Here is a 144,179-nt window from a genome sequence, read left to right on the forward strand (position 1 = left end):
TTATTGAAACGATTCTTTTTTTTTACGTCACAGGTTTGTATTTGTAACTAATATAGAGCTGGAGTTATCGGTATCCTCTATGAGTTACTAGGTTGGACCGCAAAGAGATAAAACGATTCCTTTCGGTGAAAAGCCACGTTGGCGCCCCGCTGCGGTGAGAACAAGGCCTCAGTTGCACGTAGAAACTTGTTGCTATTAGAAATCATGTCATGCGCAACTTAGAACATTTGATGGAAGGAAGGGAATGATTCTCAAATTTCAGGATAATTTAGACGCATATATGCTGTTTAGTTCATCGTTTGGTTTCCTCCATACAAAACGACAACAATCGCAACCATATATGTTGAATTTGGACTCATCTGCGAAAATAACATCTTTCCAGTAAGACATTGTTGTTTTTTATGCTGTTTGGAAAAATCAAATTGGATCGGGAATTTAAGGGCATTCATGTTCTTCCTCGGCACACTGAAAACCTTTTTTGGGTCAGTTTGGTTTGCATCGATGTAATGGATCATGATCATGTATACTTGATCATCCTGAACGAAAATATGAAGCAAAGTGTTAAAAAATGGTATTCAATCGAGGATTCAGGTTTCACCAAAACAATGACTCAAAGCACAAGGCACATAAAGTTTGCACATGGTTACACTGCTATTGCTCAAAAGTTATTGATACTCCTCCTCAATCTCCCGACATCATCCCAGCAAAAAACTATGAGAGAAATGTAGGTAGAAAAGTTAGAAACCATCAGTTAAAAAAAATAAAAACTGCTTGATGCATTAATGAATGAATTTCCCGTCCGAATACAGCAAAGAAACTCATCGATAACGGCTAAAGACAGTTGCAATGAACAAGGGTTACCATACCAAAGATGGAATTCTGAAATTGATCGATTCCTTCGAAATCGAATTGAAATTTTAACCACCGTACGAATATAAGTTTGAGTCAATTTTACATACATTTGCACACACATTTGCCATTTTTAGAGAAATAAAAACCAATATTCTGAAAATAGATAGCAAACCTTTTAACTCTCATATGACACTATGACTTTGTCTAAATAGAATGTTTCGAAAGCTTACTTTCGACTTCCAAAAGAAGGGAAAAGAGGTCTGCGTGGTGGGGTACGAACACGAGATTGTGGGCCTGATTCTCGAATACATTTCACGGTGGAAACGAAATAAACGGCACGCCATTGAACTACGTTTTACGAGTTAGTGAAGCGTCGAAGATAATAATGAGTTTTCAGGCAGAATGATTACTTGTCAAATAAAAAATCATTAATGAAAATAAACTTCTTCGTATCAAATTGGTATTCAATATGAGTGGAAAACTTTTTTTTCTTCATGTGATATAATAATCTCATACAAAAATTTTATCTGAAGATAATTTGATATTATACTGAGCCTGTAAAAATAAACGAATTAATAAAAAAAATTTGATATTATAATAATAAGTTTAGTGGGAAACTAATCTCGTATCCAGATGTCGACACCGTACCGTTGTCATCGCGAATACGTTTCATTCCCTTTCCACCGTGAAGTGTATTCGAAAATCAGGCCCTGTATCACTGTATGTTTCAGTGCGTATTCATTCGTATGTATACGCAAGGAGTGAAAATCAATTGAGTGCAGAAAACTTGTTGCACATCAGCACCGCGTTGCATTCTGAAGACTGATTTCAGGTCTGTCCAATTAGTTAGATATTCAACTAGAGGCTAATCACTGTACATGAAAATTCTTCTTTACCGATAACATGTAAACCAAGGCGCGTAGAAGTATATCCTAAGGTGGGCCAACTTGATAAAACCACTCTTCAGCCATCTTGGAAGTCTACTGTGTTTTGTTTGTAAACAAAACACAATGCGCTAGTGTCGAAGCTCGTTCCTGATCAGTCTGTCTCTTTCACGCTTCAAGCAAATAATTCCCCTTCTGCTTTCTTCCGTACTGTTTTCATATGCCGCTCCCCTAACCAACTTAGTGACGAAACAGACTCACCTAGTACCATAGACCCATCTTGATGTAAACATCCGTCGAAAAAATTGCCACATCGCGGACGGCCATTGAAATGTTGTTGAAGTGGCTATGATTATAGCTCACGTCACACAACGCGTAGCTCACGGAACTATGACACTTCTCCCGTTCTGGTGTTTTGTTTAGCATCCAAAGAATACGTTACATTGAGATCGCGACAATCTCCTTTTATGTATGAAATTAAACTTATTTTTTTCATGACATTCGTACATGAAACATTAAATCAAATAAGTATACCAAACCTAAATCGTATAACACAAATGATAGACATATTACATCATTTGAGAGGATCTTGAATTGTAGCAACATTCATGGAAACCACCCACCCCACTCGCCACCTTGCACCGATTACAGCATCAGGCGTTTAGCCCACCGTTGTCGTGTCAGTGTTTTCTGTGAGTACGGTTCACTTTACCCGTTCGTCTTGTTCATGGAGCCGAAACCGTGAATATACATTCTGTACTTCTTGTCAACACAAAAAAGTCAAGCAAAAGACAACAATATTGACTAGCCCTAGTGATTTATAGAGAAGCCAGTTAGTTCATAAGCGATAAACCATGGGAAGTGAGTATCCAGCGCTGGCATTTTTCCTCGCAAATTATAATTTAAATCCAGCAAACCATTTCACGGTGGCAAACTCCTATCCACGTAGACAGTAAAAAGCTCCGCGTTGGAACTTTCCCTTCTCCGCAAAAGGTGTTTGCTGCCGATTAAGATTGTGAATTTTTGACTCTATTTACTGCGATTAGTGTGATCCTAATACTTTAATAATATTGATTCTAAAATGGTTAATTACATTAAACATCCACCTCAGTATCGCATCTAATGTTTGTCACAATTTTGTTTCGTTTCAGTAAAATTCTTGGAAATTATCAAACCTTTCTGCAGTATTCTGCCCGAAATCGCGAAACCGGAGCGGAAGATCCAGTTCCGGGAGAAGGTACTATGGACCGCAATTACGCTCTTTATTTTCCTCGTCTGCTGCCAGATCCCACTGTTCGGTATCATGAGCTCGGACTCTGCTGACCCTTTCTACTGGATCCGTGTCATTCTTGCGTCCAATCGAGGCACCTTGATGGAGCTGGGCATCTCACCGATTGTCACCTCCGGATTAATTATGCAACTGCTGGCAGGTGCAAAGATCATCGAGGTCGGTGACACTCCTAAGGATCGCGCTTTGTTCAACGGAGCGCAGAAACTGTTCGGTATGGTGATAACCATCGGGCAAGCGATTGTTTACGTCATGACTGGAATGTACGGAGACCCAGCGGAGATCGGAGCCGGAGTGTGTATGTTGATCATCATTCAACTCTTCGTGGCCGGATTGATTGTGCTACTGTTGGATGAGCTGCTCCAGAAGGGGTACGGATTGGGCTCTGGAATCTCGCTCTTCATTGCGACGAATATTTGCGAAACCATTGTTTGGAAAGCTTTCTCTCCTGCCACCGTCAACACTGGACGAGGAACTGAATTTGAGGGTGCCGTCATCGCTCTATTCCATCTGCTTGCTACCCGTCAGGATAAAGTGCGAGGTCTTCGGGAAGCTTTCTACCGCCAGAATCTGCCGAATTTGATGAATCTCCTGGCAACCGTGCTGGTATTTGCAGTGGTGATATACTTCCAAGGCTTCCGTGTCGATTTACCGATCAAATCTGCCCGCTATCGCGGCCAATACAGTAGCTACCCAATTAAACTGTTCTACACGTCCAACATCCCGATCATCCTGCAGTCCGCGCTGGTCTCCAACTTGTATGTCATCTCGCAAATGCTCGCCGTCAAGTTCCACGGTAATTTCCTGATCAACATGCTCGGCGTTTGGGCCGATGTTGGAGGTGGTGGCCCCGCTCGCTCCTACCCCATCGGAGGACTCTGCTACTATCTTTCCCCACCGGAATCGCTCGGACATATTGTTTCCGACCCTGTCCACGCCGTTCTGTACATTGTGTTCATGTTGGGCTCGTGCGCCTTTTTCTCGAAAACCTGGATCGACGTTTCCGGCAGCTCGGCAAAGGATGTCGCCAAGCAGCTTAAGGAGCAGCAGATGGTGATGCGAGGTCACCGCGAGAATTCCATGATCCACGAGCTGAACCGATACATCCCGACGGCCGCTGCCTTCGGAGGGCTCTGCATTGGAGCGCTGTCCGTGATAGCCGATTTCATGGGCGCCATTGGCTCCGGAACTGGTATCCTGCTGGCGGTCACCATCATCTATCAGTACTTTGAGATTTTCGTTAAGGAGCAGAGCGAAATGGGCGGAATGGGAACGTTACTGTTTTAATTTATTAGCTTTCTGTTTTGGAGTTTAGTTTACTGCTTAAGTTGAGCGCATTTCGTGAAGTGAGTGAGAGCAACGGTGCGGTAGCTAGAATCACTACAATTTACGGTAAACGGGGAGGTCATCATTTCAAGACGTCTACGGAGGTAAATTGTAACTGATTTGAAGGAAGTTCAAAAAAGATCTTTCGTCAGAATGAAATCGGGCGAAAAATGGCAGTTAAATAAGTAATGAATGTGAGAAGACTTTTCAATATGGAATTTGGAATAAACAATCAGTTTTAGATTTATTTCATTCTCTATAAAATGTATACAAGAAATACAACACGCTATAGTAGCGCGAGTGATGTCAATAAAGATGTATAAAATAAAAGAATTTCGCTATTTGTTATCTGTGATTACCGAATATTCACTGATCAATGTTAATAATAAATCCCTTCTATTAGTAAGATATTCTATGAAATGATAATCACTCCCATCAATTCGGAAACGAATCCAATGGTATTGGAGTACCTGATTGATCAAAATCGACGCCCAAAGAAATACTGAATTGAATTAGCGATTCATTCGTATTCACCCCTAATCTGAATTTCGATAGATTTGAAATATTTCGAACGACTTAATAAAATTCCATTCTATATTCCGTTCAAGTATTTTTTGCATTTCGTTCGATCTGTTTCTCTTCGAACATTAGGGTGAAGGTGGAAGGAAGCCACAAATAGGAGACGAATGAATCGTTGGATTTAAAGTCTCCGTAAACGAAGGAAAAACAGAAGCCACAAATAGCTGCCACAATGGCGCTTATTTCATTCATCTTCCTCCCTCACCCCTCGCCAGAAAGTGTGAAGAAAATGATCGTTTTCGCACACATCTCATCAAGTAATATCAACCAAACTCTAATCGATTACTCACAAGATATTGAATTTTCATCTGTCTCCGCAATAGTGAAAAACGTCGGAAAACTCGAGCTAGTGCTCTGAAAGTTACATTTTAATTTTTTAATTTTCTGCAATGGTTTTGTTTGTATTGGTGGAAGCATCGTTATTTTTTCGACACTAATGCCAGACAACATCATCGAAACAGCTATAAAAACCACTCAATAAAATGATATTCCTGAGTCATAGCGTTTCACGTCATGAAAATCAATAAAATAAAATTGTGTTGATACCAATACAATTATTATTTTTACGTTTAATGGGTCTATAATGTAAGTTTTCGCAACTTAAACACTGGTTGAGAAAATTGTAATGCAGTGCTTGGAACACTGCCATGGATGCCTGTGCTGTCAGTAATAGTAAACGGAAAAGTATTACATTCAATCAAAATGCCTCGGCCAACGAAGACAAGGGACGGATTTAGCGCCAACTCGTCTATGGGATTGGCATGACCCTCTTAGAAGTTAATAAAACTTTCTGGGCGTGAAGACCTTACCTAATTAGGCAACTTGGCATACTAAGTTTTCCGAAAATTTAATTAGAATAAACTAATGTAAAGGGCTGAATATTTTTGGTCATTTTTTGTAATTTGTTGTTACTCGAAAATGCTAAGTCCTACAAAAAAGTGATCCATGGAAGAGTTTGAGGAAAATGATTGAATATTCAGAAAAAAATACTGAAAAAATATTTTTTGAAATCCTACACTGAAAAAATCGATTTCAAAAACTAAATATCAATTTTCTCAAAATGGTCATCTCAGATTTTGTGTTGAAGAGTTTTAGGAAAATAATTGAATTTTCAGAAAAAAAAAAATAAAAAATTTAGTATTTTTTTCTGAAAATTCAATTATTTTCCTAAAACTCTTCCGCAGATAACACGCCTTGAATGCATTCTGGAGCGGCAAGCTCTAGAATATCCGTGACCACAGAGCACGTCGGAAAAAAAACGAAAAATCCCCCCGCCAGAACAAGACAAGACACTGCCTAAGTAGGACTACTAAATTATTGCCAGCGGCACAAAAATTATTCACGTTGACGGCACAATAGCTAAATAATTACTAAATAAATTCATGACAATATATACATAGAGGTTGGTTTAACATAACATGTTTTAGGTATACGGTCAACCAACAACCAACTTATACTGCTGGTTTCACATTTGTTTACCGTTTTTACCGCGTGATATGTACGAATTTGTCCGGCAAAAAAAAAGACTAATTGGTAGTGTTTGCCAAAAAAATCGTCAAATGTGCCATTTTTTTGAGAGTATAGCAGCCGGGTGCTATGATTGATGCTAGGATCGTTAGCAAAATCTCAAGCAGAACTGTCGGTGGGATACCCAATTCATGTGAAACAAAGGGAAATGTCAGTGGGATACTCGATATGTTGGATGCTGTCAGTTCAATACGGGTTCTATAAAGACGTCACCCGGGTGGAACATAGGAATAAAAATACAAACGGTATTCATGATGTCATAGATGATACATTTTTCGCATCATCTCTAACATTGTTTTGGCGTTCGCTTAATAATAAACAAACGGCTTTGTTTTTATAAACATAATGCGACATCACCACTTATTCGCACGTTTTTAAACATCTATAATCATAGAAACAAGCGATAAAAACGCACAATGAATTTCATTTACCAACACTTTCAATCTACGAGGATGGCCTCACCTTTAGTGACGATTAATGAACGAAGTTTCCGCACGCAGCGTTACTCAAAACAAACTGTCGAACGACGCCAATCACAAACTAGTATGCGATCTGCCACAATTTCTGCAACTACTGTATCGAGTAACGCGTTAACAACCAAACTAATCGAATCGCAAACGACTCGGATAAGTTGTTTCTAAAAGATGAACGATCAACTAGTGAATATTAAATTAGTGGAAGAAATACAAAGGCATCCTATGCTGTATAACCCAAGACATCCAGAACACTCGGAAAGAAAGGATGCTTGGAATGTGGTTTCGAAAAAAGTGAATATGCCAGGTAGGGTTTTTAGCAACTCGGTTTCACGTTTTGTTTTTGCCCGTTTCGAGTAGTTACCACTTTCACAATCTGAAAAGTAGGTAGGCGTCGGTTTGTGAGTGAAACTGTGTATTCGCGATGACGGCATTGAACTTCGTATTACGAATTGGGGGAGTGAGCATGACAACATGGGGTTGCAGATGGAATGAACACAGTTTTAAAATAAAAAATTATGAATGCAAATTATTTGTCCTAGATCAAATTAGTACTCTATGTAAATGAAAATTCACTTTTGCCTGCAAGTGGCGAAAAAATGTCACAAAAATTGTGTCTAACGATAATTTTATATTATAATGGTCTAGAAAATTTTGGTGAGAATATCTGAAAATTTATAGATAACAGTTTAAATTAGGGTCAAGACAACGTACTTCAAGTAATTAAATAACGGCATGAAAAAAGTTCATATTAGTTTTAGCAATTTAACCCTTTAGCGGGTAGTGACAACTATATTTCCACCAACGATTTTATTTTTTTCTCTTTTTCAACATTAAATTATCACTTCTAGCCTGGTCACTAATAACTAATTCTGATATCTAACAACATGCCTGATTTTACTGAGCGCGAAAAAATCAACAACTACTCATTTTGGAGTCATTTTCGTGTTTTTTTTTTATTAAATCGTTTATTTTTACAGGCTCAGTTACATAAGTTTATAGTTACTGTATAGTTACAAGAATATATAAACATTTTTCATTAATTCTAATGTTAATGAAGTAGAGAACCGATTACTCGCGGTTTGCTCGAGTTTAGAAGGGTGACATTTTTTTTCAGAAAAGGATGGGATATAAGGATATGTTGACAATGTTCACACTCACATTCGCACTCACATTCATCATACTCAATTCTTAAGCCTATCTTATATCTAATATGTATTTACATTTCACCTTATTATATTCTCGTGAAGGAAAAGGAAAAGGATAATATAAGGATATAAGGACAATCACATACGAAGATCAATAGCTTTTAGGAAGACATATATTTGGGACATGTAATCAAGGTCTAACCGAGCCAACACATCTCTCACCGGCACATTGGGCTGCCTTCCTCTAGCCCGAAGAGAGTTTTCTAAATTCGATCTGGCAAAAAGATACTCCTCGCACGACCAAACAACGTGTTCGATGTCGTGGTAACCTTGGCCACAAGCACAGATATTGCCATCGGCAAGATTAAAACGAAAGAGTAGCGAGTCTAACGAACAGTGATTGGACATGAGTCGAGAGAAGGTGCGAATAAAGTCCCGACTCAAGTCCAGACTTTTAAACCACGGTTTGAGGCTAACCTTAGGGATAATTGAGTGAAACCACCGGCCCAATTCATCTTCGTTCCATCTGCGTTGCCAGTTAGCGATGGTATTTTTACGGACTAGAGAATAAAATTCATTGAAGGCGATTTGACGCTGATAAATATCTCCTTCAATTGCTCCTACCTTTGCCAATGAGTCAGCCCTCTCATTACCCGGAATTGAGCAATGTGAAGGGATCCAGACAAAGGTAATGACATAACAGCGTCTGGTTAAAGCACTCAAAATTTCTCGTATTCTCTCGAGGAAGTACGGCGAGTGCTTTTCCGGCCTCACTGAACGGATAGCTTCGACAGAGCTAAGACTATCTGTTACAATGTAATAGTGTTCAACAGGTCGTGAGGCGACGCTGTCCAGCGCCCAATGTATTGCTTCCAATTCAGCAATATACACTGAGCAAGGATTCTGAAGACTGTGGGAGGTGCTAAAAATTTCGTTGAACACTCCAAATCCTGTTGACTCATTCATAGAGGACCCATTAGTAAAGTACATATTATCACAATTGACACGCCCATACTTTACATTGAAGATCGTAGGAACGATCCCCGCTCGATGATAATCTGGAATTCCATGGATTTTCTCCTTCATGAACAGATCAAAATGTACAGAGGAATTGATGTAGTCAGGAAAACAAACACGGTTGGGAATATACGAAGAAAGATCAACCTGCATGGAGATGAATTCATGATATGAGCTTATGAATCCAGAATGAAAATTTAGCTCGATAAGCTGCTCAAAATTTCCGATCACCAATGGGTTCATAATCTTACACCGGATGAGGAACCGAAGAGATAATGAATTGAAGCGATCTTTTAGTGGGAGTACGCCTGCCAAAACCTCGAGACTCATGGTATGCGTTGAGGGCATACATCCCAACGCAATACGGAGACAAAGATACTGAATTCGCTCGAGTTTAATGAGGTGTGTTTTGGCAGCTGATTGAAAACAGAAACTGCCATACTCCATCACTGAGAGAATAGTTGTTCGATACAACATTATAAGATCTTCGGGATGGGCTCCCCACCAGGTGCCGGTAATTGTACGGAGAAAGTTTATTCTTTGTTGACATTTTTTACTCAGATACCTAATATGGGCCCCCCAAGTACATTTGGAGTCGAACCATACCCCAAGATACTTGAATGACATAGCATGAGTGATCGGTTTACCCAAAAGTTGAAGCTTTGGTTTTGCTGGTCTATGCTTCCTAGAAAAAACCACCATCTCTGTTTTCTCCGTGGAGAATTCGATCCCTAGCCCAATGGCCCAGGTTGAAAAATTGTTCAAAGTATCTTGTAAGGGTTCTTGCAGGTCGGATTCTTTTGATCCTACGACAGACACCACTCCATCATCTGCAAGTTGTCTTAAGCTGCAATTTTGTGTAAGGCAGTTGTCAATGTCGCTTACATAGAAGTTGTACAAAAGGGGGCTTAAACAGGAGCCCTGAGGGACGCCCATATAGGAGACCCGACTCACTGCCGAATCTCCGTGAGAAAAATTCAAATGTTTCTCACAAAGTTATTTATATAACATGTTATTCAATAGAGGCGGAAACCATTTTCGTGTTAACAACTCCCAATTTAGTACAGCAAGGGCAAATTTTCCGAAAAGTCATTTAAAAACAGTCAATTCATTGAAGTTTTCAATACATATGAACTGTTTGGGACTTGCTGAGTCTGATCATGAGTTTTATTCGTTATTTTTCTTGAAACTAATATCAAAAATCCAAATATAAAAGAATCATTTTTACCATCAAGCGTTTTATTCTAGACGGGCAGGTGTCAACTATATTGCCACCAACATTTGACGCTAGCTGGGCAGTGGCAAAAGTTTTTAATTGTTTTGCAAAGTTTTTAATTGTTTTGCGTATTGAAAAAAAAAATGTTTGCGTATTTTGGCATGGAAACATGTTGTTGTATTGTTGTATTGCGTTGATTACATGCCTAATTCTCACGGCCCGTTAAAGGGTTAAGGCTGATGGTGGATTTTTCGTCAAAGAAACAATCCTCGACCCGCACTGTGGTCACGCGCATTCTAGAACTTGGTTCTTAGAATGTAGTCGAGGCGTGTAATTTGGCATAGAAATCTCAACTAAGTATAGTAGAACCTCGATTATCCGCGGTGCGGATTTTCCGCGAAAGTGAGTTCCCTAGTAAATCTTTAAACCTTCCCGAAATTTGTCAGTGAGTGGTAGAGTCTTGCTTTTTTGTCTTGATCATGGCTTTCACATTATCCGATCACTGATGTACACGACTTTACAGATTGATAGTTCAATAATTTTTGTTTGATGAAACATAGTTTTCATGCTCAAATATATATTTTTCGTGTTTGTACCTCAATTTTAGTCTTGTATTGCATTATTCGCGATTTTCATTATACGCGATGGCCTAGCCCGACTATCTCGCGGATAATCAGGGTTCTACTGTACTGATAAAAATGACGCAAGTAATACTACGTCGAGACGGTGAAGTTCCTCTAGGGACGTTATTTAAAGAAGAAAGAAAGAAAAGAAAATGTATATGGTTTTTTGCGAACTTTTTTGGTCTTGAAGAAATCGTTGACATTGCCACGTTCTAATGCGATGTAGAATTCAAGACCAGGCGTTGAAGTCGTTAGTTCTAACATCTATCTCCTCATAGTCAAATTTCATTAGCACAGTTGTCATACAGCTTTCATGCTCATCGATATATTATATTATATATCTGATATATGCGGTTATTCATCACGCGTACCAATTAAGTACTGGTATGGAAAAAATACAAAACGTGCTATGTTGGAGAATAAGTTCGTAGCGCAGCTTTTATTTAAACAAACAAACACAAACAAACCGTTGTAAAATAGAAGAAATGTGAAAACGCTATGAACTTATTCCCCAAACCAATATATGCTATTTGAGAAAAGGAGAAAGAAACACATGATGAAAGAAAAACCCTTTGTGTAATATCAAATAAGATACATGAAAACATGTTACATGTTCTCCTCTTTTCATTTGATTTAGTTTCACAATGTAAGGCGAGGTGGAAGAACCTACGTGTGGTCTTTGCGCGACACATGAAACCTAAAAAGAACGGAAGGCCGAGAAAGGCATATTATCTTCAGGAGGCATTGCAGTTTGCCGTGCCATATATGAAGATACAGACGGGGACAGCAAGCCAAATATCCAAACCACCAGAGCAAGAAGAAGAAGACCACGTGAAATTTGAGGAATATGAATTGGAATTATCTGCATCTTCCCGACAGACAACGCCGTCTCCATCGCCGTCACCACCATCTCCACATTCAGCTCCAACTATAAATGCATCTCAAAAACTGCCTCAGTCCTTAAATATAACTCAAACCAAGCGTGTCTCGCTGAACGACAGGGTAGAAAATACGTTCACGGAATACAGCAGTCAAGGTGCGGAACCCACAAGCAGCTCTTTAGAACCGGCAGACCAGGATCTAAAAGCGGAAGGGTTAAGAATGTTTCTTCTCAGTATGCTACCAGATCTTCTGAAAATGTCCGATGGTCAGGTGCGACAATTTAAGCGCAAAGCTCTGGATGCTATTGATGACATCCTGTCAACACGACCCACGGATCGTTCGCGACAGTCATTCCCTTGCCAATATACAACACGCTCACCAGCGGAGCGTCATCCGGAAGTGATTGATGAGGCACTTTTTGGAGTTTAGCCAGAGAACTGTAGATTCCTAACGGTTTTCTTGGTTTCCTCTATCTAGGCTAATGTTTTGTACAAAAAAGTAGGCTAATTTCTTTTTCGTTCTAATAATAAAAAAAAGTTGATACGAGAATTATTTACTTCTATAATTATGCATATTCGAAACAAGATATATTCACATTGTATCTGTTGTTTGTATGTTGTACTTTTATAAGAAGATGGAGCAAAACTACAGGTAGACTTGTTTCGGTTCCCGGAATAAACCGCACCAGAGTTCAACACCAACAGAAACAACCGCTCAGAAAAAGTAATAGGCTAGTTCCCATCGAAGTATGATCCCCAATACAGCCATCAAATCAATGTGCCTGGGGAAATCTACATTGCAAAAGCATGCAAGTTGGGGAAATATTTGTTCCCACCGAAATGTGTTCCCTAGCACAGCCACCAAAACCAAGGTGTCTTACATTACATGGCGTTTGATCTAATTCATTACTTATAGCGAATTCGTTTTTGTTCAGTTTCAACCCCAGTGCCGCGCTAACTGCTGTCAAAACGTTTTTTTATTCACTCAGTTTCGCACTAGTTCGCCCCGAAAGCTGTTAGTTTCGCACTGAGATGTTTCACGGGTTGGCACTCGTTTTCACCAATACAACTATACTGAACTGCCAAGTTCCGAGTATTGTTTTGGAAAATCTAAAAATAGAGACTATGAAAATGGAAAACCTGCTGCTCTTGCTTTTGTATTATTTGGTGGAATGAACAGGTTTTTAAAATTAAAATTGTGAATGAAAATTAACTTCTCGTTGGTCAATGTCGAAGCAGAAATACTGGCTTTCAGTTAATGTTTTGCTAATATTGTAAATCATGTAGTTTAGATAGTTCAACATTTTACTAAAGATGCATACAACAGCTCAATAATTACTAACTAAATTCATAACGGTAAATACATAAAGTTTGGTTCAACATAACATGTTGAAGGTATATGGTCAACCAACATTGAACCGATGGCTTATATTGCCGGTTTGACATTCGTTTACCATTCATTTTTATCGCGTAATATGTACGAATAATTCGTCCAGCAAAAAATGATTGATAATTGGTAGTATTGACAAAAAAAGTCGTCAAATATATTTTTTTTTCTGAGAGTATAGGGATAAAATACAAGCGGTATTTATGACATCATAGATGCCACATTTTTCGTATCATCTCTAACAGTGTTTTGGCGCTCACATAGTAATGAACAAATGGCTTCGTTTTTATAAACATAATGCCACATCCAATCAACACTTGTTCGCGGGTTTTTGAACACCCAAAATCACAGAAACTGATCTTCTACAAACGATAAAAACGCACAAATAATTTCATTTACCAACACTTTCAATCTACGAAGATGGCATCCACCTTTAGTGACTACTAATGAACGAAGTTTCCCGCACACAGCGTTACTCAAAACAAACTGTCGAACGACGCCAATCACAAACTAGTATGCGATCTGCCACAATCTCAATTGATTCGGTACAGTAACGCGTAGACAACTAAACCAATCTAGTCGCAAACGACTTGGACAAATAGTTTTTAAAAGATGAGCGATCAACTAGTGAATATTAAATTAGTGGAAGAGATAGAAAGGCATCCTGTATTGTATAATCCCAGGCATCCAGCACACTCGAGAAAGGATGCACTTCAAAAGGCGTGGAATTTGGTTTCGAGAAAAGTTAATATGCCAGGTAGGGTTTCGAGCAATTCGGTTTCACGTTTTGTTTTGCACTAGAATTTGGTCCGCGTCGTTACCACTTTCATAATCTACAAGTAGGTAGACGTCATTTTCGAATGCAACTGTGTTTAACCGCATGCCCTGTGATGATCAATAATACGTTCAGAATGTTTGACGTCAAAAATACAACAATTTTTGTTCGTTATTCCTTTACGGAATTCTTTAACACTCCTATACTCGCACATAGGTCTGTGAGACCGATGAATCAATTTTCTCAGAAAATATCAACACTACGACTTTGCGATTCTCTCTAGCTTCGTTATTCGTCGTTCGTCATCGTTTAGCGCAGTGATTTTCAACCAACGGGGAATTGTACAAGGGAATATTGCACATTTGTTCACACATATACACACTTGTGAAAGAATTATAAACAGTAAACTATAAATATGCTGACCAAATAGTTCAGGATTAAAAACGGGACACGTAAGCAAGAAAAACTAAATGTAGCTTTCTGATGAATTTTATGAATACGTGAATGAAACTGGGAATAAAGGGTGTGTTACATCAAATTGCATCACGGAAAAAACGCTGTAGAAATTCGCCCAGTAGACTGATCCTTTTGAAAATTTTAGACAGTAAAATAAAAACTATTAAACAACTTTTGGCATTTTCTTTTTATTCATACTTCGAGCCCAAGCCCGTATGCTCGCACCTTTCTCTTTACCACGTCCATAAGGTTCTGTACAACGTCAGGTTGTAGTTTTTTTGAACAGAAATCCATTTTTCCTTGAAGTCCGCCTCCGATTTGACAACTTTTGGGTTCTTCCGGAGGGCCTGCTTCATAATCGCCCAATATTTCTCTATTGGGCGAAGCTCCGGCGCGTTGGGCGGGTACATTTCATTTGGCACGAAGGTGACCCCGTTGGCTTCGTACCACTCCAACACGTCCTTTGAATAGTGCCACGAAGCGAGATCCGGCCAGAAGATGGTCGGGCCCTCGTGCTACTTCAATAGTGGTAGTAAGCGCTTCTGTAGGCACTCCTTAAGGTAAACCTGCCCGTTTACCGTGCCGGTCATCACGAAGGGGGCGCTCCGCTTTCCGCAAGAGCAGATCGCTTGCCACACCATGTACTTTTTGGCAAACTTGGATAGTTTCTGCTTGCGAATCTCCTCCGGAACGCTGAATTTGTCCTCTGCGGAGAAGAACAACAGGCCCGGCAGCTGACGAAAGTCCGCTTTGACGTAGGTTTCGTCGTCCTTTACCAGGCAATGCGGCTTCGTCAGCATTTCGGTTATCAGCTTCCAGGCTCGCGTCTTCCCCACCATGTTTTGCCTTTCGTCGCGGTTAGGAGCCTCCTGAACCTTGTATGTACGCAGGCCCTCCCGCTGCTTGGTCTGCTGGACGAATGAACTTGACAAATTCAGCTTATTGGCGACATCCCGGACCGAACTTCTCGGATCACGTCTAAACTGCTTAACTACGCGCTTGTGATCTTTTTCACTGACGGAGCATCCATTTTTGCCGTTCTTCACCTTCCTGTCGATGGTTAGGTTCTCGAAGTATCGTTTTAGTACTCTGCTGACCGTGGATTGGACGATTCCCAGCATCTTACCGATGTCCCGATGTGACAACTCCGGATTCTCGAAATGAGTGCACAGGATTAATTCACGACGCTCTTTTTCGTTCGACGACATTTTTCCAAATTTACGAAAAATTGACAGTGAAGCATGGCCAACGTGATCTATACACTCTTATCTGATTATAAGCGAAAGCTGAAGATATAATTCCTAAAAATTAAATTTCTACAGCGTTTTTTCCGTGATGCAATTTGATGTGACACACCCTTTAAAGCTAAACAATCAAACATTCCTAGATTTATCTATTTTGTTCTCTGTAACGAATTCTATTCGCTCATATTCAGATGATGGAGAGACTTTGCGAAGCGGATCAGAATATTTAAATTTTTTATCATACAAATTGTCACATTCCAGATCGAAGTTTTTTTTCACAATTATCTTAGCTATCAGGGATCCAACATTGAGTCGCGACTTTTTCGTTGCCCACATAATGTTCATCGTACAAAAATCCTTTCAACTGGTCCGGTCGCCTCCACTTTCAATCTCTAATTTTCCTGAACGCTGAGATGACTTCGGAAACAGCACTGGCGCAATTATAAACCGATCTCGGATCTTTTGTAGCGATTCATTGGTAAAACATATGACAGATACCCTTTTTAGTCTTTCAATATCTTGCTTCCAGAAAAAATAGCAACCTAAAACCCAAAAAAAATCAGATTCTTTAAAAATTAAAAATGATCTATCGCTTTCGATCATAGTGAAAAAGGCTTAAACTAAAGGACTACCAAATTTGTGCTGAAGCCAATGGACAACCATAGATAAAAATCATTGAAGAAAAAAAGTTAAATTTTTGTAGCACTGTGTCATTGAAATAAAAATGACAAACGGTACTGCCCCGCCAAAAACGGTACGTTTGGTCAGCCTAGCTATAAACTAATCGGTGGATTATGGTTTTTTTTACAGTTACAGTTTCGGGGATATATTTTTTTATAATGAACAATATCGACAAGAAAACAAAAAAAAGAAGTTCTTAGAAATCCTTTTATATCGTCTTTTGATGTCCCATCTAAAAAAGACATTAATTCTTAGTTTACCAAGAATACATAGACAAATAATATTAGAAATATGCAAACTTTATATTCCAGAACCTTTATCATCTGGTAATTATCTAGAAGGTCGTTATACATTCTTTTCTTCGATAAAAGACATGCATGAAATGTAAAAAATATGTTTGTTTCGAGCATTAATTAGGCAATAAAGTTGAATTTCGTTATTTGTGTTGGAGTATAAAAAACAGGAAATGGGTTATATCTGTGGTATAACCGCAAGCTTGACGTAGGACTATCGTTGATTTTGTGATCATTTGTTTGAAATTGAATTTAAATCCATTCCGAATGAATGTATAATGAATATTTGGGGGACTTCGAAAACGAGAGCGTTACGTTGGAACAAATATGGAAAAGTTCATTCGCTCATTTCTCCACCCTTATTATAATTCACTCTTGTATCTGCTTGCAATAATCATGGCGAAAAGAATGCAGCAAGCAATCGTTAGATTGCACGATGAATCATTTTACACTCCCCGACCATCTTCATTCGGGACTGATAGTGAACATAACAAAACAAAGAGTGGAAAACAACATTCAATGAATGAATATCGCACGAAACAAAATAACGAGTGAGTAAAAATTGACTGAATCTGCGTGTATGTATGATTTTATTTTCCCTTGTACTCGTTTCCTTATCAGTGCAACTGAATCCACCTTCCCGCTCACCAATAACTTGCGCTAATATGGTCTTCTGTGTTTTTTTATCCCATTTATTTATTTATTAGGCTCATTAACATTTTATCTCTTACAGAGCCGGGTTTTTATCGTGTACATGTACATATGTTTAGGTTTCTATAAATTGTAAATTACACAGTAGTATTAGTAGCCTTTTAGGCGTTAGGTTTTTCTGTTCCATTATATTATGGTAAATTACACTGTAGTAGCCATTCAGGCGTAAGGGTTTTCTATCTGTTCTTCCATTGTTCAGCAGACCGGACAGCGGAAACAGTTGGTATTGATAATTATTGGGTTATTTATAGAACGGCAGCCCGATGTTTCTTGCAGAGCAGAGCAGTTGTATGGATGAATCGATCTTTGTTCCACTGTGGATCGATCTCCATCGCTGATGATTGTTGCGTGGACGTAGTTATTCTATAACAACACAAAGATGGTCAATTGAGGGCCTGAGTTTGAACTCACGATCGCTTACTAAGCGAACGCGTAACCAAGTGGCTACGAAGACCCCCGTCTTTTGCGTTGGCTTAGATCGTTTCATACTAGAAACAAAAAAATGTCATTGCAATAGTTCGCAGGAAACAACTCGATTTCAACTATCTACCTATATTTTACTGTCGCGATCGAGGCTCAATGATTGCTATTTGAGTGAAAAACGAATGATTTTACAGAGACACTCGCTGGCTCAAGCAAAAGTTTCCAGTTTGATTCTATCAACCATTCCGTTCAGTTGTTTAGGAGCTATTAACGCTCAAAATCTCGGTCTCCGGCGTAACGCTTTCGTTTTCGAAACTTTGATTTTACACACCGGTATAGAAATGAAAGACGTAGTCCTACGTCAAAATACTCTGTTTTGAGGAGGCTGAATAAGATGACTATTAAAACTGAATGCAGACGGAGAAAACATATTTTCTAGAGTTTTTTTTTCTTCAATTACACTTCTTCTTCAAATAAATACCAATGAAGTCTGAAAAATACACAATAGCAATATTACAGAGAAGCTCAACTTTCGGTCTGTGGCACTGTGCACGAGTATACGAGTTATGATTTTGCACGTGAGTACAGGAGTGTTGAATTAGATGTCGTGAACATTTCATCACCAGCAAAGATATTCACCACAAGTAAAGAATTATCTGAAAAGGAAAAGGTTTTTTTTCTGTTTCTTGATGCAGATTCTGTAAAGTACAGATTACAGATTTTTGTCCGAAAGTACAGATAGGTACAAATTTGTAGTGCAAATGTGTTATATTGTCTTTTCTGCTCAGTACACTATTATTTGATATTTCTGTGGAGAAGCACGCCTTGGCATTAACCCTCTTTCGTGTAGTGGCAACTACATTGCCACCAACGTTTTTTTTTCTCTTCTTTAACACTAAACCCACCGATATAAATTGTTTACCTATTCCTACCACAGTAGATCAAATGATCCATCTTTCAAATGTCATATACTTTGCTATTTTAAGCGAAATATACACTATTTAGTACAATTTGGTAAGAATAAGTACCCTTAGAAAAATCCTCGGTCGAAAACTACTAAATACATTTGGTAATGCAAAATTAGTAGAATGTACAAATTTTTTGTACATATTGTCAACAAACCCGCATCCCTACCAGAGATTAGTATATTTTACTCGATAACATTAGTAAGCTATATCCAAGCTTACATATCATATCATATCTGAAAATTGGTGAGAAAAGCGCGTATTAACCATTTTCATTGTTCCCATAAGGCAATACGGAGGTATAATAAGGATATAATTCTGATACGTGCATTTTCGGCGAGAAAATGTAGCCGATATTGGGCTTCCGAATCATGGTTCTGCTTGACATATGTGTTTATTAGTACGGTCGAAAATGACTATAGATTGGTAGTATTTACCAAAAAATTCGTTATATTTACTAATTATTTCTCTCAGTGTATTGAAAAACACAGTGATGTCTTTTTTTAGAAAAGTAGTAAAAGTAAATGACGATGCGATAATTTTGTTTGTAAAGCAGTTTTGTAAAAATTTCAAAAGGAGTCATTTGACCCCGCCGTGGTAGGTTTAGTGTTAACAATAAATTATCACTTCTAGCCTTATGTGGTAGCTAGTTCTGATATTTAGCAACATGCCTGATTTGTTTGAGCACGAAAAAATCAAAAACTATTCAATATGGAGCCATTTTCGTTAACAACTCCCAATTTAGAACAGCCGTAGCAAATTTCCCAAAAAATCATTGAAAAACAGTCAGTTTGGTGCAGTTTTCAATACATATGAACTGTTTAGGATCTGCTGAGTCTGATCATGAGTTACATAAGTTGTTTTTGTTGATACTAACATCAAAGATTCAAATATAAAAAAAAAAAATTACCATCAAGTGTTTACCGCTAGACGGGTAGACCGCAACTATATGGCCACCAACATTTTGCGCTAGCCAGACAGTGGCAACTATATTGCCACCAATTTTTTCAATGTTTTTTTTTATTGTTTTGCGTTTTGAAAAAAAATGTTTTGTGTATTTTAGCATGTAAACAATTTGTTGTATTGCAGTTTGCGTTGATTACATGCCTGGTTCTTACGGCCCGTTAAAGGGTTAAGTACTGGTATGGTTACAGGTTACAGGAGTTACAGGAGGGTTGTGTCCGATACACGACCGCATATGACGTAGGATTACGTTGGGCTATTTGTTGCATATTGATTTTGGATATGTTTTTAAAACTCCATTATTAATCTCTTTGTTATAATTTGATGGCGCTAAGAAGGACCTTTATCATTACAACATGCTTCGCTATGGTAGTGGTGTATTAAAACAACAACACACATGAATGTCATTGAAAGTTGTTGAAACCGGACACGGTTTGCTGAGCAGAGTTGCCATAATAAAATCTATGTTTTAGGTCTCAACAAATCTTTTTATCTGGGTTTTTTCTCAAAAAATATGTATCGAAATCTGTATTAATCCTTCGCGATCATTTGTCTGCTCTCCACCACCACAGCAAATAAGTATACTAATATTATAATTTATGCGACAATGTACCAGTTCACACTTTTTCTAAACGAATTTTAACTCAGTAAGGACCGCACATTTAGGGGCAAGTATAAACAAGTATAGTATAAACAAAATAAACATAAAATACAACAAAAGTTGTCATCCGTGCTTGAAGGAAAAATTAATAGAAAACTGTATTGTATTGGGTGTTCGGGTTCGATTCCCGTTCTGGTCGGGGGAATTTTTCGTCAAAGAAATTTCCTCCGACTTGCACTGTGATCACGCGTATTCTAGAGCTTGCCACTCAGAATGCATTCAAGGCGTGTTATTTGGCATAGAAATCTCAACTAAGTACTAATAAAAATGACGCAAGTAATACTACGTTGAGACGGCGAAGTTCCTCTAGGAACGTTAGTGCCATTGAAGAAGAAGAAGATGTATTGCGGCACAGATATAAAGATAATTGTTTTGTTTGTTCAAACAGATGTTGATGGTATCCACGTAAAAATTAGCATTCATTGTGCTTTAATAGAAAAACGATAAACAGTGTTATTTATTTATTGTAAAGCTAGCCGATGACGCAGACTTTTGCATCTTTTCGTCTTAGATTGAACATGAGAAAGCAGTATTACACGCTGCTTTTTGAATGCCAAAACGACTCTCATTTAAACTGATTCGAATACTATGTAAATAAAATTGGAGAGTTGGGGAACAATATTATTGTAATCAAGTCATAACTAATATTGGATCATTATTTCGAAAAATCTGTAAATCTGTATGAAAACCAAGAAAATCTGTAATCTGTATAAATACAGATTATTCTGTAGATATGGTAACCCTGTTGCTGAGGAGTGTGAAGTGTCTTTTTCAAGGCATGTGGAGATGGAGTTTGGGTTGACTTGTTCCCAAAGGCCCTTCTCAGGGCTGGAGACGGATGAACTAAAAAAGTTTGAAGTCTCTATAATTCAACATAAGGAAAAGAGAAGAACAACACACCTATTCAACATCGTTCGCGCCCGAAAGTATCATAGCAATTTACATTGTCGGCATGATTTCAAATAAGTTCTCAAGGCAACTTATCACTTGTAGGCAACTTTGTCGAAATAACTCTCAGCTCTCTCTTGACATACACTGCCCTTTGTCTACAATAATACTAAAAAACTGAAATCGCGACACACAGCTTACATACTAGCTGCACGGAAAAATTATTCGTCGTTCGCTCGTTTTAGAATAGTGGGTTTCGTGATACCCTGATGTGCCGGAAGAACTACACCTTTTGTGAAGCTGACGTGGGATTGCAATTTATGTTTGAACAGCTATCGGAGCAATCATCACAAATTTCGAAGCAACTAATTGAAGTCCTGACTGAGAGGATTACAGGAAAACGTTTCGTATATGCAGATTTGTTCGCATATATGAATTATCTTTCTGCTCGTGGTCGTGACACAATCTATCAAACGTCACGGACTACAATGATCAAACAGGCATTTTAAATCGTTCGTAACTTAAGGGGGTATTCTAGTGTACTGACACAAATTTCGGACGTTTTTTGAGTTCCGTAAAAATAAAACAAAGAATATTTTCACTATCCATTATATCATTATTTGTTCATCTACTTTTTAACAATAAAGTAAAAATTGAACGGAAAATGAATATTTTAATAACTAGTAAAGTTGAGAGCTGATGAAGTCAGAGGGTTCAAAAAAAGTTGTGCCATGGCGTACACGATTCCAGTCTTACAGGTTATCTGAAACAAAAAAAATCAAACAGATTCAGAATCAGTAACGATGCGAGAGATTCTATCTAGATCATTAGATGACAAAACCAACAAACTAAGTAGTAAAAATTTGCAAAATGTTTTCTTGTGAACTAACCATTATCCATAAAAGCCGTTACTTCAAGAAAATGGTTTTTTTTTATCCCTTTTGTTTATTTTAGGCTCATTAGTATTTTAGCTGTAACAGAGCCGAATTTTAATCGTGTACATGTCACATATTTTATCATGTCTATAATTAGCACATTACACAGTTGCCATTTTTCGGCGTTAGAGTTTTTCTCTTCTATACCTTTGCATATGGTACACATTCACACAGTAGCCATTTAGGCGTAAGAGTTTTCTATTTGTTCTTCCATTATCCAGTTAGACCGGACAGCGGAGACAGTTGATTGATCATTGTTGAGTTATTTATAGAACAGCAGTCCGATGTTTCTTGCAAAGCAGAGCAGTTGTATGGATGAATCGATCTTATTTCGACCGTGGATCGATCTCCATCGCTGATGATTGTTGCGTGGACGTAGTTATTCTGTAACAACACAAAGATGGTCAATGAGGGCCCTGAGTTTTGAACTCACGATCGATCGCTTACTAAGCGAACGCGCAACCAATGTGGTTACGGAGACCCCCAAGAAAATGGTTTATTTCAAAGTATTTTTTACCAGTAATTTACCGGTTATACCGGTAATGATATTTTCTTCACCGAATAACCGGTTATTGAAATTAAGGCACGGTAATGCAATCCCCAGCCCTAATCAATTGACGCAAAAATTTCGTAAATCCATCAGAAAATGCCTGAGAAATAGTTTTAAGTACAAGAGGAAGTTTTGTATCTGCGATCTCGACCAATCAAAACTGGGTATTTCCGTTTGGATAGGGGTCAATTTTTCAATTGTTCGATAGTTAGTTACATGATATATAATATATTGGGCCTGATCACGAACGTCACTTCACGGTGAAAACGAAATGAATTATATGCAAATTGTATGCACTTCATATAGTTTTCACCGTGAAGTGACGTTCGTGATCAGGCCCATTATTTTCTTCGATGCTATAAATTGTTACGGAGTGCCCAAATCGATTGACGCAAAAATGTCATAAATCCACCATGAAATGACTGAGTAACAAGCGAAATTGGACATTTTTCATAATGCGTTCGATTTGTGTTTCCCAATTTGTACCCCCAATATGTTCCCGAAAGACGTAATCCTACGTCAAAAGACACAAAACGTGTTATGTTGAGAAGGGGAGGTTTTTCAATGAACGTATATGCTATTTGAGAAAAGTAGAAAGAAGCACACGACAAAAGAGAAATCAAATATGTTACATGTTCTCCTCTTTTCGATTGATTTGGTTTCACAATGTAAGGAGAGGTGGAAGAACCTACGTGTAGTCTTTGCGCGACACATGAAACCTAAACAGGACGGAAGGCCGAGAAAGGCATATTATCTTCAGGAGGCGTTGCAGTTTGCCGTGCCGTACATGAAGGCATTGGCGGGGACAGCAAGTCAAATATCCACACCACCAGAGCAACAAGAAGAAGAAGACAACGTGAAATTTGAGGAATATGAATTGGAATTATCTGCAACTTCCCGACAGACAACGCCGTCCCCATCGCCGTCACCACCACCGTCACATTCAGCTCCAACTATAAATGTATCTCAAAAACCGCCTCAGTCCTTAAATATAACGCAAACCAAGCTCATCTCGCAAAACGACAGAGTAGAAAAAACGTTCACGGAATACAGCAGTCAAGGTGTGGAGCCCACAAGCAGCTCTTCAGACCCCGTAGATCAGAATCTAAAAGCGGAAGGGTTGAAAATGTTTCTTCTTAGTATGCTACCAGATCTTCTGAAAATGTCCGATGGTCAGGTGCGACGATTCAAGCGCAAAGCTCTGGATGCTGTTGATGACATTCTGTCAACCCGACCCACGGATCGTTCGCAACAGTCATTCCCATCCCAATACACAACACGCTCACCATCGGAGTGTCATACGGAAGTGATTGATGAGACACTTTTTGGAGTTTAGCCACAAAACTGTAGATTCCTGACGACTTTCTTGGTATTCTTCAACTAGGCAAATGTTTTGTACAAAAAAAGTAGGCTAATTTCTTTTTCATTCTAATAAAAAAAAGTTGATTCAAGAATTATTTACTTCTATAATTATGCATATTCGAAACAAGATATATTCACATTGTATCTGTTGTTTGTATGTTATGCTTTTATGAGAAGATGGAGCAAAACTACAGGTAGGTTTGTTTCGTGTCGACGTTTATCACTGTTCTCTATTCTTTAATCGTTTTTTATTCTTCCAAAATTTTGTGAATAATCACATCACCTTGAAAAGTAGTTTCATTTTCGAGAATTGATTTTTTGTTTGTAACGGTTAAACAATAATTTGTTCTCATTTTGGCTCCAATGACGCTTCAACATTCTTCTGCCATTTCCGATACAACTGTAACCAACAGCAAAACAATTAAATCATAAACACCACAAAATATCGAATATTAGTATAACTTTTCTTGGAAAACTATCACGTCTCATTTGCAGAAGCCAAACTCAAAGTACATCAAACTTCGCTTGTGCGAGTTTTCTCCTAAACAAGTCTACAAGTTAAAACCTAATATAATAACGATTTCCTTCCTCCTACTATCCAGCACAATTCAGTTCGAAATGCCACGAGATCACGGGTAAGTTTAATTTTCCTTCCCACCCTTTGTCTGGTGAGAAATTCTACTAGCTGCTAAAAAATAATCTATTTGTTTGTGTGTGTGCCACCCAGTTGATGTTTCACTCTGGCTTTTTTCTCGACGCCTATTTAAGAGATGAGTTCAATCGAGTCACAATGTCGCTTGAAAGTACCGTGAAGCTCCTTCATACCAATGAGTGCAAAATTCCACCCACTTGACGTGAAATACTCTATTTCGCACTAGCTACTTTATTTTTTCTGATAAATTATTTTTGTGTGTACTTGCAAAACTATAATTATTCGACAAATTGGTAACCAAAACTTGCCGCCAAAACACAAAAAAGGAACAATAAAAGAAATAAACGACCTATTATTACTGTAATTCATTCGATTATTGATCTCTACTCATTTAACTTGTTTACAACATAAAACATTGTAAAATCTACTACTCAAAAAAAATCGTATTAAGTCGTACGGAAACCACCTTGAATGACAGCATCAATTCCGGGCAACTATTTAAACCTGAATTCAATGTTTACCAGTGCGATTGTAATCTTTGCAACAGTTCCAAATCTAGCTTCGGTGGAGTGCTTATCGCAATCGCAGCAAAACATGTCAGCTATTTCATAGTGACGCGGAGTGGCTCAGCAATTGAACAGGTGTGTGTTGCGGCATCAATCCGGGGAACGAAAATTTCGATGTGTGCCGTTTATATCCCGCCGAACCGTAGCCGTGATGTTGCAGCCTTTGATCAACATGTTGCTTTAGTTCGTGATATTTGCGACAAGACATCACCTAACGAAGTTGTATTAGTTTGTGGTGATTACAATCAACCAATATCCTGGGTGAGAAATGGCAATGAGTTTGCTTGCTGTAGCACCGTTCAAGGGTCGTTCAAAAAATAAGTTTCAGTGCCTCAGAAATCGCGGAAAAATATGGTTATGACAAAAAACAAGGTGATTTTCGTAATCTACGTTTTATTTTCTATTTTACTACATAATCGCCGTAACGTTCGAGGCATTTCTCAAAGCGTGGCACGAGTTTATCTATTTCTAGCCCAAGGTGCGTAGCGTCCAACTTTTTAAGTACGATGTAACTGCGTCACGAATTTCTTCAGTGTTATCGAATCGTTGACCGCCGAACGCCAGTTTCATCACCGTACTATTGTGAAGTTTTGGACTGATTAAGAACAAAAGGCCAGGTTTATTGACGAAAGGAGTGTTCCTCATCCCTGATAACACTCGTGCCACGCTTTGAAAAATGCCTCGAACGTTACGGCGATTATGTGGTAAAATAGAAAATAAAACGTAGATTACGAAAATCACCTTGTTTTTTGTCCTAACTTTATTTTTCCGCGATAACGTGTAAGCGATATCCAATCATTTAGGCAACGAAATATATAACTGACCTAAGCTTGAACAATCTCTACATGCTGAGAATAATGAGGAATTTTCGTTGAAATTTCTACCCGATATCGAAATTCACGTATTTGAAAGTCCGTTTAAACTCATTTATATCCTTTGTTCCCCGCGAGTTGTAGCATTTTATATAAGAATGGTATTCAGATAGCTCAACGTAAACAAATGCACCCTGGTAAACGAGTAAACTTCCATTACATCAAGTGACAGTGTATTTCTCGTCTTGACGATCATAGTGCACTGACTTGCAACATGCTTTGATTGTCAAAACACTCTGACAAGCTATTCAGCATCAAAGAGTGAAGAATTTGTTGTGTCGGCTCATATCTTGTTGCACGTCGTTTGGTGGTAATGTAGCAATGGTAGTCATAGTAGTCCAAATATACCCAGTGACAGTGACAAATTGCTGCTCTGGGTAGAATACTCGACTTGGTGTTCACCAATATAGCATACGATTCTATTACGATTACCGAATATTCTGCTCCGTTGCTTCGCGTTGATTCTCATCAGCAATTCGCTGAATTGTTTGCATCCGTCTTTGCAGAATCAGCTGCTTCCGATGACGAAGTAGAACGAGCAATCAGAGATGTGCCTGCTGATATAGTGGATTTAGACATGTTCGAAATCACTCAGTCGCTACTCGCAAACTGAAGAAAACCTTCTCGCCTGGACCCGATGGTATTCCCGCCGTTGTGTTTCGCCGGTGTGCTGCCTCTTTAGCATATCCATTGAGTACGATTTTCGATCGCTCATTTGAACAGCGTGAATTTCCCGAAATTTGGAAGCTTCAATTCTGTTTCCCGTGTTCAAAAGTGGAGATAGACGAAATATTCGGAATTACCGTGGAATCACCAGTCTGTCAGCTGCATCGAAATTGTTCGAAATAATAGTTAGCCAAAGCATACTCACTGAAGCGAAATGCTATATTTCCTCTGACCAACATGGGTTCATGCCAGGTCGTTCGAATTCGAAATGTCATTATTGCTAAAGCCAACCGACAATTTAGTTCTAGAACCAAAATAGTCAAAGATTTGAAAGACCATTATTGCCCAAAATCGCTGTACTGTTCATTGATCCATCCTATCCTGGAGAATGCATTTCTAATTTGGATGCCGCACCAACTGAATTGGAGCTTGAGAATGGCGAGGGTTCAAAAACGGTTTATCCATGTCGCCCTAAGAGATTTGCCCTGGCAAGACCGTGCAAACTTATCACCATATCGTGATCGTTGCAAATTTATAAATCTTGACACATTGGCCAGACGTAGGAAGATTCAGCAGGTAACATTCATGGCGAAGCTGCCTCTCAATGAAGTCAACTGCCCCCGACAGCTGTCGCTACTCGATTTGCGAGTTCCTTCTCGAGCTCTACGAAACTTCGCTTTGCTCCAACCAAGATTTCATCGCACGGCAATCCAGTTAGATGAATATAGCAATAATTAATAAGAAAAATTAGAAAATTAATTTATAGTCAATTCAATTCTAGCAAATGGTTATTCTAACTGAGGTGACGAACGAATACAAATCTGCCTCTTCATTCAACTAGACTTCAATCCGCCACTACTACTCCACCGTGACATGTACCTCGTTGCCAGTGTACACAATCTTATTTTAACATCCATATAAAATGAAACGAAAACTTGATTTTTGATGCAAAAAAGTAGTTACATCATTAATGGGCGGCTCCATTATTTGCCCACCGTGAACTCAAACATCGATACACGAGAAAGTGCAATGAATTCAGTGTGGGGGAATCACATCAATATGCCGTGAAGTCCATTTGACGGTGAAGAATGAAATGAGCATGGAGTGTCGTAGAGGAAATAGCAACGAAAACGCCCGATTGACTGTTGATTTATGTTGACCGAGAAACTGCTGGAATAAACAAAAACTCATTTCAAAAATTTTATACGCACAAGCAGTAATTTTTAGAGTATATAAACGTTCAATATTGTCTTAGCTGAGCGGTATACGGGTACATCACGGTAATTTCAATTGTGGCAAGAAAATAATATTGAATCCACACATATAGCAAAAAAACGCCATAGACCGGAGTCAAGAACGAAAGTGTCCTAATATTCAAAAGCACGGAAGGAAATCCCTCTGATCACTTCCAGTCATCGCTGTTTTCCAATTGAGTCAGTATTACTACATAAACACACGTGATACAAGAAAAAAAAACACAAAAATAGTACGGTTCAAATTTCAACGCACAACAAATAAACTCGCTAGTATTGTGATATGATAAAACATAAGTGTCGGACTAATATTTAGTGCCTGTCAGCCAATCTAGACTACTTTAAGAAATAATATCGTCAACAAGAAGTGCTAGATCCGATATGGAAACTTCATAATGTTAAAACCTCGTAGATACCGACAGATGTTAGTGATGATCGTTTGTCTATTCGAACCTATAAATGCATCAATTTAAAACGTTCGCATTTTAGAGAATATTTGCTTCGCAATCTGACATATATTGCTTTTATTTGAATTCGACTTGAAATGTACTCTTATAAAAATATATATAAAAAGCTGTATATTTCCGTCTATTTTGGGACTTATATCCACTATTTGGAAAAAAAAATCTCAGATGTGGTAGGGTCTTCCATTAAATATATGTGAATGTGTGTGTATTTAGCCTAAACCCTTTCTCCGTTGTCAGCTATAAACATCCTAAACGATATCTTTCTATCGACTAAACACGTTCTCGTGCGCGTGCGAGCGCAACATATTCTCTAACCTTCGATTTGTTTGCTTTGAATTACAAATTCAGTCACAGATATAATTTGTTTCTGTTATCGGCTTACTTGCATTCCACATCCTGACAGATGGTATTGAGCTTTTCGTGTAACCCACTGCTGTTCAAATCGCTCGCTGAAGTCACGATGTTAATCGAACTAACCTTTGCGCGTTCGATTGCCGTCACCGTGTTCTCACCGAGCATCTTGAATAGAATGTAGCCAATAATGATGGCGAATCCTGCCACTAACACCCGCACGAATGAATCCTCGTTCAGCTGAATGATGACCCATGCGCCCGCACCCGTGATGCACATCAGCGTCACGATGATAATCGTCTTTGCCCAGTGCTGGATTGTAAAACCTTTCTCCCAGTCGAGACTGATAACCAAGATACTTATTGTTATTCATATCATTGTCCAACAACAACAAAAAGCGCTTACCGATTCGATCGTTCGATCTCATAAGGTGACTCGCACACCTTGCACTTCAGCAGCGTGTCCGAATTGGCACAACTTTCCACCAGCCAGCGTCGAAGACACTCGTGGTGCACAGAGCTAACGTCTCCGGTGCAATTGCAGGGCTGGATCAGTGGCTCTGGCTTCTCGTTGTCGTAGCAGATCCAGCAGTCCTTTTTCACGAGGAACGATTGTCCTTCCTCTGCGGTGGATGTGGAAGCTTCCGGTTCGGACGAACAACCAGCGTCCGCTCCGACCGGATCGATTTGGCGTGTCAGGAGTTTTCGTGGATTCAAAATCCACAACTGTTCGGGAGCCAACGAGTTCCATAGACAGCAAGGGAACCACAGAGCGACTCCAACTTCGGCCAGTCGGAACACGATGTCGTGCCAATTGCGGGAATATACGGGGACTCTAGAGAACGGAAGTACAAAAATTAAAACCCTACTCATTGGACCTTTACTCGAGGACGTACTTTTTCTTCCATAAATCTCCCAATGTTTCTGACGTCAGAAAACCTATGATGACGATAAGCATAATCGCTTGACTTAACAGCCCGAACCGGGACTGATGGAGTTGAGAAGCATTAACATTTTCACTGCTAGGAACGGCCCCGAAATCGTACACGAATCCTCCGCGTACCTGAAATAAAATAAATTGAATAATAACACTGCTTTCATATTAAGGGAAGGGTTTTAAAGTTGCGATTTTCGCGATTTTTTCAACGAGAAAAAAAATTCTACGATTCATCTGATATCACAGTTTTATTAGATATATAGGTATTACTTAACAAACAAAAAAATATTAATTCCAATTGAACTGTCCCTTGGATAGCCGCAACCGGCTTGTTGAACCTTTGCAGCCAAAACCATGTAAACTGGTGGGAGTTCTACAATTTTTTTTCTAGTGAACCGATTTCAACCCCTTTTTACGTAATCATTGATATATTTCCTATCGTACGTAGGATTTTTTTTTTGAAATATTGCTTTTTGTCAAAATGGCGCCAATCTTTGTGAAAAAAATGCGTTTTTGTTAAATCGAGACAAAAATATTCACCAAAATTTCATTTTTCAAAATATCAAAAAAAATATAGGGGGTTGTGTCCCAGACACGACCACATTGTTGACGTAGAACTGTGCTGTTATGTTTCAAGTCACTTGTTAATAATTTCGGACATTATTTTAGAATGCGGCGAAATTTTAGAAATAACTGTTTAGTAGAATGGTTTGGTCGCCCTGAAAATTGTTTTTTTTTATTGTAGAATCAGTTGATGATAATTGATTGATGATTCATTCTTGCCCTCGCAGAACAATACACAAGCTGATCGCATGACGCATTTTGTTTCATGTCAATGCATGTGGCCTTTTACACAATCGACATACACTCGGCTACAGGCGATTAAATACATGTTGCACCAGCCACCAGTTGATAACCCAAATTAATCTCAACCATTGTGACATCGCACAGCAACTGTTGTGGCAGTCAACAACAGAAACAAAATGTGATGTCGCAATTATCGCGGAGCCGTATCGCGTTCCCCCCGGTAACGGCAATTGGGTGACGGATAAAGTGCGAATGGCCGCCATCCAGGTCATGGGCCGATATCCCATTCAGGAGGTAGTCTCGAGATCTCGCGAAGGTTTCGTGATCACAAAGATCAACGGAATTTATATCTGCAGTTGCTACGCACCTCCCAGATGGACGATGGACCAGTTCCACTATATGCTGGATGTCCTCACCGAGGAGCTCGCCGAACGAAAACCAGTCGTTATAGGAGGGGATTTCAATGCTTGGGCAGTAGAGTGGGGAAGCAGATGCACCAACGCGAGAGGGACTAGTTTACTAGAAGCTCTAGCCAAGTTGGATGTTACCCTGTGCAACGAGGGCACCACTAGTACCTTCCGCCGAGAGGGTCGAGAGTCCATCATCGACTTGACTTTCTGCAGTCCGTCGTTAATGACGAAAATGAGGTGTAGGGTATGTGAAGGATACACCCACAGTGATCATCAAGCCAACCGTTATACCATTGGCCAACGAAACTCCGTGGCAGTACGGATAAATAGGACATGCCCGCGCAGGTGGAAGACAAAAACCTTTGACAAGGACCTTTTCATCGAAGCACTACGCGTGGAAAGCGACGTCTTGAACATGAACGCGGATGAACTGACGGAAACGCTAGCAACAGCATGTGATATAACAATGCCAAGAAAAAAGGAATCCAGGTATAAGCGACCTCCAGCTTATTGGTGGAGCGAGGCACTTGGCGTGCTTCGGGCCAACTGCCTTAGCGCCAGAAGACGTTTCCAACGGTCAAGCATAGACCAGAGAAGAGCGGAGAGTGGAATTCAGAGAGGCTAGATCCACTCTTAAACGGGCGATTAAGCGGAGCAAATCTAATTGTTTCAGGGAGTTATGTCGGGACGTGGACGTCAATCCATGGGACAATGCTTACCGAATGGTGATGGCGAAGCTCAGGGGCCCAACGACACCTTCCGAAATGTGTCCCGAAAAATTAAAAATTATCGTGGAAGGGTTATTTCCGCAGCACGACCCAACGACCTGGCCACCCACGCCATATGGAGAGGATGAGGATAGCATCGAACGCAGAGATGTGACGAACGATGAGCTAGTTGCAGCTATCAAACGCCTAAAAACGAAGAAAGCGCCTGGCCCAGATGGAATCCCAAACGTAGCTTTGAAAGCGGCAGTCCTAGCATTCCCTGATATGTTCAGGACAGCCATGCAGAAGTGTCTATACGAATACTACTTTCCGGATCGATGGAAGGTACAACAGCTAGTACTACTGCCCAAGCCAGAAAAGACGCCGGGTGGTCCAGCATCGTATAGACCCATATGCCTGTTGGACACTCTTGGGAAACTTTTGGAGAGAATCATCCTTAATAGGCTGACGGAATGCACGGAGGGAGTTCGTGGACTGTCCGATAATCAATTCGGATTTCGGAAAGGGAGATCCACGGTAGATGCCATTCGCATAGTGGTCGAAAGAGCCAACAGAGCATCCAAACAGAAGCTCAGAGGAAATCGATACTGCGCAGTGATAACGATCGACGTTAAGAACGCGTTCAATAGTGCCAGCTGGGAGGCCTCGCGACTGCGCTCCACACGATGAAAGTCCCAGACTACCTGTGTAGAATACTGAGAAGCTACTTCGAGAACCGTGTGCTGGTGTACGAGACAAACACGGGCCAGGCGCAGATTAAAACTACGGCGGGAGTTCCGCAGGGCTCTATCCTGGGCCCATCGCTCTGGAACAGTATGTACGATGGTGTACTAAAACTGAATCTGCCCAGAGGTGTGGAGATCATTGGCTTCGCGGATGACATCGTTATTCTCGCGACAGGGGAATCTTTGGAACGGGTCGAAATGCTCGCGACCGAGTCGATAGACATGATCGGAAGGTGGATGCAAAGTGTGAAACTGCAGATAGCCCACCACAAGACGGAAATGCTGATTGTCAGCAACCGCAGGGCGGTGCAACGTGCAGAAATCACAATTGGAGAGCACTCGATAACCTCGAAGCGAGACCTAAAATACCTGGGGGTGCAGATCGACGATCGACTGAACTTCAACAGTCACGTCGACTACGCTTGTAAAAAAGCAACGAAGGCAATCAATACACTGACACGAATCATGCCCAACAACTTTGGCCCAAGCAGCAGCAAGAGGCACCTCTTGGCTAGTGTCTCCTCATCGACACTACGTTACGGTGGTCCAGCCTGGATCGCGGCGTTAGAAACTCAGCGGAACACGAAGAGGCTGAATAGTACGTACCGGCTCATGGCGATGCGAGTCGCGAGTGCGTACAGAACCGTGTCAACAGAAGCGGTCTACGTCATAGCCAAGTTGGTCCCCATAGACATCATCTTGGCGGAGGACAGCGGGTGCTATAGGAGGAGGGGAACCAGAGGAATCCGGAAGCTAATGAGGGCGGAGTCGATGGCTAGGTGGCAGCAAGAGTGGAGTGCGGCGCAAAACGGCAGGTGGACGCACAGGCTCATACCGACACTAATGGGCTGGGTGAACAGGAAACACGGAGAGGTAAATTTCCATCTAACACAGTTTTTGTCTGGTCATGGCTGCTTCAGGCAGTATCTGCACCGGTTCGGACACGCAAGATCGCCTCTTTGTCCGGAGTGTGGAAATGTGGAGGAAACACCGGAACACATCGTATTCGAATGTCCCAGATTCACCACAGTGCGCGAGGGACTGCCTACCCTTCATGCTGGGAACATCGTGGAGGAAATGTGTCGTGACGAGGGCACCTGGAACGCAGTAAACAGTGCAATCGTATATATCATGTCCGAGCTACAGCGGAAGTGGAGGACCGACCAGCATGCGGATAACGCCTGACCATAAGAGATGAACAATCGAGACGGCTGTAGTACCGGATAGTATCGTGGCCTGGATGGCCTGGATGGAAGAACACCGCGAACGCTCGAAGGAGCGAGCATCAAGGATGAAACCATGACCAAAATGGTGCATACCCCACGAGAGTAGCTGTGACGGAGTGCGCGTCATGTTGGAGGGCACTACCTAATCGGCGCTCCGCTGGGAGAGAAATCCTGCGAGTGTGACTGTGACGGGGCACGCGTCAAGTTGGAGGGCGCTTCCTAATCGGTGCACGTCTCGACAGGTAACCGGATACTGCCACGGAGAAGAGCAAAAATGCCTGCCTGGCAACGCCTGATCGTGGCCTGGATGGAGAAACACTGCGAACGTTTCGAAGGAGCGAGCATCAAGGACGAAACCATGATCAAAATGGTGCATACCCCACGAGAGTAGCTGTGACGGAGTGCGCGTCATGTTGGAGGGCACTACCTAATCGGCGCTCCGCTGGGAGAGAAATCCTGCGAGTGTGACTGTGACGGGGCGCGCGTCAAGTTGGAGGGCGCTTCCTAATCGGTGCACGTCTCGACAGGTAACCGGATACTGCCACGGAGAAGAGCAAAAATGCCTGCCTGGCAACGCCTGATCGTGGCCTGGATGGAGAAACACTGTGAACGTTTCGAAGGAGCGAGCATCAAGGACGAAACCATGATCAAAATGGTGCATACCCCACGAGAGTAGCTGTGACGGAGTGCGCGTCATGTTGGAGGGCACTACCTAATCGGCGCTCCGCTGGGAGAGAAATCCTGCGAGGGTGACTGTGACGGGGCGCGCGTCAAGTTGGGGGGCGCTTCCTAATCGGTGCACGTCTCGACAGGTAATCGGATACTGCCGTGAATGACTGAAAAATGCCTGCCTGACAACGCCTGATCGTGGCCTGGATGGAAGAACACCGCGAACGCTCGAAGGAGCGAGCATCAAGGATGAAACCATGACCAAAATGGTGCATACCCCACGAGAGTAGCTGTGACGGAGTGCGCGTCATGCTGGAGGGCACTACCTAATCGGCGCTCCGCTGGGAAGAGAAATCCTGCGAGGGTGACTGTGACGGGGCGCGCGTCAAGTTGGAGGGCGCTTCCTAATCGGTGCACGTCTCGACAGGTAACCGGATACTGCCGCGGAGAACAGCAAAAATGCCTGTCTGGCAACGCCTGATCGTGGCCTGGATGGAGAAACACCGCGAAGGATGAAGCCATGATCAAAATGGTGTATACCCCACGAGAGTAGCTGTGACGGAGTGCGCGTCATGTTGGAGGGCACTACCTAATCGGCGCTCCGCTGGGAGAGAAATCCTGCGAGGGTGACTGTGACGGGGCGCGCGTCAAGTTGGGGGGCGCTTCCTAATCGGTGCACGTCTCGACAGGTAATCGGATACTGCCGTGAATGACTGAAAAATGCCTGCCTGACAACGCCTGATCGTGGCCTGGATGGAAGAACACCGCGAACGCTCGAAGGAGCGAGCATCAAGGATGAAACCATGACCAAAATGGTGCATACCCCACGAGAGTAGCTGTGACGGAGTGCGCGTCATGCTGGAGGGCACTACCTAATCGGCGCTCCGCTGGGAGAGAAATCCTGCGAGTGTGACTGTGACGGGGCGCGCGTTAAGTTGGAGGGCGCTTCCTAATCGGTGCACGTCTCGACAGGTAACCGGATACTGCCGCGGAGAACAGCAAAAATGCCTGTCTGGCAACGCCTGATCGTGGCCTGGATGGAGAAACACCGCGAAGGATGAAGCCATGATCAAAATGGTGTATACCCCACGAGAGTAGCTGTGACGGAGTGCGCGTCATGTAGGAGGGCACTACCTAATCGGCACTCCGCTGGGAAGAGAAATCCTGCGAGGGTGATTGTGACGGGGCGCGCGTCAAGTTGGAGGGCGCTTCCTAATCGGTGCACGTCTCGACAGGTGAGAAATCCCGCGAGGGTGACTGTGACGGGTTGCGCGTCAAGTTGGAGGGCAATTCCTAATCGGTACACGTCTCGACGGGTAAATGGATGCCTGCGAAGAGGACATAAGCGCAGTGGAATGAAAAGCAAATAGAGAGAAAAAATGTTGAGAAAAAGGGAAGGACAACGCTAGTCAGCGTTGAAAACTCGAAGAGTGCATGAGCACAGCCGCCCCCTGAAGTAGTCGCCTAGATGTGGTCCCAGGGAGAATAAGGCAACGAGTAGAGGGCTTGGTTTTTGTGGGTGCGATCCCCACTCGACGTCTGGGTTAACCCTTCCCAGATAAGGCTGGTAGAGCGTTCCTCACCTCTATAAAAAAAAAAAAAGGGTTGCAACATGTAACATGTTGCACCAGCACCATTATTCCACATCTCATAACTACATCAATCTTTTTTTGGGACCGGATGGAAACAACAACAATATTGCCATTGTGCGCAAGTATCAAATATCATCTTCTTCTTCTTGAATGGCGTTAACGTTCCCTGTGGAACTTTTGCCGTCTCAACGTATTCATTAACTAGCGTCGTTCATTAATACTTGGTTGAGATTTCTATGCCGAATAACACGCCTTGAATGTACTCTAAAGTGGCAAGCTCTAGAATACGCGTGACCACAGTGCAAGCCGGAAGAATTTTCTTTGACGAAAAATCCCCCAACCAGAACGGGAATCGAACCCGAACACCCGGCATGATAGTGTGGGACGCTAACCACTATCAAATATCATGCTACATGTTATTTAGCACTGTCTCAGCGAAATCGCACTTTAGACATCCTTCGTACAACGTAAACCAACCAAAGTCACACAAGTGTTCAGCAGAGCCATCCATTGGTGACTTGAAGCGACTAACAATATAACCACCTCTCATCATTTTGCGCTATTCACACAAAGAAACACTTCTGTTAATATTACTGGCATCGGAAAAAACAGGAAGTGGGTTATATCTATGGTATAACCGCAAGGGTGACGTAGGACTATCGTTGATTTGGAGATCATTTGTTTGAAGTTGAATCTAAATCCATTCTGAATGAATGAATAAATGAATATTTGGGAGACTTCGAAAACGAGAGCGTTACGTTGGAGGCACAAGGTTTTATGCATCCAATATTGGATACGGAAATATCCTACTGATGGGGAAGAATAATCTTCAGAAGCTATCCTGTTAATTGCGATTGATTGAAAAACCACAAAACCAAATGTATTTGGTCACAGTGTTACATGGATAGAAAACATTCAAATAAACTCTTTCACATGAATGTATTTTTAAATTCCCAGAGGAACTGGCAGATTATTTTCCGGAACTTTCTCGATGCTGAATGGCATCCAAACGGAAAGAATTCCGTGCGTGTATGTGTGTGTAGCGATGTCTTCCCGGGGAACCGTTTGTGGCATCACTCTCCTCCTGATGGATTCCCTTCTGGCCTAGGGTGCACAAACAGGCTCTTGGTGACACCGTTCATCAGCGCTTTCATGATAAACGAAGAGCTTCACCACAACAGCGACAACATGCTCCAATCGCTGTTCAATTAGAACTGAGTGGATTTCCGAGCGGCGCTCGCTTATATACCGATTGGTGATTTCAATAGCCTGTTTTGAAAGCAATTTTAAGACTATTGAAACAAGTTTTTGGATCAAAAAGTAACAAGTATAGAACGCGTAGATATTTTATCTTTCGAATGAAGTGTTTATCATTCCATTTCGTTCAGTTGTTTAGGAGCTATTAACGCTCAAAATCTCGGTCTCCGGCGTAACGCTTTCGTTTTCGAAACTTTGATTTTACACCCCGGTATAGAAATGAAAGACGTAGTCCTACGTCAAAAGTTACATTACTTTCTCGTGCTCGAGATAAGCGCAGCTGTTATCCTTAGTGGAGAAAATTTTGCCACTAGCAAACGGAACCCAACCACATACAAAATTCTAGAACGACATTTACTTTCTTGGTAACTAAATAAACGAAGTAAATTCTATCTGTTAATCTCAATAACCTCGAAAAGAGTTGCATTGCTTCATTATGATCAAGATTAGCGCAAATGCCATCCTTGTTGAAGGCAGTTTTGCGATTGGCACGCGAACCCAAATAACTCACAACATTCCAGCACAACATTTACTATGGTTTAGTGAAAACGAAGCAAACGTTCTCTTTAGTATCTAGTATATAGTACATCTTAGTAGTCCATACTTGGCTCCTGAATTGTTCTTTTTTTTCATTCCAAACCCAACTGTCATCGAATAAAGACGTTCTCCAAACTAAACTTATAAAATTTAGCTTGATATTTCTCAAATAATTATGTGGCGCACAACATTAACGCCTGCTTCGCCATAGCGTCAGTTCGATGCATTGATGCAATGTCAAAGGCACCAACGAAGCCCTTGTGATTACGGAAAAAATCGATGTTGGCTGCTTTAAAAAAAAGAAAAAGTCTGAATATTTACATCAAAAGAGTTCCATTATTAAATATAATAAAATATTCCTCTCCCGCTACCCACCTCTTTGTTTATATTATATATCGCGGCTGCATAATTTGCACCACCTAACAATCGTCCATCACAGCATCTAAATATTATATGATTGTTTGATCGCGACAGGGCCAATGCACACGGGAGCAGATACAAATGGATTTCAGCGTAGCGAAGATGCTATTTGTACATATGGGTTATGAAGCACGCTCGTACGTACACAAAACCATATGTCAATGGCTTGAAGCAACTACATATACGCATACACACACACTTATACCCGTTTTGCACTCTTCTCCTTGGTAGAGATAGTTTTGCTACTGTTATGGGAAACCAAATGACACACCAAATTCCTGAACAATTATTTTCTTGGTGAGCCGATGATCATGTAGTTCAGAACCTGATTGGAATTGCGTCAGTTTGATGTAATGATTGCAATTCCAGAGACATCAGCGAATAAGTAATTTGGTCGCGTCCACAGCTCAATTCGAAACGAAGACATGTGATGACGCAAAACAAGGAAGAACAAGCGATGTTCATTGCTTCGTATCTAGAACGATACTGAAAGTTTGCCTCAACGAGATCCAATATTTATGCTCTAGCCAAATATTCAGCTTCGTTCGACTTCTTCTTCTTTCCTTTGTTCACGGAGACTTTGAGTCATACCCCTTCGTTGATCGCCGATAAGTTGCTCGTTATTGACGGCATTGGTAGAGAAGTTCACGAATGAGCAGAACAATTTATTTTTTTTTGTATTTTTAAAGTTTTCATGGTGTATTACTCCTTGAGATAGAAAAATAATTTTTTGATATCGCTACGTTTTGTTTTAACCCACATGTCTCCCAAACGTGTAATTTTATCATAATGTATTGGGAAAATTTGTTGAAAATTATGAGCAAATACATAAAATTCCTTGAACATGACGGTATAACACGACAAACATATTAAAAGAGCCTATTTATTATAAATATTTTTTTTAATATCTCGAGAATGGCTGCATTTAGAAGGAGATAAATAATGAGTTTTTTTGTTTTATTTTTTTTTTATTTGAGAGGCTTTCAGCCTCCTGGGCTGGTTCGCCTAAACTTTTTTGCTTTAAATAATATCAGATTTCATAATTTGTGTCTATAATTGATTGTTCTCATACAAAAATTCTAAGTTTTGAAAATCCATGAAAATTCGATGCTCCACAAAGTTTGTCAAAGATAGTTTTACCGTCTTAGACTCCAAACCAAACGGAATACAAACTTTCATTCGAATCAAAAATACTCATGTTTTGTCGATTTTATTTGGAATTGCTTTGTGCACTGAGATCAATTTTTGCGCGGTTTTTCACGCGGCTTTTTAAAGCGGTTCTAAGAATTTACAAGGTTTACTTATCTCGAATTTCGGAATTTGCGCGGTTTTTTACGCGAATTTCGGGAATTTTGCGTTTTTTACGCGTATTTCGAAATTTGCGCGATTTTTTTACCCGGCACGTATCAACCACGTGAAAAGTGACTCCAGTATAAACAGATTTAATGTGCTAATTGATGTGACTTTTCGCGAAATAAGTTAATATTGTATCACTGATTAGTACAGGGTTTTCCAATTTTAAATTCCGAAAGTAAATTGAAATAAAACACACTTAGAATTCGAATTTCGATGAAACTTTTGTTTCAAATTAAAGTTTGGTTTATGCCATTATGTGTGAAATACAACATCATTCAAATGTCCACCTAGGGCTCCCTCGCACACACGATGACTTTTCGGCACATATGGGGCGGTATCTCGGTCATAACTTCACGAATGTTGTGTTTCAAATGTTCAAGAGTTTGCGGAGAGTTGGCATAGACACGGTCTTTCGCATAACCCCACAAAAAAAAAAGTCTAGCGGGTTCAAATCGCATGATCTGGACGGCCAATTGGCATCACCAAAACGCGAAATTATGCGTCCCTCAAATTTCGTTCGCAATATGGCCATGTTCGGTCGTGTTGTGTGGCACGTGGCGCCGTCCTGCTGAAACCACATGTCATCCGTATCCATATCTTCAATTTGTGGCAAAAAACAAATCGGTTAACATGCGGCCATAGCGCTCACCATTCACAGTTACCGTCTCGACGTCCTCATTTTCAAAGAAATACGGCCCGATGACTCCACCAGACCATAATGCGTACCAAACAGTGACTTTTGGCGGATGCAATGGCCTCTCAACAATCACGTGTGGATTTTCTGAGCCCCATTTACGGAAATTTTGGGTGTTCACATAGCCACCGAGCTCGAAATGTGCCTCATCGCTGAAGAAAATTTGATGCGAAAATTCAGCATTTTGCTGCTGTTGTTCGTTCACCCAATCGACGTATGCCCGACGCATTCTATGGTCACCACGCTCTAATTGTTGTACCAGTTGGACTTTATATGGATGTAGGTGCAAGTCCAAATGCAAAATTCGCCACAATGATGTGTTTGACAAGCCCAATTGCTGAGCACGCCATGGAATCGAAACATTCGGGTCATCCTCCACACTGGCAGCAACAGCAGCAATATTTTCGGCCGAACGCACATTACGATGATGCACAGGTTTCACAATATCCAGTTTGTTCGAATTTAAGCACTACATTAGAGATTGTGTGCTCTGTAGGCCGTCCATGACGACCAAAATCCGTCCGTAATGCTCGAAAACATTTGTCGGTTTTTCATCATTTTTATAGTATAATTTAACAAAATTAACACGTTGTGCGACGCTAAAACGATCCATATTGTAAAATGGTAGACATTCAACTAACGATATGACGCTTTGGTTGACAGCTATGTCAAACGGTTGTCAGCGCAGGGCTGTATACTATCGGAAGCCCGAAATGGAAAACCCTGTAGTTGAGAAATAAAAGGGGAAACAGATATCATGATTGTAGCATGCAAAAAAAATCCAGTTAATCAATTGTTAGAATATGGGTTGCATTTTGAACTAGTAATTCACTGTTCGTTAGATTTTTACACGGATTTTAAACTTCACGCGGATTTAGGAATTTACGCTGTTTTTGTTTAAGCGGCACGTATCCCTCGTGTACGACTCCAGTGTATTTGTTATTTCTATTTTTTCTTGAAAACTGCGGTTTTTTCACACAACATATCCAAAACTCAGAGAGGTATTTTTTTCGTTTTTGAGTCATGATTTTTCAAAGTTCATAAAGCAGAATACATCAATGGCTTTAATTTGTCGAATAGTTAGGCGTCGTGCACCAATTACGTAACGCGATAAGGGGTGAGGGGGTCTAGGTTGCGTTACTTTCTGTGTATTAGAGATAGGAAATAACGTTACGTAGGGGGGAGGGGGTCCAAAATCCGGATTTTTAGCGTTACGTAATTTGTGCACGACGCCTTATGAAGTTATAATTTTTTGGAAATTCATTTTTGGAAAAAAAATTAAAAACAAATTTTCTCGGACCATCCTAAAATAGAAAATGTCGCATGAACTGATACAGCTTTGCATAAATTTGTCAATTGCAGTGTATCTATTGACGAATTCACGCAAAGTTTTTTTTAATTTAGTTGGAATGAAAATGACTGTTATTTTTGAGCTGCTTTCAAGGAATCAAACGATCAATACGGAAGTCTACTGTCGGCAACTGGACAAACTAAATGTAGTGGTTATCGAAAAACGTCAATCGTAAGAATGACGTTTTGCACCAAGACAACGCCAGAACACATAACCCTTTGGTCACTCGCGAAAAAATATTAATGAAAATTAAAGAATTAATGAAGCCCTCGCCTTGCACCATCAATTTACTCTCTGTTTCGATGTTTGCAGAACTTCTTGGATGGTAGAACTTTCAATGATGATGAAGCTGTGAAATCGCACTTGAGTTAGTTATTTGTCAATAAAGATCAAACGTTCTACGAGCGTGGAATTATGAAGTTACCAGGAAGATGGCAAAAGGTCATCGAACACAATGGAAATTATATAATTGATTAACGTTCATTCTAAGTAAAACATGTAATTTTAATTTGCAATGAAAAAAATCGGCAATTATTCTTCGGACAACTCAATAGATTCTGATTTTTGGAAGAGAAGTGTCAAAAAAAATTTCATCGGAAAAGCTTTCAAATTTATTTTAGTGGGTTGCGGTAGTAAGCATACGAATTTGCTGTACAATTTGTTGTATTTGAATTTCACTTGAGCACTCCTATTAAGCAGTTTCATCATTACCTTCACATCACGGAGTTCCATTCCATTTTTTACGATGCTACGGTCAAGAAGCATCAATATCGCAAATTGCAAATTGCATCGTGAAAGACAGTAAGCTCCAACCTTGGTATCGTTTCGACCAAGTTAATGGAATTATTTGAGACTTTTCGACCACATCAACCGACTGAAGCTCAACTTAAGCTGACTGAAGCATTTGTGATTCATTACTCGGTACATATGCCCTTGGTTAACAAGTTCTTTGTTCTTCGAAACATTCCACGCTACCCTGACCCGCACTTGTCCACTGTTGACACAAGATAACGACCTTGTTCTTCCCCTCAATAATACTCACCTTGAAAAACACCTCCACGCCGTAGATAAGGAAGAAGATGACCACAATCAGGAGTAGCGCTGCGTAGCATCCGTTAAAAAAGTGAGTGCTCTTGCCGGAAAACAGATGCGAGTACGCTATTTCTGCCAGGAATAAGCTGTACGGCAGCAAATTGAACGCGAGAAAACCGAGAAAGCTCTTAGACAGGAACTGAGAGCGCTCCCAGCGGATGTCACGCAGATGAAATATCTGGAAGGAAAGATCAGTAGTTGTTAGGCTTTTTTAAACTAATTTGTTTTCGACGCTATGATGAGTAACTCACAAAGATAAATTGGTTTAAAACAATGAGTAAAAATCTCAGGTGTTATTGCGCTGGTGTCAGGATTCTGAATGTCTCGATTGTTTTCGAATTGTGACAATTGAAGTACTTTATCTCCCCAGCCTGAACTGGATAATAATAAAAAAATAAACAAACGCTTCGCAGATTACTTATTCGTCGCTGTTTCGGCTTAGCGGTTTATTCGTAATAGGGAACAATCGATTGCTTGCAGCTATAGACTATGATAATTTTGTGCGATGCATAGATTTATATATTATCGCCACTGCTTTCACCATGTATGGAACGACCGTAGACATTAATCACCCATTTATCTGAAAGTATTAGTCGTTATCGAACGTGATGTGCGCGATTTTTTTTGTTTATTGTTCAATCACTGCGTTAGCAGCTCCTCCATAGTGTTTACTGCTATGCGCACATGGCGGTGTGGCAGCATGTTTCAATGCGAAAGATAAGTACCGCGTAAACAGTATCGATCGTTGTTTGACGAAGATTCACTCTTCTGTTTATACACATCTCAGGGATGAGTGCAAGTGGCAGCTGAATTATACCTTAAGTGAAACAGAAATAGAATTGGCGCGATAATTCTAGTTTTATATACAGAATCGACAAAAGACAAAAATTTACATAAGAATTTATCAGCCATTACCTGTTTCAATCTTATTGATTCACGTATTCAATTTCGATTAATGACTCCTGTTTTTTTTGTTTCAGTTCAGAAAATAAACAAAATAAAACACGATGGGGTTCGGCTTCCATACGCATATTAGTAGCGGTATCAGTTCATAACAAATTGATATTTTATTCTAATAATGTCAAAAGATATTTCGTGTCAGAGACTAACATCCACAAAGGAATTATATAAACAAAAAATAAATAAAATGAACCAAAAACGTAGGTCAGTGTATCAATTATTCTATTAAATACAATATTATTTGTTTTGATATTTCTCTTTTTCAGGAACCCAACTACCTACTCTGAATATTTATGAATCAATAAAGATAAATAATGGTATCACCAGAGTCTGGTGGCGACTTTCAAATTCGATAGTGTAATCTCTATCAGATTAGAAGACACGAAGCCAGTTTTAAAACGTTAAAATTTGAATGAAATTTTTCACATCATGTTATTGAAATACTTGAAACACCTGACTCTTATTTAACCATTTGTTTGTACTTTTCCGACATTTTTACTTAGACTTTTCATTATAATATAAAGTTTTTTTCAAAAACTATTTGTCTTATGAGATTTTTTCACCGCCTAGAAACAAAGTGTTTTTCATTTAAATAGAATACTAATTTGATACACAGACGTTAATTTTCATTCATAATTTTAATTTTCAAAACGCGTTCATTCTGGAAGTCAATTATTATCTTTTTTTTTTTTTTTTATAAATTCGTTTATTTTTACAGGCTCAGTTACATAAGTTTAAAGGAGCCGAAATCTTAAATATATTTTTAAAACTATATATATGAACAATTTTCTTAAATCTATGGTTAGTAATGTGGGAAACCGATTACTCGTGGTGGACTCGAGATTAAAAGGGTGACATTTTCTCAGGAAAAGGATGGGGTATAAGGAAATTATTACAATGTTGATAATCACACACACTCAATTCTTAAATCTATTCGTACATCAGTTGTGAATTTACATTTCATTCTTCTGTTTATAGCAAGCGGACCAATTACTCACAAAGGAAGATATGGAGGGTATAAGGATATAAGGATAATCACACACGAACATCGATAGATTTAAGGAAAACATATATTTGGGACATGTAATCAAGGTCTAACCGAGCCAACACATCTCTCACCGGTACATTGGGCTGCCTTCCTCTAGCCCGAAGGGAGTTCTCTAAATTCGATCTGGCAACAAGATACACCTCACACGACCAAACAACGTGTTCGATGTCGTGGTAACCTCGGCCACAAACGCAGATATTGCTGCCGGCCAGATTGAAACGAAAGAGTAGCGCGTCTAACGAACAGTGATTGGACATGAGTCGGGAGAAGGTGCGAATAAAGTCCCGACTCAAGTCCAGACTTTTGAACCATGGTTTGAGGCTAACCTTAGGGATAATCGAGTGAAGCCACCGGCCCAATTCATCTTCGTTCCATTTGCGTTGCCAGTTAGCGATGGTATTTTTACGGACTAAAGAGTAAAATTCATTGAAGGCGATTTGACGCTGATAAATATCGCCTTCAATCGCACCTACCTTTGCTAATGAGTCAGCCCTCTCATTACCCGGAATTGAGCAATGAGAAGGGACCCACACAAAGGTAATGACATAACAGCGTCTGGATAAAGCACTCAAAATTTTTCGTATTCTCTCAAGGAAGTACGGCGAGTGCTTTTCCGGCCTCACTGAACGGATAGCTTCGACAGAGCTAAGACTATCCGTTACAATGTAATAGTGTTCAACAGGTCGTGAGGCGACGCTGTCCAGCGCCCAATGAATTGCTGCCAATTCAGCAATATACACTGAGCAAGGATTCTGAAGACTGTGTGAGGTGCTAAAAAATTCGTTGAACACTCCAAATCCTGTGGACTCATTTATAGTGGACCCATCAGTAAAGTACATATTATCACAATGGATACCCCTATATTTTTCATCGAAGATCGTTGGAGCGATCCTCGATCGTTGGTAATCTGAATATCCATGGATATCTTGCTTCATGGACAGATCAAAATGCACAGAGTAATTGATGTAGTCAGGGAAACAAACACGGTTGGGAATATACGAAGAAGAATCAACCTGCATGGAGATGAATTCATGATATGAACTCATGAATCCGGAGTGACAATTTAGCTCGATTAGCCGCTCAAAATTTCCGATCACCAATAGGTTCATGACCTTACACCGGATGAAGAACCGAAGAGATAATAAATTGAAGCGATCTTTTAGTGGGAGTAGGCCTGCCAAAACCTCGAGACTCATGGTATGCGTTGAGGGCATACATCCCAACGCAATACGGAGACAAAGATACTGAATTCGCTCGAGTTTAATTAAGTGTGTTTTGGCAGCTGATTGAAAACAGAAACTGCCATACTCCATCACTGAGAGAATAGTTGTTCTATACAACATTATAAGATCTTCGGGATGGGCTCCCCACCAGGTGCCGGTAATTGTACGGAGAAAATTTATTCTTTGTTGGCATTTTTTACTCAGATACCTAATATGGGCCCCCCAAGTACATTTGGAGTCGAACCAGACCCCAAGATACTTGAATGACATAGCATGAGTGATCGGTTTACCCAAAAGTTGAAGCTTTGGTTTTGCTGGTCTATGCTTCCTAGAAAAAACCACCATCTCTGTTTTCTCCGTGGAGAATTCGATCCCTAGCCCAATGGCCCAGGTTGAAAAATTGTTCAAAGTATCTTGTAAGGGTTCTTGTAGGTCGGATTCTGTTGATCCTACGACAGAGACCACTCCATCATCTGCAAGTTGTCTTAGGCTGCAATTTTGTGTAAGGCAATTGTCGATGTCGCTTACATAGAAGTTGTACAAAAGGGGGCTTAAACATGAGCCCTGGGGGAGGCCCATGTAAGAGACCCGACTTACTGCCGAATCTCCGTGAGAAAAGTTCAAATGCTTCTCACAAAGCAAGTTATATAACATATTATTCAATAGAGGCGGCAGACCCCGAGAGTGTAATTTGTCTGTCAAAACCTCTATTGAAACAGAATCAAAGGCTCCCTTTATGTCCAAGAATACTGAAGCCATTTGTTTTTTTCCGGCGTAAGCCATTTGAATTTCTGAAGAAAGCAACGCAAGACAATCATTCGTCCCCTTGCCCCTGCGGAACCCATATTGTGTATCTGAGAGTAGGCCATTCGTTTCAACCCATCGATCAAGGCGAAACAAGATCATTTTCTCCAACAATTTCCGTATACAAGGCAGCATTGCTATTGGGCGGTACGAATTGAAGTCGGACGCGGGTTTTCCGGGTTTTTGAATAGCTATAACTCGTACTTGTCTCCAATCATCTGGAACAATATTATTCTCCAGAATCCGATTGAATAAATTCAACAAGCGATGTTTCGCCACATCAGGGAGGTTTTTCAGCAAGTTGAACTTAATTCTATCCGATCCCGGAGCAGAATTGTTACATGAAAGCAGAGCAAGAGAGAATTCTACCATCGAAAACTCGGAATCAAGATCGCACCTATCTTGTGGTATATCTCGAACAATTTTTTGCACAGGAGCGGAATCAGGACAAACCTTCCGTGCAAAATTAAAAATCCATCGATGTGAATATTCCTCGCTTTCATTGGATGAAGAGCGATTTCTCATGTTTCGAGCCACTTTCCATAATTTTTTCATTGACGTTTCTCGTGACAAACCTCCCACGAAATTTCGCCAATAAGCACGTTTTTTCCCTTTGATCAAGTTTTTAAATTGATTTTCAAGGTCCAAATACGATTGAAAATTTTCAATGGTTCCACGTTTCCGAAAAGCTTTGAATGCGTTCGATTTATCCTGATAAAGCTTGGAACATTGGCTATCCCACCATGGATTGGGAGGCCTTCGACGAATAGTGGAGCCTGGGATGGGTTTCGTTTGAGCGCGAACCGCGCTGTCATAGATCAAACGAGAAAGGAAGTTATACTCCTCCAATGGAGGTAAACCATCTCTGGAATTGATGGCTAGAGCAATCGCGTCCGCATATTTTTTCCAGTCAATGTGTCTTGTGAGGTCATATGCCATGTTTATAGATTCAGAAGAATTCGACCCAATGGTGATGGAAATTTTGATTGGCAAGTGATCACTACCGTTGGGGTCCTGGATTACATTCCACTTGCAATCTAACGATAGTGAATTCGAGCAAAGCGAGAGGTCAAGAGCACTTGGGTTAGCAGGAGGTTTAGGTACACGTGTTGTTTCCCCAGTGTTCAAAAGTGTCATATTGAAGCTGTTACAAAGATCATATATCAACAGTGAACGATTGTCGTCGTACTGTTCCCCCCAGGCAGTTCCGTGAGAATTGAAGTCTCCCAAGATCAATCGTGGCTCAGGAAGGAGTGAGCACATGTCAACAAGTTGTTTGCGGCTAACCGCAGCTCTCGGAGGCCAATACAAGCTGACAATACAGAGGTCTTTTCCTCTGATGTTTGCATGACAAGCAACAGCTTCAATCCCTCCAATAGGTGGAAGGTCAATTCGAAAAAATGAGTGGCACTTATTGATCCCCAATAGCACCCCTCCGTAGCTGTCATCACGGTCCAAGCGTATAATATTAAAATCGTGGAAAGAGAGATCATCTCGCGAAGAAAGCCAAGTTTCGGACAGAGCAAAAACATCACAATTGAAGTTATGAATTAATAATTTGAATGTATCCAATTTAGGGATAAGACTACGACAATTCCACTGTAAAACAGTGATATCTCCGACCTCTCTATTTGAATTAGACATCAAGAGAGATAATCATTGCAAGGAGGGGCCATGTTTGCATCAATTGTTGCAAAATTGTCTTTAATACTGGAAGCATTGATATGACAATGGTTCTGATGGAGTCGGAAACATTAAAGCATGTGAAGATTTGAGCCACAAGGTCAGTCAACTTTATAAATCCCGATTGGGAAGTTGAACTGGACGGTAAAATAGGGACAGTTGGGGTTTTTGATGTCCCTTCGAGTGCTGGGTCGTTCGAAGGTGAATTATTCCCACGGAAGCCAGGAGGAACCTGATTTTGCTTGTCCGCTGCACTCGATTTTTTAGGCATGCTAACAGAGGGTATAACCGGAGGGGCTTGTCCTTGAACTTTGGGAGTGGTCACATTTTTGCGCCGGGGATTCCCTTGGAAGATGTACGGTGTGCCCTCGTTAGCTGTATCCGCTTCCATTTCGTCAACTGGCAGCGAAGCGAAGACATTGTTTGCGGTTAAAGGTTGTTGCTGTTGGGCCAATGGAGAAGCGCCCTTCAAAATTTCCGCAAAAGTGCGCTTCGAGCGTTCCTTTAAAGAGCGCTTCTGCTTCTCCCAGCGACTCTTGTAAGTTTCACAAGCCGAGAGCACGTGCGGATTTCCTCCGCAATATGGACACTTTTGCTCAATCGCACTGCAGGATTTGTCCACATGTTGCTCTCCGCAAGTGGCACAGCGCTCCTTGTTGGCGCAGTAAGCTGCTGTGTGACCAACTGACTTGCATTTCAGGCAAGTCATGGGCTTTGGCACGAAGAGTCGCAGCGGTAGCCTCAATTTGTCCACCATAACGTAGTCAGGGAGGGCGGAGCCAGCAAAAGTGACTCTAAACGAGTCGGACGGCGTAAATTTCGATTCTTTCCCTTCCTGGGAGACTTTGCCGAGTTGTCGGCATTCTAAGATTTTAACCTTAATCAAAGGCAGCTTTTTAAATCTGCCATCTCCTTCCATAATTGATTTGCACGTCAGACCCGTTTCGGTTATCACCCCCGAGATTTCTACGTCATGGGAAGGCACGTAGACACGATATTCCAGGGTAAACCTCTGGTCGACGACAATACCGTTTGCGTCTTTCCGATCAGCCACGACAACACGCAGTTTGGTCGGTCTAACCTTCGTAATTTCTGTCACGGAGGAGTATCTTGCCAGATCTTTCATGATCTGAATAACATTAAGTGCTTTTCCGTTTGGCTTAGGCCTGAAGAAAACAACCCACGGACCAGTTCCAGGTGCATCTTCAGGATAGACCTTGACACGTGGAGAGAAGACAACAGGAGGAGAAGGAGATGACGAGGATTGAAGGGGATCGGGGACAACAGGATGGGGAGGCGAAATCTGAGCTGGGGTAGGAGCGAGGGGGGTTGGAGAGGAGGTATTTGCAGGTTTTTTAGAGGGGGGCTTGCTAGAGTTAGCAGACTCGTCCCCGGACGAAACATCCTCTGATGTAGGAACGCGTTTAAGTGTCTTCGCTGTTCCTTTATTTGTTTTTTCAACCAGAGGGGAGTCATCATCAGAGATCTCCATATCTGGAGATCCTCCCCCTCCTTCTGCCATTCTGTAATTGGTACTTATAATCTAATATTTTGTTTTAATAATAATAATAATTAAAAAAAAATAAAATAAAAAAAAAATCTTATATCTTATTTATTTCTATTCACCACAATGCACCCAGTGCTGATGAACTGGCAACCGCTGCTTGCTTCTCAATCGGAGCGCTTGAGCGCTCGGCACTATCACACACCACTAAGAAGTGATGCTCTCCTTCACACTGCTTTAAGTGAACAGCGAATCGCGCTGGTATTGTGTGCGTGCAACTGAGCACCGATGTCCGACTTCGACTGCGATGGCGACAAATCGGCGAAAACTGAAAGCCGGCTGACCTTGCCAGGCTTTGATGATTCTGCTTTTCTCACTAATTCCGAGTTCACACTGCGTTTTACGATATCTCGAACAGTTCGAAAACGCGCGAAAAAAGCACACCCGGGCGATAAAAAAAAAATAACAGCCAACGGTAACCGAAAACAATGCTTTAACGGAGACGCTCACAGCACATGACCGGTTACTCGAAGCTTATGCCCAATTATTATCTTTGACGCCCCCTAAACTAGTAAACAAAGATCAATGCCGTCAACGCGAATATAACAGTTGAAAAGACGGGGAACAAATGAAACTGAACTGATGTCAACACGAAGATCGAGAGGCGCTCAGTTCATTTGAGTATTACAGCTCACACACTCTCTGCAATGCGAACTGTTCCGTATCAACTCACATCAAAGAGTCGATTCTTCGGAACAGCTCATGAGCGGATGGCACACCTCTAGTTGTGAGTAATAGTAGTCAATAATTGTTGGGGTGTTCGGGGCAGCATATTAAATAAAAAACCACTCGATGTAGTATGATATTTATGTCACACTCAAAGCTATAATATACATAAATTACCATTGGAACAAATACATTATTTTATATCTCTTACAAATTTGGTTTTTCCTTTTCCTTATATTTTTCCCCCAATCTTCCTGTCTTCTCAGTACAGAGTAACGGTTACGAACTAAAAGTAAAATAAATGTTCTATTTCCCCCTTTTCTTCTATGACAACAGCCTACCTTTAAACTATGCAAATTCTTTTTAAACTAATAGTTCTCACAATGCAATATATTTTTTATTACAACAAATTCAAGACGTTTTTCAAATTTTCAAAATGATTTTCAGTTGCCATTGTCTACTTCGATTACTAACTCATTGCGCATTTAGCGGCCTGTGTTCACTCATTGATCAGGGCCGTAACAATAATGTTTGCACGTTCTTGAAGCTCACATATTTCTTGGATTGATTGAATTGCAAAACTGAGTGGGGCAAACTTGAAATTGAGTTTTTTAAAACCATTGTTTTGACGTAGGACTGTGTCTTCCATTTCTGTACCGGTGTATAAGTTGAAAGTTTCGAAAACGAGAGCGTGACGTTTGGAGTGCAAGGTTTCGCACATTAATACATCTTTGCCGGCTGAACAGAGTGGTATGATAATCACTTCATTCGGAAGACAAAATGTCCAAGAGTTATATGATTGTTAATTATTGACCCGTAAACTTGTTAAAATAGCCTGAAAATTGCTTTGAAAACAGGCTATTGAAATCACACAAATCTATATATAAATTGGTGCCCGCTCGGAAATCCATTCAGTTGTTATTGCGATGTAAGATAAGATAAGGATGGTCACGCTCACACCATGCATTATGATTTTCTCTACGAATTCAATTTCTTTCTGATGGGTGCAGTGGCGTGGCGTGACCGGGTGACATTCGGGCGGGTCTTTTTGATGTCACTCCTGCAATCAAATCTTGTTATAAAGTCATTGTTTTTGTTCTCAAATCAATTTTTTTCAAATCAATTCGCTGTCAGATGCTGTCTTACTTAAACAGCTTCAAAAAAATCGACTACTTGCACGATTTTGACCGCTCTTGCAATTACCAATGAATACGATCGATGTTCCTTTAACAACAAGAAAATCTACCAGTGCATTGAGTCTGGTCACAACATTACTCAGAGATAATCTTTTGATTTGCGAATAACTCGGCGCTAGATATACTCCATGAATTTGCGGCAACCTTTTGCCGCCACACCTGTGTGACTCCACAGATTTCACAGTTCTAAAAATACCCCTCACTGTAGATTCTCATCAAAAGAATGTTGTCCTTATAAATTCGAAGAGTCTACAAACCTGTAAATCATGAATACGGCTTTTCATGCCTTGCTTTCTCAACAAATCCTGAACTCATCCATTTGATCCCGACATGTTTGGAGCGTTGTCGATTATGCAAAACTTTGTAAATTGTAAACTTCATGACACTTCATGAAATCTGCAGCGTAACGCTCCATTTAATGAAGGATGTCGTTACTCAAAATGGAATCCTTTTCCCCATACAAAACGAAAAAACTTAAGAAGGATTCTTACATGAACATATCTATGGTGAAATTCCTTACTAAATAATGAACGAATGAACTTTCAAGTGTAAGACCTCCATAAAATGAACAAAGATGAATCACCAACGGGTGACGTTCATTCTAAATTGTGAAGGTTTTTTTTCGAAACAATGTGGGTGTCACCCCTTTGAGGGTGATGAAATCCCAAGATTGTTGATCGCAAGTCGCTAAAGATCAGATAGTTTAGTCTTCTAACAAATCTTTCGACACTTTACTGAGCTCTGATAAGTGGATCCTTAGACAGGATTGGTGCCGGAACAACTTGCGACAATTACATCAAGCAAACATCTCAAGTGATGCATTCCATGACCAATTCTTGTACATAATTACAGATGATGACGAGACTTGAGTATAAGGGTACGAGAGGCAAAAACGATATTAATCTGACGATTGGCGAGCAAAAAGTGTCTGACTCCAAACGTACATGAGGTAAACACATAAGCTTCTCGAAACAAAATTGTGAATCGAGGATAATTTTCTCCGCTCCACAACAGGGACTTGGTGAGAGGCCCATCCTGAAGTATTGATTGAATTGCATGAAACTACCAACTTGCCTATTATGGAATACGGACATTTTTGCTTTCAAATCACTGCACATATTCTGCATCTTAGGACAATCCAATATCGCAGTTTGGGCATTGCTCTAGGTTGCATGCAGTCAACACATACCAACATTTTAGCTGGCATACTCTCTCTTTCTGTACGCTTATCCGAGTTATCAATTCATTTAACTTTGTGAAATAATAAACACGCGAGGCTGTGATGCTCAAACTAGGCGAATGTTTCGGTATTATGAATTTTTAACATTGGAAAGTTCTACAGCTTTATCTGATTTCCAGGCCATTCCTTCAATATTGTTCAATAAACCTTGGAGTTCAACCTCCTTCTTCAGAGGCGAATGAACTGAACAGTTTGAAGCCTCTTTAAAACAAAGAAGGTCAAAGTCCTCCTTCTCCATACTCCGGTTCCCTGTAGGCAGCCGTATATTGTACTAAGCATTCGGCGTTATAAAACATCCGAGCATCGTCCATGGTTCGTGCCCGTACCGGTCGTGTCAAGGATTTGTGCATAGTACACATCGTACACGAGCCCATAGTGAGCAAGACATCCGTTGACTATACGTCTTTAAATTCGCCAATCACCTCTAGTTAGTCGCCGTCTACCAACTATTACTACCAAAAGGAATTCTCTTACGATCCACAGCTCTGCTTCTTGTTTCAGTCGGATATCAGGTTCGCTACCATCACATGTATTCTTACGATTATGTCCAACTCATCGGCGAAGCAGATAGATTTTAGATTTGTGAGACCGTATGCTCGAGTATATGAGGGTTGATCAAAAGAAAAACATAGGTAATATTAATAAATATTAAATGATAAATTATTCTATAGAATAAAAATTATTATGATTTACTGAACAATTGATAAGTAATGCTTTATTTTCTGTAAAGCTCATCAATCAATATCGTTGATTTTTTTTAACGAAAATTGACATTCATTTTACATACAAAACATTTATTTTCCATAAAAATACAACCAACATGATTATTTTATTCCTTAGGGTGACATAGGATGTATGGAAAAAATTTCATCATCGAATTTCAAAAACCGACCATGTACAATTTGTTTATTGGCCCAAAAAAATTCCTGTGCAAAGTTTCAGCTCAATCGGACATGATTAAGGGTTGCGAAAATCGAAAATCTTCCAAGGCGGGAAGTAAAGGAAAATTGAAAAATTTTTTTTTTTCGATGCCAAATGCATGAAACGTCGAGATCTTGTGTCATCTCGAAAAAAAAATTTTTGGCCGAAAATTAACCTTATGGGACTGAGAAGGCAATGAAGGTAAATTATCGAATTTAAAAGGACCGACCATGTACATTTTGTTTATTGGTCCAAAAAAAATCCTGTGCAAAGTTTCAGCTCAATTGGACATGATTTAGGGGTGCCACAAAGCACTCAACGTTTTGATTTTTTGGCCACTCAATCTCAGTCCCAGTCCCGAAAAGTCGATTTTCGGCCAAAATTTTTTTTTCGAGATAACACCAAATCTTGACGTTTTATGCATTTTCAAGACATTTGGCATCGAAAACAAAATTTCCAATTTCCAAATTTCCTTTACTCTTCCCTTGGAATCTTTTAGAGAATCAAGAAATCAAAAGTTTGAGCGCTGCGAGGTACCCCTAAATCATGTCAGATTGAGTTTAAATTTTGCGCAGGTCATTATTTCTGATTCATCACTGTTGTTCTATTTATGTTTTATTTCTTGAAATAAATCCGCACAACTAATTTACATTACATACCATAGTTTTAAAATAAACACAACAATACTTCATTGAAATTCGCATTCGCAGTCTTCAAAGGCGAAGTTTTCTTCAAAAGTTTAGTTTTTATTGATTTTCGAAACCTATTGCCGGATGTTTCCCGCATTTTCAATTGGTTATTTAACAAATCATGCCTGGTAAAAACATTGTTGAAATTATTCCTAGTGACAATTTTTTGCTTTAGTACATGTTATGGTCGAACAGATGGATGTTTTAATATAAAATAACTAACATTCTGAAATAAAATATTAAAACAAAAACTTTAATTGAGAAATATTTACTCTTACAACTAATATTAGGCTGTCAAAAAAGTCCTGTGGTATTTCCGCGAGGTGTCGTTGTAAGCGCGTAGTTCTAGTTGTATTCATTGTATCGAGTCATACTATAGCTTGTTGGAAAGGTATTATAATATAGTCCTTGACAGTGTTTTGTTTGGTTAAGTCGTTCGTGAGTTATAGTGTCGCAAATATGGAGCAAAATAAAGAGAAAATCCGACATATTTTACAGTACTACTATGACAAAGGCAAAAATACATCTCAAGCTGCCAATAAAATTTGTGCAGTTTATGGACCCGATACAGTTTCCATTTCCACCGCACAACGATGGTTTCAACGTTTTCGTTCTGGTGTAGAGGTCGTCGAAGATGCGCCACGCTCCGGAAGGCCTGTCGTCGAAAATTGAGACAAAATCGCTGAATTAGCCGAGAAAGACCGGCATAGTAGCACCCGTAGCATCGGCCAAGAGCTGGGGATAAGTCATCAAACCGTTATTAACCATTTGAAGAAGCTTGGATTCACAAAGAAGCTTGATGTATGGGTGCCACACACGTTGACGCAAAAAAACATCTTTGACCGTATCGACGCATGTGAATCGCTGCTGAATCGCAACAAAATCGACCCGTTTCTGAAGTGGATGGTGACTGGCGATGAAAAGTTGGTCACTTACGACAACGTGAAGCGCAAACGGTCGTGGTCGAAGCCCGCTGAAGCGGCTCATACGGTGGCCAAGCCCTCATTAACGGCCAGGAAGGTTCTGCTGTGTGTTTGGTGGGATTTTCAAGGAATAATCTATTATGAGCTGCTTCCCTATGGCCAAACGATCAATTCGAACCTGTACTGCCAACAACTGGACCGCTTGAAGGTAGCACTCATGAAGAAGAGGCCATCTTTGATAAACAGAGGCCGCATTGTCTTCCATCAGGACAACGCCAGGCCACACACTTCTATGGTGACGCGCCAGAAGCCCCGGGAGCTCGGATGGGAGGTTCTTTTGCATCCGCCGTATAGTCCGGACCTTGCACCAAGTGACTACCACCTGTTTTTGTCCATGGCGAACGAGCTAGGTAGTCAGAAGTTAGCCACAAAAGAGGCCTGTGAAAATTGGCTATCCGAGTTTTTTTTGCCAATAAGGAAGCCAGCTTCTATAACAGGGGTATTATGAAGTTGGCATCACGTTGGGAACAAGTTATCGAACAAAACGGCGCATATTTGACTTGAAACAGATGATTGTAACTAATTTTATGATCAAATGAAAATTCAAAAAAAAATACCGCAGGACTTTTTTGAAAGCCTAATATGTTTGATTGAGGTTATCATAAACACCTTATAGAATAATCATGGCAAAATGTGGAGAGATATTTAATCCATTGTGTTTGGAGGTCACACTCTCCTAGAACAACTGTGGCGCGTGTCAAGGAATACCTACGCGGGCGACCGGTAGATCGCGGACTACCGTTTGGCCATCCCTGATCTAGTATCACTCTACTTAGAGACAGCAAAGACAATGCCATGAACATTCACTTGAAGCCATTTTAAATTTATATTCGTGCATTTTGGTCCAATTATTTCAATAATAATTAGTAATAAGTAATGAAATCTTAACCAACAAAAACAACATTTTCTATCCAACATTGAATAAATTGTTTGTTTCATACATAAATAACATTGCTCTAATTAATTATTAATAAAAACGTTTCAAGTTGATGATGCCGTTAAGTGGAAAATCGTCAGATACAAAATTATATTTTTAGAGATAAGGCCAAGCACAAATTTCTCATGAATATCTAAACAAAACTTACCTCGGCCCATAAGCAGACGACCAGCGATGCACACGTCATTACCAACGGATAGTACGCTGACATGAGATAGGAGACCCATGCTGGCTGCAGTGTTTCCTGAAAGATGGGAAATAATCATAAGCTATGTTATTTATGGCGACAGTGAAACGAAAAACCCTACCGGCGTAGTGAAGTACGCCCCACGCAGAACCGATGCGATAAAAACAAAAAAATAAAGCAGCTTTTGCGTTGTCAACCGGCAGGCACGTAAAAAGCTCGGTTGTTTCAATCTCTGATATTCGGCAATGATACAGATCATCAGCTGTACAAGGGAAATAAAAGCGACAAGGTAGAACACGGACGAGATACCTGTGGAACAAAAAAAATAGTTATTGTTGAAGTAAGAAGAATTAGTTATTGAACTCACCTGCATGGTAGGGCAAGTTGAATCCCGAGCACTCGTCACCACTGTAACGGATTTCGCACAGACAAGTTCCATTCAAACAATCACCCCGGCCTGAGCATTGCGTCTTATCCTCAGGCAGGGTCTCTCCTATCGAGATAGAGGAGCACCCCATCAGGCGTTCGAATCGTGATACCATAATCTCACATTAGAAGTCTGAAATGAGAACGAAACAGCAACAAAAAAAATTAAATCAGTTTCGCTAACATTGGCACGTCGTTCGGCGATGTAGAAAGTAACAATTTCTGCTAATGAGACACGCGCACGCCAGCTGATGGATGAAATAATAAAACAAGCACTTTCCTTTCGTTTGAGGCAGTTTTCGATTGTTGCTGCCAGCTTGTTGGATTAAAATGAAGGTCGAAACAATAATAAAGCCAATATATGAGCGCGTTCGCGTGAACTCGTGAATTATATTAAATTTCGCACCCCAACCGAAACGTAACACTTACTGAAGTCGAAAATATTGCAATGTTGTTAAATTCAACATTTTTGGCAGGAGCGAACTTACCGGAGAAACATCAAACTGAACGAACGCTCAATATGTAAGACAACGGTAAAAGCAAACTTCTGTACCCCACGTGCTGTTCTCACCTCGAATTCCGTGAACTGATGAGTAACAGGAAGCTATCGAATGTTCATTTCGCCATAAATGTTTACGCCTCATCAATTAAGTATGACCCATGCTTGTATTTCATAAAAATTTAAACGGTATTATTTTCAACCATTGACGGCCTTGTTTAGATTCGCCATTAGGTCACCATTCGATTCTACAGCAAGAATTCGCACGGAGTAACCTCTACCACAATAAAAAGCAAAAGGAGACGTAGTTTCGCGAGTGCAAATCAATTAAATTAAGTGCAAGCTACGTATGAACCACAAAATACGTCACACATACGATTTCCACGTTTGATGCTTCAGAGCGTAAGTTCATTTATCATTCTTCTGATGGCGTATGAAATCTCTGATGATTCAGTAGCTTCCAGCGAGATCAGGTGGCGTAATTATGGGCCAAGAAGCAGAACACATCATTTCATAACCAACACACCTCGGCTGAGAAGAGGGTGGCACAGTTGCCACTGATAATGCACAAGCAAGACATGATAAACACAATAACAACGAATGTTGGGTACGCTTGCACCTGGACGATGCGGTTCGAAACGTAGAAGGAAAAGAAATACTCATCGCGTGCAGCAGTACTCGAGCACTGGAAGTGCAAACTCACAAGACTTCGATTTCGCTTGTTGATGATGATGTTATTGTTGTTACTCGTAAATATGATTGCAAGTTCATTGCCATACAGCTGTGTACGTTCGCGCTGCGTTTTTTATATTTATCATAGAACGCTCGTATGTTTCGAGATGTTATGACGTTGCGTCGTATCGCATCAGACGAATTTAAACGAAGGCAAAAACTGAGTGTTATCATTGTACGTTTCACCAAAACAAGGAGAACGTAAATCTTATCGAATTAGCTTCCCGAGTGATTTAATGTGATTTACAATTGTCAAAAATACCGTTTTGTCTCATGTTCCGAACACATTATTTTTAAATGTAAATTTACTAAACTTGTATGTTAAAAATAATTGAATGTTGATAACCCTGACATTCTCTGGGGTATAGGCTTCATTTTAACATCATTTACAGTTATCGATGCAGCCTATAACGTATAATATCAAGCATTTGCAAAAAGGTGACAGTCAAAACCAATGATAAAATGTTTGCGTTAGCAAATTCGATAAAAAATAAGCATCGGATTTTTTTTATTTTTTGTAGTTATTCAACTATTTTGACTGCTGTTTTCATGTTAAGTGCTAGAAAAGGTAAGAATTTACAATAAATGGATTTGAAAACAGACGTTTTATGCAGAAATCTTCATTAAAATTGGTATTCAGGTAGTGTTCGGAAAATGAATCAAGTTTCTACGCATGATTCAAATTCCGAACACTTCATTTTTAAATGTAAATTTGCCGAACTTTAATGTTATAAATAATTGAATAATCAAAATCTTGACATTCTTTGAGTTATAGACTACATTTTGACATCATTTACAGGTAGCGATACAGCCTATTTATTTATAATATGAAACATTTGCAAAAAGTGACAGTCACAACCAATGATAAAATGTTTGCGTTAGTAAGTTCCGTAAAAAAAACAAGCATCGTGAATTTATCAGTTTTTTACATGTTTTATCTATTTTGTTTGCTGTTTTCAAATCAAGTGCTAGAAAAGATAAGAATCTACGCGATAAAATACCCTATGCAAAATATTAGCTTAATCGGACTTCATTTTCTAGTGTCGCAGACATCAAACTTTTAATTTCGACCAAGGGGGAGTACATGAAATCAAGGTTATAAAGCAAATTCTGATGCCAAATGTCTTTAAATTGCATAAACATCTAAAAAAAAATCAAAAACACTTCATTTTCTAGCGACGCTAGAAAATGAAGTCCAAATGAGCTAATATTTTGGATAGGGTTTTTTATCGCGCAAATCAACAGTCCTATATGAAAAATAAAGATGGCCTTTTTCAATGGCACCCTAAACCATACGTTTTATCTTGTATTCCGAAAAAAACGAAGTCCTAGAGAGTTCATTTTTGATTTTTCGAGATGACAATAGATCTCGACGTTTCATGCAATTTGAAGACATTAGCCATTATTTTTTTTAAACCCCGATTTCATGTACCACATGGGCTGCAAAGTCCCGGGGTTTTCAATGAAAACAATCGGTTTTTGGGGCAAAGCTGTATTTATTCCTCAACATGTGGGATTTTTTTTTGCAGTTTCCGATTTGATAACTTTATTATAATTCGTTGTTAAAAAATCCCTTGAATACATAGATACACATCATTACAATCTTTACATTCATTCATTACATCACTACATTTATGTTGCACAATAGATTTTAACATTCACTACATATTCGTTGTCGTCATTACAATAAAATGGTATATCAGTAAAGTTTCTTGGTTTCCAAATACTAATTCTTTTCTTTTCGGTTTTTTTCACGACATCTTTGTTTTGCAAAATAATGAGTTACTCACGTTTAGTTTCTTGCTCAAATTCCCAAATTTCTGCGGCTAGCCTTCAAAGTTTTTCTACCTATAAAGGCACTTATTTAGAAGGTTTTAATACAACATTGAACTATATTTTTTACCATATTGGAAGGCTAAAACTGGGTCAAATGGTATTTATTATTTTCATTCGATTTACTATCAACTTGTTTTCACTTGCTATAGGAACTGACGAGAGCGATGCTTTGATTTTCTACCTATTAGGCCATATGAATAAAAATAAAATTCAGCTTTACTTTACCTCAATCGTGCAGTCGAGCAGTGAGACTGATTTAATACTACGTTTGGGATGAATAAAAGAAACAACTAAGTGTTTACTTTTCGAAAATGCAGGTTTAGCCGATTTCGTATGCAGCCATTCCATGCCAAACCGATATAGTGGTTCTCAGATTTTCGTGGAAAGTGGAAATTTTGTTCTTTGTCGCAAACCATTAGACCCGTATTTTTTATTTTATTTTTTGTTAGGATGACCGTTTCCGTTTTAGGGTGATCCGAAAAATCAAATTTTTCCACTTTTTTCAAAAAAATGACTTTAAAAAAAACATAACTTTTGAACTACTGAGCCGATTTAATAATCGACATATCAAATTAAAGCCAATTAGCTGATCTTTTTTGAAGAAACACCAGAGTTGCACAAAATTTAAATCTTGGCTTCGTTATTATTGATTGTATATGTTTTTTATAGCTTACATGGTACCAAATATAGCGGAACCAAAGGCGCTATATTTTTTATATTATTTCTTTTTTTTATCCCATTTATTTATTTATCAGGCTCATTAGCATTTTATCTTGAACAGAGACGGGTTTTTTTTATCGTGTACATGTACATATGTTTATGTTTCTATAAATTGTAAATTACACAGTAGAAGTAGTAGCCATTTAGGCGTTAGATTTCCTGTTCCATTACATTATGGTAAATTACACTGTAGTAGCCATTTAGGCGTAAGGGTATTCTATCTGTTCTTCCATTGTTCAGCAGACCGGACAGCGGAGACAGTTGATATTGATCATTGATGGGTTATTTATAGAACAGCAGCCCGATGTTTCTTGCAGAGCAGAGCAGTTGTATGGATGAATCGATCTTTGTTCCACCGTGGATCGATCTCCATAGCTGATGATGGTTGCGTGGACGTAGTTATTCTATAACAACACAAAGATGGTCAATTGAGGGCCCTGAGTTTGAACTCACGATCGATCGCTTAGTAAGCGAACGCGTAACCAAGTGGCTACGAAGACCCCCGTATATTATTTCTTGAAAGTTGAGAATTTTTTACATAACAAATTTCGAAACCAGAGAGGCGTTTATTTTGTTCTTAAGCTATGATTTTTCAAAGTTAACCGTAATTATTTTGTAATTATTCATTGTATTTATTATTTATAGTTTACATGGTTGTGGGATATGAGACCAAGGGCACTATATTTTTTTATATTTTTCCTTGAAGGCTGAGTTTTTTCCACATAACATATCCAAAATTCAGATAGGCGTTTTTTTAGTTTTTAGTTATGATTTTACAAGGTTAACATGTTTTGAGTAGATAGCTTGGGGGAGTATTCTAAAGGGTGTATCACATCAAATTGCATCACGGAAAAAATGCTGTAGAAATTTAATTTTTAGGAATTATATCTTCAGCTTTCGCTTATAATCAGATAAGAGTGTATCGATCACGTTGGCCATGCTTCACGGTCAATTTTTCGTAAATTTGGAAAAATGTCGTCGAACGAAAAAGAGCGTCGTGAATTAATCCTGTGCACTCATTTCGAGAATCCGGAGTTATCACATCGGGACATCGGTAAGATGCTGGGAATCGTCCAATCCACGGTCAGCAGAGTACTAAAACGATACTTCGAGAACTTAACCATCGACCGGAAGGTGAAGAACAGCAAAAATGGATGCTCCGTCAGTGAAAAAGATCACAAGCGCGTAGTTAAGCAGTTTAGACGTGATCCGAGAAGTTCGGTCCGGGATGTCGCCAATAAGCTGAATTTGTCAAGTTCATCCGTCCAGCGGACCAAGCAGCGGGAGGGCCTGCGTACATACAAGGTTCAGAAGGCTCCTAACCGCGACGAAAGGCAAAACATGGTGGGGAAGACGCGAGCCCGGAAGCTGTACACCGAAATGCTGACGAAGCCGCATTGCCTGGTAATGGACGACGAAACCTACGTCAAAGCGGACTTTCGTCAGCTGCCGGGCCTGTTGTTCTTCTCCGCAGAGGACAAATTCAGCGTTCCGAAGGAGATTCGCAAGCAGAAACTATCCAAGTTTGCCAAAAAGTACATGGTGTGACAAGCGATCTGCTCTTGCGGAAAGCGGAGCGCCCCCTTCGTGATGACCGGCACGGTAAACGGGCAGGTTTACCTTAAGGAGTGCCTACAAAAGCGCTTACTACCACTATTGAAGCAGCACGAGGGCCCGACCATCTTCTGGCCGGATCTCGCTTCGTGCCACTATTCAAAGGACGTGTTGGAGTGGTACGAAGCCAACGGGGTCACCTTCGTGCCAAAGGAAATGGAAATGAGCGCCGGAGCTTCGCCCAATAGAGAAATATTGGGCGATTATGAAGCAGGCCCTCCGGAAGAACCCAAAAGTTGTCAAATCGGAGGCGGACTTCAAGAGAAAATGGATTTCTGTTCAAAAAAAACTACAACCTGACGTTGTACAGAACCTTATGGACGGGGTAAAGAGGAAGGTGCGAGCATACGGGCTTGGGCTCGAAGTATGAATAAAAAGAAAATGCCAAAAGTTGTTTAATAGTTTTTATTTTACTGTCTAAAATTTTCAAAAGGATCGGTCTACTGGGCGAATTTCTACAGCGTTTTTTCCGTGATGCAATTTGATGTGACACACCCTTTAGTCTAGAAATTTGAAAAAATGCAAAATTTGTTCTCTTCATATTTCTGTAGTTTAGGCATTCAAGAATATACCCTACAAAGGACTTATCGAAAATCCTATTATTTACCGAGATAGAGCTATTTTGGTGATGCGTTATCTTACCTGATACGGCCATAACAATGAACTTCAAACGCGTTTTTCTCGAAACTAGTTTTTTCAAACTGGCGTACACGATATCTCAAGTTCTACTGAACCGATTCATGTCGAATTTATATGGATACAATCTACAGGCATCTCTCTATCGCATAAACCTCTAAAAAAATAATATTTTTCAAACTTTACTATTTTTTAAAAATCGGGAAACGTAAGAAAAAACGTTTTAAACCGCATTTTGTTTTTCAAACGGCAGCCATATTGTCAAAAAAGATGTTTTTGACTTGTCCGAGGATAGCGACATCTTTACTGATTCAGAATCTGTTCGAATTTTTTGTTTCAGATAATCAGAAGGGCTGGAATTTTGCACGCCATGGCACAACTTTTTTTTTTACCCTCTCACTTCATCAGCTTCAAAAAAATATTCTTTCTTTTATTTTTACGGAGCTCGGAGAAATGTCCGAAATTCGTGTCTCTTCACTAGAATACCCGCTTAATGAGTAGAAAATAGGAATAAGTATAGTTATCGGTAGATATTGAGGACAAAGAAAGACATGTATCAGGTAAAGGTATCTCAGGTAAATGCAAAAAATGTAAAAAATGTGACAAATTGTGATGCAAGATAGTTCGAGTGAGGTTCGCAGGAGTGTGACATCATAGTCTCCTTCGAGGGCAATACACTTGGTATAGCGAGTTTCCAACATTTCGATTCCCTTTCTGTAGTTCGAAACGTCTAAGCCTTCGAAATATGCCTCAGTTTCCGCGATGACTTCCTCATCCGATGTGAATCTCTTTCCCTGGAACCTTGAGGTTTGGTCATATAGTAGTCGCTTAGGGTCAAATCTGGAGAGTATGGTGGAATTGGAATCGTAATTGGTCGAACTTGGCCATCGCTTCTAAGGACGTATGCGACGGTGCTTTGAACTTTTTTCAACGTCTTATGGGGCCGTTTCTTCTTTATTTCGTCGTTCAGTTTGTCCAATAACGCTGCATAATACCCTCCGGATTCTTGTTTTTCTCTTCTGCCATGCGCATTCCAAAAAATGGATGCTGAACCTTCCCAAAACCTTCATTTGGCCGCTTTGGCCTGCTTTCGTGATTTGTCAGCCACACTGCAGACTGACTTTTGGACTCAGGAGTGAGGTAATGGATTCATGTTTCATCCATTGTAGAGATGGGCAAAACAGTTCACTTTGATTAACGGTTCAGTCACAAACCGTTCATCTAAGTGAATCAGTTCTTTTGAACCGTTCTTTCGTTCAGCGGTATTAAGAACAACATAAAATGTTAGCTGAAACTCAACAGCAATAGACAGCTATTCATTGATATCGTTGGATTGGATAGGTTACGTATGAGATTTATATTTTTGAAATTTAGTGGGGAAAGATAAGGTGCTTCTTCTTCAAAAGTCGCAAACTGTATGTGAAAATATGATTATCGGCCAATGTGATAATTTAATGCGAACACAATATATGCAATTTTTCATATTTTCTGTTTGGACAACACACAGGTTCCATGTAAGATCATATTTCATTCAGAGGAAAAAAATCAGCAGCGATTTTTATTAACTATCAATCATACAAACAATCACGATAACACGTACACGTAAACAATGTATTGAAAGCAACGAAAAAACTTTTTTCTCAACTTGCCCTCACTATGAGATTTTATGTTTACCTAATTCATGAATCGCCCCAGATTCCCCCAGTTTTATTCTGATAATCAGGAAGTATATGAATATTACGCGGAATTGAAAGAATACATGAAATTGAAAATATTTAGCTTTGACTTCAAAACTACGAAAATCTAATTTAATTTCTTACCCAAAATTGAGTATACATTAACAAAATAAACCCTGCGTACATGCATTTTGCTCATAAATGACAATATTGTTTTATTTTTCTAACAAGCGTTCTTGTTATATTAATCTATTCCGTCCAGCACAAATCAGTTCAGCTGCACTCGTCCGTTCGCAAACAGTTTGCCCGCAACAAACACTTCGTTCTCAATCAGTTCGTTCGCAAACAGGTCACTCTCAATAAGTTCGCTCTCAAACAGTTCACTCGCAAACCGTTCTTTCGGAATCAGTTCGTGGAGTTAACTACCGTTCTTTGGAAAAGAACGACCGTTCGTTCACTCTTTTCGGCGAACTAAATCTTTCGTACCGTTTGTGAACGGTTTGCCCATCTCTGATCCATTGTCACAAAACGTCGAAAGAAGTTCACTCGATTACGCTTCAACAACGCCAAACCGGCTGTTGAATCATCGACGTGGCGCTGTTTTTGGTCGATGGTCAGCAAACGCGGCAGCCATCGCGCGGATAGCTTTTTCATGTACAAAATGTCGTGCAAAATGTATCCCACTCGTTCTTTTGAAATGCCTACAGCCTCAGCTAACACCCGTAACTTCACTTTACAATCGTTCAAAACGAATCGATGGATTTGTTTTACGAATCCTGAATTTGTAGCCTCCAGAGCGAGGTGCATCTGCGGTGCTTATGCGGCCCATTTTAAATTCACTAAACCACCGATAAACTATTGTTCTCGAAGGAGCAGAAGTGGGATATCATTTCGTCAACCACTGCATTGATTGTTCAGGAGTTATTCCCATCGAAAAACAATGTTTGATCAAAATACGATATATCTCTTTTCCCATTTTCTATATGAATGCTCAGGTAGTGACACTTAAACAGCTGTAGTTTGTGAACAAACGAACGGAATGTCATGAAACTTCACACATAAGCTACTGACAGATGAACCCGTCTAAGTGAATCTTGTTTATTTTTTAAGTGGCGTCATCTGTTGAAAAATTTCGGGACTTTTCTGCCCTACACCCTACAAATTTCCACTGACCATTGTTGTTGCCTTTGTCCGGGTGCATTTTTTTCACTTCGCTTGAGTTTGGAGGACCTTTGATGAGAAAATGATGCGTAATATCATGCTGGACATCAGTACAAAGAATTCCCGGAAGGGTAACAAGATGGTCACAACAAAATAGAAGTTGAAATGGAGCGAGGCGATTAATAGTAATGATGCTTTAAAATTGTGATACCAGAAATTTGCATCATTGTTTTTGAATCGATAAGATCTTTCTTAACCCCTTGGCTTACGATTTAATTTCCAACAACAGGGCCCAAACACGAGCACAGTGAGTTGTTTCGATACTCTGCTGAGTGTGTGTATCTTACTTACGATCGTAGCAGTCCCGCATCATCACACGCCTGAAACATGTATACATTTCACATCGATAGACGACGAGTGAGGTTCGATGTTGTACGTTCTGGCAGTCTAATCGCGACGAGTGTGATTCGACGTTATACGTGAAGGGGTTAAATAGACCAAAGGCCCGAAAAATTTAAATCACAGGTCTTGAAGAAATGATACACCACTCTATAACGCAATAGTTTTGGTAAAGCCAGCGCTACACGATGCTACGAACACCCTCGAATGCTGGACGCTCGATGATTCGACGCATCGTGTAGTCGACTGACGAGCTACGAACCTCCAATGTCGAGTGTCGAATATTCGCGTTGGAAGGTAATCCGTTCTGCGGGCGCTACACGATTCGTCCAACGTTTCACTCGAATGTTGGACTCAAACATTTGGCTCGATGAATCGACAAATGTTGTGACGAATGTGCTGCTACACGGTGAAGTGAATGTTCGATTCAATGCACTCGGTCCAAACATTCGGCGAGTATTTGGATCGAATGTTTATTGTTTTTATTTACCATCAAAAACATTAGGAAACTGGATGACGATGCGAGTATTGAAATTGCTGTCGTTGCTTGAAATCAACATTATTAAACTACAATATTTTGCCGAATATTTTGAATTTTATGAATCAATTTCATAGTTCCTTCATCTAAAACTTGTAAACAAACCAATCTGTCAAAGATAGATTCGGATGAATCGTGTAGCGGTGTATCGAATGTCATCGTGTGCCGAATCAACGAATGACAAAAATCCTTTGACTCGTGCCAATATTCGACACTCGACATTGGAGGTTCGTAGCTCGTCAGTCGACTACACGATGCGTCGAATCATCGAGCGTCCAGCATTCGAGGGTGTTCGTAGCATCGTGTAGCGCTGGCTTTCGTTGTAGATTACCTTCCAACGCGAGTGGCACGAGTCTAAGGATTTTTGTCATTCGTTGATACGACACACGATGACATTCGATACACCGCTACACGATTCGTCCGAATATATCTTTGACAGATTGGTTTGTTTACAAGTTTTAGATGAGGGAACTATGAAATTGATTCATGAAATTCAATATATTCGGCAAAATATTGCAGTTTAATAATGTTTTTTTTTATCCCATTTATTTATTAGGCTCATTAGCATTTAGCTGTAACAGAGCCGGGTTTAATCGTGTACATGTACATATGTTTATGTTTCTATAAATTGTGAATCACACAATAGTTAGTAGTAGCCATTTAGGCGTTTAGTTTTTCTGTTTCATTACATTATGGTAAATTACACAGTAGTAGCCATTTAGGCGTAAGGGTATTCTTTCTGTTCTTCCATTGTTCAGCAGACCGGACAGCGGAGACAGTTGATATTGATCATTGTTGGGCTATTTATAGAACAGCAGCCCGAAGTTTCTTGCAGAGCAGAGCAGTTGTATGGATGAATCGATCTTTGTTCCACCGTTGGATCGATTTCCATCGCTGATGATGGTTGCGTGGACGTAGTTATTCTGTAACAACACAAAGATGGTCAATTGAGGGCCCTGAGTTTGAACTCACGATCGATCGCTTGGTAAGCGAACGCGTAACCAAGTGGCTACGAAGACCCCCTAGTTAAATAATGTTGATTTCAAGCATTTTTAATTTACAGCCCGATATCAGTGCAATTGCTACGGCAGCAATTTCAATACTCGCATCATCATCCAGTTTCCTAACGTTTTTGATGGTAAATAAAAACAATAAACATTCGATCCAAATACTCGCCGAATGTTTGGACCGAGTGCATTGAATCGAACATTCACTTCACCGTGTAGCAGCACATTCGTCACAACATTTGTCGATTCATCGAGCCAAATGTTTGAATCCAACATTCGAGTGAAACGTTGGACGAATCGTGTAGCGCCCGCAGAACGGATTACCTTCCAACGCGAATATTCGACACTCGACATTGGAGGTTCGTAGCTCGTCAGTCGACTACACGATGCGTCGAATCATCGAGCGTCCAGCATTCGAGGGTGTTCGTAGCATCGTGTAGCGCTGGCTTTCGTTGTGGATTACCTTCCAACGCGAGTGGCACGAGTCAAAGGATTTTTGTCATTCGTTGATTCGACACACGATGACATTCGATACACCGCTACACGATTCGTCCGAATATATCTTTGACAGATTGGTTTGTTTACAAGTTTTAGATGAGGGAACTATGAAATTAATTCATAAAATTCAATATATTCGGCAAAATATTGCAGTTTAATAATGTTTTTTTTATCCCATTTATTTATTAGGCTCATTAGCATTTAGCTGTAACAGAGCCGGGTTTAATCGTGTACATGTACATATGTTTATGTTTCTATAAATTGTGAATTACACAATAGTTAGTAGTAGCGATTTAGGCGTTAAGTTTTTCTGCTTTATTACATTATGGTAAATTACACAGTAGTAGCCATTTAGGCGTAAGGGTATTCTTTCTGTTCTTCCATTGTTCAGCAGACCGGACAGCGGAGACAGTTGATATTGATCATTGTTGGGCTATTTATAGAACAGCAGCCCGATGTTTCTTGCAGAGCAGAGCAGTTGTATGGATGAATCGATCTTTGTTCCACCGTTGGATCGATTTCCATCGCTGATGATGGTTGCGTGGACGTAGTTATTCTGTAACAACACAAAGATGGTCAATTGAGGGCCCTGAGTTTGAACTCACGATCGATCGCTTGGTAAGCGAACGCGTAACCAAGTGGCCACGAAGACCCCCTAGTTTAATAATGTTGATTTCAAGCATTTTTAATTTACAGCCCGATATCAGTGCAATTGCTACGGCAGCAATTTCAATACTCGCATCATCATCCAGTTTCCTAACGTTTTTGATGGTAAATAAAAACAATAAACATTCGATCCAAATACTCGCCGAATGTTTGGACCGAGTGCATTGAATCGAACATTCACTTCACCGTGTAGCAGCACACTCGTCACAACATTTGTCGATTCATCGAGCCAATTGTTTGAGTCCAACATTCGAGTGAAACGTTGGACGAATCGTGTAGCGCCCGCATAAGCCGCTGTGTGTGATATCTCCTAAAGGGTACAAAAGGGTTGGTCATTTTAAAGCAAAAAAAAAATTAAAGTTTAAAACCTCTATAATACAAAGCAGAATAAGAGAAACGGTTTTCGCAAGCTGCTCTGCTTTCGTGCGAATTGTTCGCACCCAAGTCGTTCGCTTAGGAATACAATCAGCAGCGAAGTGAGAGTACACAGCGCCCCTGGCAAACTATGAAAATGGCGCCCCTCAAATACCACTTTTTTCAAATTTATCAGTATAATTACACTTAGGTACGGAAAGAAGCAACTACCTCATGATGAAAGTCATTTTACTCATTTGAAAGATGAAATATAATTCGGGAAAAAATATTGCCTTTGAAAATTTTTCGATTTTGGCGCCCCAAAGAGCCAGCGCTCCCGGCAAATGCCGGGTTTGCCACGCGCACACTACGCGTCTGAATACAATGGATACTTACTGTACCACTGAGGAAACAAATTGCCATATATGATCAGCTTGTTTAGGGTCATAAAAAATCCTAGTAAAAATTTAACTCTCAAATTTCATTTCAATTATATACTAAGTATTTCGTGTTTCGAACTGAATAAAATAATGACTATCCCTTGTTAACAAATGCAATCGTACTTGAGACACCACTCTATAAAAGATAAATAATTGGGACATACAACGTATAACAATTCCGGTTCACAAACGTTCCCGCATCGATAATGCTAAAGTACTCACTTACATTCAAAGACACAAACTTAATCAGTTTGCGTAACATCGGGTTCAAAGTCCTATATTCCACTGGCAATTTTGATAGCTCCCGCTCACAATGATTCGAGTGGTATTCTACCACGAAAATACGGGCGTATTTTTTCTTATAGAAAGTGAGAAATTATTCCAGCACATAAATAATTAGGTGATGATAACACCAAAATCAGCTCATTGACTGTCCTCTTTTTTCAAAATAAACGTTCAAATTTGTTGCCACCGAGGTTTTTTTTTTGCGAACGTGTCGCGAAATGATTCATGAGACCACCACACCAAATGAACACATTATTAATGTTTTTGCATAACTCGCGAAACAGAAAAAAACACTTCTTCCCGATCATAACAAAGCACACATCACCATTACATTTGGAAATTTCGAACGGGTATATCGAATTGAACTGCAAATCACAAGGTTCATCCTCAACGAAACTTTCGAGTAATGACAACAATAAAAACACTTTTTATCCTTTCAAATTATACACTTACGATTCGCATCATTGCGGACCCGAGGTGAATGAAAAACTCCAAGGTGCACCTGAACTTACCAAAATAAGTTTTATCTTCAGCCAGTGAATGTATTCCCCCAGTCTATTTGTACTTTTTGAGATACAAAAATTCGGCACACTCGTTTGTTTTGGAAAATCTTATCACACTCACGTTGTATTGTTCGAACCGTTGGTTTTTGCTAGTCACAATCTTCAAAAACAAAATAATTCCTGAACTTTCGTCACCATTTTTCCACTCGCAAATCCAACCAGAAAATACACTCGGACATTAGGAAAAATATTGACAGCTGGAAGGTAGCAGTGATGCCAGTTGAAATCTATAGTGGTACAATATTTTTAGTACTCATAGTTTATGCACTGAAAAAATGTGATGCCCAAGAAATCAGACACAATGGGCTTTGAATTCAATTGTGCTTACATTCATAGTATCAAAAATATAAAAAAAGTCGAATGGAACAAAAGTTATGAAATTGATTCAATCAACACGTAGTAACATGCAGGTTCATTATCGGGTCTAATAGTTCAAAAGTGATGAATTTTTGAAAAAAAGTTATGAAATCGATAAAAGATGATTTTTCAGACGATCGGTGAACGTTGAAAAATTATAACTCAAAAACGGAAAAGAACACGTCTCTGATTTTAGGGTATGTTATGTAAAAAATCTTCAACTTTCAAGAAAAAATATCAAACAATATAGTGCCCATAACAGTAGAGACAAGCAAATTATAGAAAACAAATACAATCAACAATTATAAAATGGAAATCTTTATTTTTTTCAGAAAAGACTGGCTTTTACTTTAAGACTAGATTGGTTTTAGTTTGATATGTCGATCGTCTGAATCGGTCGAAGTTGATTTAAAAAAAGGAACATTATTTCACTAAAATCTGAGAATCACTATATTGGTTTGGCATGGAATGGCGGTATATATAATATATTATCACATTGCGGACCGCTCACGAGTTTTCTCGCGTTTCGCGTTCTGTCCGTTACGGATGGATCACGAAATAACCCGAGTTGACTTGAAGATTAAATTCTTGGTTTGCCAAGAATCTAACAAGACCTATCTCATTCGTGGAATCCGAACAAATTAAGCGTTCAAGTTTGCCCCAGAACGTGCGGTCCTTAATATGTTAAAAGAGTGGCTCTGGAGTATCCCGTTCTGTTATTGTTATTTAAAAAATGTGATAAAAATTTAGTTCCATCGACAATATTCTTTACCGACGCATCAAAGCACATCAATGTCGACGGGCTTTTTTTATGGTAGATTCTCACATGAAATTTGCAGACTTCTCTCTCTTTCTCTCTTTTTTTTAATATTATATTTTTGGTCTGAGTTGATCTGAGATCTGAGATTTTAAGTTCCACATGATCTGAGATATTCAGTTCTACATAATAAGGGCCTTTCGAAGTGGTATTTTTTGACGTAGAACTACGTCTTTCATGAGGGGGCCAAATCAGAAAACAGGTCACGTTTTTATGAAATAAAGTTAACGTTAATAACTTTTTTTTTGCCGTGAACGGATTTTGGCGATTTACATACCAAACGAATCGGAAATTCCTTAAGATTTGTTTGATATGCTATGCATTACAATCCCATAGTATGTATATGGTTTAAATTGATGAAAATTGGAAGCATTCCCATATCCTCATACATTTATTCTGTCCGTTTGTGTGCTTTCCCGAACAGAGCTGTCAATAACGAGCAAATCGTAAGATGTAAAGTCTCCGTGAACATAGGAAAAGAAGAAGAAAGATGGGGAATATTTGTCTACAGTATAAACGGTGGATCGTGCTGAGGCAAACTTCATTCTTCGTGAAAACACCGACTGGACAACACAGTTGCTGGGCGAGCTGGACGGCGAGGGATCGAATGGTTTTCTCAAGGCAATGGGGTGGAGGAGTAATATGAGAAAAGAATAGAGTTTTCCAAGGGCTTTTTTGATGGCTAGAGACGAATGAACTGAAGAAGTTTAAAGTCTCTTTAATTCAACAAGGGAACGAAGGAAAGTCAAACTTTCAGTATCGTTCTAGATACGAAATAATGATCATCGCTTGTTCTTCCTTGTTTTGCCCCATCACATGTCTTCGTTTCGGACTGAGCTGTGGATGCGACAAAACTACTCACTCGCTGATGTCTCTGGCATTGCAATCACTGCATCAAACTGACGTCATTGCATTAATGTTCTGTGCTACACAATTGTGTGGGGAATCATCAAGCTAGGCTATCGTCAGCTCGCCAAGAAAATAAATGTTCTGGAATTTTGCCAGTGATTTTGTTTCGCATGACGGTTGGAAAACTCTCTCCACAAAGGATGACAGCTAAGCTTATCTAGGCTGGCAATATTAACAGAAAGGGCTTCTGTTGAGAAGAGCGCAAAACAGAGATAGTGTGTATGTTTAGTAGCTTCAAGCCATCGATATATGGATATTTGTGTGCGTACGTGCGTGTTTCATAACCCGTACGTAAAAAATAGTGCATCTTCGCTACGCTCAAACCCCATTTGTAATGATAAATATAAACAAGGAGGGGAGATAGCTGGGGGGAATTATTTACGCTAGGGTACTAGTAATGAATCTCTGCTGAGGCAAATATTCAGATATAAGTTCAAGGGGTAACTTTAACATCTCATTGATTGCTTGCGGCACATCCAGCCGAAAGAAGCACATTTTTACTTCGCTCTTCCGTCCCCAAGTCAGACGGAAGCCTCGAAATGGCATTTCTCAAGATCATGAGATAGAATTTGAGTATTCAGTATAGTTAGAGTTTTCCAAATAGTATCAACACAGAAATAATCTAACAATTGATCCCAAATGAACCGCGAATTTAAAAAACAACTTGTTTATTACACTAAACGGGATCCTGAAGACGCATTCTGGCCAGCTGGGATATAGGGTAAAGGAATATAACACCGATCTATTTCGTGAGAATAAAATCGTCTATATGTTTAAAAATGGAAAAGATTGTTTATTCAAAGTATGTTCCATCTGCAACATTTGTTTATCTTTTACGCAATTCATGGTCTGAAGAGACCCTTGTATTTTGAGGCAATTAATTATCATGTCACATCCGATGCTTTTGTAAGAACTATCCAGAATAAGTGACCATTTAATAGATCAATGATCAATATCTCACGAATGTGAATAGTTTTATTCGGATGTGGTAAGGCAGGTGGTTTTCTTCAGATTACTAGTGATTTTTGAACCATTATCATTGTTTACGTGAGACCAAAATTGATCGATTAACATTAAATATGGTGGCTAATTCTGGTTGTGCATTACTACTAAGTGAACCCAATAATCCTTCCAATTATAATAAATTTTTAGAGTGCTGAAACGATCATAGAATTTTTTGCAATGAAATATATCTCGATTTCCTCTGGTGCAATGTTCTCGAACTTGCCACTCAAAATACAATCAAAACGTGTTATTTGGCATAAAAACCTCAATATTAAAACGAATTGGCACCAGATAATCTTTCGTTGAGACAACAAAGATTCTCTAGTAACATAGGTGCCATCGAAAAAAGGAAAGGCAAATAATCATTTCGTTCTCTCGCAAAAATACGTATCAATTAAGAAAAAAAAGCAGCAACTTTTTGTAAGAATATAAAAAAATGTCATGTTTAAACTGGCGAACTTTATTTTCAGTCGTTTCTTCCCTTTCGTATTGTTTATATATACGAATGCTTTTTGAAGTTTTAAAACAGAGTAAATTTCTTTCTATGTATTCACTTGTAGTTGTGGTTGCGAATATAAAAGGATTTTATGTCACTGATTTGTAAGCGTGGCAGGAAAGGTTTTAGAAATTGTTTGATCGTCTATGCCATTATGAACATTTTGAAGAATCGTCGGGAGGTTCGAAGAAACGAGAAACACAAATGAATTAAATAGCGATTGTAAACAATTTATACACTAAAAATACTTAGAATATTTTAATAAATAAATTGACTATTCCTTTAGTTGCACTTACGTTTCTTATTTTCTAATATTGGACACTGTGTATCATTATTATCATTATTTCTTCTCAATTGAAAGATATTCAATAAAACAACATTTCATGTTCTGTTTTGCATAGAAATATGGTAACACACCTCAATTGGAGCTTCAGTTGCACGTTATAGCACAAGTAACAATGATAATCGATTTTTGCTTCATTCTTACAAGTAATAAACGAAAGACCAGTAGAAGATATTGAATATTAGGAATGCAATCGGGAATACGAATCTTGATCGTTTGTCAATCCAAATGGCAATCTCCTGGGGAGTCATTGTGGTCCACCCATTCGGGTTGACACCTGGCGAACCAACGGGTCTCTGTCCATTCGTCTGAGTGGTGTCCTCAATTTTGATTGTAACGTTGCCATTTCGATCATCTATGCTCTCTGCACTGGATGTTATTATCATTGGAAGAGTGGAACTCGTTTTTGCCGGGAATGACTGAAAAAAAAGGAAAAAAAACATTGCATTGATTGTTCCCATAACCTTCAAGGGATACTCACGTGAACTGTCAAATAATTATTGAAAGAATTTGTTGAAGGGGTTGCTGTCACTTGTCCATCCAGGCTTGTACACGAGTGTGATTTATGCAGATTACTGAAGTCTTTGCGCGATGGCAGTGGAGTTATCGATTTCAAAATATATTTGCTATTCTTTTTCTTCAATTCGACGTTTTTCTTTCTTCTCCAAATAGTGTTGACGAATGCAAACTCAACTAAGCTACCGAATATGAAACCGGTACACCCGAGGAACCAAATTTCTGACGCCTTAATATAGCTGACCTTGGGCAGAGTTTTGCCTTGTGCTGAAGCCAGCGTAATGAACGTCAACATAGTACTTGTGCCAAGTGTTATGCGAGGGGCCGATTGGTCAGCTTGAAGCCAGAATGTAACCCACGAGATCGTAACTAACATAATCGACGGTATAAAATAGTCCATAAGGTAAAATCCCATTTCTCGGGCGAGGTGAACGGTGAAGCTGAGAGAACTATAATTGCCAGCTATACGATATAAATTCAAAATTATTTGTAATTTATTGTAAATATTATGAAAAAAAATACACACCAAATGCACCATGTCGGAGATCACTCAGGTCAGCATTAATTACTGTTTCGTTTGTGAACATTTCTAAAAGTACATATTCAGTCAAATGTAATTCGGGTGCTAATGTAACTGGAGATTTCTTCTCCCATTGTAAAATAAGATCAGCGTCATTGTACATCCCTGAAAATAAAAACTATAAAATATATGCGCTCAAAAATACAACAATAAACCATACAGCTCTCAAGCACTGTGGAACAATGCTGTTCATCAAATGGAAACTTTTGTAAATTCATCCAGCAGTACAATGTTGCGCTAATGCGGGTCGATATGATAACCGTTCCGTCCGGTGATACCGATGTTAGAATGTCCTTCTCTGCTGTGCCCAAAATGTCAGAACTACGTTCATTGGCCAGAAATACGTGAGGTACCCATAGTAAATCCCGTAGTGTTTGCTCGCCCACAATCGGATCCGTCCGGTTAGGTGCGACTTTTTTGAACACCAGACGCGAATCGACGTAACGGAATTGAAGAAGTGCATGGATCTTGAATTGCTGTGAATACGAATTGAGGGGTTATTTAGTGCCATATGACAATATATATTTCTACTTACTAGATCATGGGCCTCCAAATTCTGTAGGAAGTAAATGTACGCCCGTGCGTAAACGTGTACCGGTAGTTTTGTGCCATTGTCGGAGTCTGAAAAATATTGAAATTCTGATGAAATCGATCTGTCACAATATCAATTGAATAATTGTAGAATGTCAAGCATAATCTAACACGCTAATTTCCGCGTTGTTCCACGTTATTTCCACGTCATTCTGCTTAAGGAGAATAAGAAAAATGGAGAAGCGAAACAGTGGGCGTCTCTCCGGTCTTGTCCCCAATATTACCCACCCATCTTCTTATTTAATTTAGGGTACGTATATAATGTTACGTGTTTTGAATGTTTTATCGTAAAATAAATATTATGAATGGCCACGTTATTCGAAATTTTCATAACTAGCGTATATACAGCATCATACCTAATAGCACTTTATCCAATCCAAGATATACCTGATTCAATCGATTGCATACGCTTGGAAACTGTTAATAAATTTCTGGTAGAATTATGAATGCTAGAGTATTGATTCGATTTTCAAATGATAGATCGTGACTCATACCGAAAAATATGGCATTTTTTCTCACGAGTCCCTATTTCAGAACAAGGAATAGTGCTATTCAAAGCAAAAGCTGTGAATTATATTTGCTAGATCACACGGCGGCAAATGGAATATTGCATTGTTAATTGCATCATCTGTGATAACGATTATCTTCTAGTAATGGCAGAGTTTTATATTCAGCACTGAAATCGTAATCAAATATAAAAATCACTGAGACTTCCACATGTAATATCGGCGAAAATACTTAGAACAAAGTACTCCAGACTGATGAATATTTTATTAATTTGTTATCTTAAGGTGGCCGTACACTGTTTGCCCGGAGGTCAAATATTTGTTATTTTTTGACAGATAAGGTTTGATTTGATATTTGTACAAACACTATTTTGTTTGCCACTCTTCAATTTTCAACGGTAGTAAACAATATCAAACACCGTACATGGAAAAAATCAACTAAAATATTCAAGGTAACCTAACCATGTACCGACCTGTACCGACAGGTTCGAAGAACAGACTGAGAAAATATTTTAGGCATCCAATAATTGAATATTTGCTTGTCGTGTTTTGTGTAGAATATATTTGATCAGTACACGTTGACCAAATTTTATCTGTCAAAAAGAGTCAAATATTTGGCTTCGGTCAAACAGTGTATGAGCACCCTTAAAGGCTTGAAACGAAATGAAAATAGAAAAGTCGGTTCGATCTATACCGCCCACCTTTTACTACACTTGAATCCTTCCATCGCACAACGCCACTGCATTTTAGCACAACATTTGACAGTTGATTTGTTGATACGGCTTTGTTTTGATACTGTATTGTTTACGTTCTGCTGAACAGATAAAGGTATCCAAAAATGTCATGCTATCCAAACGGGATAAAAGAGAAAAGATCTGTTGAATTAACTTGTCGCATATGTCTCACAGAACGGGACCAGTATCAGCCAATATTCGAGAATGGCGATCGTTGCATTGCTGATTGGATTCAAGAACTCACATCGTTGGAGGTAATTTGGTCACTCTAATTAGGTATTGGCTTGACGTACAATTTTCTATTTGTAGATTCATAAAATTCCGGACGCCCCTGCTTCCTTATGTTTCGAATGTAGGTCACATTTAGAAGCGTATGAATCCTTCCGAAACACATGTATTGCAAATGATAAGTTGTTCAAGGAAATATATTTGGATAATGTGCCCCAGGACGATAGTGAATGTGGCACTGCAAAAATTGAAACTATATTGAAATTTGAAGACTCTGAAACGATAACGGGTGATGATGATCAAGATGAAAAGTATGCAGTGGCCCCGGAACAGCTACAGTACGATGAAGGCTCCGTCTTTAATGTTGAATGCAATCAGAAAATAGATTTTTTGAGTGATCAAAACGCGAATGACAAAATCTCAGACATCCGGGTTGTCAAACCAGGTCATAAAGACTTCAACGAACGAAACGATGGTAGCCCAGCGAAAGGACGCCCCAAAAAATTATGTACTGTTTGTAACAAGTTTGTTGCTAGGTTAAGCCGGCATCAGCTTATACATGAAAATAGAAAACCTTTTCTATGTGAATTTTGTTCCAAAGGATTTAACCATATGAGCAACCTCAGAGAACACACAAAAACACATACATCGGAATTTGTAGACTCCAAAAAGGACGATGAAAAGTTAATGGGAAATGATAATCAGGAAGAAAACTATGCAGAGGCCCCGGGACAATTACAGTGTGATGAAGACGCCTTTAATGGTGAATGCAATCAGAAAATAGATTTCTCGTGTGATCAAAAAGATGGTAATCCAGCGAAAGGACGCCCCAAAAGACTATGTACAGTTTGCAACAAGTTCGTTGCTAGGTTAAGCCGGCATCAGCTTATACATAAAAAGATAAAACTTTTTCAATGTGAATTTTGTTCCAGAGGATTCAATCATATGAGCAACCTCAAAAAACACACAAAAACACATACATCGAATTTTGAAGACTCTGAAAAGGATGATGAAAAGATAACGGGAGATGATGATCAGGGAGAAAAGTCCCCGGGACAGTTACAGTGTGATGAAGACAATAAGCGAAACGATGGTATCCCAGCGAAAGGACGCCCCAAAAAACTATGTACTGTTTGCAACAAGTTCGTTGCTAGGTTAAACCGGCATCAGCTTATACATAAAGAAATAAGACTTTTTCAATGTGAATTTTGTTCCAAAGGATTCAACCATATGAGCAATTTTAAAGAACACACAAAAACACATATAATGAAACTTATAGACTCTGAAAAGGACGATGAAATGATAATGAAAGATGGTGATCAGGAAGAAAATTATGCAGTGGCCCCGGTACAGTTACAGTGTGATGAAGACTCCGCCTTAAATAGTAATTGCAATCAGAAAATCGATTTTTTAGGTGATCAAAACGCGAAAGGCAAAACCTCAGACATCCGGGTTGTCAAACCAGTTCATGAAGACTTCAACGAGCGAAACGATAGCCGTCCAGTTTTAACGAAACAACGCCCCAAAAAACTATGCACTGTTTGCAACAAGTTTGTTGCTAGGTTGAGCCGGCATCGGCTTATACATAAAAATATAAAACTTTTACAATGTGAGTTTTGTTCCAAAGGATTCAACCATATGGGCAGCCTCAAAAAACACATTCGGACACACACTAAGGAAAAACCATATTTATGTAACTGGTGTGATAAGGGTTTTACAACATCAACGGATCTGAAGGTTCACGTACGGAGTCACACACAGGAGAAGCCGTACGGGTGCGATCAATGTGGGAAATGTTTCACAACGTCCGGTCATCTGTTGAGACACACTCGATCTCATCACAGCGGGGAGAAACTTTACTCGTGAGATTTCACAAACGGTTACATTAATTAGGATATCGTTATAGTTGTCCCGTTTGTGAAAATAAAATCATGCAAGCGGATTCTTTGAAGGTACAGAAATGTGATTTGTAAAACATGGATTATGTAGGAAAAATGGTCTTTTTCATGATAGAGTATCACAGTTCTTTGTTCTGAAATCTATTATCACCTCAAAATTCGTATACTTTTTGTCCTGTGGTCATACAAAGTTAGCTGTAATACAAATGATGTACAAACGAATATTAAACTTACGTGTCATGGGACGTTCCAGTCGATCGTAGCGGCAATCATGAGTCAACCGGAGGAGCAGTTGTGTTTGTGACAGTTTGTCTGCTTCTTCCAATGAAGGGCAATCGCTTTCTCTGTTGGTAAAGAAAATGTAATTGAAAATTCTTTGTAATACAAGCATGTAAATTTTTATTGGTTCTAAGAGCATGTAGGTCATTGGTTCGTAAGCTGCACTTAAGGCAGTGTTCTAGAAATTTGAAAAAAATCATATTTTTTTCTTCATATTTCTGAAGTGTAGGCATCCAAGAACATACCCAAAAAAGACTTTGAAAATCTTATTATTTAACGAGTTAGAACCAATTTTGTGCTGCGGTATCTAACCTGGTGTGGCCATAAAAATGAACTTCAAACGTGTTTTTCTCGAAACTATTTTTTTCAAACTGGTTTACACGGTATTTCAAGTTCTTCTGAACCGATTCATGTTAAATTTATATGAATACAATCTGCATGCATCGCATGAATCGCTAAAAATTATATTCTTCAAATTCCACTATTTTTTAAAAATCGAAAAACGTAACAAAAAAGTTTTAAACTGCATTTTTTTAAACGGCCTTTTCATTATGTCAAAAAATGTTTTTGACTTGTCGGAGGTGTATGCTATAGCGATATCTTTACTGATTCCGAATATGTTCGATTTTTTTTGTTTCAGATAACTAGAAGGGCTGGAATTGTGTACGCCATGGCACAATTTTTTTTTGAATCCACCTACTTACTTAGTTTGGAACTATTCTAATTATTATTATTTTTTCCCGTTCAAATTTTGTTTTATTGCTAATACATAGATAAACAAATAATGGTATAATGGACACTTAAAAACATTCTTTGTTCTACTTTTATGGAGCTCGAAAAAACTAGAATACCCCCTCAATGCAAATGCAAAATTTTGTCTTAGGGGCTGTCGTGAGGATGTGGACAGAAAAAGTACGATTTCAGAGATCGTCCTTCCGTAGACAAGCGTGAATATTGACTATATTCTTCCCTGTTGTCCACGTTGTCCACATTCTTTATTTTGTTTTGAGAACATAAAAAATTGTAACGGGTTGTATCTAGGACACAACCGCAGTTTTCGAAGTTGAACTACGGAATGATATTATTCGATCCACTTGTTTATCACTTCGGATATTATTTTAGAATGCATCGAAATTTTTGTAATATCTTTTTAGCTTTTTAATTTTTTATTACTTCAGTAGACTCGAAAGAGTCGAGTAGAGTCGAAAGCTATCAGCACTTCTCGTTTATTTGATTCAACTCGCATCAGACTTTCTGATCCCCACTCAGATATCGATCACAAACTATGAACCCTTTGCTCCTATATTCTGCTTAAGATGTGATCGAATCCCCCAACATGCAACTGCAACAGTAAGGTTACCTTGTTGGAATTTGAAAGCAAACGTTCATGAAATATACGTTTATCTAAATAAATGCAGTGTATATCTATATTCAAAAATTCTGGATACTCTTCCATATCCGCACTAGCACAAAATATTCTCGTATGCTGCTCTTCTTTGTCGTAGCACACCTCGATACAGAGGGCTTCCTCTCCTTGTATCGAGCTGTGTGTGTATGTGTGTGAAATCAGCATTAGGCATGAATGACATCCACTCGTTGTGTTATGCTAGCTCACTCGCATCTGTTTTTTCATTCTATTCTATTTCTGGTTTCCGCCTCTAACCCCGAGAAAGGCCCTTGTGAAAAGAAACTATATTCCATACTCCTCCTTCACCCGACAAGAAAACAATCTTCTCCCGCTCGCCGCCGTATCAGAATTTGTTCGCTGTTTTCTGATTTGGTACCCTTCCTGAAAGACGTAGTTCTACGTCAAAAATATTTGTTATTTTAGTTTATTTTGTTCATAGTTCGTTTTTCTTTTTTTTTCTAAAAACTTATATTTATTTTTTATCTATTACTTATCATCTAACGTTTACAGAGTCAAATTTCACCTTAAAATAAAACTTATTTGCTATATGATTAAGACTAACAATTTAATAATGACTAATTCTGATACTTGAAACTAGCTTGATTGATTGGACTAGGAGGGAGCGAGTGAGGCAGATAGATGAGTCCTGGCAGAATGAGAGTTTGTACAGGATCAGACCACATGCCTGATGTCATAATAACCATTACCACAAACGCAAATATTACTATCAACGATCCCAATGCGATACAGATAGGTCATTTGTCGCTCAAAAATATTGCCTTCCAAGGCGCCGATCCATTCGCTATCCAACTCTTGACGAGTAAAGTTCAGTGTCGGTATTGTGCGTTGCCACTTTTGCTATTGTGCTATTGGTACGAGTGAATCGTGTACAAGTGAAGGTCATTGCTGTCCGCTTTCGACCTGACCTTTTGTTAAGTGGAACGAAGGAACAAAGGAAGCAGCGTTCTTGCAGCGAGCCGGATTGCGGCTGTTGAACTGATTCGGCATAACGGGATCGCCATCGCGTGACTGTCGCAAACGGGATTCATCATCACGTGGCTGCGTAAGCTATTCTTGCGCTATTGTGTTGTCTCCGTAGCGCGTAGCCTCTGTCTCTCCCTGATTAGGGCAGTAGAGCGCATTATTGGAACAACTTATATATTAAGATTATTGTTAAAATCAATAATAATTTAGAAATAAGACAGAAATTTTTGTAAAATGGAGAATAGTGGAGGATTTCCAGAGATGGAGATCTCCGATAATGAATCTCATACAAGATCTGGGAAAAAACATAAACGAGTCCCTCATAAGGAAGATAATTCTTCTGGGGACGAATCCGCTCATCCTACCAAGCCCCCCTCTAAGAAAATTGCAAGCCTCCCTTCTCAACCCACTGTTACTTCCACTCCCCCTCTCCCATCATCGATTTCGCTTCCCCCTTCTGATGCTTCCGATCCAACCCAATCCTCGTCCTCGTCCTCATCCTCATCCTCGTCCTCGTCCTCGTCCTCGTCTTCCCCCTCTGTTGTCACCGCTCCACGTGTCAGAGTTTATCCAGAAGATGCACCTGGAACTGGCCCTTGGGTTGTTTTCCTCCGGCCAAAACCGAAAGGAAAAAACCTTAACGTGATTCAGATCATGAAAGATCTGGCCAGATACACTTCTGTATCTGAAATTCGCAGGGTTAGACCGAACAAATTGCGAGTTGTCGTGAATGAACGGAAACACGCAAACGAGATTGTTGCTGATCAACATTTCACTCTCGAATATCGAACATTTATACCCTCCCATAACGTAGAAATTGAGGGGGTGATAACTGAAACGGGTCTGACGAGCGAACAAATAAAAGCAGAAGGAAAAGGCAAGTTCAAGAAGCTCCCCTCAATGGAAGTGAAAATCTTGGACTGTCGCCAACTCGGGAAACTTTCCCATGATGGGGACCAAACTAAATTTACGCCGTCCGACTCGTTTCGAGTCACCTTTGCTGGTGCCGCCCTCCCTGACTACGTTATGGTGGACAAATTGAGACTACCTGTGCGACTCTTCGTGCCAAAGCCCATGACTTGCAACAAATGCAAGTCAGTTGGTCACACTTCGGAATATTGTGCCAACAAGGAGCGCTGTGCCACTTGCGGAGAGCAACATGAGGGGAAATCCTGCAGTGCGACTGAGCATAAATGTCCATATTGCGGGGGATCCCCACACGAGCTCTCAGTTTGTGAAAATTACAAGAGTCGCTGGGAGAAACAGAAGCGCTCTTTGAAGGAACGCTCGAAACGCACTTTTGCGGATATTTTAAAGGGCGCTTCTCCACTGGCCCAACAACAACAACCAATCAACACACAAAATGTCTTCGCCACGTTGCCCGTTGACGAAATAGAAGCGGACACAGCTAACGGGGGCACACCGTTCATTTTCCAAGGGAATCCCCGGCGCAAAAATGTGACCACTCCCAAAGTTCAAGGACAAGCCCCTCCGGTGATACCCCCTGTTAGCATGCCTAAAAAATCGAGTGCAGCGGACAAGCAAAATCAGATTCCTCCTGGTTTCCGTGGGAATAATTCACCTTCCAATGGCCCAGCACTCGAGGGGACATCAAAAACCCCAACTGTCCCTGTTATTCCGTCCAGTTCAACTTCCCAATTGGGATTTATAAAGTTGTCTGACCTTTTGGACCAAATCTTCAAGTGTTTTAATGTTTCCGACTCCATCAGAACCCTTGTCATCTCAATGCTTCCAGTATTAAAGACAATTTTGCAACAATTGATGCAAACATGGCCCCTCCTTGCAATGATTATCTCTCTTGATGTCTAATTCAAATAGAGAGGTCGGAGATATCACTGTTTTACAGTGGAATTGTCGTAGTCTTATCCCTAAATTGGATACATTCAAAATTTTAATTCATAACTACAATTGTGATGTTTTTGCTCTGTCCGAAACTTGGCTTTCTTCGCGAGATGATATCTCTTTCCACGATTTTAATATTATACGCTTGGACCGTAATGATAGATACGGAGGGGTGCTTTTGGGGATCAATAAGTGCCACTCATTTTTTAGAATTGACCTTCCACCTATTGGAGGGATCGAAGCTGTTGCTTGTCATGCAAACATCAGAGGCAAAGACCTCTGTATTGTCAGCTTGTATTGGCCTCCGAGAGCTGCGGTTAGCCGCAAACAACTTGATGACATGTGCTCACTCCTTCCTGAGCCACGATTGATCTTGGGAGACTTCAACTCTCACGGAACTGCCTGGGGGGAACAGTACGACGACAATCGTTCATTGTTGATATATGACCTTTGTAACAGCTTCAATATGACCGTTTTGAACACTGGGGAAACAACACGTGTACCTAAACCTCCTGCTAACCCAAGTGCTCATGACCTCTCGCTTTGCTCGAATTCACTATCGTTAGATTGCAAGTGGAATGTAATCCAGAACCCCAACGGTAGTGATCACTTGCCAATCAAAATTTCCATCACCATTGGGTCGAATTCTTCTGAATCTATAAACATGGCATATGACCTTACAAGACACATTGACTGGAAAAAATATGCGGACGCGATTGCTCTAGCCATCAATTCCAGAGATGGTTTACCTCCATTGGAGGAGTATAACTTCCTTTCTCGTTTGATCTATGACAGCGCGGTTCGCGCTCAAACGAAACCCATCCCAGGTTCCACCATTTCCCGAAGGCCTCCCAATCTATGGTGGGATAGCCAATGTTCCAAGCTTTATGAAGAAAAATCGAATGCATTTAAAGCTTTTCGGAAACGTGGAACCCCTGAAAATTTTCAAACGTATTTAGCCCTTGAAGATCAATTTCAAAACTTAATCAAAGGGAAAAAACGTGCTTATTGGCGAAATTTCGTGGGAGGTTTGTCACGAGAAACGTCAATGAAAAAATTATGGAAAGTGGCTCGAAATATGAGAAATCGCTCTTCAACGAATGAAAGCGAAGAATATTCACATCGATGGATTTTTAATTTTGCACGGAAGGTTTGTCCTGATTCCGCTCCTGTGCAAAAAATTGTTCGAGATATACCACAAGGTAGGTGCGATCTTGATTCCGAGTTTTCGATGGTACAATTCTCTCTTGCTCTGCTCTCATGTAACAATTCTGCTCCGGGATCGGATAGAATTAAGTTCAACTTGCTGAAAAACCTCCCTGATGTGGCGAAACATCGCTTGTTGAATTTATTCAATCGGTTTCTGGAGAATAATATTGTTCCAGATGATTGGAGACAAGTACGAGTTATAGCTATTCAAAAACCCGGAAAACCCGCGTCCGACTTCAATTCGTACCGCCCAATAGCAATGCTGTCTTGTATACGGAAATTGTTGGAGAAAATGATCTTGTTTCGCCTTGATCGATGGGTTGAAACGAATGGCCTACTCTCAGATACACAATATGGGTTCCGCAGGGGCAAGGGGACGAATGATTGTCTTGCGTTGCTTTCTTTAGAAATTCAAATGGCTTACGCCGAAAAAAAAACAAATAGCTTCAGTATTCTTGGACATAAAGGGGGCCTTCGATTCTGTTTCAATAGAGGTTTTGTCGGACAAATTACACTCTCGGGGTCTGCCGCCTCTATTGAATAATATGTTATATAACTTGCTTTGTGAGAAACATTTGAACTTTTCTCACGGAGATTCGGCAGTAAGTCGGGTCTCTTACATGGGCCTCCCCCAGGGCTCATGTTTAAGCCCCCTTTTGTACAACTTCTATGTAAGCGACATCGACAATTGTCTTACACAAAATTAAAGCCTAAGACAACTTGCAGATGATGGAGTGGTGTCTGTCGTAGGACCAAACGAATCCGACCTGCAAGGACCCTTACAAGATACTTTGAACAATTTTTCAACCTGGGCCATTGGGCTAGGGATCGAATTCTCCACGGAGAAAACAGAGATGGTGGTTTTTTCTAGGAAGCATAGACCAGCAAAACCAAAGCTTCAACTTTTGGGTAAACCGATCACTCATGCTATGTCATTCAAGTATCTTGGGGTCTGGTTCGACTCCAAATGTACTTGGGCGGCCCATATTAGGTATCTGAGTAACAAATGCCAACAAAGAATAAACTTTCTCCGTACAATTACCGGCAACTGGTGGGGAGCCCACCCAGAAGATCTTATAATGTTGTATCGAACAACTATTCTCTCAGTGATGGAGTATGGCAGTTTCTGTTTTCAATCAGCTGCCAAAACACACCTCATTAAACTCGAGCGAATTCAGTATCTTTGTCTCCGTATCGCGTTGGGATGTATGCCCTCAACGCATACCATGAGTCTCGAGGTTTTGCAGGCCTACTACCACTAAAAGATCGCTTCAATTTATTATCTCTTCGGTTCTTCATCCGGTGTAAGGTCATGAACCCATTGGTGATCGGAAATTTTGAGCAGCTGATCGAGCTAAATTTTCACTCCGGATTCATGAGTTCATATCATGAATTCATCTCCATGCAGGTTGATCCTTCTTCGTATATTCCCAACCGTGTTTGTTTCCCTGACTACATCAATTCCTCTGTGCATTTTGATCTGTCCATGAAGCAAGATATCCATGGATATTCAGATTACCAACGATCGAGGATCGCTCCAACGATCTTCGATGAAAAGTATGGGGGTATCAATTGTGATAATATGTACTTTACTGATGGGTCCACTATAAACCAGTCCACAGGATTTGGAGTGTTCAACGAATTTTTTAGCACCTCACACAGTCTTCAGAATCCTTGCTCAGTGTATATTGCTGAATTGGCAGCAATTCATTGGGCGCTGGACAGCGTCGCCTCACGACCTGTTGAACACTATTACATTGTAACGGATAGTCTTAGCTCTGTCGAAGCTATCCGTTCAGTGAGGCCGGAAAAGCACTCGCCGTACTTCCTTGAGAGAATACGAGAAATTTTGAGTGCTTTATCCAGACGCTGTTATGTCATTACCTTTATCTGGGTTCCTTCACATTGCTCCATTCCGGGTAATGAGAGGGCTGACTCATTAGCAAAGGTAGGTGCAATTGAAGGCGATATTTATCAGCGTCAAATCGCCTTCAATGAATTTTATTCTTTAGTCCGCAAAAATACCATCGCTAACTGGCAACGCAAGTGGAATGAAGATGAATTGGGCCGGTGGTTTCACTCGATTATCCCTAAGGTTAGCCTCAAACCGTGGTTCAAAAGTCTGGACTTGAGTCGGGACTTTATTCGCACCTTCTCCCGACTCATGTCCAATCACTGTTCGTTAGATGCACTACTCTTCCGTTTCAATCTTGCCAGCAGCAATCTCTGCGTTTGTGGCCAAGGTTATCACGACATCGAGCACATTGTTTGGTCGTGCGAGGTGTATCTGGTCGCCAGATCGAATTTAAAAAACTCCCTTCGGGCCCGAGGAAGACAGCCCAATGTGCCGGTGAGAGATGTGTTGGCTCGGTTAGACCTTGATTACATGTCCCATATATATGTTTTCCTTAAAGCTATAGATCTTCGTGTGTGATTGCCCCTACATCCTTATACCCTCCTTTCCTTCCTTTGCGGGTAATTCGTCCCCTTGCTATAAATAGTAGAATAAGTTGAAATGTAAATACACTATAGATATACGAATAGATTTATAAATTGAGTGTTCATCAACATTGTTACAATTTCCTTATATCCCATCCTTCTCCTAAAAATATGTCACCCTCCTAAACTCGAGTACACCGCGAGTAATCGGTTTTCCACCTTACTAACCATAGATGTAAGAAAATTGTTTATATATATAGTTTTAAAATTATATTTAAGAATTCGGCTCCTTTAAACTTAAGTAACTGAGCCTGTAAAAATAAACGAATTAAAAAAAAAAAAAAAGGCGCCGATCATAGCTAACGAGTCCGCTTTTTCGATACCTGGAATAGAGCAATGGGCTGGGGCTCAGGCTAAAGTGATTCTGTAAGACCTCCCAAGAACCTACCGAAGAGGTGTCCTATTCTCATAAGAAAAAAAGGTTCTTATAAATTTTATCGGTAGAATAGCTTCTATTGAGCTGAATAGATGAAATAGTGATCAATCGACAAGGATACAATTTTCTCCAAAACGTAAAAACATTCATGGTGAAGTACATGAACGAGCAACGAGCAACGTTGCAATTTGAAGAGCGCTTACTCCAATTTTCGGCCGTAATAATAATCGTCTCAGCCGGCAAGCTGTGCATAGTTTAGTGACCAAATTTGAGTCTACATTTTCGCTGTTTGTCGGCGTGCCAACGAGAAGCCGCCCGCACGAAGATCAAATTGACTCAAGAACTGAAGCCACTTGACCATATGAAGCGCCGAAAATTCTCCGATCGGGCTCTGGCGAATATTGTAGAAAATTATAATTTCCATCACAAAACATCTTCAGCGATGAGACTCATTTCTGGATGAATGGATTTGTTAACAAGCAAAATATGCGTTTTTGGTCAGATGCAAACACACATGTTCTTAGCCCGGTTACCATACTCAGATCTGCTTTATTCAAGCTGGGTAGGCTGCGTGTTATTCTATTACAGAGTGTAATGAATAATTTTGATTGTGATGTTGATAGAGCTCTCCAGTTGGCTTCAATCATCGATATTTCCCAAGATTTGAACTCTGATTTGAGACAGAATGTAGATAATCCACAAATTGGGTCAGGTCCGACGAATTTAGTTGAAGATCCATATCTAGCTAAAAGATCGGATTTTTCATTACTTTCCACACCGCAGTGACCACGTACCCAGTATAGGTAAATCTCGTTACTTACAGCTAGTTTTTCAAAGGATAGAATACATTCCCGAACTAGCTTTTGATTGACAAGTATATGCTTTCAATTCATTTAAAGCTACTTGGCTATCTAAGAAAATATAGTTACTGGCATAAACAAATGTTCGTACATGTTAGTATAGCATGTATTTCTGCTTGAAAATTTGTAGGCCACTGTCCCATTGAGATTGACACATCGATCCAGTAATCCCAGCTCCTGTAGATTTGCCAGGGATCCCGGACGAATTACAGGACCACCTTCTCTCCATACGCTGCGATTCAATTCAATCACTTTGAAAGGAACGCTGAAGTTAGTCTCTGTTTCCATCCAGTCTTCGTTCATGATTAATATAGGGTTCAGTTGAAAATCTTTCAGGACTTGTAAGTACCCCGTGAGATCTCCTTCTTGGAATTGTTTTGCACGTTTAACCCCCATTCTCGGACGTGAGCTCGTGCGATACAGACGTGTCTATACATTGTGTCCAACAATCGGTTTTAGCTATAAACAATAGCCCTCGGTGGCTATTGTTTTTCGATAGTGATAGTGTTTTATTGTTTTTGTTTCCAAGGAAAAGCAAAAATGGCGAATATCGTGCGAAAGAACACGGCGAAATTAGTTTTCGGACTGGGAAGCAAGACACCTTCGTACTTGGAGGTACTAAAATTTTCCATGGAAACTCTTCAAATTTCGGAAGCGAGTATCCACAGCATCTACAAGAATGAGAATGGTGGCCAATTTTTTATCAAGTTCGCTGATGAATTTACGTTCACAGAGTTCATGGCGGAAGCGAAAGAACATTACGTTTTTCAGTACGAGGACAAAGCTACGGCACACGTCACTATTGATCAGGCTTCGCGGATTGTCAGGTACGTGCGAGTATTCAATCTTCCACCCGAGATTGATGATCGTGAGATACAGTACGTACTGGGACAATACGGGACAATTCGACAATATGTTCGAGAAAAGTTTCCCAATGAAATGAAAGGGACAGGACTCAGGAACAGGAGTCCACATGGAGGTGTCGAAGGAAATTCCTGCACACATTTACGTCGGTCAGTTTCGAGCCCGTATTTTCTACGACGGGCTGATGAAAAAATGTTTTTTCTGCAAGGATGAAGGTCATGTCAAATCTGAATGTCCAAAACTGGTGACCATTTCGAAAGGCAGTGGAAAACCTGCCGAAAATCAACCTACTGTACAAAAGAATGGAAGCAGTGCAATGGTCGAAAGAAACACTATGCCGTCAGGGTCAGGCTTACCACCACCATCTCAACCGTCCAAGTCGTCCATCCCGATCACCCCGTCAATCGCCCGTAATCTCCCCATCGCACCAACGCAGATAGACGTCACCAATGCAAAGAACGACAACAATATGAATGTAATCAACACAACTTCCGATAGCCAACGAGATGAGTCGAATCAACACATAGACGATAAAGGCCGTTTTATATTATCAGGCACGTAGCGTAAACGGCACGTACCGACACCGGTAGACAAATACATGATGTATTCATATCATCAGGCATAGCAATTTCTCTGTACGGACCGGCAGCGCAGACGGAGCGGAGAAATGCTACTGGTGATTGAACCGATGTCGTACCGAAGAGCGACGAACGCACCCACACCACGAACTTCGACGTTGGGTTTGTATGTATGGTGCTACTCGCCCATGTAGTTCGTGCCCGGCACCGGCAAAATATTCTTTTCGAGAATTCCTTTATGCATTTGTCTGAAGCGTGCTGTGTATGCCCGGAGCCGTTCCGCTATATATACGCATACACATTTGAAACACACGCAATAATATTTGTCTTGCATGAAACGTGCCGTGCCGGTTACGCTACGTGCCTGATAATATAATATTACCTTAATATTGTCGAGACGGATCGGCAAACGACGCTGAAGCGTGCGAAAGCAGATTCTGGAAGCGACGACGACCGTGGTACATCGGAGAATAAGCAGAATAATAAAACACTGGCGACCGTTGGTCAGCGGAAATGGCTCACCGTCGAGAAGAAACGTAACTGTAAAAAACAAACGTGCGAGTATTCAATCTTCCACCCGAGATTGATGATCGTGAGATACAGTACGTACTGGGACAATACGGGACAATTCGACAATATGTTCGAGAAAAGTTTCCCAATGAAATGAAAGGGACAGGACTCAGGAACAGGAGTCCACATGGAGGTGTCGAAGGAAATTCCTGCACACATTTACGTCGGTCAGTTTCGAGCCCGTATTTTCTACGACGGGCTGATGAAAAAATGTTTTTTCTGCAAGGATGAAGGTCATGTCAAATCTGAATGTCCAAAACTGGTGACCATTTCGAAAGGCAGTGGAAAACCTGCCGAAAATCAACCTACTGTACAAAAGAATGGAAGCAGTGCAATGGTCGAAAGAAACACTATGCCGTCAGGGTCAGGCTTACCACCACCATCTCAACCGTCCAAGTCGTCCATCCCGATCACCCCGTCAATCGCCCGTAATCTCCCCATCGCACCAACGCAGATAGACGTCACCAATGCAAAGAACGACAACAATATGAATGTAATCAACACAACTTCCGATAGCCAACGAGATGAGTCGAATCAACACATAGACGATAAAGGCCGTTTTATATTATCAGGCACGTAGCGTAAACGGCACGTACCGACACCGGTAGACAAATACATGATGTATTCATATCATCAGGCATAGCAATTTCTCTGTACGGACCGGCAGCGCAGACGGAGCGGAGAAATGCTACTGGTGATTGAACCGATGTCGTACCGAAGAGCGACGAACGCACCCACACCACGAACTTCGACGTTGGGTTTGTATGTATGGTGCTACTCGCCCATGTAGTTCGTGCCCGGCACCGGCAAAATATTCTTTTCGAGAATTCCTTCATGCATTTGTCTGAAGCGTGCTGTGTATGCCCGGAGCCGTTCCGCTATATATACGCATACACATTTGAAACACACGCAATAATATTTGTCTTGCATGAAACGTGCCGTGCCGGTTACGCTACGTGCCTGATAATATAATATTACCTTAATATTGTCGAGACGGATCGGCAAACGACGCTGAAGCGTGCGAAAGCAGATTCTGGAAGCGACGACGACCGTGGTACATCGGAGAATAAGCAGAATAATAAAACACTGGCGACCGTTGGTCAGCGGAAATGGCTCACCGTCGAGAAGAAACGTAACTGTAAAAAACAAAGAAGACAAAGCAGATAAATAAAATGGAGAAACATGAGGCGCGAATATTCTCAAACAGATGAATCTTCTTCTTTGTATCTTTTCGAACATGAAAAAATACTAAATATGAAGCTGTTCTATAGAGAGGTTTATAAAAATATATATTGTATAAGTTAAATGTTTGTAAGATTGTAACATTAAATTTGCTTCCTCGGTAAGTTATTATAGAATTATAGTCAGAGCAAAACATTAGTATTAATATAAGAACAAATTGTTAAACAATAAAATAAATAAACATGGAAAGGATAAAAAAAACCCTTAAGAGTACCTTTTCCGCTTCAAGTTGTACATATTGGTGCAGGTGTAGAAGTTATAAAAGAGCATCTAGGGCTTCGGAGGATGCGCTGGTCATTGCTCCAGTTATTGATAGGCATGCCAGACGTTGTAGTTTATCGAGCTTCATCTGAGCTGATATTTATGTTGTTTTAGGCCACCACACTAACGCATAAGTTGACCTGGGTCTCACTATTGCCGAGTGTATCAATCATTCCCATCATTCATCAATCCCATCAATCATTCTCGGTTTTAGGCCCCACTTTTTTCCAAATATACTACTACAAGCCCAAAGAGCAATTCGGGCTTTAGAAATTGCATACTCTAGATCAGCTGTGCTCAACCTTTTTTTCAAAGGGGCCACAAACACGCGTTATGCACGATGTCGCGGGCCACAAATAAAGAATTAATAAAGAAGGGTGATGTCCAAGACACAACCGCAATGTTAACATAGAACTTCGAAATTATTGCAGGCGAGAACAAACATTAAACAATTTTAAAAATGAAACTCTTTGATATAAATATTCGATAGTAATGACAAGAACCGATAAATGAATGCTTTCATTTAGTGAGGAGTTGTCTTTGTCATTGTCATATTAATTCTACGCATTAACATATAGGGGAAGACGGGGTAAGACCGTCCCCCTAAGAAAACCAATTTTTAGTTAAACTTCCTCTGGGATTTTCCCTGTTTGTAGTGCCGCATATCATTGATTAGCTAATAATATACTACTAAAAATGTGTAGCTGTTGGTTTTATCATTTTTTCTGGCTTTTTTCCATTAACTTTTGGAATGATAAAAATCACTTTTATTTTGCTGGCGGGGTAAGACGGACCACCCGCGGGATAAATCGGATCATGTCAATGTAAGACGAACCAAGACTTTTCAAACGTGCAGAGTTTGGAAAATATTCATGAAAAAATTATCAAATTTTCAGAATCTATAAAATCGTCCTTATATATCGTCCGTTCGCGTGGGTCTAAAATCTCTCAAAATATGTTCACGTGAAGGCTGAATGACCCTGAAGTAGGTGATGTCTTTGATCCTTTAGGTTTTCTCAAAGTCGTCTTTCGTTCTTTTTGTATACCTTTTATGTTTTTAGCAGCGGAAGTAACTTCCGGCTTCCGGAAAGATAATGTCGGATTGCGCCTTAAAACATTATTGTCCCGACATTTGCTTCGTCTGGTTGAATGAATGAGATATGTAAAAATATGGTGTTTTATTTGATATGAAAATCATTCAATATCACGACGTATGGCGCTTTTACCTCGTCGAAAATGGTCCGTCTTCCCCCTAGAGCAACTATTGCATTATTTTGCACTTCACACGCATTCTGTATTACATTTTACATACCTCTTCACGCAGGAAGAACCGGACCAATCTATGAAGGACTGGAACACTGGCAACTAACGGAATATATATTTTTTGCTGGAAAAATCCTTATTTTGGTTGCCTTGAAAATTAGATCACTTGCAATCGCAACCGACGATAGCTTTGTTTTATTTACACTTTCATATTTTACGAGGTGTTTCGAAATGACAAAAATATGCTATAAATGCTTCTTGCGTAACATATTTATCGAAATACTGAGCATTTCTTATAAAACTAGAAGTACCCGTCTAACCCTGTCCTCCCCTACTGTTGATTGCTCGCTGCACTGAAACTTAAATACTGATCTTCTTTGATATTCAAGTATCTTTTAGCAAAATTAAATTTCCAACGCTGAACGGTAACAGAAAATCAAAACCGAATCTATTGTGTGGTGGTGGCGGAGGCGAATGCAATAGCATCGAAACAAATTTTCGTCTTCAGTTTTTCACCGAAGAACACAATTCTCAACACTAAAAATTACCTTACTTCTAACCCGGAAACAATAATTAAAATCTCGAAAATTGAATGAACGATTGGAAAAAATCAGAAATAAGTCATAAACAATTTATCAGTCATCCAGTTAGCGACCAAGACTTTCCAGTCATCCAGTTAGCGGCAAGACTTTCCAAATTTCTCAAGGCGTTGTTTAGTTGAGTTTTTCAAATTGTTTTTTTTCCAATGCTAGAAGCGAATTAATAAAAAAAAAAAATTAAACCTCTCAAATTCAAAACAACGTCATTACACCAATAAAAATCCAAACAAACTACTGAATTCACATAAGCTACCTTTAGCTCAAGTAAATAAAAAATAGATTTTTAGAATGTATCGAAATTTCTAAAACGACAGCGAGGCAGGTGAAGATCAGCGCACTCAGTATGCATCGCGACATTCTTCTTGTACTACATACAGTGCGGCTTCAGGCGATCATATATTTATTCCACCATTAGCGTTATCTATTTTATAAAGCATAAAATGAACCATTTGTACAATCTCCACGGTATGAATACTGCTTTGGTTCTGCTTTACACTATGTTTGCTTCTTGTACATTCAGAAGATGCAATCAGTGTCGGAAAAAAAAGTTCAACACAAAAGCGAAATAAAAACCAGGCGAGCACAATATTTAGAGAACTTTCTCTGACAGTCAACGACATGCATCAACAAATCATAACTAAAATGGTCTTCGAGCAGGTACTCATGTTTAGAGATTTTTGTGATTTTCGATAGTTTGCTTTAGAAGCAGTTTTGAGCTGTTGAAACAAGTTTTTGGGCCAATAAGTAATCAGCATTACTCATACATCTTTTATCATTCGAACGAAGTGGATGACATACCACTTTGTTCAACCGACAAAAAGGTATTAACGCTCAAAACTTTGTTACCCAAACGAAATTTTAAATTAACACCCCACTACAGATTTAATTATAATGTGATGCAAAAATACAGAGGCACTCTTCGCCAGATGGCATGCAAATCGATGCTGCGCCCCCACCGAACAAAATTGCCCCATACTGTCGATATCGATCTTTCATTCCTCCTTAGAATCGAACAAAACCACTGCATGTGACATAAGTATTGAGAAAGATAGATAGCTGAAGCAAGACGACTTGAATCATGTTGATGATGTTTTGAATTATAGTCTTTAAAACTCATAACTTAATTCGCCTCTAACTTCAAAAAGGAGCAATTTGAGAAAGTAAACTAATCACTCGGCCTTGAGACAGATCATTTCGAAAGCCTCGATGCCGTCTAGTCGCTAGATGACTCATGAATTGTGAATACTGTAAATTGAAATCGCGAAAGCCTTGTTTATACTCAATGTATATAATACAGCGGAGCTTAGATTGCAATATTTGCTCTACTCACATTGTCCGAAGAACGAATGCTGCATTTGCATTTCAAGTGACCGGTTTACGCTTAATTGATAAGAAAATGTGTTTCCTTTCAATTTTCGTTAATTTTAACCATAACCGTAATGTCCGATTCTACTGGAATGCATCATCAAAATCCGTTCAGAGCTAAAATAATTATTAACGTTAAAACTACTTCATAAAAAAACGTGACCTGTTTTCTGATTTGCTATCAGTACTGAAAAACGTAGTCTTATGTCAAAAAATGGGTAATGATTTCATATTCATATTTTCATTTTTATTCTCTAACGTTAACAAGCATAACCCTAATGATCAGATTGAATATATTCAACAGATATTTAATCTACTAATATCCCTTAACTAGATAACTATCTAATGTGTAATTATGTGTAATGTGTCAACCTCCACTATTCTCATCGCATGTTTCGTAGGTGATTTCTTAAGTTTTCTTGATCGTTACACATTCAAATGCTACCTTAGTCACAGTTGTTAAGATGCATACTCCCTTGTTCTATTCTTTGATGATTTATTTGTGTACAAGCAACAGCAACAGCCAAACTGGAAGCAATTAAATTGAGTGCAGTGCTGCATTGATAAACTTCGGCATTTTGTTGCTGATAATTTGGTTAGATACAGCGTGCATCAACGAGAAAATGTTTCATCGGATATCGATATTGAGAAATTGCCCACAAACATGTGCGAACCGAAGGGAAATTCGAATATAATAATTATTTTTCGAAAAGTAATTTATTGATGAAGATGTTAACACTCGCCTATATAAAAATAAGTGTTATCCACTTATATTTCCTGTGACTAGGACGACGTCACCACAGGTGTACGATCATCACCATTCATCAAATCGCATCAATTTCACGAAGTTAATTTCCTCTCACAATTAGTGTTAACAAATTATAATTTGCATATTAATTCCAAGCCTATACCGTTCAACGGCGCCACGCGTTTCGGAAAATAATTGGTAAATTATCCTTCAAACCGACGCGTGCTCCGCGTCCACCGTGTGCCGGGTTATCGCTGTTGAGGTGACGAATAAATATTCATTCTCAGCACATCTAGCGAACCATAAGCTGCACACACCATACCGCGTCTGGCACGCTGTGTCTCGTGGAAGAACCCTGGGTTCGCTGTGGCAAAGTGTCCGACCAGTTTCATCCTTTAGAGCAAGGCACCTCAGCGAAAACTACTTCCTTTATCCGATCCGTTTGTCGCCGGGCATACAACAATCGCACCCGTTCATTTACAATCGATACAGATTTATGATTAGACGCGTCCACGATGTTATTGACGACTTAATTTATGAATTGTAATGTATACAATCTGTACGCAACTACGTGACAAAGTACTTGCTTAAAAAAGCGAAAATATTACCCAATGTGCGCAGAAGCGAATTGATTAATTAGAAGCGAGAGACCACAGCGTCGTTCCGTGCAATCAAGCTTGGAATTTAGCTTCCATAATTCACACGGTAGCACCGACCTGTGGATTTGTACGTGACAGCAAGGACGCGCACGGAGGGGACTCGTTCGTTCAACGGGGTATATCCAAATTCGGGAAGTTGTCATTAAGATTCCGCGACGACAGACGAAGAATATTTACGATATAGTTATGGAAATCAATCACTGCTAATTCGCACCAGGTTGACGCGAGTCGATTCACACCTTGTCCATTCCACATAGCTAGATGTACACAACAACGCTTAGGCGCCACGTTGTCTAGATCGCGTGTGTTCCGTCTGGATAGGAAAATGCCAACAATAGTCATAAAAAACACGCTTCATAGTGCTAGAAAGTGAAGCTGTAAAAAAATTAATAAAATATTTGTCGTAGCATAGCATAAACAATAATTGTTGTTATTTTGTGTTGTGATTTTGTAACTATTAAATGTATCATAATATTATTTTATATTGGTGTTGTATTACATTTTCTACAATGTCATTAACCTTCTTGGATGAACTTTGTCTTCCCAAGGCAGTGTTACATTTTTTTTCATTAGTATTTAGATTTAGATTTCGATGTCGGTTAATAGCTCTTGACTATATTTTTGTGTCAAAGGTTCGGAAACATTCATTCCAGCTTGAAAATAAATCGAACCTGAAGCTACAAACACGATACGTGAATTGGCACTGACTCTGCTAACCACTCGATTACAGGAGCTCACTTTGTCATTGATCGTAAAGGTTAAGAAATGTAATATTTATTCTATCATTCAATGGTTATCTGTATTACGTATCCCAATAACAGCTTTAGTTGTCATTACAACCAACTTTCAAATGTGTACCTTTGTGGGATTCCATATATTGTCCTAAGTTTAAAGGTTGAACCACACAATCCTTGTTAGAGTTCAATTTTTATATTTTAAATATATCGGTTATACATTACTGGGGTTCACGCTCGTTGTAAGACCATTGTTTCAGTCTTCTTATCATAGTCCATTGAATGAACTGAGCCACGAATAGCGCATCATCCTCTACCAGGTATATAATTAACATATAATTAGAATCCCACAACATTTGAATTCGAAGTAAGCACCGTTTGATTCTACACATTTTGATCATCTCTCGGGAAAAATGTGAATTTATTTCCAATCGTTTTTTATTGTTTCACCGAAAACCATTCGCCAACCCATTTTTCGATACCTATTTAGTTCCATTTAGATGCGTTGTCATGATGTAACTTTACCATGTCTTCGGGCCCATTACAGTCTTTTTTCCATGAATGAAAAGTTTAAGTTTACTATTTGTTGTCGGTAGCGAAATGTATTCACCGTATGTCATATATTTTTGATGATGATGTAGACTCACCGCAAAGGTTTGAACAGGCCGATTTATATAATAGATAATATTTATGTTTAACCGAATTAAGAGATTAGCATTATAAAACCAAAAAACAAAGCGAACTGACTCTGTTGCAGGCATCAATTTCTATTAATCGAACATTATATATAGGCAAAAACTGTAAAAGAAAAACAATGGTCATATCCGTATCGACATAATAACAATTTCAATATCAGGCCCAAAGTTTGTTCAAGGCATGTAAAGAAAATTTCCAACTCGGGAAGATTCTTGACAGATTGGGAATTGATCCCAATATCTAAAAGTGTCTACTTAGAACATGATAGACGTCTGCCACAATTCAGAAATACTCGATATAACCATCCGACAAAAGAAAGTTTACGACAAAAAAATTTTTTATGCCTTTATATAACAAAGAGTTCTGCGACCTACTAAACATAGAGTTGGGTGTTCTTGCATCATTCGCGTTTCTTGTATTGTATCTATGAACATAACTTTCTCTTTTAATTCGATCACACAAATATCGAGGCAGCAAATCTTTTAAAATTTTGAGGATGAACACCATTGTCAAGTAATAGATTCTCTGCTTCACAGATAGCCATTGTAGCGCGTCCAACATCAAACAAGAGGAAGTGTATCTACTACATCTTAAAATCAGACGCATTACCTAATTTTGTAAACGCTGCAATCTCGTTAATTGTGTGTTGATTGCAAAAAATAGGATCGACAAGCAAAAATCTATGTGCGGTGAAATCAAAGATTTGTACAATTAAATTTTACTGTTTACTGTCAGCTCTTTCTTCAAACGACACAAAACGCCGTACTCCTTGGCAATCTTCTTGATGACATTCATCAGGACACCGGTCACAGTTACGATTATGATCAAAATATTGTGATTATTTGAGATATTAATGAATAAAAACACGGGAAATTTATTAAGTCAACATATTTTTTCTTGGGCGATCCACGGAAATACTCTGGAGATGATGTCTTCTGTCTTGATGGTTGACATGAGATTTTTGGCGGTTTCAGAGTTATCAAACATCAAGTGCAATAGTATCAAAGTACAAGCCACGGGTATGAAACGCAAAAGTTCCTTCTGCAACTCAAGTTTTGTAAGAGGCTGGATTTCTGCACTACATAATTTGGCATGAATTCGGAAGTGGATGCCAATCGAATACTCTGGCAATGTTTCGGTGTTTGGATATGGTTTTCCTAATCAAATCTACCTGTAATGCTTCATTGTGGATTTAAAACTTCTGTTTTAACGAAATTTCTAAATCTAAATATCGCTATGAGCCACTGACACTTGTGAATCGCATATGCAGCGTTGGCCTCATAATCCTTTAGTTCTTTCGTGAAAACGGGTACTTCAGGCCAAGTTCGTCGGTAAAATGACACTTTCATTTAGACATTTGAAGAAAAATAACTTGGAATATCGAGACAAAACATTAAAACATCACGGTGGCCAGTGAAACAAAATCTCTAAAAATAGTTGAAAGATCTCGTGGAAGATCCAACTGCTACTCCTTATATATGCTCACAAAATTTTGGTCTTCAGTAAAGAAGGTCAGGACATGTCATTCTAAATCAGGATAAATGGTAACCCTACTTAAGTATGAAATTCAACAATTGTAATATGAAACTCAACATTATTCAAATAGACCGCATGTTCATCTTACCCCCACTGTCTGTCCTACCCATAAATCTCACCTTTAAAACGTCTGGTTTTCATAAATAAAAAACCCGCACTTTTGACAGTGGACCGCAAGCCAGGAGTTGGGTGAAAACCGGGAATAACATGCAAGCAAACCGAGAGGGCGGTGATTGTTCATTTCAAGTGGAATCCGAACATTTCGACGTGGGATTTGGGTAACAAAGTTGATAATTCATAATGTTTCGTCCAGAGGGCCAGGAAAGATTTGGACTGAATACGTACAAGGTGCAGAACTCCCTGAAGCGCGATTCACATACAACATCCACGTCACGATGCGTCAGTTATTCTTCCATGCAATTCCTATTGAAGCATTCACATACACCAGCAACGGCAAGTCGAAGTTGCCGCCTGTCGAAGTTTCCGTTGTCGGTGTATGTGAATGTTTGTATAAGAACTGCTTAGAAGAATAATTGACGCAACGTGACGGGACGGAACGTGAACGTGACGTGGATGTTGTATGTGAATCGCAGTTAAATCGGGATGAATGCCAGCAGAGTGTTGCGAAAATGCGCACCCACATACTTTACACGAGGCTGCTGACGAAATACCGGTGCTGCGTCATTGATGATAAGACCTACACCAAAGCGGATATTAAGCAGTTTCCGGTAGGGATCCCCGATTTTTGAAATTAATCGCTCATCGGCTAATCGAATACTTTTCAGCAGTTTGTTATTCGATACGATTAATCACCCCAAATAATCGATTAATCGATTAATCGTCACATTGAGAGAAATAATTAGTTAGACTAATATTTCTCATTTGCTGGAAAGCCATCTGGAATCGAAAAAGTGTTCATTCCGCCTGAAAATCAATTATTATCTTTTACGCTCCTCTAAACTCGTAAATGGAGCATAATTCGCGTTGACGGCATTGAGCTTCGATCATTTTTTTCTCTGAGCTTGGATCGACTAATCGAAGTAAATTATTCGTTCGCTTCGATTATTAGTTGCACAGTATTCGTTCAATTAATAATCTATTTCTGTAGGAAATATTCGATTAATCTATTAATCGAACGAATATCGGGGATCACTAGTTTCCGAGACGGGAATATTTCATGAGTAAGGATAAGTTTGCTGTGGATGCCCGTTTCAAACGAAAAACGCTTCGATGTGTCTGATTTGGCAGGCCATATGCACTTGTGACAAGCGGTATGCGACTCTGTCCGATCTGAACCGATTAGGCCATGGTGAAGCGCGAGCTTCGGAAACCTAAGGGAGAGGCGAAGGATGGAAAGAATGATGAGGACTAAAGAGGATAGGTGAAAAACGAAAAGAAAATGATGAAGAAGAGGAAAACACTGAGAAAAAAAATGGGTGGGTTATACCTATAATATAACCACAAGATTGACGTGGGACTACCTAAGCTTAGCAATCATTTCAGTGAGCAGAAGATATGAAGACATATCCTTCAATGCAATCTTGAATAACCGAGCCAAAGCGTTATGTTCGTACCCGTTCTTGTAATCCGTGTTAGGAAAACACTTTTCGGAGTGCAAAAAAGTGCACTTCTACTTTATATACTATAGAGGATTCAAACCTGAAAGTTCATTCGCCTCTAGTGTCTGTACGATTTTCCCAGGTCCCTGAGTTTAGGAGACCGTGTTAAGGAAACATATTCTAGTTTGCACAAAGGCAAGCGAGTACAAAAGTACTCGCAGTTTGCATTTATTAGCAAAGCCAATTTCCCCAGACATCTTGGTTTTGAAGTCTGTGTTAGGCAAACACATTTTAGTCGGAACAAAAATGCCCCCGACTTGTATGAATTTGCAATGTCAATTTCCTCAGACACCTTGGTTCTGATGTCTGTGTTGGAGAAACATATTTCAGTCGAAACAAAAATACTCCCGATCTGCATGAATTTACGATGCCAATTTCCCTACGCTCCATGGATTTGAAGTCTGTGAAGTCCCCCGACTTTCATGTATTTGCAATGCCGATTTCTCCAAGGCTGCTCAGTTTTGATGGCTGTGTTAGGGAAACCGTAAATCGGGCCAATCAAAACGAAGCAGTTAGGGGGTTTAGATAATGCTTAACATTTTACAGTTTTTCAATTGTTTATCTAATGAAAAATAACATTTTATTAAATGCGATAGAAGCGTAGAAATATTCCCTATCAATTGATGCAAACATCTTTCCGATCCAGTAAGAAATGTTCGAGTTATAAGCATTCGGAATCTTTCATTTTTTCCTGCATGTTCTGTGTTTAGGTTTTCATTTTACCTTACATATACTCCGGTTAGACGTAGTCCCACGTCAAAAGTAACCGAAACGATTGTAGAGGTTCTGATGGACGGCGTCAATCCCATATCTTATCCTAAAATTTAACCTAAATTTAATATAAGTTGAAAAAAAAATGCATATTCTGAACTACTGCAATAATTTGATTTAATTTCGATAACTACCAAACCTACGATAACCATTCCATTTAAAATGTCGCGACAATGATCGACTCACTGTTCGCGAATGACAGCACGAAGAAGGAGCAAGTATCCCTATTCCCATATTCCAATGTTCATCCCCATCCTTTTTCCCATGCAAGCCTCTCCCTTTCTTCCGAAATGCATTGTGTGGTGCATAACACAAATACAACCAGCAGCGAATCCCGGTGTACAGCATAAATGAATACCAACGAAGTGCATACAAACCGTTGCCTCCAATATTAGGGTAACACGGGGTGAGTTGGACATACGGGGTTTTGGACCACCCCTTTATCTCAAATAGTACGGCTCAACTTGGATTTTTTATAATATCATTTTCTTTTATTATTGAACCGTATGTAACTAACGTAAAAAAAACTTTGGTAAAATTCGACAGGTGGAAGGAAACGGTAGCATGAACACAACAAGCACTTTGATTGTTCTTCTGTTCGTCTCCAGAAGAGGTTCGTCTACAGAAGAGGAACAATTTGATGCAGCGAAACTGTAAGTTTGATAACAATAAATGAAATTAATTGCATTTTAATTTTTGCATGTTGTGTGGGTTGACATGGACACATTTCTTTGGGGTGAATTGGTCCTACAGGTTTAAGGCTTTTCTTTGATCTGATTGATTCCAGATGTCACGGAATTACAAAAAGAGGATGAGCAGACAACGTTGGAAGAAGGAGGAGCTTGAAAGAGCAACGCAGACCATCAAGAACGGATTTTCTTTGACCAACAACGAAAGTGTTCGAAAATGTTCGAACAACAGCGAAAAAATAAATGCAGAATTCGAGATGGTGTCAATCCAATTTTTCTGCTCTGGAATCTGACCAAGACACCTGGTATCGATCTGAAAACACTGTTACCGATTGTAACATTATTCTAAAATACTTTACATAAACATTAGTATGTTTTTTTCGATGAAACACACACTGGACCAAACCACCCCACAGACGGTCCAAATCACCCCGCATCAAAGTTTTCCATTCTCCAAACAAGCCACGTACCAAATCCTGTGCTATCATCTTGGCCTCCTTCAACCGAAGGAATCCGCCAATCTCCTCAATGGTGTGATCCACCACTCACCGTTTACGAATGAAAAACTTATAATGAAAGTAGGGGATTCAATTTATTTTCATAATATTTTGTAATTTCATATTAAAAGCTAATACGACTCCAAACACATTCAGGCGAATGACTTATGAGCTAGCTAGGGTTAGTCAAATGTGGATATTAACACTATGCCATCCAGTGACGCCACAGTGGTGGAGTGCGCAAAAAACGATCGACTTATTCAGCTTCAGCAATTCGATTCAATATTCGAATTAGCCTGAAATGAACATTTTCTGTAGGAATGTTTATGAATCGTTAATTATACAGACTGTTGATGCTGTAATATCGGTGCACACTTTTTATCAATGACATGATGCTGGCGTGACTGCTTCTTATTAAAAAGTCTGTGTTCATTGTTCGATCGGTATGGATGACACAGCTGGATAAATGTTGTACCTTCGGTCTAAGGGAATATTGTGTATCGTTTAGCTGAATTTCACTTCTAAATAATTATATCGGCGAATAAATAATAGTTTTCAGAATACATTTTCGTTATATAACATCAACGATCAATAGAACCAGGGTTGCAGGCAGTGGAATATTGATCTAACAACAAGGTCGAGTCGTCGTCAATTTTTGAAATGATCGGTATCCGGATCCCCCCGATATCATTCAGTATTGTTCAAATTGAACTATTTAAACATAGCTTATGAAGCTTATACCGAAAACAAATGAGCTATTTGAATCATAAAGTTACTTTGATTCAGGTTTGTGAAACACAGAGTTGTGATTTTTTCCAATTTGCCTGCAGTGTCTAGTGAACCTTTAACCCTTTGCAGTCGGAGTTATTTTACCTTGAAAGAGATCCTCTTATCTTTTCACGCTAATATTTTTTTTTATACCGAGTACCGTTACATTTTGTTCATAGAAACTCCGTATACATTCGTGGAAATGTTCACTAGACATTAAAATTCGTTTAGAAGTATTGAGTACGATTCGTTGCGTTGGTGACTGAGAGCAAACAAACGATCGCAAAGGATTAATCCGCTGCATACAAGTTGGTTAATTTCCAAACGACAGCTGTTTAGCATGAGGCCGTTTGTATCAAAATACCTCTCGCATCTGCGGCCAAATATATTGTAAAATTTGTAAAAAGCTATGCAATGATAGCAATTAATGTTTTATGTGCAAGTTTTCTAGCATCGCAATAAAAGGATTGTCATAATATTGGATCGTTTACATAGATATATGGTCACATTTAAGACAGTGGTAATTGCCTCGAAGACGCTAACTGCTAGTGAAATCCACAAATATAATATATTGTCACCTCTCCACGATCACTTCAATATAAACGTTTGACACATATTTTGCATTTGGAGAACTTTTGTCTCGTCGAAGTCACTTTGCTGTTGGTCGCCCAAGCCACACATTTTTTCTTGAGACGGAAGAGACCAATGTCATGCACAGACCGACGAGTAATGCAATTTATGTGTACCACTAGATAGTGATCTGGCCCGCCATCGCGGATCCTTTACGTTGTGGCGAGATAACGCCGTTAGTTAGACGGAGAGGAACAATTATTTTCGGAAACACCGCCGGCTGTTTACAGGTTATCGTACAGATCTAGATCGTGATTCATACGGACGGAACCCAGGCTCGTGTTTGTAACATCGGTGTGTTAAAACAGCTGCTGTCATCGATGCGCGTGATCGTTTATGCGTTTACCGTAATGTTATGATTATTATGGTCCAGAAAACTGCAAATGTGCTTTGCTAGAAATTACTTCCGATTGAACTTCCAAAGACGCCTAAACCAGTTCTGTTTTCATCAAGACAGAACCAGTTCGAGCCTGCGTAGCAAAATTTCATTCATAATATGATTCAGTGAGTCGATTAAAATAGTCACTGAAGTCACGGGTGTTTGCATGATCTCAGTCACAAGTCACATGGTAGATAATTTAGAAACTGGATCGGTAATATGAAGGTGTGTTTTATGGTGAAATGGATGGCTAGAGACAGAGCCAATGCATGAGCACGCCCTCTGGCGTCAATAAACGCTTACAGCAGACGCTAAGATGACTGATCGTCGTGCATGCGAGATGTAAAAATGTACAAATACTGTAACAGGGATCCAGCAGACGTGATTTGTTCATTTGCTCAAGCGCTACAATAAAAATAGAGGGATGAAAATCGTGCACTTTTCTTGATAACTTAATGGAAGTTGCATTAACTATACAAAGCTTGCGCTGGAAAAAATGTGATGACTATAGTGGTTATTCAACTGATACACCCAATAGTCTAGTTAATACATGTGCTGCACATCAGAGAAAAATGTGACTGGGCTGAGCACCAGAACTTCTTAGAAATAAAACTACATATAATTGTTGGATAAAGTTTAACGAAGTTTAAATAATATTTGGTCGAATTGCTTATGTTTTATGGAAATTAAATTAACACTAGAGCTATCAACCAGTCAAAATGACCGGTAGTATCATTTGTTCACAAGAATTTATTTTGAATTTTCTTCAATATTTTCTAATAATGTTATGACTCTTTTCAAACATAGTTTATATACATTGAATTTTTTTATATTTCATTTGTTATTCACACTGGTCTGTACGACGATCTTGAGACATGTATTTTTGTCCAAAAAAAAAGTAGGCCGTTTGAACTGCCTCACCACGTTTTGAGTAAGATCGTTTTTGCACAATATTATTGTATGTGACCCATTTTTGTTTATGAAATGGGCTTGGCAGATGGAAATCAGATCCATCGTGTTTTTTTGGTGTTAATTGGTGTGGCACCCAAACAACAACTTTGCGCAAATGGTTTAAAATTGTTTTATGGTCGATCTTTAGCTACGACTACCAACATGCCGGTCAACATCGATTATTTCTGTAATTTTATCGACATTCAAAGTAATCGATTTCTGTTTTCCCAAACCTAATATTTATTTTTTTAATTGTTATCAACATGCATTTTTCCCCTTAATGATATTAATGGAAATTCCGTATAAGTCCAATATAACGTTGCCGGGCCGCATTTCTTGAATAGTGGAATTCGGAACAAGAAACTATTATGTTTAACAAACATTGAAGATTTGAAACGGCTGAGTTGTATATATGGCAAGATGTTGAATTAAATTTAGTTTCATATAGAAGCCAATTATCGCGTAGCATTTCAACGAGCGGTCATTGACTCAGCTCAACTGCTTTGTCAGCTGAAACCTTTTTATATATACTCGTATATTCAATAAAGAACCTCACTTAGTTTTGTGCTCGCAACGAACACAGTTGTGTTTCATTTTACTCTATATAAATTCAAAATTAGTACGACAGAAAGGAACTCGAAGAAATGCCTGGCTCTGCAAAGCTCGAGGTTGAAGCAGAAGGTTGATGCTCTTCAAAGTCACTGGACATTCTGTCCTAGCCAATAAAACATTATACATAAAAAAGGCGTGGTTCACATCTGACGAATTTCATGGTAACTCATTTTAGGAGTTGGCAGTACCATCTCAGATAGCAGTGAAACGTTGTCGGTGTAAGGACATGGTTCATTTAAATAACTTTACATACTTGAAATCTCCGAAAAAGAATTGAACCACTTTTTGAAATGGGCCAACTTTTTTTTTCCTTTATTTTTTACAAAAAATTATAACTCTAAGATTTTTCGAAAAAAGTTGAAAAAGCCTCAAATTTAATCAAAAACTATGAGACCTACAAAATGTTGGTTAGAGAATGAAATGTAAGAAATTATTTAAAATTTCATTAAAAAATATTTTAAAAAAAATTTCAATTTTCAGTGGAAAAAATATTTTGAAAATCAAAACAGTTTTTCTCAAAAATATGTTGTTTTTTATATTCTGAAAAAATATATATGAATATCCCTTACAATTTTCAACAAATCACTCATGCATCGGAAGATGGGCACATTTTTTTTGAGAAAAATGAATTTCGATTGTTCAAATAGTTCCCTTTTCAGTGTAATTTTTCTTTTCAAAAAGTAGTCTAATTCTTTTTCGAAGATTTCAAGTATGCAAAGTTACTCAAATGACCAATGTCTTTACACCTACAACGTTTCACTGCCATCTGAGATGGTGCTGCCAATGGCCAGTCGAGTTGGCATGAAATTCGTCATCTATTCGTACGCGTTGCGTATCAAGACCCTTTAGTTGGCCCCGGCTTCCATAGCTAAGTAGTTGATGATGGTTTCTCCAAGGCTATCGTTTTGAAGATTAATGTCAGGTCAAAATGATACTTTTTACCCTAACGTCTCAGAGTGTTCTTTCCAAAAATAGGGTGCTTTTACGGAAATACAATAGTTGAAGTTTCTTGGCTATTTTTTATATATATGCGCCATTTTGAAAACTGTCCCTTGCTTGGGATTAATTGATTTGCCATTTCAACATTTTTATGAAAACCATTGGTCATTTCGAGTAACTTATCGCGCTCTTCGTCAATATCACGGTCGACATGAACTTTTTGCACACCATTTTCACTCTAAAGGGTAACATGTATTGTCAGAGAATACTGAATGGGCTGAAAGATCCCGGGATTTTTAGTGAAAACAATCGTTTTTGGGCAAAGTTGTATTTATTCCTAAACAAAGTTTCCTTCGAGGGCAATACACTTGGTATAGCGAGTTTCCAACATTTCGATTCCCTTTCTGTAGTACGCAATGCCTAAGTCTTCGAAATATGCCTCAGTGCCACTCTGTACACTGCCGATTGGACTCAGGAGTGTGGTAATGGCTGTTTTTGGTCGACGGTCAGCAAACGCGGCACCCATCGCACGGTATGACATACGCTATACCTATGTCATATCAAAATGTCGTGCAAAATGTATCCCAATCGTTTTTTGAAATGCATACGGAAAAAATATGGGTAAAATTGTTTGCGATGAAGAACAAATCTACCACTTTTCACGAAAATCCGAGAATCACTATATCGGTTTGGCATGGAATGGCTGTATTACCAACCGTATGTAAAACGAATGTCAGTTACAAAGCACATACCTATTCTACCAACGATTGATACATTCTACCACACGGTATTGGTAATTTTGTAATTTTGATGATTGTCATCTTAGCAACCGCGAAGAAAATCTGTCATTTAAAATTTCACCGTATGGATAGCAACGATATATCCGCTGGAATCAATAATTCGACTGTAATGTTCATTGGACCAGCTAGTAGTATCGTTAAAAGTTTTATTGTGCGGTGTAGCATAATATATTATCCGTTATTCGTAGGTGCATAAATTTCCAGCTAGGATATGCTGATGAAAAATACCAAAGATGAGTTCGCTCAAACCAGCGAAAACGCCGGATAATCTTCCAAGCCGGAGCTCACCAAAACCGGTCGCTTCTTGTCGCTACTGGCATCGGACTATGAACCCGAAGAAGCTGGTTGAGGTAAATTCGATTTTGCTTGAGACATTTTATTGATCAAATGGTTGCAGGTTGAATTTTCTCATCTCTCTCGGAACATGACGATGCGGATGATTTCAATCTAATACCGATGTTCGACAGAGACTAGTTCCACTACTGGTTCTTGCCCCAGGATAGTATCATCGATTGCTTCGTTGCGAAGGAGAGTTTTTTGACACGACGCTGGAGCACAAGGTTTAGAACGCTAATACATACATACCGGCTGCATGGAGGGGTATAATAATCACTTCATTCGAAAGATAAAATGTTAAAGAGTTATATGATTGTCACTTATTGGTAAAAAAAATTCGCTTCAAAATTGCTTTGTAAACAGGCTATTGAAATCATAACAATCTAGTTCATTGATGATGATTGCTTTTGTGGTGATCGGAGTGTGTTCCTAAACACGGACGCAAAATAAAGGCACCTGGAAGAAACCATCATTGCGAATACATGCAGGCTGTGATTTCTTTTACTCACTTGCAAATGCGCTCGAGCAAAGGAAGATTTGTGCATTCGGTTCCCGAGATGGAATCGTATCCAAGTGCATCATGTTTTTGTTCTGCTTTCGCATGGAATGGTCACGAAGGAATGTTTGCTTGTAATTGTGGTCCACCGAAGGAAGATTTGCGCATTCGGTTTCAGTGATGCAATCGTATCCAAGAGCATCCGTTTCTATTCTGCTTCCGCGTGGAGGGATCATGAAAACTCTCATATATTATTCTTACGAGAACAAAATTGAATTATGTATCAAACTTCATCAGTTGCTTTTGTAAAACCTCGCAAACCCAACGATTCTTTTCTGGACCACCAACAAGTTGGAAATACTTGAATTTCATGTTAATAACAATTTCATACTCATACTCATCCACTCACACACTTACAAGGGAAACTTTCAGCAATCTTTAGAAATAATTATTCATTCATTCATTGAGAACTGATTCAGATGCAAGATGCAAACAAGTGATTACAGAGCCAGCGGTAGTTCTACGTCTACCCTGCGGTTATATCACAGACATCCCACTTCTAATTTTTTTCAATAAGAACGAGACCTACGTCAAAGTGGAAGGGATGGAATTTTCGGTATCTGATGTCGACTGCTTGCAAGTGAATTTAGTTGCACAACGTAATATATAAATAGTTTTATTTATTTTCTACTAGCGAAAAGTTGGTAATGTGCCTATTTCCAGATTTGAATAATAATAAAAAACTAAGGGTTCTATCCGAGACACGACCGCTTAGGACGTAGGACTACGCAATCTTTTTTTTTTAAATTTGTTGGTTTATCATTTCGGATATATACTTATACGCTAGCGACAGCTTACTCACTATTCAAGATTGAAGTTTACTTCGCAAATATTCTCTTTTCGCTATCATCCTTCGTTGTTTCTATTCTAGCGGCTGCATAAGTTGCCCGTTATTGACAGCACTGTTCGGGAAAACACACAAATGGACAGAACAAATATATGGGAAAACAGGAATGTTTTCAATTTTCATCAATTTAAACCATATACAGATTATGGGATTTTAATTTGGAGCATATCAAACAAATCTTAAAAAAATTCCGATTCGATGGGTATGCAAATCGTTAAAATCCGTTCACAGCAAAAAATAGCTGTTAACGTTAACTTTGTTTCATAAAAACGTGACCTGTTTTCTGATCTGGCACCCTTAATGTAAGACGTAGTTCCAAGCCAAAAAAATAATATTATATGTAGCAACAATAAAGATAAATTATTTTGAATCGTTTTCGACCATATTTAGGGTATATGTTGAATCGACGGCGAATAATTCGTAGGTCAAAGATTGACTAATCATTAGTATTATTTACCAAAAAATTCGTCATGTGTACCAGTTTTTCCAGAGAGTGTATGTTCTACGCCGATAAGTATACGGCCTCCATCGCTGCAAAAAGTAATTGAAAATTGAACTTCTTTCGAGCCATCCGAGGTAGCCATTTGTCGGAAATAATATTCAAATAAAAAAGACAAAGAATTGTCTTTAAAAAAAGAGCAATTTATGGCAAACAATACTATTTATCTATTATTTTATGTCAATTTAAATAAGCACCTCATTCTTAAAAGGACCTTGTAGAACAGAAGAAAAGAGTACGGCTTTGTAGATAATACAATCGAAATTAAATTAAAGGAGCAGAATGCGGTAAGGAAATTTCTAGTGATGTTTGAACCGCAACAACTTCGTAATATATAAACATCTGAGGATGAAATATACTTACTTCTAACGTTGCAATCAATCGACGAGCATAGACATTTTTTACCCCCAGTGCAATCCTCTATAATGTTCCTCTAATTTTCTCAAAACATTCTTTATATTTTCAAAACCTGTTTTACCATCTGAAATTTTTTGGAGGTATTTTATGGTCTTTGGAGGTTAGAGAGCCGATTCAGGACCATCTTCTCTTAATTATAATTTCCTACGAATAACATGAGCCGTAACGTATATGTTTTGGCTTAAGTTCAAACTAGTACACTACCAGCTATTATATAAATTTGAAATTCTCCTCGGCAAGAAATTCTTCACGGTTCTTTATAAAATTTACCGCGAAAAAAAATGAAAACGAGACCATTCACTTGATCAGAATAGATATTTTACATGACAATGATGAAGATACCTTTGCGAAAACAGTAAAAGTTAACTCGTAATTCACCTCACAACACAAAATACGAATATACCGCATTAGCTGGGCATATTAAAACACGCACGAGTGACGCCCACTATTTTGATACGCAAGGATATGCAAATACATTCATGAAGTGCCGCATGCGTGTTGCACCGGCTACTCAAGTGACTTACTTAATAATCTTCTCGTGCACCTCTTCCGTTGTGTTGAGGTGTAGAATGCTGGCCTCGATCTTGGCCGGAGGCAATAGCAACCGTTGGATTTCCTCCGGGGTCATCGTTTTGTTTTCCGTTGACACAGTCGGCTCGGTAGAACTCGTGCTGGAAGCTGTGCTGCTATTGCTGTTATGTGATTCGGTTGTGCCGCTGTTGCTGCTGCTTATGCTGTTGGATGCGATGCTCTCATTGTTCGCGGATATTGTACTTTCGTATTCCATTATCAGCCGCGTTGTATCGATAAGTTCCGTCTCGTTCGCCAGGTTCGACGGGGTGTTTGCTGCGGGCACTTCTGTCGTTATATCATTAGAGCCTACGGTGGCGAAATTTTGCACTGCAACAAGTAAAACGAACACTATCGCGCTAATATGAACCACTGCTGACTGCATTTTCACGATTGCTTTATTGCCTTCAGTCATGAATGATTGATAAAATTGCGCGCTCAAATTTCGGCGGTTCCTTGAAGTGGCATATTTTTGGAACGGTCACACAACTTCTCACTTAAATCATCACCATGGGTATTTCGACTTCCGACCACTCATCACAATAATTATTGTTAAAATCAATCCAAAAATGTGTAAACAGTCCCACAAACTAGTGTGAGAAAATCACATCCAGAAGCACCTCTTCGATTGGTTTACTGTCGTGTGTCACAAAGTTGATTGAATTGCACCACTTGACGAATATGGATTACCGATTGTTTGAACACCGCAGGTCCCTGGCCAGTCACTCCAATACAAGCTATCGATTGGCGAAATCCACTCGAGAACGACCGGGAAGTAGGAAGGAACTTAGACGAGCTCTTAGAACTAGAGCAACGGTACACACGCGACTTGGCAGGACTAGAAAACGAACGCGCACATCTGGCGTTGAAAACAGTTTAGTTCTGACTTAACCTGTGCGGTCGGTATCCATCTATGAATTCACTAAGGAATGAACCGATCCGAAGCGAGCGGCACCGATTTTATTCGAGAGGCGATCGTTGTGGCTCGTGCTTATCAAGACGTATGGGTATGCGAGAGAGACGATAAACGCCGCTTGTAGACGCTTGTGATCTGTTGATAGTGAGTTTGAACGGAGCCTATGAGGAAGAACGCCTATATCAGGGATGCCAGTAGAAAGTGCACTGGAAGGGCAGAAGTGGCGCTCGGCGCTCTTATTAACTTTTGTCTTTACAGAGAAATGGGCAGCTCGGGCTGTATGGGTTTGTGAAAATTATTCCGTAAATCTATATGACCAAGATACGAACGGAAGAAAATCGCTTTTTTCAATATTGATGGTATCTACCATATTTGTCTATTTGGAGGAACACTGTATAATATTGTGGTGAAAGGCCTGGTAGTGCCCTAAGATATTAGAATCGGTACGCCTTCAGTCGAATACTTCTCAGAACTAGATTTCGAATTAAATGTTATTAGAAGAAAATGTCTATACTCATGATAGTTTAAAGGTACAAAATGAGTTTTGCGATTTTGAATCCTCTTGAATGAAAATTCGAGCTTTGGGCTTGATACGTGCCATTAACTTCTGCGCAAGCTGCTGGTCAACCTCATCAGTTGCTTTTTTCCATTATCTGGTAATTGCAGTAGTATTTTCAGCCATTTTTTACTCTTCTTCAGTTTAGTTTGGATGATACCTCAATACCTTTCGATTGAGCGGATTTCCGAGCTGTTTTGGGGGATTCATTTCTTTTTTAATGATGTCTGCTCCAGTATCGCGATACCACTGTTACGCATTGTTATTGTAGGGGCAACTCGCCAAATCCGACCAAAACTTGACGGGACCCCGGTGAGACCTAATGAACGACATCAAGGCAGTATTCTAGTCTAGAAATTTGAAAAAAATTTTTCCTTCACATTTCTGTACTTTAGGCATTCGAGAATATACCCTAGAAAGGGCTTATCGAAAATCCTATTATTTACCGAGTTAGAGCCATTTTAGTGATGCGGTATCTAATCTAGTACGGGCATAACAATGAACTTCAAACGCGTTTTTCTCGAAACTAGTTTTTTCAAATTGGCGTACACGATATCTCAAGCTCTACTGAACCGGTTCATGCCGAATTTATATGGATACAATCTGCAGACATCTCTCATGAACCTCTAAAAATGACATTTTTAAAATTATACTTTTTTTAAAAAAATCGGGAAACGTAAGAAAAAACGTTTTAAACCGCATTTTGTTTTTCAAACGGCCGCCATTTTGTCAAAAAAGATGTTTTTGACTTGTCCGAGGTTCATGCGATAGCGGAGTCTTTACTGATTCAGAATCTGTTCGATTTTTGTGATTCAGATCACCAGAAGGGCTGAAAACGTGAATGCCTTTCTTTTTAACCCTCTCACTTCATCAGCTCTTAACTATTCTAGTTATGAATGTTTTTTCTCCGTTTAATTTTTGTTTTATTGTTAAAAGATAGATGAACAAACAATGATATACTTCTTCTTCTTCAATGGCACTAACGTTCCTAGAGGAACTTCGCCGTCTCAACGTAGTATTACTTGCGTCATTTTTATTAGTACTTAGTTAAGATTTCTATGCCAAATAACACGCCTTGAATGCATTCTGAGTGGCAAGCTCTAGAATACGCGTGATCACAGTGCAAGTCGGAGGAAATTTCTTTGACGAAAAATTCCCCCGACCAGAACGGGAATCGAACCCGAACACCCGGCATGTTAGTTATGACGCTAACCACTCGGCCACGGGTGCACAAAAACAATGATGTAATGGATACTAAAAATATTCTTTGTTCTATTTTTATGGAGCTCGAAAAACTTCCGAAATTCGTGTCTCTGTACTAGAATACCCCCTTAAACGTTTTTCAGGCATACGTTGATGTATAGCTATCCGTTCATATTATTGGTTGTGATGAAAATCGGAGTCTTTCGGTTATAGCAGTCAGGGTTCGGCATAGTCATAGTCAATTGAGGACAGTCAGCTGGCTATCTGACTGAGTATATCCGTATTCAGTCGGAAACGACTTTTGGCTTCTTCACGCAGTCTCTTCGCCAAAACAACAAAACAGTCAGTATGGCATTTAGCCGCTATCTTCCTCTACCGAGTCGACTATATAATTTCATTCTTCCCAGTCAAATTGTCTCAATTGCATTTTGAAGAGACTTTCCCCAGAACGAATTACGAATTCGTTCCTCTCTCTCCCATATATCATGTATGCATGCATCGATGTTTGAGTTCAACGTGGTTTGACATACGCCACAGGTGAGCTAGATTTTTTTGTATCGTACACGAAAATTACTCACACGTATAAAATAACGTGCAGTGTGTGTGCGCTATTTTACACGATATTTACTAATATTAACGCGAGGACCTATTTTACACGCGTATTCTAGAGCTTGCCACTCAGAATGCATTCAAGGCGTGTTATTTGGCATAGAAATCTCAACTAAGTACTAATAAAAATGACGCAAGTAATACTACGTTGAGACGGCGAAGTTCCTCTAGGAACGTTAGTGCCATTGAAGAAGAAGAAGAAGAAGAACGCGAGAACCTTTAAAGTATACTTAATAAATGTCTAAGCTCGTTGGTTTGAGTTCACGATGGGTAGACAATAAACCGTCCATTGATGGGGTAGCTAGTTTTTTGCATCAGAGATAATATTTTCGTTCCTCTTTATATGGACGTAAAAATAAGATTGCGTACGCGGGTAACAATTTCGTTCCTAGGGGGTAGAAATGTGGATTGAAGTCAGTTGAATGAAGAGGCAGATTTGTATTCATAAGTCGCGTCAGTTAGAATAACCACTGACTGGACTAATTCATCAGTCATCCTCGCTAGTCAACGCTAGTCAATTCATTCTCTAGTCAATTCATTTCTTGTTGACGGCGACTGCCGAAGCAGTTCTAGTCGAAGCGAAGCTACTGAGAGTAGAGTCGGTCTTCATTTTTCACCCTCGAATATTTCGGGCCATGATAGCAGCAATCTCTTACTACATATCTGCATATGCAGTATATAATGCAGAGTGACATACAGTAGTTATGTTGTGTCCCACACAGATTCCATGCCAGGTCACCAGCTTACAGGCAAACTTGTTCGTAAATCTATGTTTCTTAGGAACAACTTGGGAACGTGACCCCTAGCCGCATAAAACTTCTGTCTCGGAAGGTAATCAAAGTTCAATTTAACACCGAAAGTCACAAAATCAAATAATTTATACTTCTCGCTCAATGCAACGTGGCATGCACGGAACCGACCCTATCACAAACGCTTACTTCATAGCACAGTTTCTTATTTTATTCAACAATATTTCATGGCTCGGAAAAAGTCTGTCCATCCCCTAGATCCCTGAAAGTAGCAGGCTGGAAAGGCCAGTGAATCCTAAAATACGTCATTTCAAGCGGAATCTGAAGCTGTAATCGAGAGTAGCGACTAAAAAGGTAAATTTTTCGCAGTACAACTTCTCAAAAGCGATGGAGAGGACTAGATTAAAAATTTTTGAGGCCCAGATTGTTGCCGGGCCGGAATGCAAAGCAGAAATTTGAGGCACAGAAGCGCTCGGGGAAACTGCAAAAAAAAATTTACAAAATATGCTAAAACGCATTTTTGACGTTGGACTAAGTCTTTGATTTCTATATAGGGCGGTCACTCTACGAAAAATGTCACGAAAAATAAAGGGGTTTCAAATGCGTATTACGCAACATCATTATTGTGATATATATTATACAGAATGTCATTAGACAGGAAATTTATTCAGCAATCTTTTTGATTATAATAACAGTGAAGATAGTAAAAAAAGTAAACGAATTGGCGAATGAAGTAGGTATGTTTTTTGTGGCGTTAGACTCAATGGTAGAGCATACAGTATTGTGGGGTAAGAAACATATTTTTACACACAATTTGGGACTTTTAAAGAAAAGGCATCTTCTCTTTCTCTGGTAATAAAAAAAGTCCTATCTATGATGCGTTTCACTTAATTGAACGGTTAACGACTGAGCCGTTCATCAAAGTGAGCTCCATGGTCTGGTTTCCTTATTCGTTCTCAAATCTTTGTTCGTGACGAACAAGGTAAGTCGATGCATATTAAGAACTACTCTAGATTTACCTATGATGAGCAATAATCAAAATCAAAGGGGAGTAGATAACTTGGAAGATGATGACACTCTATCATCTCCAAAGTTTCGACGAGAACCTGGATCAAAGAGTTAAACACTGATAGAGGTTTTTTTTTTAGAAATGTTGTTGTCTAATCATATCGTGTTCAATGCACATCTCTATCATGTATGATATGATATTGAGTACGTTGGTCAAAAATTTTTCAGTGAAAAAACTTAACTGGCTGCCGATTGAGTGGTTTGAAAGGGTTCACTTATCTTATCAAGAAGTTCTAATGATTTTATTTAACCAGCTACACTTTCCCAAATCCACGTAACCACCTCTATAAATAAGCAATAGCCTTTGGGATCAACGCAGCACTCATGGTCATAAGATACCTAATCTGCATTCACCTGGCGATAAAATTAGAACCAGCCACCACAGGCAATGTTCCAGACAAGTATTACGTCGCCGAGACCAGCTAGCTATTATACTTAAGGTTAACAATGCACTGTTCGATGATGGCTTCTAACCGTATTCAGTTAAATTAAATAAACGAAAGATATAAGGCGACCGATCGATTCATATTTCTGTAGGGATGGTTTTTTCAATGAAGATTTTTATGTACATTTATGAACATCGATACAAGAAAATTAGAGAATGTCGAGTTTTTTTGTGTTAATATTGGAATATCTCTCTGATTTTTTCTTCAAAGATTACTAATGAAAATAGAAAATAATCATAATTACAACTTTTTGAAACCCATTTGAAGATCAGTTCAGTTCACTCATCAAACGGTTTTTCTAGGGTTCTAGGGTTTGTATATTAAATGAGTGAAATTTACTGATTCCTAAAAAAGGTACCAAAAGTTAATTATATGGTCTGCTTGTGTACTGTTCTCGCGATGACTCGAATAAATAAAATCATTAATCAGTCATCTTCAACTGCTCTACAGAACCAGGCGAACCATCGACACTTTTGAGAATCATAACAATCGGCAAAGACCTAGGCGATGAAATAAGGAATACGTTTGGAAACTCGGAACATGGAACTGTAAATCGCTATACTTCGCAGGTTGTGATAGGATAATATACGACGAACCCCAACCCCATAACTTCGGAGTCGTAGCGCTGCAGGAACTTTGCTGGACATGACAGAGGGTATGGAAAAGCGGACATCGTGCGGCTACCTTCTAAAGGGTGTGTCACATCAAATTGCATCACGGAAAATACGCTGTAGAAATTTAATTTTTAGGAATTATATCTTCAGCTTTCGCTTATAATGAGATAAGAGTGTATAGATCACGTTGGCCATGCTTCACTGTCAATTTTTCGTAAATTTGGAAAAATGTCGTCGAACGAAAAAGAGCGTCGTGAATTAATCCTGTGCACTCATTTCGAGAATCCGGAGTTGTCACATCGGGACATCGGTAAGATGCTGGGAATCGTCCAATCCACGGTCAGCAGAGTACTAAAACGATACTTCGAGAACCTAACCATCGACCGGAAGGTGAAGAACGGCAAAAATGGATGCTCCGTCAGTGAAAAAGATCACAAGCGCGTAGTTAAGCAGTTTAGACGTGATCCGAGAAGTTCGGTCCGGGATGTCGCCAATAAGCTGAATTTGTCAAGTTCATTCGTCCAGCGGACCAAGCAGCGGGAGGGCCTGCGTACATACAAGGTTCAGAAGGCTCCTAACCGCGACGAAAGGCAAAACATGGTGGGGAAGACACGAGCCCGGAAGCTGTACACCGAAATGCTGACGAAGCCGCATTGCCTGGTAATGGACGACGAAACCTACGTCAAAGCGGACTTTCGTCAGCTGCCGGGCCTGTTGTTCTTCTCCGCAGAGGACAAATTCAGCGTTCCGGAGGAGATTCGCAAGCAGAAACTATCCAAGTTTGCCAAAAAGTACATGGTGTGGCAAGCGATCTGCTCTTGCGGTAAGCGGAGCGCCCCCTTCGTGATGACCGGCACGGTAAACGGGCAGGTTTACCTTAAGGAGTGCCTACAGAAGCGCTTACTACCACTATTGAAGCAGCACGAGGGCCCGACCATCTTCTGGCCGGATCTCGCTTCGTGCCAGAAAATCTCGCTTCGTGCCGCTTCGTATTCAAAGGACGTGTTGGAGTGGTACGAAGCCAACGGGGTCACCTTCGTGCCAAAGGAAATGAACCCGCCCAACGCGCCGGAGCTTCGCCCAATAGAGAAATATTGGGCGATTATGAAGCAGGCCCTCCGGAAGAACCCAAAAGTTATCAAATCGGAGGCGGACTTCAAGAGAAAATGGATTTCTGTTCAAAAAAAAAAAAAAAACTACAACCTGACGTTGTACAAAACCTTATGGACGGGGTAAAGAGGAAGGTGCGAGCATACGGGCTTGGGCTCGAAGTATGAATAAAAAGAAAATGCCAAAAGTTGTTTAATAGTTTTTATTTTACTGTCTAAATTTTTCAAAAGGATCGGTCTACTGGGTGAATTTCTACAGCGTTTTTTCCGTGATGCAATTTGATGTGACACACCCTTTACCAGAGTTGTGGTAAAACCAACGAGCTTGGAGCTGGGTTTGTAGTGCTGGGTAAGATGCGCCAACGCGTAATCGGCTGGCTGCCAATCAACGCAAGGATAAATAGACTGCAGATCAAGGGCCGTTTCTTCAACTACAGTATCATCAACGTATATTGCCCACACGAAGGGAGGCCCGACGACGAAGAATGAATCGTTCTACGCGTAGCTGGAGCAAGTGTATGACAGCAACCCACAGAGGGACGTGAAAATTGTCATCGGAGACATGAATACTCAAGTAGGGCGAGAGACAATGTATGGACCGGTAATTGGGCCGAATAGCCTGCATACCGTATCAAATGATAACGACCAACGATGTGTAAACTTTGCAGCCTCTCGTGGTTTGGTAGTCCGAAGAATTTTCTTCCCCATAAAGCTACTTGGAGATCACCTGACGAACACACAGAAAATCAAGTCGACCACGTCCTCATCGACGGAAAATTCTCCTCCGACATCATCAATGTTCGTACGTACCGCAGTGCGAATATAGATTATAGTTGCAGTATGCATGTGTTCAAAACTTTCAACAGTGTATAACACAAGACGAAGTCGAACGCCGCGACTCAACATTGAGCGTCGACGGGACAACGCTGTTGCCATGGAATACTCGCAGCGGCTGGAGGCAGCGCTACCAACTAGGTGCAGCTAGGTGCAGCTACTCTTGAAGATGGCTGGAGGAATATTCGTACAGCCATAGGTTGCACTGCTATGGCGGCGCTAGGTACGACGGCCCCGAATCGGAGGATTGAATGGTTTGACGGCGAATGCAAGCAATTAGTTGAAGCCGCTGGTATCGACAATTTACCGAGTGAGCTACTAAAATACGGAGGTGAAGCACTAGCTAGAGCCCTGCACTGGGTAATTGTCAAGATTTGGGAGTATGAGCGCTTACCGAAGAAGTGGATGGAAGGGGTCGTGTGTCCAATCTATAAAAAAGAAGACAAGCTGGATTGCTGTAATTACCGTGCGATTACGCTGCCAAGCGCCGCCTACAAGGTACTCTATCAGATACTTTACCGCCGCCTATCACCGTTTGCAAAGGAGTTCGTGGGGCAATATCAAGTGGGATTTATGGGTGCCCGAGCCACCACGGCTCAGATATTCGCGATACGACAGGTTCTACAGAAATGTCGCGAGTTAAACGTATCCACACATCACCTTTTCATCGACTTCAAATCAGCTTATGATGCGATCGATCGGGACAAGGTATGGCAAATTATGCACGAACACGAGTTTCCGGACAAACTGATACGATTGATCAAGGCGACGATGGACCGAGTGATGTGTGTGGTTCGAGTATCGGGGATCCTCTCGAGTCCCTTCGAATCTCGGAGAGGACTGCGGCAAGGTGATGGGCTTTCCTGCTTGCTGTTCAATATCGCTTTAGAAGGTGTAATCAGGAGAGCGGAGATAGACACGAGTGGTAGGATTTTCCGAAAGTCAGTCCAGCTTTACGGCTTTGCAGACGACATTGAAATTGTTACACGAAACTTTGAGACGATGAAGGAGACTTACATCAGACTGAAGACTGAGGCCAGTAGGGTTGGACTTGCCATTAATACGTCGATGACAAAATACATGCGAGAAAAAGGGTCAAAGGAGACACATGTTAGCCTCCCACCAAAAATTCAGATTGACGGTGATGAAATCGAAGTGGCCGACAAGTTCGTGTACTTGGACTCACTGGTGACCGCCGATAATGTCACCAGCAGAGAGATGCAAAGACGCATTATGGCAGGAAAACGTGCTTACTTCGGACTACGGAAGACACTACGGACGAGTAAAAATCGCCGCATCACAAAGTTAACCATGTATAAAACACTAATAAGGTCGGTAGTGGGTGGGTTATGCTCGCGGAGGACCAACGCGCCCTTAGTGTGTTCGAAAGGAAGGTTTTGCGCACCATCTACGGTGGAGTGCAGAAGGATGAAGGAATGTGGAGAAGGCAAACAAACCATGATTTGCACCAGCTGCTGGGAGAACCACCCATCGTTCATACCGCAAAAATCGGGCGGCTGCAGTGAGGCACGTTGTAAGAATGTCGGGCGACAGCTCAGTGAAAATGGTCCTCGACAACTACCCGATAGTAACGAAAAGAAGAGATGCGCAGCGGGCAAGATGGTATGACCAAGTGGAAGCCGACTTGCGGATCCTACGCAGACTGCATGTCTGGCGACAAACAGCTATGGATCGAGGTGAATGGAGATAACTTCTATGTACAGCACTGGGGCCACTGGGGCCTTTTGCTGATTAAGTAAGTAAGTAAGAAAAACAAGTATCATCCGCGCTTGATGGCCAGACAATTAGATTTCTAACATGGAAATACAGGGTTTTCCAACTTTAAATTCCGAAAGTAAATTGAAATAAAACACACTTAGAATTCGAATTCCAATGAAACTTTTATTTCAAATTAAAGTTTGGTTTATGCTATTATGTGTGAAATACAACATCATTCAAATATCCACCTAGGGCTTCCTCGCACACCTTGATCCGAAACAGGTAATTTTCGATAACTTTTCGGCACATATGGGGCGGTATCTCGGTCATAACTTCACGAATATTGTCTTTCAAATGTTCAAGAATTTAACAAAATTAACACGTTGTGAGATGCTAAAACGATCCATATTGTAAAATGGCAGACATTCAACTAACGATATGACGCTTTGGTTGACAGCTATGTCAAACGGTTGTCAGCGTAGGGCTGTATACTTTCGGAAGCCCGAAATGGAAAACTCTGTATATATATATTAATAATGTACTGTCTCACTGGACCTATTCAGGAGTATTCGATGAGCGCCAAGAACAGATTTCTTCATAATAGATTCCATGACTTTATCAAATTCAAGATGACTATGTCCTGAAGCTCTCAATAAAACTTCAATAGATAGACTAATCCTTTTTAAACATTTTTGTCATATTGATACACTGTACAACTCCAATATATTTCCATTGAATGTAAGCATCTGGGATGATCTCGAATAGATAAGTTTTTTGTTGCTATCAAAGCGATTAATCATAAACGTCACGTAGAAAAGCGTCTGGAAAGAAAGTGTCTGCTGTTATCATGTAACGTTGTGAATTACATCAACCCTCAACCGGAAAAAATCTTTACATCCGCCAGGAAGTACTTACTCCATGCTGATTCATAAGTAACCATGAGTTACTACTAATACATCCACGAAAAGGGCAACATTACGATACTACCATCTAAATAACTAGGGACATGCTTAAGTGTCATCTAATTATCTAACTGAACTACGAACAAAATCTCAGCTTCATACCGCCCACTCGACTTGATTCTCGGAAGTGAAATGGGGTGAAAAGCCGCGCTCGGACAGAGGACATGACGTGTCAGCCGTATCTTGACAGAGGAAAGGCGGCTTCGATCATTCACGGTTGGAGGACAGAAATCAATTAAGTGGAGAGTGAAACAGTCATTTAAATTACAAAGCGACTCGACGCATCGTTTAGATGATAGACAAGCGATAGCTTTCTAAAATGTGTGTTCGGGAAACACTTATTGTTTCTTATCAGCCATCGATCTAGAATCCGCTTTCGAGAGCGAACGGCAGAGAGGTTATTTCACAATTTTATCTAGAAAATTTGACTTGGACAGACGATAGCAATATGTAACCATGTCTATTGTAGCTGAAACATTTTTGTTTGTTTTTTATTCTATTTCGCGGAGCAAATCTGAAAATTAACGTGAAAAACAATGATCTCACCATTTCGTTATTATTCATCGACGCATCGGTGCCAAGGTACCATTGATAAAAATCTCTCTTTACTGTTGTAATCATCGTGTGTTTGCTTTATCGTTTCCAATTACTTATTCTAGCAGAGAGCACTCAGCGGGGTCATTATCGTTGTTGGTAGACGTCAAGAAACAAGGATATTGCATATGAAACAGAACCTGAATAGATTAGTTGCCCTAATGTAAACTCACGTGAACATTTTAGGACGGTACAAGATGCTGTGAAGGGGTTGTTTTTCATTGCCAATTTGCCCGAAGGTGGAATACAATCATTCTACAAATATTTGTACTTGCAATGCGCAAGTAGTGTGCGTACATTTGCCGTGACATTTTAATTAATTTAGCGAGAACTAATATTTGCGGTAAATTGAAGTTCGCGAAATGTAAGCAACAAGGAAGCAAACAAATTTGGCTACTTTCGCTTATCTTTCGGATAAATAGAAGCCGCTTTATAAGCGTAAATACCCGCCGCTAACTACAAACAATATGTTCTATATGAATCATATGTGTTTAACCTATATCTAATTACATGATGAATATGCAGTGTTCGCTCCTAAAATCAATTTCATAATGAAAGGTCGTCAAATTCCCGAAAAAGTTCCTATTATCAAAGCAAAAGTTATCGCGACAGTAAAACATTTCAGGCGATTTGATGATCCAAGGAACTCTAGTTCTTCGTCTTCCATTTTCCACCCAAGGTTGAATCCCAATTTAAATTGTACACCGTGTCCAATATTTCAATATTTTCACAAACAAGTATTATGTTGATTATTTACAGCATGTTTTATTTTATTTTTTTTTTTATCTGTATTATAGTGACTTTCAACACTTTTGGCTGGTTCGTCACTTTTACTTTCATTTTTTGGAAGAATGTCGGGAGTGAGAATTGAACTCGCGACCTTCAGCGTGAGAGGTATGGATGTTACCACTACGCCAGATCGCCTCCACACAGCATGTTTTAGAAAACATCGCCTTCAACCTTTTTGAACAAATTAGGGTCACTGAAAGTATCGCATTTCGAGAAAAATTCGAATAATTTTTTTTTCCGACTTTGTTGTTTGTTTTGACAACATCGCGACTTCAGCAGTTATGGGGCGACTAAAAAAAGGACAAGGAAGTACAGGGGGCATCGGAAGATTTGCCAAAAAAAATAGCTAATAACTGGAAAAAACAAAAGGTGTTGGGTTTACCATGATTTTCCCTTTTACTTCTCAAACACTTTGTTGTAGCCTAAACAGGGCTAGAGCCATCGACTGGAGAAAATGCTTAGTTACCTCCGCATACTAAGCATTTTCTCCAGTCGATGGCTCTAGCCCTGTTTAGGCTACAACAAAGTGTTTGAGAAATAAAAGGGAAAATCAGGTTTCTCCTTTTTTTCAAAAATATTTTTATTAAGACTCATTTGGCGTTAGCTTGCCGGGGCCGGGAGTACAATATCTCAATAATTTGATTTAATAGCTATGTCAGTAAAACGAAAAAGATTACTCGCGGTTGACTCGAGGTATGTATTACAAAGTATTGTTCATAATTTGCAATTTTGAAATCACCCAGCGCTCAGTACGTGCGTCCGACACGGGATTCTTACTATTGGTATGCAACTGACCATTAATTAGCAGCGCCCCCCAATTCTGTGCACCACTTCTAGCGTGGTGCGTCGCTCTAGTTTAAAGGACCACCCTAAGAGGGAAATGGGCACCCTAATGAAGAAATTCAGAAAAACGAGTTCAATATTTTGGAATAAGGAACAGAACTCCCAATTTTCACGAAAACCTGAGAACAAAATTATCGGTTTGCCATGGAATGGCTGATATCCTATGAATATCTCTTGTTCCTCAATTTCTCAATGTGAACAAATGATGTCCAAACTGCTAGTATCATCTTTCTGTGTTAGCGATTCAAGTTAACTTCATGTCTATCTTTTTATGAAAAGCCTTCCGTGACAGTTTATACGCCTCAAAATCTTATACGGTCTCATAGGTCAATGCTGGTAGCGTCAATATCAACATATTCTGCCTGTTCAGATGCAACACTTGTGGTGTGCAATGCCACATCGTCTTGAGTTTATGTGTCAAAAAGTTTCTGTATATACGTTAATTGATGACAGAGTGACCAATCTAATTTATTTTTGTTTCAATGAGCTATTAATGAACTATTCAGAAAAAATAACACTTTAAATGTACTATAAATAAATCTTGCACAAAAATTTAATTTAATATTAAAAACTTTTATATCCCAAAACACCCCGCTCGATATTCTTTTGTAAATTTTTTTTTTCAATTTAACAAATTTTGACGTATAGTGGTGTTGTGACAAGCTCATCAAAATGAAGAATTGAATTTTGAAAATTTATGAAATCTCAATAGCTTATGAAATCGTAACCATTTAAGAAAAGTAACATCTACATGCGATGTTACATGAAAAACTAAATATGACGTTTTATCTTAGGACTATCAATTCTCGATATACAGGGTTTTCCATTTCGGGCTTCCGAAAGTATACAGCCCTGCGCTGACAACCGTTTGACATAGCTGCCAACCAAAGCGTCATATCGTTAGTTGAATGTCTGCCATTTTACAATATGGATCGTTTTAGCATCGCACAACGTGTTAATTTTGTTAAATTATACTATAAAAATGATGAAAAACCGGCAAATGTTTTTCGAGCATTACGGATGAATTTTGGTCGTCATGGACGGCCTACAGAGCACACAATCGCTAATGTAGTGCGTAAATTCGAACAAACTTGATCCGTAGCGGATATTGTGAATTCTGTGCATCATCGTAATGTGCGTTCGGCCGAAAATATTGCTGCTGTTGCTGCCAGTGTGGAGGATGACCCGAATGTTTCGATTCCACGGCGTGCTCAGCAATTGGGCTTGTCAAACACATCATTGTGGCGAATTTTGCATTTGGACTTGCACCTACATCCATATAAAGTCCAACTGGTACAACAATTAGAGCGTGGTGACCATGGAATGCGTCGGGCATACGTCGATTGGGTGAACGAACAACAGCAGCAAAATGCTGAATTTTCGCATCAAATTTTCTTCAGCGATGAGGCACATTTCGAGCTCGGTGGCTATGTGAACACCCAAAATTTCCGTAAATGGGGCTCAGAAAATCCACACGTGATTGTTGAGAGGCCATTGCATCCGCCAAAAGTCACTGTTTGGTACGCATTATGGTCTGGTGGAGTCATCGGGCCATATTTCTTTGAAAATGAGGACGGCGAGACGGTAACTGTGAATGGTGAGCGCTATGGCCGCATGTTAACCGATTTTTTTTTGCCACAAATTGAAGATATGGATACGGATGACATGTGGTTTCAGCAGGACGGCGCCACGTGCCACAAAACACGACCGAACATGGCCATATTGCGAACGAAATTTGAGGGACGCATAATTTCGCGTTTTGGTGATTCCAATTGGCCGTCCAGATCATGCTATTTGAACCCGCTAGACTTTTGTTTGTGGGGTTATGCGAAAGACCGTGTCTATGCCAACTCTCCGCAAACATTTGCCAACTCTTGAACATTTGAAAGACAACATTCGTGAAGTTATGACCGAGATACCGCCCCATATGTGCCGAAAAGTCATCGAAAATTACCTGTTCCGGATCAAGGTGTGCGAGGAAGCCCTAGGTGGACATATGAATGATGTTGTATTTCACACATAATGGCATAAACCAAACTTTAATTTGAAATAAAAGTTTCATTGGAATTCGAATTCTAAGTGTGTTTTATTTCAATTTACTTTCGGAATTTAAAATTCAGCATCTGTAATGCCAAATGGCAGTACATCTGCTTTTTTGATGCTTATAGGCCTTAAATCGACATGATTAATGCATATAGACATTAGTGAAAATAAGCATTAATGAAAGTCCTATATGCGCATTTAGTGCTATCATATAATGCTTACACGCATTAAGATGAAACATATGAAAATAAGCATTAATGAAAGCCGTATATACGCATTCAGTGCTATGCATTTAGCATCTGGCTGCAAGTGTTTGTCCCAAAATAAACATAACATGGATGTTTAACAGAGTTGGAGAAAAACCAAGCTGGCAAGCAAAATCCGCTCATGCATGATCTTTTTGGGCAGGTACCTGAGCGGTTGTTTTAATAGGCCTATTTTCAATTCGTTCATCTATGTTAACAGTGGTCCAGACAGCAAAGGCACAACAGAGAAACGCACATGTTGAAGAAGTCCCCTGGTTCGAATCTCATAAGGTAATTTTCATATAAAATTATTTCTCATTCCAAACAGTGTGCCGTAGATCCAAATAAAGAAGAACCCTGTTATAACCTCAATAACACCCATAAATAAAGAGCAGCAATAAATCTGTGTGGGCCCATGAATTTATGTTTTCTTTTTTTGTTTTCTGTCGATTGTTTTCAATGGATTTTTTTCAGGAAAAAAATGGAAGGAAAACAATTTGACGTTTTTATGGAATCTTATATAAGCATGAATGATGCGTATTGAAGGCTGCCATCACAAGTGACGTTTTCAGATAGCCCTAAGTAAACTTTAGACATGCTTATTTAAAGCTGTAACTGAAGCATTTGAAGAGCCCTATATTTCGCCTTTTTAGCATTATATCCACCCTATATTGGTTTATAGCGCTCAATAAGTATTTATTCAGTATTATATATGTTTATACAGTGCTGATTTAAGACCATTTCTAAGTGCTTACTGGTTACCTGGGAACCTTGCAAACAATTCATTTCGTTTAAAAATGTTAGTCGAACATTAGAAATTGCATACTGCTGCTGGACATTACGACTATGGTTTCGACCTCGTATAGAAATTTCCCTAACATTACTTTTATTTGTACCTCCTTTTTGGTAAGTTATTTTTTTTTAATAAGAGGGGTTTCTGTAGGGGGGGGGCGTTCCGAGATATAAATATTTTAATAATCAATTCAGTTTTTGAGTAAGATTCTTTAACAGTGTATTTAAAATGTTATTTTCCCTAAATAGTTAATTGATTTTGCAAAAACTTTGCCAAACATCACATTCAAATCAGGTATTTAGATTTCGAGTTACAATTTGAAAGATGAATGATTTTGATTACGCCCTCTTAGAAAATTAGTTGTAATTTAATGTAATCCTTTGCGAACAATATTTCTGTATTTTACCAATTTTTCATTGCATCATCACTTGATTCAGCTTCGATTTCGTTGCGTCTTAGTAGTGCTTCGCTGATGAAAATTGATCAATTTATTTTGCGTTATTGCGCGTTGAATTTCTTTGCGTAGACGGCCTTTTTCAAATGATGACACACTGTCACATGATCACAAGTTCGATTAGTTGTAAAAATTCATCGACTAGAGGATAACTGTAAATTTTCATGCAATTTTAAGACATTTGGCATCCAAAAACATTTTTTGAAAACCCAGAATACCTGTACTCCCCACTTGGGGGAGTATTCGGGTTTCAACAAACTCAAATTTTGACGTCTGCAACACTAGTAAATGAAATCCGATTGAAAAATCGAGATGACAATTTTCATTGGCACCCTAAACCATAAATTTTGCCTCGTATTTCAAAAAAAGAAAAAAAAGTCCCAGAGTGTCGATTTTTTACATAAAAATATTTTCGAGATCTCGACGTTTCATGCAATTTTAATACATTTAGCATCAAATTTTTCTATTCCAAAATATCATTTTCATGTGCTCCCCCATTGAATGATTTTTCGATTTTCAAAAAAACTCAAATATTGACCGTTTTGCGTCACTCTCTCTTAAGTCCCACTGAGCTGAAATTTTGCATAGGGTGTTTTTTTCGAGGTGGTGAACAGTTTTTATGGGGTAACTTTCTGAAATTCGAGATGACGATTTTTATTGGCACCTAGGGTATATTCATATTCACCCTAATTCTTGTTTTCGATCGAAATGAAAACGTTCGTAAGCCCTATTTGTGTTTTTTGTTTTCTTAGAAATAAACCCCAAATAAAAAAGAAATAGTATACCAAATAAAACATTTCAATGAAACTCGTTTACTGGAATAGGATATTTTGCTCGTCTCGACAGTGACTGAAGCCGAGACGAATTGGCGAATTGCTCATCTCGTTTTCTGGAATAGGGCCCTATGTATCAATAATAGACGTCATCTTCAAATTTTCGATAACTGGGTTGGTTTGACGGCTCAATTAACGAACGATCACTGTATGGGTGACGCTTTCATCGTTGCTTTGATGAAGTCTTGCATGAAATATGAGTGATATGTGAAATCTTGCATCTGATTACTTCAACTTGTTTACGTTCGAAAACAAGTCTTGTTCGAACGCATTCGTACGAAAATAAGAATGTATTTTTCGAAATTGTTCGAATGAGGTCGTTCGAACGATAGTCAGATACGGCCGTAAACAAGAATAAAGTGCGATTCACATACAACATCCACCTCACGTTCACGTTCCGTCCCGTCACGTTGCGTCAATTATTCTTCCAAGCAGTTCTTATGCAAACATTCACATACACCGGCAACGGCAACTTCGACTTGCCGTTGCTGGTGTATGTGAATGCTTCAACAGGAATTGCATGGAAGAATAATTGACGCAACGTGACGTGATGGATCGTGAACGTGACGTGGATGTTGTATGTGAATCGCGCTTAAGGGTGATTGTCTCTGTTGTGTGTACTAGAAAAGGAATGCTATCTATCTGGAAGAGGCTCAGTCACCAGAAAAAAATAAATTTATATTCTTCTCATTTTTTCTCACTTATCTGATTTTTCTCACGTCATAATCAACTTTACATCATTTCAAGTTGAATTGAAGTGAACTTGCTTATCGCTAACCTGTGCATTAGAGTGCCAATGGATGTATGGGAAAAAAGTGATCTTCGAATTTTCAAAGGGAACTTGATTAAAAATGATTCTCACGAAAAACTATCCTATGCAAAATATCAGCTCAATCGGACTTCATTTACTAGTGTCGCACAGCCGTCAAGGTTGAGTTTTTCGAAAACCGAAAAATCACTCAGGGGTTTTCGATTTTTTTTTATGCCAAATGTCTTCAAATTGCATGAAACGTCGATATCTATTGTCATCTCGAATTTTTGACGTAGGACTACGTCTTTCATTTCTATACCGGGGTGTAAAATCAAAGTTTCTAAAACGAAAGCGTTACGCCGGAGACCGAGATTTTGAGCGTTAATAGCTCCTAAACAACTGAACGAAATGGTATGATAAACACTTCATTCGAAAGATAAAATGTCTACGCGTTATATACTTGTTACTTTTTGATCCAAAAACTTGTTTCAATAGTCTTAAAATTGCTTTCAAAACAGGCTATTGAAATCACCAATCGGTATATAAGCGAGCGGCGCTCGGAAATCCACTCAGTTCTAATTGAACAGCGATTGGGGCATGTTGTCGCTGTTGTGGTGAAGCTCTTCGTTTATCATGAAAGCGCGGATGAACGGTGTCACCAAGAGCCTGTTTGTGCACCCTAGGCCAGAAGGGAATCTATCAGGAGGAGAGTGATGCCACAAACGGTTCCCTGGGAAGACATCGCTACACACACATACACGCGCGGCTATTAACAGGTGGTTATCGAGCTGGCATTAACCACTGGTGGGCTTCCAGTATCGAGGAAAATGTGGAAATATCTAATCGTTACTGAAAATAATCTGCCAGTTCCTCTGGGAATTTTCAAAATATATTCATGTGAAAGAGTTTAATTGAATGTTTTCTATCCATGTTACACTGTGACCAAATATGTTTCAATCAAGTTCTATTAACAGGTGGTTATCGAGTTGGCATTAACCACTGGTGGGCTTCCAGTATCGAGGAAAATGTGGAAATATCTAATCGTTACTGAAAATAATCTGCCAGTTCCTTTGGGAATTTTCAAAATATATTCATGTGAAAGAGTTCAATTGAATGTTTTCTATCCATGTTACACTGTGACCAAATATGTTTCAATCAAGTGCTATTAACAGGTGATTATCGAGTTGGCATTAACCACTGGTGGGCTTCCAGTATCGAGGAAAATGTGGAAATAACTAATCGTTACTGAAAATAATCTGCCAGTTCCTCTGGGAATTTTCAAAATATATTCATGTGAAAGAGTTGTAAAGCCTTGTAAAGACTATTCTGGCAGCACCGTGAAACAAATACTGATCAAAACAAACGAATCAAAACATACAACAAAAAACAACAATCAAACCAAAACAAACTGCTCGATAAATTATGACAGTTGTATCGAGAGCATTCACTCGGTCGATGCTATCGACTTTTACGGTATCTATAATAGCAAAATGGGGTTAACGAGCAAAATTCTTATCGCCTCGATTTTTATAATACTACGTCTTGATTGTGTTCAAAATTGCACGGTCGGAAATACGCGTTTAGTAAAATTTTCTCTGATGAAAAAACACCAAATAGATCACTTCATTAGACCACGTTTTTCGCCGGGGTTCTCTTCTTGTGCCATCGGATTTGTTGCAAAAACTGGACTGTCGTCCAGCATCCTAGAAACAGATCCCGCCCATTGAATTCGTTCGATTTGCATGCATGCTAATAGTCGCAGAGTCCTCCGGCCTTATAAAAGCTTTGCACATGGAAAATTTCGTACGGGGTCGGGGTTGAACCTTGAAGATTTGTGACTTCCGTTGATGTGTCTTAGAATTTTACGGTTTTTGTTATTAATTATTAATTTATTTACAATGATTCCTCATCCCCCTCTAGGAAACAGAGGCATGAGGCTCTATTATATAAATCGAATCGAGAAGCCGATACAACCACTGTCACTATCACACCAAGCAAAATTTCGTATTTTGTAAATCGAGATTATACGCTACCGAAGTCGAATTTCATTTCATCCCATGATTCATTTGATGGGTGCGTTAGTTTTCTGAATAGAACACTGGTTCAAAGATGAGGATGAATATTTGGTTGCTTGTGAATAATGTAGTTGTTGAACATATGGAATGTAATTTCATTTTTGAATAATATCTTCTATGTCTCAGAACAAATCCGAATTTATCCACCTCACGATCAGTATAATCTGAGCTACTCCCATATGGGATTCTGAAGTTTAATCATCTTATCCTTCCCATTCTCGTGTAATTTGATATACGGGACATGAAGTTTGATTTAATTATTTAAACAGAAACTGGTCAGCAGCGTCGGTCAATAGCATAATTTTCATATAAAACATCTAATGAGCTTCAATGAATTTGAAAAAAGCAGATTCAGGTTTTTTAGACTGATATCAACATTATGGAAAAAGAATTTGAGAAGAATTTAACAACAATACTTTGTGAATGCTTTGCAATGATAGACTCATTTTCCTTGTTCGAAACTTATTATCACTTTTTTAATATTCTTTCATTCAAAGTATGTATACAAACTAATATCGTTGAAAATATCTGTTACATGAAAAGAAAAAAAGGCCTTATTCGTTATAACTATCGTCCTGATTTTGTTCTTGTCCAACAATTGCGAAGGCCTGAATTACAAAAACCAGCTCTGCAATGTTGGAAAAACTTTACAGTTATTATTTTATACTTAAAATATCAACAAATCAATATTATACATAATCAATCATAATGATCGTTCTTTCTAATAAGAGATTATTGATTATTGTTTCTCTCACATTATTACACCGTATTTGGGCTAGTGACATCCATTGCCACTGTTGCAACTCTCTGTTAGTCTAATCCTAAAAATAGAAACAAAAAAAATCTACTCATTCGGGACAATCGGAAGTAGACCTTTCGCGCATTTAACGAATCCAAATAAACAAATTTACGTCTTCTGGATACGTCAGGATTTCGTTCTAAAAATGCCACCAGGCGGGTAAATTGCTGTTTGTTTATCTTTTCTTTACCGAAAAGCAAGACAAGATTCAAAATGTTAGCAAAAAAGCTAAATAAATACGAAATTAAACTTACTCCATTCCGCGTGACTAGCTTTCACCATATAAAACACAAGTGACAAATATACCTGTTTTTCTCCGTTACATGACAGTATCGTGGTATTCATAAAAACACCGAGTTCATCAAAGTTGTCACGACGGATGAACTCTTCTGGATTCTACACACACGGTGGCAGCCGTAATAACGTTGTATACAATTCACCACGTTTTCACCATGAAGTGAGGTTCGTGAGTAGTCCCACTGTTGCGATCTTCAGCTTCGTTTTTCTCGACTTAACGTAATATGCAACCTTTTAAAAAGTTACGCGAGAATTATCGATAATAATTCGATATAGATTGTGCCATACGCTATGGATAGCGGAGAACACGAAATGTTTAATATAGAGAATATTTCATCATATCAAAGGACCGCATTGTTTGAAAGAAGCAACAGTGCCAATGTTGAATGTTCACGAATGTTTTCAGTAGACTGGTGCGGAAGCTTACACGGGTTCCGTACATCGTTGGTTTTCAAATTGTTATGTGCAGAGAGTTTGTGTACTGAATCGCACGTAAGGATTGCTGATTTCATACGTTGACAATGATATAGAATGGTGGTCGTCGAACAATTAAAAAATCGTTTGTGACGGCAGTAAATGTCTAAAAGAAGAGTTACAGAAGAGATACAGTAATAAGGACATCATTTGGTTTTAGACAATGGTGTATTTGATCAGAATGTTTAATTGGATATCCTGAAAGAAAAACGTAAAGCAAGATGTCAACAAAATGTGATTGAATCGAGGATTCAAGTTCGCCCAAGATAATGACCCAAAGCACAAGGCATAAAGTACACAAATTGTTACATTATAATTACTCGAAAGTTATTGCTACTCCATTACAATCTCCCGACATCAATCCCATTGAAAATCTATGGGAGTATCTGGGTAGAAAAGTAAGAAACCATACGATAACAAAAACGACCTCAAAAACCACATGATGGATGAATTGATGAATATTCCTACCAAATATACCAGAATTCTTGTAGATAACCTTCCGAAAAGGCTGAACGCAGGTGCAATGAACAAGGGTCACCATAAAAAATATTGAATAATAAAATTGAACCACACTTTCGGAATTGAATTCAAATCATTTCAAATGCCGTATGAATATGAGTTTGAGTCAAATTTCATATATTCACACATAAAATCGCCAATTTTAGAGCAATCACTCTGAAAACCGATAGCAAACCTTTTCACTCTCATATACTATGACTTTATATGAAAAGAATGTTCCGAAAGTTTGTTTTTGAGTTTCAACAGAAGGAAAAAAGCATGGTGGGTTGCGAATTCGAGTTTGAATCACTGTGTATCTCGTGTATTGTTCTCACGATAACAAGAAATAATTATGTATCAACCATCTTTAGCTGCTTCTACGAAACCAACTATCGATCTTTTTCAGGACCATCAAAAAGTTTAAAAAAGTCGAATTTTATGTACTTCCCTGTATCAATTATAATTAAATACTCATCCACTCACACACTTACAACAAGAACGTTCATCAAATTCTCAAAATATCCATTCATTCATTGTGAATTGATTCAGATACAAATTCATACAAATGATTACTAAGCCAATGGTAGTCCTACGTCCATCTTGCGGTTATATCACAGAAATTACCCACCTCAAGTATTTTTTTACCAAACATAGTCACTCTGGGACTTTTCGGAATACGAGGCAAAACGTATGGTTTAGGGTACCAATGAAAATCGTCTTATCGATTTTTCATACGGGACTTCCTGCGAGATGTTGATTTGCACGATAAAATACTCTATGCAAAATATCAGGCATATCATTAGCATCATTGCTGTATCGCAATTGTATGCTATTTCGAGCGAATCTTTCATTCACGTTTTTAACCGTTTCACTACACATTTTAATTTGTAATTCATTGTTGAGTAAGCAGTTAGTGTTCTTCTTGTCGAGTCTTTAGTGAAGTTTTGATCTGATTCATTGTTGATCGTGTGTAATAAAGGGTGTGTCACATCAAATTGCATCACCGAAAAAACGCTGTAGAAATTTAATTTTTAGGAATTATATCTTCAGCTTTCGCTTTAAAATCAGATAAAAGTGTATAGATCACGTTGGCCATGGTTCACTGTAAATTTTTCGTAAATTTGGAAAAATGTCGTCGAACGAAAAAGAGCGTCGTGAATTAATCCTGTGCACTCATTTCGAGAATCCGGAGTTGTCACATCGGGACATCGGTAAGATGCTGGGAATCGTCCAATCCACGGTCAGCGGAGTACTAAAACGATACTTCGAGAACCTAACCATCGACCGGAAGGTGAAGAACGGCAAAAATGGATGCTCCGTCAGTGAAAAAGATCACAAGCGCGTAGTTAAGCAATTTAGACGTGATCCGAGAAGTTCGGTCCGGGATGTTGCCAATAAGCTGAATTTGTCAAGTTCATTCGTCCAGCGGACCAAGCAGCGGGAGGGCCTGCGTACATACAAGGTTCAGAAGGCTCCTAACCGCGACGAAAGGCAAAACATGGTGGGGAAGACGCGAGCCCGGAAGCTGTACACCGAAATGCTGACGAAGCCGCATTGCCGTAATGGATGACGAAACCTACGTCAAAGCGGACTTTCGTCAGCTGCCGGGCCTGTTGTTCTTCTCCGCAGAGGACAAATTCAGCGTTCCGGAGGAGATTCGCATACAGAAACTATCCAAGTTTGCCAAAAAGTACATGGTGTGGCAAGCGATCTACTCTTGCGGAAAGCGGAGCGCCCCCTTCGTGATGACCGGCACGGTAAACGGGCAGGTTTACCTTAAGGAGTGCCTACAGAAGCGCTTACTACCACTATTGAAGCAGCACGAGGGCCCGACCATCTTTTGGCCGGATCTCGCTTCGTGCCACTATTCAAAGGACGTGTTGGAGTGGTACGAAGCCAACGGGGTCACCTTCGTGCCAAACGAAATGAACCCGCCCAACGCGCCGGAACTTCGCCCAATAGAGAAATATTGGGCGATTATGAAGCAGGCCCTCCGGAAGAACCCAAAAGTTGTCAAATCGGAGGCGGACTTCAAGAGAAAATGGATTTCTGTTAAAAAAACTACAACCTGACGTTGTACAGAACCTTATGGACGGGGTAAAGAGGAAGGTACGAGCATACGGGCTTGGGCTCGAAGTATGAAAAATGGAAAATGCCAAAAGTTGTTTAATAGTTTTTATTTTACTGTTTAAAATTTTCAAAAGGATCGGTCTACTGGGCGAATTTCTACAGCGTTTTTTCCGTGATGCAATTTGATGTGACACACCCTTTACGTGCTGTGCAATTGCCTGTGAAGTAGCTTTCAAAACAACAAACAACTTCCCCACCACCGCCTCGTCAACAGTTTTTCTGCCTATTGTCGCACTTTCGAACCATTGTTGCGTACAAGCTTTCATCAAACGAAACCGTGCACTACGCAGTCTACCGTTAGGCGCTTTGTATCACCATCTCAAAACAGCCTAATACTGGTCTCGACCGTATTACTTGCCATGGTTACTGTGGTTGCATGTTTCGCATGAACTGCACTAATGTGACGCGTGCCCTAATGAATTATTTTACAACTCATGGGAAGTACCTCTACTGGTTGTGCAATAAATGGCCGGCGGCTAGTGAATCTATATCTCCACCTCGAGGTTTGGAGTCAGTACGTCCATCATCTGAGTGCTAATCCGGCTCGAAGCAGCTGAGCTCAAACATCATATCCGTACCTGTCACCGAAAAACCGGCTAGCAAGTTCTGGCTGTATCTATCGCACATCCAACCGCGTGTCACTAATGAAGCGATTTCTGCAATGGTGAAAGCAAATTTGGAAATAGACGACGCTCCTAATGTGGTGAAGTTGGTAGCTAGAGGGACGGATACCAGCAAAATGTCGTTCGTCTAATTCAAAGTTGGTCAAATCGCTTGACCCGAAGACATGGCCTGAAGGAATTATGTTTCGCCAGTTCCAGGACTATGGCTCTCAAAAATTTCGGAGGTTCTCTACTGTAAATCCAGATTCACCAATGATTACCACGAGGAATATTCATCCTGGCCCTTCGATCGCGGTCGGTGAACGGATCTCCTTACCCTCTCACACAGGCAAGTATGCGTATTCTTGTAACGTGCACCTGCCTGATTCGCGTTACAGATTCAATATGTCATCTTTCGACTTTCGACTTAGAAACGTATATTTTGATTATGCACCAAATTTCAACGACGACCGACAACGACTTGCAATCTTCTCACACTTTATTTTGCGACGATAATAATAGACGGGACGACGTTACTGCTAGTTGTAATCGTGTTTGTCCAGGACGCATTGTTTGCAGCGCTGAGAGAGTCCTTGAACCATCCGACCAAGTCACGTTTCAAAGTCCTGTCTACAAAGTCGTCCTGGTCCTTCGGTCGTGGTTGGTGACGGGACATCCCCACATCCTTCCTCAGACAAATATGTTTGCAATAGAAACAATTCGTTTCCTGATCAGTCTAACGATTTCAGATCTCCTTCTGCACCAACGAACTTTGTCCACCATTCAGCAAATTCTGGGCTGACGTTCTACTATCAGAACGCTCGTGGACTGCGTAGGAAAATCGAGGACTTCATGATTGCCGTCACTGCTTCCCCATATGACGTTATTATAATCACCGAAATGTGGCTCGACGATTATAATAACGTCATATGACGAAGCAGTAATCATCTAAACGTGGCTACGACTTCGTCGTATATAGAGGAGACCGTACAGCGCTCACTAGCAATAAGAAACGTTCCGGCGTAGCCCTCATCGCAATCAAGAATAGCATTCCTTCATCATCCTTCGCGGTAAACGAACCTCAACTAGAACATGCGTGGGTTGATATTTCCGTTGGAAAACGCAAAGTTGTTGTTGGTGCGAGCGATGTGCAAGTTATTAAGCGTCATACTGATTGTTTGGAGTCGGTTGCATCCAGGACCAACGCAGACGATTTGATGATGGTTTTCGGTGACTATAATATGCCAGGGTTAAAGTGGATCAATTCGGACAACGCGTTCTGCAAACTTGACTTATCTATCTCGACAACTAATCGATCATGTGCAGTGCTTCTCGATGGTATCAATTCTTGCAATCTGCGTCAAATTAATAGTCTTCGCAACCGACATGGCAACATCTTGGACCTTCCACTTGTCAGTGAATCAATAGACGATGCTTTTACGCACGATTATCTACCGTATTAAGACAAATCGACTGGTCCTCTGTCTTGAACTGCAATGACATTGACATTGCGGTCCACGAATTCGCTAGTTCTGTTCGACTGGCAATTTCTCAATGTGCTCCGTTGAACCGTCCGCTCAAGAAACCGCCGTGATCGAATGAAGAATTGCGAAGAAGGAGAAGATGCAGCAAACTCGCTCATAGGAGCTTCCGCAAATCACGCTCTTTTTCTGATGAGATTGTCTTCCACATAGCTAGCCGCCGTCACAGGTACTTAAACGACCAACTTTACCGCAAATACTCCAGATCTATCGAAAGTAACCTCAGACGAAATCCAAAATCATTCTGAATTTTGTAAATTCGAAACGAAAAGAGACTGGCCTTCCAACCTCCTTATCCCTGGATCAAAGAGTTGCTAACACTAGTTTGGAAAAATGTCGCCGAATTCTTTCGCTCTGTTTTCGAAGTTACGCCTGCAAATGCAAATTCCGTAGACCCACTTGACTTCACCCCAAATAACGTGATCGAGTGTGAGACGTTCGAGGTCTCATCTGAAGAGTTTATTGCAGCTGTAAAGAAGCTAAAGTCGTCGAACAGTCCCGGTCCAGATGGAATTCCTACATGTGTTATAAAAAAATGCTCCGTCCAACTCATGAACCCACTGCTGCGCATAATCAGTTTATCAATGACCTTGGCCGAATTCTCGACCGACTGGAAATTATCGTACATGTTTCCTGTCCACAAGAAAGGAAACGAAACTGATATCAGGTGCTATCGTGGGAACACTTCTCTCTGTTCATGTTCGAAATTAATAGAGATCATCGTTTCCAACTTTATGTTCAACAGAACAAAAGGTCATATTTCTACAAACCAGCATGGTTTCTACTCCGGAAGAAGTGTGACCACAAACGTCATTGAGTTTACCTCGATCTGTCTTCGAAGTATTGGTCTGCGCAAACAAGTAGACACAATTTACACCGATTTGAAAGCAGCCTTTGATCCGGTTGACCACTCTACTCTAGCTTCCATCGCAAAAAAGCCCCCCTGTATTTCAAGTACGCCATCAACGGGACTACCCTGACTCGTGTAAAGACGGTGCGCGACCTTGGAATCACATTGAACTCCAATCTGACATTTAGGAACCATTATTCAGGAATAATTGCGAAGACACGAAGGTAGCTTGGTTACGTTGGAAAGATGACGATAGAGTTTAGAGATCCTTACACTCAGAAATCACTGTATGTCAGTCTGGTTCGTCCCATTCTAGAGACGGTTTTTTTTATTCAAAAATCGACTTTTCAGACGACGATCAACGATCAAGCGCCAAAAAGTTAATTTTTGACCATAAGAATTTTTTTCGAGATAACAGTTGATCTCGACGTTTCATGCAATTTGAAGACACAAAAAAAGTTGATGGGTCTGAGCCTAGGGGCACGGACGGGATTTTGACATAGGACTATGATTGAGTGTAGTAATTGCGTTTAAATTGAGTTTTTCATTGTTCAAATCTGTATTTTTTTCTCTTTTGATACCTCAAGTGGTTGCCCTGGAAAAACCGTTTCCTGTATGTACTTGTATCCTTTAAACAGGTTAGATGAAATAACGTGGTAGAATTTGGTACCGCATTCTGTCCAAAAATGTACACAAAAATACCATTAAAGCCATCAGTACCCTTTTCTCCTGTTCATTCAATCATGCAGAAGAAGACAAAGAGTCATCATGTATTATTTTTTAAACACAAGTCTAAATAGTTAAGACCTACATAAATATAAGCCTGAGTCAAATCAATCTATGACTACAAAAATATATTATAGATAAAAATAGCATTATCTCCTTCGTTACCACGTTGTCCGGAACATTGTTTGTAATAACTTTATAGCCCTGTAAGATCGCGACTACTCAAGCTATCATAATCTGATTTACGTGGGTATACCCTTTCGATCTTCTAAATCAGCAACCATTTAAATTTATTTATTGCACATAACCAGACAACATACTCGATATTATGACATCCTGGACCACAATTACACAAATTGTTAGTAGTGAGACCTACACGATAAAAACATGAATTGAGTACAATTTCATTGAACAACATACAATATAATATAAAATTAATACCTATTATTGGTAAAAGGAGAATAATTCATTTTACGCATCAACTCACATTATGAGCTAACGCTCGAATTAAGGCAAAAAGATTGCTCGATGCGTCGGGGAGGAAGCGAGTGGATAGTGCAATCGAAAGAAAACATACCCAATTAAATCGTAAAATTGTTAACTATTTTTACTATATTCACTGTTAATGTTTTCAGCAAAAAAAATGATGTATAAATTTCATGTCTAATGATATATAACACAACATTACCGCAATAACCATTTCGAGTAATATGCGTTTGAAAACTCTTAATAAATCGTTTCATTTTTCGTAGGGTGACCCCCTATATAGAAATCAAAGACATGGTCCTTTGTCAATAATTTCGAAAATCCCGATTTCCTGTACCTCTCCCTTGGGTGATTTTTCGGTTTTCAAAAAACTCAAACTTTGACGATGAAGTCTGATTGAGCTAATATTTTGCATAGGATAGTTTTTCCTGAGAATGAACATTTTTTATCAAGTTCCCTTTGAAAATTCGAAATGGACATTTTCATTCGCAGTCTACCCTATGTGCGACTTAACAACCGTTTTTGGCTAAATATACGGCTACTCTACTGCTAAATGCAGATTTAAAGCCCTTGAAATGCAGTTGTGCTATCAGAATTCTGATAACTAAACAAACTATATTTGAATAGTATTGTGTATGATGATCTACAACAGCTATGTATGCATTCAAAATGCTAATTTACAGCAATACGCAGCTGAAATGAAAATATAAGATTGGTTTACTACATATACTGACTATATTCACAATGATTTGCAGTAATAGACAGCGAATTTCACATTACATTTTTGATATCAACGTGATTTATTACCATCAAAATATTTTTGATTTTTAACTGCAAAGTTTAAAGCCTTTTAAAGTCGAAAAACAAAAAGATGAAGAAAATATTGGATGATGACCAAAAATATTCCCTTGTTTGGGTGATAACAAAGCCGAAGCACGTTTGTGTTCTCCCAGTCGTTTTAACATAGAACTGTTCTCAAAACCCTTCTGGCCCGGACTTTTAGTTTACTTGCAGTTTCCTTTGTTGTGAAACAAACTTGGACGGCGGTTCGAAATTGCCCCTCCACACTAAACAAATCCCAAATGACGTTTTGCTCGTTAATCTTTCAAAACAATCTGAACGTGGATATGAATAACTACAGCTCCCAATGTAGGAGCCCGTTTATCTTTCTATTGCGGAGACGTGCAAACACGTTAATACAAGTTGTAAAGATCGCAAGACAAAGTTACAAATAGTACATGAAACACGATCGGAACTGCGGCAGGTTAGGTGAACAGATATTCACCACGATAAGGTTGTTTGTGGATATGGGTTTTGATTGTGATACACAATTGCGTCCGAGACATTTCACGAGATCTTGTGTGGACCAAATGAAGTATAGCTCGTTTAAATATGAATTGGAGGAAAACATTCGGATGATTGTAATCTAGAATCAATAATTATATCAACTGGATGTTGGAGACTAGGTAGTCTGATTTTTATTAGCTCTCCGGACAGCGTGTGGTTGCATACACTGCAATGTGTACTCGATAAATTTAAGGTCCTTCGCATACTCGGTCATTCGTTTGAAGTGCCGTTCGGTATATGGCAAAACCGCTTCGAGATGTTTGTTCAATTCCGAAACGTGGAATTTACCGGACAGCATTTCCTGAAGCAGAATGTTTAGAACTAGTTGTGCAGGGCGACAATTTTTACTGTTTGTATTCCACTCAGCTGCGTGTTTCAGTAAAGTCTCCTTGTGATCATTACCAAGCTTCTGAATCGTACCTTGTAAGCCTTGTTCTTGGGTTTTTATGACAGCTGTTATAATTTTCAGGGTCATCAGCGGTCGATCCAAATTCAGAGATAGACGAAGTGCCTTCAGAAGTTTTTTGTCGTTCAAAAGATTGTTTAATTCCTGTTCCTGGAGGACCATATTTTTATGTTCACTCAATTCCCGTTCTCGTTTCTCCTCGGTGATGTCTTTCCATTTTATCAGTATCGAATCGGTACCACCACTATAGAATACAGATTCATCCATCGTAACGCATAGTGCCCAAATGCGATCCTCGTGTTTGTCCATTGTTTGGATACATTCCGATGTTTTGATAGACCACAGCTTTATGAGTCCATCCGCGCCAGCGGACAGAAGCTGCATTCCATTGGAGATGAACTCCGCCCTAAGAACTGAACTCTCATGTCCTTCGAAGGATTTAAGACAGGTCATATCTGTGAGGGACCACAATTTAATACAACAGTCGGCTGCGTTAGTGAGGAGAATCTGGTCTACCGGAGAGAATCTGACGGCCCAAATACCTCGGCGGTGTCCACGAAAAACTCCAACTAAACTTAAATTGCGGGCATCCCATAATTTGGCAATTTTATCCTGCGAACCGGTCGCGATAAGACAATCGTTTGGTGATATGCACACAGAGTTGATGTCCTTGTCGTGCGCCAGCGCTGTCAATGTGCAATTCAACCGAGTCAGATCTTTATCATTTGTGGTTTGTTCAAATTCCTTAGGAATCTTCCAGACCTTCAAACATTTGTCTTGACTCACACTAGCGCAAAATTTGCCGGATACCTTACTCAAGACAACACTACCAACCGCATTCGTATGTTTCAGACCAATCGCAACACATTGTATCAAAATTTGCTCTTCGTTGTAACGCCACAATCTGATAGAATTATCCTTCGAAGATGATAGGATGAAGAAGTTGTTTGCCGATAACGAAAGCACGATATCCGTGTGACCTTTTACCAGCTGACAATTCATTGTCGTTGTATCGTAAACTTTAAAATCACTGCTGTTGGTAGCCATTCCGAGAAAACGATTTTTCTTCCCGAACAGAATTAAGTCAAGTATTTCATCGCTGAATCCGGACAGCTGTCTCAAACATTCGAACGTTGCCAAATCGTGTATGAATATATTGTGATCGGCGCTTATCACTGCAATTTGGCCAACTGTTTCATTGAACAGCATATCCGTGATGGCCAGTCCTCCTTCCTCCGTGGATCTTGTTATTAAACTGTTAACTTGTTTAAAGACTATCCTAGTTTCCGTCATTTCCCACACCTTAATAATGCCTTCTTCACCGGCACAGGCAGCGTAGATCTTAGCAGAAGCGAGTTTCTGCCCTCCTACCATTATCTTATTTGGCAGAACAAAAACACTCTCTAAACATTCGTAAACTGGGATTGTTTTGACTGCTGCTTGCGTTTCGTAGTTCCACAAGATTAATATTTTATCTCT

At 39.6% G+C, this 144,179-nt stretch overlaps 7 protein-coding genes and 1 long non-coding RNA gene across 17 annotated transcripts in view; 5 read left to right on the top strand and 3 right to left on the bottom strand.

Moving 5' to 3' along the window:
* The first annotated feature begins 2,394 nt into the window (after positions 1-2,394).
* Positions 2,395-4,683, top strand: LOC129775905 (protein transport protein Sec61 subunit alpha). The gene is made up of 2 exons (XM_055781133.1): positions 2,395-2,597; positions 2,888-4,683. Exons 1-2 carry the CDS (start codon positions 2,591-2,593, stop codon positions 4,309-4,311), a joined length of 1,431 nt encoding a protein of 476 aa, XP_055637108.1. The 5' UTR covers positions 2,395-2,590; the 3' UTR covers positions 4,312-4,683.
* Positions 4,684-6,979: 2,296 nt separating this feature from the next.
* LOC129777611 (uncharacterized) lies at positions 6,980-12,314 on the top strand. Its single transcript, XM_055783983.1, has 2 exons — positions 6,980-7,236; positions 11,571-12,314. The coding sequence occupies exons 1-2, from the start codon at positions 7,101-7,103 to the stop codon at positions 12,242-12,244; spliced, it is 810 nt and encodes a 269-aa protein (XP_055639958.1). The 5' UTR covers positions 6,980-7,100; the 3' UTR covers positions 12,245-12,314.
* Positions 12,315-13,739: 1,425 nt separating this feature from the next.
* LOC129774879 (uncharacterized) lies at positions 13,740-24,129 on the top strand. The gene is made up of 2 exons (XM_055778918.1): positions 13,740-13,958; positions 23,420-24,129. Exons 1-2 carry the CDS (start codon positions 13,908-13,910, stop codon positions 24,080-24,082), a joined length of 714 nt encoding a protein of 237 aa, XP_055634893.1. The 5' UTR covers positions 13,740-13,907; the 3' UTR covers positions 24,083-24,129.
* A 63-nt stretch (positions 24,130-24,192) lies between these two features.
* On the bottom strand, positions 24,193-71,076 carry LOC129774878 (uncharacterized). 5 transcript variants are annotated; one of them, XM_055778913.1, is made up of 8 exons: positions 70,836-71,076; positions 57,204-57,395; positions 56,958-57,145; positions 56,798-56,893; positions 42,686-42,913; positions 29,831-29,997; positions 29,341-29,769; positions 24,193-29,278 (listed from the first exon to the last, which is right to left on the bottom strand). In XM_055778913.1, exons 2-8 carry the CDS (start codon positions 57,376-57,378, stop codon positions 28,963-28,965), a joined length of 1,599 nt encoding a protein of 532 aa, XP_055634888.1. In that variant the 5' UTR covers positions 57,379-57,395; positions 70,836-71,076; the 3' UTR covers positions 24,193-28,962. The 5 variants fall into 5 exon arrangements, with proteins under 5 accessions (XP_055634888.1, XP_055634891.1, XP_055634892.1 ...); XM_055778916.1 differs by lacking the exon at positions 70,836-71,076 and adding an exon at positions 70,265-70,720; XM_055778917.1 differs by lacking the exon at positions 70,836-71,076 and adding an exon at positions 58,288-58,425.
* Positions 57,570-59,757, top strand: LOC129774881 (uncharacterized). 3 transcript variants are annotated; one of them, XR_008742797.1, is made up of 4 exons: positions 57,570-57,680; positions 57,739-57,913; positions 57,984-58,163; positions 58,226-59,757. It is a non-coding gene; the product is annotated as an uncharacterized LOC129774881 (long non-coding RNA). The 3 variants fall into 3 exon arrangements; XR_008742796.1 differs by having other exon boundaries at positions 57,573-57,913; positions 58,219-59,757; XR_008742795.1 differs by having other exon boundaries at positions 57,573-57,913.
* Positions 71,077-74,679: 3,603 nt separating the features above from the next.
* Positions 74,680-113,441, bottom strand: LOC129778989 (pH-sensitive chloride channel 2-like). Of its 2 annotated transcripts, XM_055786208.1 has the most exons (8): positions 112,294-113,441; positions 91,309-91,326; positions 80,101-80,210; positions 76,445-76,530; positions 76,070-76,385; positions 75,856-76,014; positions 75,295-75,791; positions 74,680-75,232 (listed from the first exon to the last, which is right to left on the bottom strand). In XM_055786208.1, exons 1-8 carry the CDS (start codon positions 112,752-112,754, stop codon positions 74,954-74,956), a joined length of 1,926 nt encoding a protein of 641 aa, XP_055642183.1. In that variant the 5' UTR covers positions 112,755-113,441; the 3' UTR covers positions 74,680-74,953. The 2 variants fall into 2 exon arrangements, with proteins under 2 accessions (XP_055642183.1, XP_055642184.1); XM_055786209.1 differs by lacking the exon at positions 91,309-91,326 and having other exon boundaries at positions 112,294-113,438.
* LOC129778988 (zinc finger protein 184-like) lies at positions 77,805-79,957 on the top strand. 3 transcript variants are annotated; one of them, XM_055786206.1, is made up of 3 exons: positions 77,805-77,994; positions 78,050-78,837; positions 78,901-79,957. In XM_055786206.1, exons 1-3 carry the CDS (start codon positions 77,845-77,847, stop codon positions 79,832-79,834), a joined length of 1,872 nt encoding a protein of 623 aa, XP_055642181.1. In that variant the 5' UTR covers positions 77,805-77,844; the 3' UTR covers positions 79,835-79,957. The 3 variants fall into 3 exon arrangements, with proteins under 3 accessions (XP_055642181.1, XP_055642182.1, XP_055642180.1); XM_055786207.1 differs by having other exon boundaries at positions 78,050-79,315; positions 79,383-79,630; XM_055786205.1 differs by having other exon boundaries at positions 78,050-79,957.
* A 28,945-nt stretch (positions 113,442-142,386) lies between the features above and the next one.
* The window catches only part of LOC129775677 (transducin beta-like protein 3), a 3,157-nt gene continuing 1,364 nt past the window's right edge, over positions 142,387-144,179 (bottom strand). The window contains exon 2 of the mRNA XM_055780673.1: positions 142,387-144,179. This exon is cut by the window's right edge and continues 628 nt beyond it. Within this exon, the coding sequence (XP_055636648.1) occupies positions 142,410-144,179 (1,770 nt within the window). The 3' untranslated portion in view covers positions 142,387-142,409.

Source organism: Toxorhynchites rutilus, chromosome 3 (genome assembly GCF_029784135.1).
Source record: "Toxorhynchites rutilus septentrionalis strain SRP chromosome 3, ASM2978413v1, whole genome shotgun sequence".
In the NCBI taxonomy this organism is placed as follows: Eukaryota; Metazoa; Arthropoda; class Insecta; order Diptera; family Culicidae; genus Toxorhynchites; species Toxorhynchites rutilus.

Coding starts and splice junctions, on each gene's coding strand:
- LOC129777611 (XM_055783983.1), top strand. CDS start 7,101: ATGAACGATCAACTAGTGAATATTAAATTAGTGGAAGAAATACAAAGG. Junction 7,237..11,570: donor GAAAAAAGTGAATATGCCAG/GTAGGGTTTTTA, acceptor CATTTGATTTAG/TTTCACAATGTAAGGCGAGG.
- LOC129774879 (XM_055778918.1), top strand. CDS start 13,908: ATGCACTTCAAAAGGCGTGGAATTTGGTTTCGAGAAAAGTTAATATGC. Junction 13,959..23,419: donor GAGAAAAGTTAATATGCCAG/GTAGGGTTTCGA, acceptor TCACAATGTAAG/GAGAGGTGGAAGAACCTACG.
- LOC129774878 (XM_055778913.1), bottom strand. CDS start 57,378: ATGGTATCACGATTCGAACGCCTGATGGGGTGCTCCTCTATCTCGATA. Junction 29,998..42,685: donor GCGTGGAGGTGTTTTTCAAG/GTGAGTATTATT, acceptor ATTTTATTTCAG/GTACGCGGAGGATTCGTGTA. Junction 29,770..29,830: donor GGAGATTTATGGAAGAAAAA/GTACGTCCTCGA, acceptor TCCGTTCTCTAG/AGTCCCCGTATATTCCCGCA.
- LOC129778988 (XM_055786205.1), top strand. CDS start 77,845: ATGTCATGCTATCCAAACGGGATAAAAGAGAAAAGATCTGTTGAATTA. Junction 77,995..78,049: donor AAGAACTCACATCGTTGGAG/GTAATTTGGTCA, acceptor TTCTATTTGTAG/ATTCATAAAATTCCGGACGC.
- LOC129778989 (XM_055786208.1), bottom strand. CDS start 112,754: ATGACTGAAGGCAATAAAGCAATCGTGAAAATGCAGTCAGCAGTGGTT. Junction 76,386..76,444: donor ATTTGGAGGCCCATGATCTA/GTAAGTAGAAAT, acceptor TCGTATTCACAG/CAATTCAAGATCCATGCACT. Junction 75,792..75,855: donor TCTCCGACATGGTGCATTTG/GTGTGTATTTTT, acceptor TATATCGTATAG/CTGGCAATTATAGTTCTCTC.